General features: G+C 43.3%; 1 protein-coding gene across 1 annotated transcript; it reads right to left on the bottom strand.

Moving 5' to 3' along the window:
- Positions 1-40454: 40454 nt before the first annotated feature.
- LOC118091430 (metabotropic glutamate receptor 8) lies at positions 40455-134782 on the bottom strand. The gene is made up of 4 exons (XM_035128427.3): positions 134605-134782; positions 101239-102174; positions 51498-51744; positions 40455-41036 (listed from the first exon to the last, which is right to left on the bottom strand). The coding sequence occupies exons 2-4, from the start codon at positions 102163-102165 to the stop codon at positions 40987-40989; spliced, it is 1224 nt and encodes a 407-aa protein (XP_034984318.3). The 5' UTR covers positions 102166-102174; positions 134605-134782; the 3' UTR covers positions 40455-40986.
- Positions 134783-144179: the final 9397 nt, after the last annotated feature.

Genomic DNA, 144179 nt, shown 5'->3' with positions numbered 1-144179 from the left:
TTTTTTAAGGGCTTCATTTTTCATTTTTGAAATAAAGGGACCCGTTAAGAACGTCATTCAGAATATGAACTGTGAAGCGGGGAAAAAACATTTTAAAAGAACCAGAGAATCGATTGTGTCTTCTGCTTGCTGGCTTCAGCACATTCTTCAAGCTGTCAGCATTTGGGTGTCCTACTATGGAAAGCACAGGCAAAGCCCCAGAAAGCAAACCTCCTTGGAAGGGAGAATGAGTTATAAAGAATGCATGCCTTTTTGATGCTGAAATATGAAGCCACCGTTATCCAAATAAATATCTAGATGCACAGAAGCCATTTATCAAGATCAAGAGAGTGCTTTTCAAAACCCCAATGAAATGGTCTTCTGAAATCTGCCTCTCAAGTTAAATCTGTTTTAAGCTTGTGGTTAGTGGCAAGAATTCAAAGAGCAACTTTCTGCAAGGCCCAGGTTTTCTTCTTGCTATTCTAGTACAGGAGATTCCCCAGCTCATGCTATTAATTGCTTTTGGAACATAGCAACGTAGGAACAGACCTTCCAAGTGTCCCTATTTTCCAGGGGCAGCCCCAGATTTACGGAAGTCGCCTGAGTTTTGGATTTCATCCTGGATCGTCCCACTTTTCCTTAGGTTGTCCCCATTTTCTTCGGAAGGATATTGGAGTCAGTGGTGGTGCGTGTCCCCATGCCACCCCGAGTGGGTGGGCACATGCACCCATGCTGGTGGCAAGGCAAAGGGCAGAGGACAAATGGCGCTGCCAGCGCTGCTGGACTGACACCAGCCCCAAACAGCATGGCTGTTGCACCCTTCTCGCACCACCCTGCCCAGATCTGAGCTTTGCAAGGCTGCTCAGAGAGGGCAGTGGGGGGGGTGCAGCAGCCATGCACCCCTGAATCATAGCTGCCAAGTCTCTCGTTTTCCCCGGGAAATCCCCGTATTTCAGCTGTTCCTAGCTGAAAAAACGGATTTTTTTGTTTTTCCCCGGTTTATTCTGGTGCGGCGGCCATTTCGGAACTGGGCGGAGCATGCTCAGAAGCGACTTTTGATGCTGCTCTGCCCAGTTCCAAAATGGCTGCAGTGCGACTTCTGACACAGCGGCCATTTTGGAACTGGGCAAAGCAGCATCAAAAGTCACTTCTGAGCATGCTCCGCCCAGTTCCAAAATGGCGGCAGCACTACTTCCGATCTGCTATTTCCATCCGGGTCCCTTATTTCTCTGACAGCAACTTGGCAGGTATGCCCTGAATAGCCTCGCGCTATCAGAGCCTGAGTCAGTCATACAATGGCTGCTTCACCTTGGTTGCGCAACACTCATTGGTTCGTTCAAAGCATTTATATATCCTGTTCTTTAGGTAGAAAAGCTCCTAGACCAGCTTACCTATCCATAAAGAACAACATGGCCCCCCGCCCTCAGACTTTCAACACAAAAGGAAGAAGCAAATTCAGCCATCACATAGTTAGCGTCTCAAGATTCTTATGATAATAATGAGCAGGGATATGAACAGGCTGCTCATACTCCAAATGACAGGCCTTGTTGGCCGAATAAACGGCATCGCTCTTGTCAAGCAGTAACAAATACTGCATGGGATGGGGATATTCATAGGGGGCTGTACCACCTGCTCATTTCTTCCTTTCATGGCTGGGCAATGGTTGCATGGTAGGGGCTCATATAATTGGGCTTTGGAGCAGACCTATGAACATATAGCTTCCGGGCCCCCCAAACCCTAGGTTTAGGGATGTCATATGTCCTCTTTTTCCAGGACATGTCCACTTTTTCAGGATTAAAATGTCTGTCCGGGCAGATTTTTAACATTTTGCAAAATGTCTGGGTTGTTTGTTTGTTTGTTTGTTTGTTTACAGTAACCCAATTAATTTTTTCTAGTGCATCTAAGGCACCTGACTAAGCTAGTCTGCAGCCGAGAATCACAGCAGAGCAGCATCTTACTGTATACAGCTACATACTGTATAAATCCCTTCTCTTGTGGCTGAACTAAAAGCTTGTTGGCTCAGCTACAAGGTCTTGGGGAAGGAGTCTGGGAGGGCAAGAGTTGGCATCCCCCTGTCCTTAAGGAGAGTCCATATGTACATGTCAAACAGTGTAATAAATTGTTTGGTGCATGCTTATGTTCACAGAGTTATAAACATAAGCCCAAATACATTTATGTGGCAAGTGAGGGAGAAATATGTATTATTTTTATTATTTTGTTGCTGAAAGTTAAGAACATTGCTACAATATATCACAGCTTCTATAGCCTACATATAGCAGGAGTATTTAAAACAAGAGTCAGCAAAACGATCCGTAGTTAAAAGTACAAGTCAGCAAATGCATCTTCTTTTTTGCTTTTCAAAATATGGCAACCCTACCTATATTGCACTTTCATGTTCCATCCTCAAACTAGTATAGCCCTTGGTTTTCCTGTCCATTAAATTTGGGCTCCAGGAAGGGTTTGTTTCTAAACTTTTAACAAAAAACTTATAGTGCAAGGATGGGGAACCTGTAGACCTTCAGACATTACTGGACTCCAACTACCACATTCCTAACTACTAGCTATTCTTGGCTGAGGCTGATGAGGACTGTAGTCCAACAATATCTAGACAACCACAGGTAAATACATCCCTGTTGGAAGGGGTTCTAGAGGTGTGTACTTTCACTTCATTCAGGGACACCCTCTTTGAGGCGAAGCACCAGGTCTATAGGCACAATGATGCTCTATGTTTCCCAAACTTTCTCTCCTCCCAACCCCAATGGACCACTTTAAAATTGTTGATTGTCTTAGTGGGCCATTTAATGATTTTTCAGTTGATTGCTGTGCTAGGTGGTATATTCATTTTAATTGTATTTTTTATTGCCGCTTTTGTTTCTTGCATGATGTATCTTATTGTATGGCAATTTGCATTCAAATTGTAATAGATCAAAATACGATACGAGGAACAAAGCAATGATGATACAACCGAAAATCAAGAGGAATATTGAATGAGGAAATGCCAAGAACCACCAGAATGAACCTTCCGGACCACTTGTGGTCCACAGAGCACAGTCTGAGAACCTGTGTTATGTGGGATGAGCACAGTGGACATGTTTAATTTCATTGTGTGTGTGTGTGTGTGTGTGTGTGTGTGTGTGTGTGTGTGTAAGGAACTAGCAGGGGAGCACTAATTGCGACATGGCAGCATATGCAGTGCAGCTTTCACAAGCTATTTGCATATAGACAGCTACAAACAGCTGGGGTAGACATAAGTAGCCAATTAGTTAATTACTGACCTCAGAATTATCACATAAAAGAGAGATTGGTCATTTAAGTGTCTGATTAGGGTCTATTCTCTTGCCAGGCTAAGATTTGCAGATGACTCATGAGAAGGAAAAAAAAACACCTCATTTAATTCTATACATGAAATCAAGCAAAATAGAAGAATGGCAGAAGCATATTGATAAGCAGAGGGCACAGAAACATATTAATGATTCTCTTAACGCGCTCAGTGATTTCTTTTAAATTGATACATTCAGCATAATTTATTGCAATCCATGAGGGCACCTCTTCAGTGAGGTTGTGTTTGTTTAAAAAAGTACCGCTTTTTTCATTTTCAAGGTTTCTAGATGTTCAACTAATTTAAAAAGATGCCATCCTGGCCCTTGAAAGCAGTGCAATATCCTGAATCACGTATGCATTTAATAGCATTGTGTGTCAGTCACGAGAGACACAGCCATGAATTGAAATATTTGACAAGAGACATCTGAGGCCAATGCACATGGCTACTTATTGAATTTCTGTTCAGCTCATGCCAACCCATTCCCTCTCCACTGCAGTGGAATGAGCACATAGGGTCAGTTCACACATTAGTCAGATGCTTCCTGGTTTCTCCCTGGCATCAGGTGCTTTTGTCTACAGTCGGTAAGAAATGGCAGAGCAGAGCAGCTGATGCTAGAAACAAGCAAGGAGTGAATAAAGCCCTTGCTTCCTTGCAGCAAATGGGAGCAAGCTAAGTTTCCATTGAGTGGAAAACAATAAAGGTGGCTCTCTCCTTCCAAAGAAAGAGGACTAAAATGAGCCTCTCAGCTATGAGCTCCTGTATTGGCTACATGGACTGGCAGCAACTACAGGAACCCGGAAGCCTCTGTGCAGATAAGACCTCCTTTGGAGGCAAGCATTTGAACTGATCCACCCCAAACTCCACCACGCACCAAAGCACAACTTTGTGTACAGCTATCAATAATGCGTCTAAAGTTCAGCACCTTAAGAATTCAAACAAGACTTGGAAGTGCCAATAGGCAGAAGGGAATTTTTTCCCATATGCAGTGGACTTCTGAAAAAGCAACAGGGCTTCTGAGAAATGATACATAATGCATTTTAAAAGATATTCAAAATTGCTATTCCCCCAAAGCCTGAAGTGTTCTTATTAGGAATAATAGGATTAAAAGTCCCAAAGGTGATGGTCAAAAGATTCCAATGTGATGTACTGTGGGTGGGAATGTTCAGGATGGCAGGAGAGGATATATTGTTTATTAATATCCTTCTTCCTAACTTGCGCTAGCAAGTTCCTTTACTTAGCAGAGTTACATTCCCCTTTTTACATGCACAGCAGATATCTGGTTGCAGGCTCCTGTGAGCCTTTCACTGTTATACAATTCAGTTTGTCTTCAGATTGAATTGTATGTTCCTAGTAAGTTCCCTTGAATCCCTCTTAAAAGAATTAAGGTACCACAGTCTTATTCAAAGTCAATAAAAGAAATTTTCTTACATTAGTTCACAGTTGGATTCCTGAAGGCAGGTAAAGGTAAAGGACCCCTGGCATTTAAGTCCAGTTGTGACCGACTCTGGGGTTGTGGCACTCATCTCGCTTTACTGGCCAAGGGAGCTGACGTTTGTCCATGGTTTTTCTGGGTCATGTGGCCAGCATGACTAAGCCGCTTCTGGCAAAACCAGAGCAGCGCATGGAAATGCCGTTTACCTTCCCGTCAGAGCTGTACCTATTTAACTACAGTGGTACCTCTACTTACGAATAACTCTACTTACAAATAACTCTACTTACGAATGGAGCTCCGTCCGCCATCTTGGATGTGGTTTAGATGGGATTTTTTCTATTTACGAATTTTTAGATAGGGTTGCTTCGACTTACAATTTTTTTCTCTCAATGCATTCCTATGGGATTCGACTTACAATTTTTTTCTACTTACAAATGTGCGTTCAGAACGCATTAAATTTGTAAGTAGAGGTACCACTGTACTTGCACTTTGACATGCTTTCAAACTGCTAGGTTGGCAGGAGCTGGGACCAAACAACGGGAGCTCACCCCGTCGCAGGGATTTGAACTGCCAACCTTCCAATCGGCAAGCCCAAAGCTCAGTGGTTTACACCACAGCGCCATCTGTGTCCCTCCTGAAGGCAAACTGTTACAAATATGTACATGTGGATCTACCCCATATGGGGGAATAATCCCAGTGCTTCTGCTAGCTGAGAGCTAGCAGAGCTGTCCTAGCTAAAAGCAAAGAAGGAAGTCACACAAAGAAGGAAGTCAAAAAGAGAAGGGAGTCACACAAAGAAGGAAGTCAAAAAGAGAGAGGTTGCTACGTGACTCATCCTTTTGTTACCTGGACAGGTTAGGTCAGGCATCCCCAAACTGCGGCCCTCCAGGTGTTTTGGCCTAAAACTCCCATGATTCCTAGCTAACAGGACCAGAAGTCGGGGAAGATGGGAATTGTAGTCCAAAACATCTGGAGGGCCGAAGTCTGGTTAGGTCATGCCCACCTTCTATCACATGCAAAAGGAAGGATGTTCCAGCCAGGAGGAACGGGAAGTTTTGACTGGCTGGACCAAACATTCCCTCGCATGTCTTCTCTAGCATTTCAAGGAATGTTGTACTTGACTGCCTCTCATGGATCATACCCCACATGTACAACACGGGAACCATAACAGTAAAGTCCCGTCTGCTGATGGAGACAAGGTGAAATAATTGCCTTAGGGCAGCAGAACCAGGCCCACTTGCCACCCAATTCCTCCTCTGCCACTGATGTCTTCACCTCCTTCACAACACTGCCTCCTCCCCTCCCTACCAGCCTCATTTTCAGCCTCCTTTTTCTCCCCTTTTTAAGTGGATGGGGTGAGTGGAGTCAATGGAGCAGGGGAGGAGTCAGCAGCATTGGGGGGGGGGGGAGGTTATTGAGGTCAGGGGAGAAGCAGCACTTTCCATGCTGCTGCAGCAGCAAAATGTGCGGGGCCATCCCTGAAAACCGTATTTTAGCCTGGGGTGAAATTGTGCAAGATTTGTAATTCACTTAACATTATGAGCTGGACAAATTCACATTCTTATCCGGGAAATTGTTTCCTGGTTTTATTAATAACGTAGAACAAAATCCACGGGAAAGCTTTGGAAAACACAGTTCAGAGCATATTTTTACACTCGAAAGGGAATGGTTGGTCTGAGCTTAACAGTGGTATCCTGAGTGGCAGGAGAGATAAATCACATCCTACTTCTGTAATTGCCTCTGAGAAACCACGGGAAAGAAAGGTTTTTGCTTTAGAATCCCCAATTTTAAAGTAAAATAACAATGCACAGTGCTATTTTGTCTGTGTTGCCAAACAGAAGAAGAGAAGAATGGATTGAAATATTTGCAGTCATTGCTTAAGGAATATTGTAATTGGTGCCTTCTCCCACGGTTTCATCATGGGAGCAGGAACAGGAATCTAATAAATAACTTAACTGCTCATGAGAGAACTGTAGGCCCAAACTACAGCTATTGACGTAATATAGTGCTACAAAATAGGGATATATGGTAACGGTGTTTCTTCAAAATACATTTCAAAGGGAGACCCAGGGAGCAATCGTATGAGGCCAGGGTGAGCAGATTTGAGGCTCTAGGATGCCATGAAATTCCTTCTCCACAAGGAAAGTCTGTGGTCCTAGAAGGAGGTGCACAATCACAGCCTTCCTCGTTGCAGTGGCAGTTCCATCACCAATGCTTTGATACTGGAAAAGGCTGAAACTGGGCATTTTAGGGGTGGATCAGAGGAATTCACAGATCTACAGAACCTAAAACCCACCCATTCCTTAAACACACTTTCAAACCATTGAAAAAACGACAACCAGCTCTGAAGCTGGCATGGCTACTTTCCCCCCACTGAAGCTAAAAATCAGTATCTGGCTAGTACTCTTTTGTTGTTGCTGTTTAGTCGTTTAGTCATGTCCGACTCTTCGTGACCCCGTGGACCAGAGCACGCCAGGCACTCCGGTCTTCCACTGCCTCCCGCAGTTTGGTCAGACTCATGTTCGTAGCTTTGAGAACACTGTCCAACCATCTCATCCTCTGTCGTCCCCTTCTCCTTGTGCCCCCAATCTTTCCCAACATCAGGGTCTTTTCCAGTACTCTTTTCACTTGCATAAAGAAGAGGCAACCAGAGATACCAGCAAGAGATATCAGATTATAAGTGGCTTCCTGCCCTTGCCCATGCAAATTGACAGGGCTTAGAAGGTCTCATGGACCAGATCATTGGCCCATTTGGTCTAGCATTATGTTCTCATCAACCACATGCCTATGCCATGCCCACAAGCAGGACACTGGCACCCCAACACTCTTCCCTCCTGCAGTTTCCAACAGTTGGTATTCAGAAGCATACTGCCTCCAACAGATGAGGCAGAATGTAGTCACCAGGGTTAGTAATCAGTGTTCTGAATATAATTCTTGATAACGGAGAGCAGCTAGAATGTAGAGCGAGTTCATGGATGGGAGACTTGGATGGGGCCCTCCATCAGCCCCAGCCAGCAGAGCCAATGGCCAGGAATTATGGGAGCTGTTGCTCGACAAATATCTGAAATGTCACAGTTCCCCCAACCCTAAGCTAGATGACCTATGGAACTGACCCAACATGTCAATTAGAATGGGCCAAAAAGTAACCAACATTCTCACAGAATTCATCAACAGCCTGTCAGATTTTGAGGTTGATTTGGATTTCATATCCCGCTTTATCACTACCCTAAGGAGTCTCAAAGCGGCTAACATTCTCCTTTTCCTTCCTCCCCCACAACAAACACTCTATGAGGTGAGTGGGGCTGAGAGACTTCAGAGAAGTGTGACTAGCCCAAGTTCACCCAGCAGCTGCATGTGGAGGAGCGGAGACGCAAACCCTGTTCCCCAGATTACGAGTCTACCGCTCTTAACCACTACACCACACGGGCTTTCATTATCTCAAAAATCTGTACACAGAATCCAGATGGCTGTTGTTTGGACTCCTGGAGTTTGTAAAGACCTTGCCAACTACTTTTCTTAGACATGCTTCTGCTCTTTCCTTATCCGGAAGCAAGACTTCTGAAAGAGCAAAGCCGTTGTCATCTTCAAGCTGCTTTAAAAAGCCTTCCCAACTTTCTGCTCCAGTTGAAATCTCTTCATTGGTACATGACTAAAGTGAAGTGACTGACACAACCTGATGTGGCACATCACAGAGCGATTCGACTCACGGGAAATTTAAAATGACAAGAGTCCCCAGACTCTGCTGTGAATAAAAATGCACTTTCAGTCCTAGCCAAGACACTTTTAGAAAGCAGCGGTCTCCTCCCTTCGTACCTGTTACCCCTACACCTGTGTTTAAATAAATAAGCCAAACATGAACAATCAGGGATGGTTACCAAGAATCCTGTGTTCATAGTGGTAGAAGATGCTTCAGATCCTCAACCATGGAGCATGCCCTGTTCTTCAATGAACAATTATAAGTGAGAAGCCAGCTCCATTGCAACATACATGAACAGTGATGGTCTGGGGTGATGTTTTAAATCACAGCTGAACTCATTCAAAAATGCAATTGTTGGCAAGACACTAGAAGAATATTCTAGTCTAAATCAATACGATCTCTTTCATGGGTGTAGTTAGAGCACAGAACAGTTAATGCTGTTCCCATGAACATTGCATATTGCTGCCATGTGATGGAAATGACTGGACTTCCCCCCTTTTTTTGGCCCACAGTCTTAGTTGCCTACTACTAGGGCAGACTGATCTTTAATGAGTCACCAGGCTCCCATTGGCAAGTAGAAATCTCCCAAGGAAACCTGTGATGACTTAAAATCGTAGAATCATAGAGTTGGAAGAGACCTCAAGGGCCATCCAGTCCAACCCCCTGCCAAGCAGGAAACACCATCAAAGCATTCTTGACATATGCCTGTCAAGCCTCTGCTTAAAGACCTCCAAAGAAGGACACCACACTCCTTGGTAGCAAATCCCACTGCCGAACAGCTCTTACTGTCAGGAAGTTCTTCCTAATGTTTAGGTGGAATCGTCTTTCTTGTAGTTGATCTAGATGCTATACTCCTATTGACGTAGACCTGGATTTGTGTAGCCCAGCACCTGCATAAGCCTAGCCCTTTAAATATGCATATTCTCAAAAGAACATTGAACTCTGCTCAGTTATCAAGTAAAAGAAACAACCTTCCCGATTCCTTTCGAAAAGGTTCCAATCGACACACAGTAAATTAAGATAAGACCAAGTAAGTGAATTGCCTGTGCTCTGTGAGTGTGGTCTTTGTCTGAGGAAGGAGCTGCTCTTATCTCCTTTTTATTTACATTTCCACTTTGTATTTACAGTTCTTTGCCCTGGGGCTGCAAAAGGTATGCAGTGAATTCTAATGCGCTGTTTGCAAAAGTTACAACTGTGTTAGCAAAAAGCCATCTGGAAACTGCCTTTAAAGTATGCCATCAGCAATCGGCATCATAGGGTAACCACTAGGGAGCCGGTACCTCAGTAGGCCCCACCAGGATTGGCACTGGCCCCTGGCCCTCCCCATTGGGCAGTTGGGTCTGTGAGCCGCCACCTAAACTTCCATAGAGCTCCAGAGTGACACTATGTCTGGTGCTCTGGATCACTGAAGAAAAGTAAAATGGCACCTCCCAACTGGAGAAGGATGAAATTAGTCTATTATTTGGTCCATGCCAGTTTCATATGTGCTCATTCAAATATCTTCTATCCCCTTTCCACAGTAATTTGTGATATTTTTTTAAAAAAATATATTCAAAAATTCATTTTTATATAATTTAAATATGTAGTGTATCAGGAAAAAAAATTCAAGATAGCAAAAGAGTTCTGGCAAAACATGGTTCAAATCAGGCCTGGGGGTGGGGGAGAGAAGTGGAAAGAGGACATGAATATTCACCTGGAAAGCCATGCATGATATTGTTGCAAATAGCTCCCAGTTTGTGCAAAAAGTTGTTTTTGTTTCGTTTTGGCACACTGCAATCGGTGCCAAAGACTCAAGTAATGATTGGCTTTTGTTCTATGCAAATGCTGTTTATTGTTGTTGTTTTGCTTGAGTTGTTATGCATTTTAAATACTGAAAGCCATGTTAATCAAGATTAATGAGACAGTAGGATAGAAATACTGAAACTAAAATAAGCACAATCATTTTTTGTCCTATATGCTCCTTTATGCTCATTTTGAAGTTACATCAAAGTAAAATTAAAAAGTGCATGTCTATATTCCGTTCAGTTTTCATTTATTCTTTTAACCTTGTAAAAGCAGAACTCCAAAACAGTTGGAGGTTTAGCCTGTTTCCCCCAATAAGGTTTGGAATTTGATCCTTTTTTAAAATGACTTTTTAAAATTCACATGCATATAGGCCACTCTTTTTTTTAAAAAAAATATAACTTTTCCATTTGCAAGGCTGTCCTGCATAATTCAACAAGGTGGTTTTTATCACCCTTTAGTTGGTAAAGCATGGATGCTAGCAAAAACTAGAAAAGTTAAAGTGAGAGCTGAACCTATAACTTTGGGAAAGTAGCAAAATGTTCACTTGGCTACCCTGTATGCAGCAAGTAGATAAAAGTAGTCTGGCTAATGAGTGGCAATTTGGGCAGATTTAAATGGAGACTGATAAATAGATCTCGTTATAGTTCCCCCCCCTCCAAGTTGCACCTCTGTTGGCTCTAATGGTGTTACTGTAAATTTATTTCATTGTAAATCAGAGCTGCTAATAGGCTCAAGGTTTCTTAGTTTTGCATGTTTTATACCTTTTGAGCAAGAAGGCCCTGGGACTTTAATTCTGAATGAAGTGGTTGGAATTGTGCCCAGAAAACACGCTTGCCAGTCTCATTAAAGGCAAATATTTCTGCTTTTTACTATTATTACCAAACTCGAAAGTCTATTGTGGGATGAAAAAGGGGCTGCCACTTCCCCTACAAAATGACTGAATACATTTTTATTTTTATTTTATTTATTTAAATGTATTTATTGAGATTTTTTAACAAACAACAAAAACATACAAAAATACAAAACAGGAAAAATACAAAATACAAAAAATACAAAAACAAAAATTCTAATTTATAACCCCTATTTCTAATCTAAGGACTTCCTCATTCCACCTCCTTCTGCGTTCCTTTACAGATCATCCTTAGTAATCTCTAAATCTTATATAAACTCTCAATTTTACTTAATATTACCTGATTTCTCTATCTTTTATATCTTACCATTTTACACTATCTATATCTTTCCTTTTATTTCAATTATAACTATCTTCTAACAATACTTATTTCACACCATTGTATTATCTACAACCTCTTTGTATCTCCCTTACTTCCATTGATTCTAATCTATTATACGCTTATTCTTTAAATGAATTTTGAATTTCTTCCAATCTTCTTCCACTGCTACTTCACTCCGATCCCGGAGTCTCCCGGTCAACTCAGACAGTTCCATAAATTCTATCAGCTTCTTCTGCCATTCATCCACTGTTGGTAATTCTTCATTCTTCCAATTCTTTGTGAGTAGAATTCTTGCAGCTGTTGTGGCACACAGGAAAAAAAAGTAACATCCTTCCTAGGTATTTCATCTCCCATTATCCCAAGTAAGAAGGCTTCTGGTGTCTTGGTGTTTTTCAACACTATTTTCAATTCATTATAAATCTTTTCCCAGAAGTCTCTCACTTGGGGGCATGACTGAATACATTTTTAGCAGCTTATCATCTTTCTATGAGGGTTCACTGAAGAACCTAAGACAAAATTATCGCAACTACTGGGTTCAGAGCTCACTGGAAGGACAGATCGTGAAGCTGAGGCTCCAATACTTTGGCCACCTCATGAGAAGAGAAGAATCCTTGGAAAAGACCCTGGTGTTGGGAAAGATTGAGGGCACTAGGAGAAGGGGACGACAGAGGACGAGATGGTTGGAAAGTGTTCTCGAAGCTACGAACATGAGTTTGACCAAACTGCGGGAGGCAGTGCAAGACAGGAGTGCCTGGCATGCTATGGTCCATGGGGTCACGAAGAGTCGGACACGACTAAACGACTAAACAACAACAACTGGGTTCAGATAGCAAGGAATTGTTGTTGTTGTTTAGTCGTTTAGTCGTGTCTGACTCTTCGTGACCCCATGGATCATAGCACGCCAGGCACTCCTGTCTTCCACTGCCTCCCGCAGTTTGGTCAAACTCATGTTGGTAGCTTTGAGAACACTGTCCAACCATCTCGTCCTCTGTCGTCCCCTTCTCCTAGTGCCCTCAATCTTTCCCAACATCAGGGTCTTTTCCAGGGAGTCTTCTCTTCTCATGAGGTGGCCAAAGTATTGGAGCCTCAGCTTCACGACCTGTCCTTCCAGTGAGCACTCAGGGCTGATTTCCTTCAGAATGGATAGGTTTGATGTTCTTGCAGTCCATGGGACTCTCAAGAGTCTCCTCCAGCACCATAATTCAAAAGCATCAATTCTTCGGCGATCACCCTTCTTTATGGTCCAGCTCTCACTTCCATACATCACTACTGGGAAAACCATAGCTTTGACTATACGGACCTTTGTAGGCAAGGTGATGTCTCTGCTTTTTAAGATGCTGTCTAGGTTTGTCATTGCTTTTCTCCCAAGAAGCAGGCGTCTTTTAATTTCGTGACTGCTGTCACCATCTGCAGTGATCAAGGAGCCCAAGAAAGTAAAATCTCTCACTGCCTCCATTTCTTCCCCTTCTATTTGCCAGGAGGTGATGGGACCAGTGGCCATGATCTTGGGTTTTTTGATGTTGAGCTTCAGACCACATTTTGATAGCAAGGAATATCTTACCCCAAAGAAGAGGGGGTAAATAATAACTAGGGATGATGATCCAAATACTTGAAAGGTGATAAATTTAGTAGAATTGCTCTGAAAAAATGGCCTTGTGCTGTAGAATTTGTATTGTGCATTGGAAGCTCGTTTTGGTGGGTAGCAATCTTCAGCTGCACTTGGCTCCACTCACCTTTGCCATAGTGTGGCCCCAAGATGATATTCAATCACAATCAGATGCAGAAATATGAAGAACTGAACTTAAGATGGGGAAGACGAGAACCCGAAACTGGCAGATCCCCTCCCCACTCTGATATTGGTTGAGATGACCCATGTTCTGCTTGGAAATTATCATCTGAGACTGATATGAAGATACAGTAAAGGCAATCAAGCCAGCACATTTTAGTTCTTCATTTGGCACTTCAAAATGAAATGTCAACGCCGTGATGGTTTAGCTTTGGGCAGAAGTTGGCTGCCTCCTGCAAGTGAGTGAAAGGGCAGGTTTGAGTTTGCAGGCTAGGGAACAGAAGACGGATCATTAGCACTTGAAGCATTGATCATGAAACAGTCCCTTCTATATTCCCATCCTATGGGTGCACAAAGAGATGAAAATGTTGGGTGACCATTCAGTTGGCTATTTGCATAACTAATCATATTACAGCTTCAGGCCTTTTCTTTTTAAAGCCATTCTTTTTGTGACGGTAATGACTAGCAGTGTTGAAGCAGTTTTTTGCAGAATAACAGTCAATCCTGGATAGGAATGGTTCATGCAAAGATTTTTGTCTCCCAACTGCAACATCTAGGGATGATCTGTATTTGTGAAGAAGGAAACAGAGACATAAACAGATTTTTTTCTTTATTTATCTATTTGCAGATTACTGCAGCTGAGACTCAGTGCTTTTGGGTGAAGGTTACACATCCAATGGGCAGTCATGTAAAGAAATCAACTGAACAAGTGTGATATACAGCAAGCCCTTTACTGGAACATATTGAAATGCAGTTTATTTGGAAAACAATTGTATGTGGCATTTGTTTCTTGTGCCCTACGATTTCTTCTACCACATCTACTATAGACTTCCCAACAAGGCCAAGTATCTTGCTGCAAATGTCATAGGATTATCTAAAGGGCAGAGCTAGTTTTAACGTTAGGCAGAGTGCAGCAGCTGTCTCAGGCAGTATATTTTGTGGGATGACAGCATGGTATTGGAGGAGAGGGCTATGCATGGCACATGCCTTGCCCTACCCCCTGTTAAGCTAGCCTGCTTCCCTGAAACGCAGTGGAATACCCCAAGGCTGTGCAGTGGATTTGTCCAAATGCCAACTTCTAAATAGAAATAAACCCACCTGAGTGTGTGAGTTTATTATTTATTTATTTATTTATTATTATTATTATTATTATTATTATTATTATTATTATTATTATTATATTTATTTCTACCCCACCCATCTGGCTGGGATTCCCCAGCCACTATGGGTGGCTTCCAACAAAAGATTAAAAGTACATTAAAACACCAGTCATTAAAAACTTCCCTAAACAGGGCTGCCTTCAGATGTCTTCTAAATGTCAGATAGTTATTTTTTTCTTTGGTGTCTGATGGGAGGGCATTCCACAGGGCGGGCGCCACTACTGAGAAGGCCCTCTGCCTGGTTCCCTGTAACTTGGCTTCTCGCAGTGAGGGAATCGCCAGAAGGCTCTCGGAGCTGGACCTCAGTTGAACAATGGGGGTGGAGATGCTCCTTCAGGTATACTGGGCCGAGGCCATTTGTGGCTTTAAAGGTCAGTACCAACACTTTGAATTGTGCTTAGAAATGTACTGGGAGCCAATGTAGGTCTTTCCAGACTGGTGTTATATGGTCTCAGTGGCCACTTCCAGTCACCAGTCTAGCTGCCGCATTCTGGATTACTTGTAACTTCCGGGTCCCCTTCAAAGGTAGCCCCACTTAGAGTGCATTGCAATAGTCCAAGCGGAAGATAACTAAAGCACACACCACTCTGGTGAGACAGTCTGCAGGCAGGTAAGGTCTCAGCCTGTGTACCAAATAGAGCTGGTAGACAGCTCACCTGGCACAGAATTGAACTGCACCTCTACCTTGGGTTTAGCTTGGGGTAAGTCAAGTTGAGCCAGCACCAGATGTTAGATTTGCTTTAAGAGGAATCCCTGATGTGGGCCTTTTACAGAGTAGAAATGAATTTTCTGTCCACTACAAGAATGTCTTAAGGCAGTTACAAAAAATCATTGCAAGATACAAAATAAAACATTGCTCTTAAACAGGCAAGTTAGTCCCAGCTCCTTTTTAGTCTTCAGTTTTGTCCAAGAACTTTCCTCTCTCTTGTCCCATAGAGATCCTAAGCAACTTGCTTGTAAAGGTAAAGGTACCCCTGACCATTAGGTCCAGTCGGGGATGACTCTGGGGTTGTGGCATTCATCTCGCTTTACTAGCCAAGGAAGCCAGCGTACAGCTTCTGGGTCACGTGGCCAGCATGACTAAGCCGCTTCTGGCAAACCAGAGCAGAGCACGGAAACGCCGTTTACCTTCCCGCCGGAGCGGTACCTATTTATCTACTTGCACTTGACATGCTTTTGAACTGCTAGGTTGGCAGGAGCTGGGACTGAACAACGGGAGCTCACACCGTCGCGGGGATTCAAACTCACTTGTACAGTGGAACCAAGGTTTATGAACACCTCGGTTTGCGAATTTTCGGTTTATGAATGCCGCGGACCCATGTGGAATGGATTAATTCACTTTCCATTACTTTCAATGGGAAAGTTCAGTTTATGAACAGACTTCCGGAACCAATTACACCCATGCTTCGGGTTAAGTATGCTTCAGGTTGAGTACTCCGTGGATCGTCTGGAACAGATTAATCCACTTTCCATTACTTTCAATGGGAAAGTTCGCTTTAGTTTATGAACGCTTCAGTTTATGAACAGACTTCCGGAACCAATTGTGTTCATAAACCGAGGTACCACTGTACTGCTTGGCAATTACTGCTACTGCTGTTGCCTCCCTCAGTGACAAGGATACATTGTTCTCAAGTTTCACCTTCCTGCCGTGAGACATACGTATATAGCTTGGGTTTCCAGACTGAAGAGAAACACTCAACCACTTGCGCGTCAAGGCCCCACACACCCTCCTTTGATGAATGAAACACGTGGACACCAGTATTTTCGGTTAATGGGCAAAAAAAGGCCACAACTTTTATTGGTTACAGAATGTGAGTGGCATTGGCTTTAGGCATTGGACCCGACCCGAACCGACTATATCTGACTCCTGCCCATCATGCAGGAAGTCTTACAAGGGTCAACCACCTGTAGGAGGAGCCCTGTTGATGTACATCAACTCAGAGCTCCTCCAGGGTCACCGGAAAGATCGTGCCATGGCCCTCGCCTCCACCTGGGCTTCGGACAGGAACCATGACCCCTGGATTCCTTTAACAGAATACCCTTAAAGGCGAGGGGTAGGTGATGGCCAGAGGAGCGGCTTTCTGCTGCATTTGCCAGAGTGAAACCTCCCATGCCTAATGTAAACATCTCTTTGCAAAATGTTTTCAAACCCAATGCATTCAAACATTTTAACTTTTTTGCATATTCAGTTTATGCCTTTAACACCGAATCACTTCTGGTCAGGCCACTTAGGGTGATCTGGGGATGTAAAGAGGCAGAACATCAGGTGTGGGAAGGCTTCAGGGAGGCATCACTAGCTTGTTCCCTGCAGAGAATGTGCCTGGGAAGCAAACCCCTTACAGGAGTGGATCCTCCATTTACCAGCTGGTGCAATATTGTGGGCTGCAGGGAGCTCCTTTTAAGTGAGTGGCTCAGCACATGTGCACCTGTTCACCTAAGCAAAACCACCATAGGCCATTACTAGTTGCAAATACAGTGGTACCTCTAGTTACGAACTTAATTCGTTCCGGTGGTCTGTTCCTAAACAGAAACTGTTCTTAACTAGAGGTGTGCTTTCGCTAATGGGGCCTTTTGCTGCCGCTACGCTGCCAGCACATGATTTCCGTTCTCATCCTGGGGCAAAATTCTCAACTCGAGGTAACTCTTCCAGGTTAGCGGAGTTTGTAACCTGAAGCGTTTGTAACCTGGGGCATTTGTAACTCGAGGTACCACTGTAACTCATTTCTTATTTAAAAGCAGTATTTTGAACAGGTGTCAAACTATTGGCAAAAATGGTGGGGAGCTGATCAAGAGGAACAGGAAGCCATGCATATGATGTTTCATTTTATTTCTTGTCAAATCCCTCTGAGATTATTACAATCTCAGCCCCTTATGCACTGACATTTGACTGTCGCCAGTACTTGATCTCCCTAATCATGTGCTTGTATTCTTACACACTGCCTGAAATTCTCCTGTTTATTTTCTATATAGAACAGGGATTAGGTAAACCTTTGCTTAAAAGCATGACCTTTGTAGAACATACCTAGAAACTATTTTTATTCTTCTTTGGATTTAACCTTTCAAACAAACCCACCTTCTCCCCCCAAACACCTTGGTAGCAAACATTCTTTACTAAGGGTTGCATTGTTTATGCCCTTTTCACATATGCTATTTATTATATAGATGGTTAGATTATTAACTAAAAATGCAGCAGACAGTTTCATGATGTTTCCTTTACTGCCCATCAAGGAATTACCCATTCTTTTCTGAATGTTTACATTCTGAGATAGAAAAATGCACTTTGCATGTCAATAACACATCTCCTTCCTTTGCAGATGTGCTGTTTGAATAGATAGTAAATTTCCAAGAATTCCCTTCCCATAAATATCCCTTCAGAGATAAAACAGGACTATCAAGACCCATGCTGTTTCCGTGGAGCTAAAAAATTGTTCCATGCCCTATCCCTGGACACTGATTCTCAGCCAGAAGAGGACGTACAACAGTTTCAGACCTCAGAACCAAGGTGGCATTGGAAGGTACAAGTGTACAGAACCATTTCTGCTGCTCCTCAGAGAAGGAAGAGATGTGTGATGGTTGCAGGTGACTCCCTACTGACGGGAACAGAGGCAGCAGTGTGCGTCAGAATGATTCATGTCTCTACCTAACTGCACAGAGTATGGGAAACAAGCAAGAGGAATTTGAGCTCTTAATACAGGTTGGAAAATATGACATAATAGGCAATACTGAAACTTAGCGCAATGAGACTCATGAAAGGAATATAGAAATAGAAGGGCACAGCCTGCTCAAAAGTAATAGATGGAACAGAAAGGAACAAGGAGCAGCATTATTTTTAAAGGATCTGTACACTTGTCAAGAGATCCATGACTTGGAGCACAGAAGGCAGATTGAAAACATATGGGTAAAAATTGTAGGAGAGGGAAACAGCAGTGATCTTACTGTGGGTGTCTGATATAGATTTCCAAGACCTGGACGGTGCCTTCCTACAGCAGATTACCAAACATTCAAAAAGGGGAGAGATGGTAGTCATGGGAGACCAAAACTATCCTGATTTCTGATTACTCTGCTAAGAGTGTAAGGTCCAATAAATTCCCCAATTGCCTTGCTGACAACTTACTTTCCAGAAGATGAAAGAAGCAATAAGGGGATAATCTGTCTTGGACCTGGTCCTCATCAACAGGGAGGAACGAATCGACAAAGTGGAAGTACTGGGAACCTTGGGAAGAAGTGATCAAGCCCTCTTGGGTTTCCTTATACAAAGGCAAGGTAAAGTTGAGTGCAGTCAGACACACATAAGCTCTGGACTTTAAGAAAGCTGCTTTCAAAGAGCTTAAGGAACTACTGCCAATAAACCCTGCCAAGAATGTAAGGTCCAACAAATTGCTCAATTGCCTCACTGACAATTTCATTTCCCGGAAGATGCTGAGGACCAGGTCTAAGAGCTTGTTGCTGGTAAAATGCACACACTGCACCGAAATCATCTTTAAGAGACTTGCTGGATCAAACCAAAGGTCTATCTAATTAAGCATCTTGTTTGGTACAGTGACCAACCACAGTCTCTGGGAAATCCATAGGAAGAAGATAAAGGCAATTGTCTTCTTCATCTGCCACTGTTCTGCATTTGATATTTAATGCCAAAGTGTTTTTGAACTGGAAGTTCTGTCCCCATTCTGCCCCTTTTCCTCCCCCTGTTCTGCTCTCTTCCGGGTCCAAAGGACCCACATGTCAGCAGTCAAGCATCAGTTGAACACACACAAAATGGTTGTCGCTTCTATTTATATTGTTTCTGATTCTCCTGCCGAGCTCGTTCCTTCTATAAACTGGTGGATTCCAAGACAACCATTTGAGTAGCAAACCAAGGATTAAGGTCCCTCTCTTAAGAACTTGTTCAATATTTCTCAGTGATACATTGTGGACTGCTTACATTTTCCATCATCTTATCATTTAATAATAATAATAATAATAATAATAATAATAATAATAATAATAATTTGTTATTTATATCCCACCCATCTGGCTGGGTTCCCCCAGCCACTCTGGGCAGCTTCCAACAAAACATTAAAATACAGAAATCCATCAAACATTATATTATTATTATTATTATTATTATTATTATTATTATTAAAAGAAATCTGTGCCAGTCATCAAACGGTATGCCTTACAAAATGATCTACGTTGTTAATATGTAGAAGGCTGACATCTATGGTAACTTTGGATGACATAGTTTAACTGGAGCACGCAGAATCTTTTAACAGCATATGTCACACCAAAGCCTTTGATTCCTCATCCCTAGGAATAACAGGATAAGGGCATCGTCAGAAATAAGCAGAACAAAGATGCCACAAAGTCGATTTTTATAAAGATTAGAAATATGCAGAACAACCTAAGAGGCAATATTCTAAAAGCAAAATCACTGGAGACAATTCACAAACAATCGTGGGAGATGGCATTCTGAAGCTTTGAAAAAGAAATAGATCCTGATAGACCAAAGGTATGTCTAGGCCTAAACTTCATTCTCAAGACTGATTGTTTTGAGTTGACCTGGGAACACAGGAAATTGCCTTATACCAAGTCAGACCACTGATCTATTTACCTCAGTATTGTATCCACTGACTGCTAGTGGCTCTCCAGAGACAGAAGTGTTTCCAAGTAATTTCTAGGGTTGCTGTGATTGAACCGGAGACCTTCTGCATATAAAGAGCTGTTCTCCCATTTAGGCATTCTGAAGCTTTGGAAAAGAAATATATTACGTTAAGCAAAAATGTTTGTGGGCCTGAAATTCTCAAAATTCTATTTGCATATATGAAGAATACAGAAACGGGAGCACATAAAAGAAGGCGCCACATGTATGTAGCATTATTCTTTCTTAAACAAGTTTCTTGAAGACGAAAACCAGTTTCCTGAGGTGAAATTCCATCTCCGTAACAATGAAATTGCACCACAGAACTGCTTTTTCTGTGAAAGGAAGCCAAATGTCTTCAGAACACCTCTCTTGAAATAACAGCTGTCCCCCCTCTTCATTAAATTCTGCCACATGGATTTAAATTAAATATTGGTTGTTTGGGGAGCAAAGCATTTTTTTAATATATCTCTAGCGCTCTTCCAATTAAAAAGACACATAATTGCAAAGCATGTGTGAGATATTTTGAGTAAGGAAGATCTGGCACAAGCAGAAGAGAAGATATAACCATGGCTAAAAGGAAAACATTCCATTTGATTTTTGTTTGTCCTTTTCAAAAATAAATATGTTCCCTAACTGTAGAAAAAATGCCATGAGGGAGGCAATAAGGTGTTGGCGCTAGGTCATAGGAACAAATGCCACAAAAACTAGGACATGAGTGCCAATAAAAGACATACCAGTTGAGCAGTGGAAACAGATCAGTGGAAAGGTTAAGATATGGAGTAGTAGAGAACAGAACTGGTTTAATTTTTATTTTTATTTTGTGGTATCTTGACCCCACAGTTATAGTTTTCTTCCTCTCTCCCCATCTCCGCACATCAAGGCTCCATTCCATAAACTTCCTTCACTATCTCTCAATATCTTTCTTTATTTCTCTTTCTTTCTTTCTTTCTTTCTCTTTTTCTTTCTTTCTTTCTTTCTTTCTTTCTTTCTTTCTTTCTTTCTTTCTCTTTTTACATGGCTGAAGCGATGGCTCAGTCAGTGCAGCATGAGATTCTGAATCTCAGGGTCATGGGTTTGAGCCTCACTTTGGGCAAAATATTCCTGCCTTGCGTGAGGTTGGACTAGATGACTCACATGGTCCCTTCCAACCCTCAATTTCTATGAAAAGATAAAGTTATCACCATGGATGATACAGTCATACATCATGTTATGTCCGCTGTGGGTTACGTCTTTTTAGGTTACGGATGCGCCTAACCTGGAAGTCCCAGAACAGGTTACTTCCGGGTTCAGCATGCGCAGAAACACTAAATTGTGCTTTGTGAATGCACAGAAGCGCTGAATTGCGTCACGCACATGTGCAGATGCAGCACTTCAGGATGCGGTCTTTTCATGTTCCAAACGGGCCTCCGGAACGGATCCCGTTCGCAACCAGAGGTACCACTGTAATTCAAAAGAGAAGCTGATTGCACAACAGCACTCTCCTGAAGCTTCACATTCACATTCGGACAGGAATCAGCAAACTTTTCCAGCAGGGGGCCGGTCCACTGTCCCTCAGACCTTGTGGGGGGGGCGGACTATATTTGGGGGAGGGGGGGAATGAACGAATTCCTATGTCCCATAAATAACCCAGAGATGCATTTTAAATAAAAGGACACATTCTACTCATGTCAAAACACCAGGCAGGCCCCACAAATAACCCAGAGATGCATTTTAAATAAAAGGACACATTCTACTCATGTCAAAACACCAGGCAGGCCCCACAAATTGAGAAGGCGATTGGTCCAGATCCGGCCCCAGGGCCTTAGGTTGCCTACTATTTATTGGGAGCTAATTAAAACACAAAGCAGAGCTAAGCTTATCTCAAGCTCTTTGGAACTCACAAAAACAGGATGGACAACAGGTGGTGTTTACAACAAGGATTGTGAAAAAGCACAGATGAGGCCAACAATCTCAAATAAGTCTTTGGCCCTTTCTCAGCCGAATGTACAAAAAAAGGAGACAGAAAGACAGGGAGGAAGAATCTTTCAAAGCTAATAATTGATGTGAGAGCACAAACTCAGGTTTCTCTACCTCCAAGGCATGCTGTCCATTGGACGACATCATTTCATCCCCCTGCCATAGTGTAGCTTGTAACAACACAGATGTCCATGTAGCGATAAACTCCGAGAGGTTGAGGATGAAAACATAACACTGCTTTAGTATTCATGGCATCGAAGGGAGTCTGAAAATCGAAAGATCGCAGGGCTCTCCATAAAGCCCAATGTGCTGGCGTGCGGTGCGTTTCCTAGCCATGTTATGGATGGTGTAACTTTTGTGCCACTGCATTACTTCCCCCTCTCGCAAACTATTGAAGTTATGTTTGCAATCCTAAAATCAATATGAAGTAATTAGGGATATTAAAAGCAGGGCTTTTAATGCATAGCCACCTAAGAATGAACCGTACAGAACAGGAAAGGTCTGTAGCAGTCAGGGAACCTGCTGGAAAAGAGTTGTAGCCATGCTCTGGTTTGTGATAACTGTTTGAGGAGAGGTTAAAACTATTAGGAAATAATATTGGGGAACACTGGGTATTGAGAGTGCTAACATAAATCATATACCCCAGTTTCCCTTCAAAGTACGCTTCATGCAGAGTTTATAGAAAAACAAAATACGCAAACAGAAGTTGTCTTGGCTAAAATACACCACCAACCTTGGTTTAAAGACCAACCTAGCATGAAACCCCTGACTAGCAGTATACCTGTTTAAAGTATACAGAAGAAAAACAAAAGGTTGGCTTTCTCTAACAGAAAAACAAACTAACTCGGAAGAGACTTTAAACTAAAGATAAAAGCTCGCTCTCCCAGCAACTTTACATACCCACATTCCAACCCTTCCAAACCTCCCACCATACTCCCACACAACTACCACACAAAATGCTTTCCAACTGAGCCTTATATACATGGAGTGGAGCCTACACCTGTGAGCAATTAAACAGAAATTACCAGCACCTGTTTTTCTTAAACAGACAGTATTGACATTAGACCGGCTCAAAAGCAACTTTGATTATTCAAGAAACCCAACAAAAACCACAGTAGGCAAAAATCTCAAAAACCACACTAGGAATGCATTGAGAGCGGGTGTGCTGTTGCTCACACTGCTGTATGCTCACATTTATTCTCCACACTTGGCTGCCAAGCCAAATATCCGTGGCAGTCCGCAACCCTTTTCTTAATTCATGGTATATGGATAGGTAAGATTGCTTCCTGGCATGAGGGAAGCCTTGGCAAAAGCCTTCTGGTGGTCCCTCACCAGAATGGTAACTCCCACATCAACAGATACATGCAAAAATGCTTACAGCTGTATAAAAATGCATGTATTAATATGCTTATACAGTTATGCTGCAGATGTAAAGCACAGTGTGAAGCTTGACTCTGTTATGCTTATCATACAGACATAATTATGACAGACATAATTTTGCATATAATTTTGCATATAATTAGCTAGGCTTCCCCCACCTTTTTAAAATCTGTACAATGTATGAGTGACTTTGACATAAATGGACATTCAGTTTAAAGGTAAAAGGTAAAGGACCCCTGAATGGTTAAGTCCAGTCAAAGGCAACTATGGGATGTGGCGCTCATCTCACTTTTGGGCTGAGGGAGCCAGCGTTTGTCTGTAGACAGCTTTCTGGGCCATGTGGTCAGCATGACCAAACCACTTCTGGCAAACGGAAGACTGTGACGGAAGCCACAGGTCATGGAAATGCTGTTTACCTTCCCGTCGCAGCAGTACCTATTTATCTACTTGCACTGGTGTGCTTTTGAACTGCTAGGTTGGCAGGAGCTGGGACAAAGCAACGGGAGCTCACCCTGTCATGTGGATTTGAACTGCCGACCTTCCAATCGGCAAGCCCAAGAGGCTCAGTGGTTTAGACCACAGCGCCACCTGCGTCCCTGCAAGAGGTGGTCCAATGCACAAAATGCTCAGTAAGGCTGCAGCAGCCAAAATCCATGTATGAATACCTTTAAAGCTGATTCCTGCTACATCTCTACACACAGATGTGTGACATTGTTCTAGGCAAGGCCACGAACCCTCCCCTATGTTGGAATAAAGACACTTGACACCAATATTTTCGGTTAATTGGCTAAAAAGGCCAAAACTTTATTTTTTACAGAATGTGAGTGGTATTTGCTTAGGCATTCAAACCGAACTGACTCTATCTGACTCCTGCCCACCTGCAGGAAGTCTCAGAAGGGTTAACCACCAGTAGGGGGAGCCTTGTGGTGCACATAGACCAGGGTCACCGATAGGGGTTGTGCTATGGCCCTAGCCCCCCCCGGGCTTCGGACGGGGCCACATCCCCGGATTCCTTTAATGGAATACCCTTGAAATATGAGGGGTAGGTGATGGCCACTACCTCAACTTACCTCCAAACGAATACTCCAATACCTAACCACCACACCTTGCAAAGTTGTGGCGATTTGCTACGAGGGAGGTGAAAAACCAAATGGCAGGTGCCAATTTGCCAAGTGGAAAAAATTCCTACCAGGCCCCTTCAACAGGCGACCAACCAAGGTCCATAGCAAGGTCAAAGCATTAAGAGGGAGGGAGGGCGTGAGAACCGCGTGAGTGGGAACCAGAAAAAAGAAGGGGCGAGTTCCTGCCCGTGGGCAGTTTAATGCTGCGTGCCACGCCCCCTGGCCAACCAGATTGGTCAGCCTAGGGCACAGCACGGAGGGGACTCCCTATGACACAGGGGCTAGTCACACCCCCGCGCAACTCCATTTCCCCAGGGAAGGGAAATGGCTATAGAAAAGGGCTGGCTGTGTGTGAATTGTGCTTGAGAACAGCTGCTCTGTTGGTATTGATTTATAAGAACCTAAGAGAAGCCTGATGGATCAGGCCAATGGTCCATCTAGTCCAGCATCCTGTTCTCACAGTGTCCATCCAGATGGTCCATCACATAAGCAGGACCTGAGAGCAAGAACACTCTTCCCCTCTGTGGTTTCTAGCAACTGAAATTCAGAAACATTACTGGTTATGATCCTCGAGGCAGAGCATAGTCGCCATGGCTAGTAGCCATTGATAGGCTTATCCTCCATGAATTTGTCCAATCCTCTTTTAAGATAATTCTAGATAGTGGCCATGACTGTCTCTGGTGGGAGCAAGTTCCATACTTTAACCATGTGGCGTGTGCAGAAGTACTTTCTTTTATCTGTCCTGAATCTTTCAACATTCCACTTCATTGGATGTGCACAAAATCTAGTGTTATGGGGGGAGAACTTTTCTCTACCCACTTTCTCCATTTTAATCATAATTGTTTAAACTTCTAAACATTAGGGAGAACATTCTGATGCTCAAAGCTGTTGGACAGAGTGGAAGAGACTCCCTCAGAAGGTGGTGGATTCACTGGACGATTTTAAACAGGTTGGGGGGCCATTTGTCAGGAATTCTTTAGCTGTGATTTGTGCATTGCAGGGGGTGGGACTAGACGACCCTTGGATTACCTTCAAATTTTACACTTCTGTGATTCTATTATGTCACCTCTTACTCGCCTTTTCTCTAAACAATATAGCCCCAAATGCTGCATCTAATTGCTCCACCTGCAGTTTCTCCTTCAACCTCAAATCCTAAAACCCTTCAGCCCAAACTCCTAACTTCCATGACAATCTTCTCATCAGCTTTTTTGCACCTGGAATGAATCTAAAATAAACTAGGTTTGAAAACATGCCTACTGCCAAGATGCTGTCAGCGGCTCCCGGCTGGTTGCCCAGGAAAGTACTGTATAAAGACAAGGAAAAGTTTCTTGCAGTCCTTTTTTATTTCCAACTTTACAGAGAGAGGCTATAGAACCTCTGGTAGCACCTTGGATAACGGGATAGTTCTGAGTGAATCTCCACCCCCCCAATCTCTCCCACTTCTTCATTTGTCGCCTAATCACCTCCTCTACAGGTGACGCTAAGTGCCCTCTGCCTTTGAGCTCTTTGCTCTCCTACTTTTAAGGCTCGCCAGGTTGTGGGAGATGGAGGGTCTGGAATGCTTTCTAGTGGCAATGTGTCGGCCAGCTGTTGCTCCAGCTCTGCCTTCTCCTCCTCTCCCATTTTTTCCCCATTTTTCCCCTTCAACTGCCTCTGAGCTGTGACCTCCCGCAAACCCCTGTTGTAAATCTATACTGTCTTCCTCCTCCTCTTCCCTGGAAGGGTCAGGATGGGGAGACGGTCTCTACCATTCCTCCTCCTCTGCTCAGCCCCTGACACCTACTTTACACCACTAATCTGGCATGCATAATTTTACCTATTATGAAGTTTGGGTTCAAACTATAGATATGATGCCAAGTAACTCAACCAGCTAGCATGTCATTAGTGTTTATCTGCACAAAGGAAACAGGTGACATTTTAAGGTTAACAAGGCATGAGGATGAGCCATTTGAGTCAAGCGTGACTGATTCATTTTGATTTCTTTTAATGCAGAGAATGCTCCTTTCTTAGACTGACCTAATTGCTAAGTGCCTGAGTATGGAAGAGCTTTGATCTCTGCATGTATCTCAGAACACAATTATTATTTACATAGTACATCAGAGAAGAAAGGAGGAAAAGGATACCTGTAGGCAGATCTAACTACCAAATTCTTTTTGCAAGGGGGGACAACAGAGAACAAGATGGAGAATCAGAAATTACAAGAATAGTACAATGTATGTGTTTAATTGGTGTGTGTTTGTGCGTGGAACACTAGTCTACCACTAGTCTAGAGTTGAAAGATGAATCTAAGGCTGGGCAGACTTAACCAGAACAGACATCATAATGAGGGATAAGGTAGGTTTCACCCATTTTTTCCAAGTTGTCCTACAGTGCTATACAGGTCTACTCAGAAGTAAGACCCAATGAATTTATTGGATCAGACCAATGGGCTCTCTAGTTCAGATGCCTATGTGAAGCCTGCATGCAGGACATAAGCACAATTTCCTATCTGTGATGCCCAGCAGCTAGAATTTAGAAGCATGCAGCCTCTGATACTATGGGTATTATAGTCACCGTAACTAGTACTCACTGATAGACTTACTTACTCAGGGTCCCCAAACAAAGGCCCGGGGGCTGGCTGCAGCCCAATCACCTTCTAAATCCGGCCCACGGATGGTCTGGGAATCAGCATGTTTTTACATGAGTAGAATGTGTCCTTTTAGTTAAAATGCATCTCTGGGTTATTTGTGGGGCCTGCCTGGTGTTTTTACATGAGTAGAATGTGTGCTTTTATTTAAAATGCATCTCTGGGTTATTTGTGGAGGCTGCCTGGTGTTTTGACATGAGTAGAATGTGTCCTTTTATTTAAAATGCATCTCTGGGTTATTTGTGGGGCCTGCCTGGTGTTTTGACATGAGTAGAATGTGTCCTTTTATTTAAAATGCATCTCTGGGTTATTTGTGGAGGCTGCCTGGTGTTTTGACATGAGTAGAATGTGTCATTTTATTTAAAATGCATCTCTGGGTTATTTGTGGGGCCTGCCTGGTGTTTTGACATGAGTAGAATGTGTCCTTTTATTTAAAATGCATCTCTGGGTTATTTGTGGGGCCTGCCTGGTGTTTTGACATGAGTAGAATGTGTCCTTTTATTTAAAATGCATCTCTGGGTTATTTGTGGGGCATAGGAATTCGTTCATATTTTTTTTCAAAATATAGTCCGGCCCCCCACAAGGTTTGAGGGACAGTGGACCGGCGCCCTGCTGAAAAGGTTTGCTGACCCCTGGACTTACTCTTCATGAATATTATTCACGAAAGCCATTTGAATTGGCGGCCATCACTACTTTGAGGTACATGTGTATAGAATTGCAGCCTCAGGCTTCTGAATCCTAACACTCACAATTCTTCTAGTAGACCATTTTCAAGAATGCAGGGTGATTGTATCAACCCTGGAACCCAGTGAAGTTGGTGGAATATGTTGCTAAGGGAGAACCTGAAACATACAATTATTTTAAAATGAAAAGGCTATATATTTGTTCTCTCCCAAAAGCTTTTTGAAAGAAAAAAAAGAAGAACTGTTCTGCAATTTCACGTTCAACCAATCGAGCAGCTTTACTACCTTCTAAGAATCCTTGTTCTGTCTCCTTCTCTGCTGAGGAATGCCTGCTTCTATATAACGGCTGCTGCAGAAGATCCCAGGGGCATTTTCTAGTGTGTATTCTCATTTCCTGCAGAGCTCTGGATCTCCTGTTAGATTGATCCATGACACTACAAAAATTGTAAACCAGGTGTATATATAGAATTCTGGTTTTGAGAGAAAGGACAAGGAGTGGAAGTAAGAAAAAAGAACAGAAAACGACCAAATCTTCTCCATACATCTAAAACTGCAAACAGTTAAGCTCCCCCCCCCACACACACACATGCACAAAAATCTTGGGAACTGTAGCTGAGAATTGTTAGGAGACCCATATTCCCCTCACGAAGCTGGTTTAACCACCAATCGCTCTTCCCGGGTAACTCTGGGAATTGTACCTCAATGAGGGGTCTTGGGGTCCTCTAAGAACTCTCAATACCCTTAACAATCTACTAGAGTTCCCAGGATTAATTCCAGGAAGGCATGACTTTTTAATTTTATATATGTGTGATGGTACTTTAAATGTATGGTATGGGCATAGCCAAAGTGGAGAAAAATGGAATGGAGAGGGGAGAATAAACACATGAAAAAATATAGAAGGTGTGTCCGGAAAGTTCATTGAATGGTCACAGAAATCGGACAGCGAGAAATATTCGAACATACAATCGGCATCAGAAACCCACAAAATGCTCACAATTGTGTGCGGAGATGAAGCTGTAATTCAAAAGACAGTGTATGATTGTTTAAGCATTTCTGTGAAGGGCGACAAACCATCACAGATGACCCTTGGTCTGAGAGACCGACGACGAGCAGAACGGCGGCAAATGTTGACAGAGTTCGTGAGTTATTGATGCGGGATCAGTGTTTGTCCGTCCGAATGATGGTGGAAGAATTGCATATTCCATTTGAAATTGTTACTGAGGTTGCTGAGTTGTCCCACCTTCCATATTCTCCCGATCTGGCCCCACCGGATTTCTTTCTTTTTCCAAAACTGAAATCTGCACAGAAAGGGCACAGATTTCCCAACATTTCACATGTCCAAGCTGCTGTGATGAGGGAATTGAAAGCAGTGCAAAAAGAGGACTTCTCCAGAAGTTTTCAACAGTTCTATGAATGTTGTCAATGGTGCATTGTCTCAGAGGGGGCTCACTCTGAAGGCCTGTAAGGTATGTATGTTCAAATATTTCTCTGTGTCTGATTTCTCTGACCGTTCACCGAACTTTCCAGTCACACCTTGTATATATATATTGTGTGCTAGGTTAAAGATAAGTTCAGAGACTGAAAAGGCTGAAGATCACAGCCCTAGAACATAATTTAAAACTCTCTTTAGCACTAGACCACAGAAGCTTGGAAGCAGGGTGGAGAGATGCAAAAGAGGACAAGACTCCTGCCCCTTTAATAGTTGTGCAGAAGAGTTGTGCGACACAACAAGACACACAGGCTGGTATTCCATCTTCTGTACAACCGCTAAACGTGCAGAAGCAGTGTCCCCTCTCTTTTTCTTTTTCTTACCTGGCCATCCTAGTTGGTAGCAATGGGCTCACTGCAGTTCAGGGAAGTTTGGTTACATTAATGACCTGAGGGTCGCTGATAAGCTTCAATGGGATATTAGAATTCCTCGGAACACAGTATAAAGCCACTGAACAAAAGGTCTTTCCTCCACTGATAAGGTAATTAACACTGTCATAATATCAAATTAAACTCTCCTGCTAGCACTTCCCTAATAAGTGGTTGTTGCTGTTACTCTACCTGCTTCTTGCATATCCTGCCTGTTGGAAGCAATTAAGAGCTTTCTTTCTTTCTTTCTTTCTTTCTATCTTTCTATCTTTCTTTCTTTCTTTCTTTCTTTCTTTCTTTCTTTCTTTCTTTCTTTCTTTTCTGAATCACCATCATTCTAAGCTATATATCCAGAATATGCTTTCAGGGCACCTGTCCAAAACATTCCCTGCTTTAGGCAATAAACTACCAGCAGCCAGGCATTTGAAATAATCACATTTTTGTTTTTTTATCTTGCAAATTGTGCACTTCATAGCTGCCATTCAGAGAAAAAATACCCTGAATTTTAGATAAAACTAATCATCCTGTCATTCTCGGTTCAGTGTCACAGGAGAGATGATAGTGACAGATGAAAATCCACACAAGGAATGATAACCTCTGTATATCAAAATGACTGCAACTTGTTTTGCATTGTCAGATAACGGCGGTGACTATGAAATAAAGAAATTAGCATTCAGCAATAAGAAAAAAGAGATTCCCCCTCCCTTACTGGAGGCATATAGAGCCACTTGAAAATAAATAGAGGCCAGGTGTCAAAGCAACCTTTTTTGAGCCTTCAAATGCCTGCCATGTGGCATCACATATATCCATGAATTTCCACATCCCGGACCGAGAACTTCATAGCTTCTTTTACAAGGAACTATCTGGAACATAAAGCAGATCTGAGTTTATTTTCACGAAACCCGTAGAGTGTGTGAATCAGCCCAGCACCATGGACTCTGCAGAACCCTTGCAGAGTCAGAGGACGATGACAACACTGCCGAAGGCGAGGCGGCGTCGGCGGCTGTGGCGCGAGTGGTGGGGGGTCCTTTTGGGAGAGGGTGGGTCCGGCCTCCCACAAGGTCTTAGGGACAGTGGACTGGCCCCCTCCTGAAAAATTTTGCTGACCCCTGCACTAAACAAATAAATACTGGTAGTATCAGTATACTGACTTGTTACTTTACATGGTCGACCAACCAACAAGGTTCAGTATGGACCCCAGCTAGTACTTCATGAAACAGCTTGATTCAGCTTCAACCAACTTAGAGGCTTCTTGATTTGGTTGTCGTGCTAGCAGTTTTCAGACCAATGACCCACAAAACATGTTGGGATGGGTGAGAAAGGAATCACTTCATCCAGAGAAGTTCAGCAGCTACCATGTGTTGCATCCCACTGATGTTACTTTTAGATATTTTCGTTTGTTTATTATAGTTATATAGATGCTAAAAAAATATGATCAATGGATGACTTTTAAAAAAATGCCTAGCAGCCATAAAGAGATTCGTAAAATTAAAGAAAGAAAAGAAAGAATATCAATTTGTGTTGGGGAAATTCCGTTTATAATTAATAATGTATGCTGCACAATAATAATAAACAAAATCACCTAGGAAAGATATCCTCTATACCTCACAGCAGGTGGTGATAATTTCAACTGAGGACATGCTCCCTGGTGACTTTGAAAGGTTTGCCAGATGTTACTAAATAAAAAGCCTGACAGGAGCTCATAGTCTGTAGACTTTCACAGGGAATACCAATGCACTAGAAAGATGAAACCTCCAGGTCCTGCCTATCTAAAACAAATGAATATTTAGAAGTTTCTGGAACTCATTTGCCTTATACTCAATTTATAGTTATTTATTCCATTCTAAAATAAATTGTCGCTTGCTTCTATGTTGTGCCTCTAATACATATATTGGAATATATGTGTGCCTCTAATACATATATTGGAATATATGTGTGCCTCTAATATATATATTGGAAATATGTTTGTTTATCTGTCTTCTCTATCTTTCTGTTCTCTAAACAAAATAAAAATAAATTCCTTCCAGCAGCACCTTAGAGACCAACTAAGTTTGTCATTGGTATGAGCTTTCGTGTGCATGCACACTTGTGCATTTAAACACCTGTTGAGATACGATCACCTAATTTGGCATAACAGTTCCTGAGGGGGGAGATCTAGATTTTTTTTTCCTATGTTTGGATTTTGTAGGAAGCCATTTTGAATCAAGATGGCAGATGGAAACTTCACTGATTTGGATGTTCCTGAAGATAAAGATAAAGGTAAAGGTAAAGGTAAAGGGACCCTGACCATTACCGTGTTTCTCCAAAAATAAGACACCGTCTTATATTTATTTTTCCTCAAAAAAAACACGGTGGCTTATTTTCAGGGGATGTCTCTTTATTATTATTAAGTATGCCTATCACTATGGCTTACTTTGGGGGCATGGTTTATTTTTGGGGCATGGTTTATTTTGGGGGCATGGCTTATTTTCGGGGTATGGCTTATTTTCGGAGAAGCACGGTAGGTCCAGTCGTGACCAACTCTGGGGTTGCAGCACTCATCTCACGTTATTGGCCGAGGGAGCTGGCGTACAGCTTCCAGGTCATGTGGCCAGCATGACAAAGCCATGAACCAGAGCAGCACACGGAAATGCTGTTTACCTTCCCGCCATAGCAGTACCTATTTATCTACTTGCACTTTGACGCGCTTTCAAACTGCTAGGTTGGCAGGAGCTGGGACCGAGCAATAGGAGATCACCCCATCATGGGGATTTGAACTGCCGACCTTCTGATCGGCAAGCCCTAGGCTCTGTGGTTTAACCCACAGCGCCACCCGTGTCCGTCTCTGAAGATATCACCACCCACTTTGGCATAACAGTTCCCAAGATGGAAGAGTGGATTTTGGCCTATGTTTTAATACTGTCAGGCACCATTTTGAATCCAAATGATGGAGAAAATTGTTCCAAACTGTGCTGATTTTGATCGCTCTGCATATATTGTCACTGGCTTTGATGTGCTGCTTCCTGAGAGTGAGGAGTAGGTTATGGTCTTCGTTTGAATACCGTCAAGTGCCATTTTGAATCCAAATGGCAGTCCAAACTGCTCCAAACTGTTTTCTTCTCTTCCTTTCTCTTTTTCCCTTTGTTTTCTTGTCATGGTTCAACTTTGGTCAATTTGTCACCCGCAGTACCTGTTTTATGAGTCTCTACGTTTCTCAGGCAGAATTGGGAAAAGGAGCTGATGGGGTGATGCCAGACTGTTTTCCTTCTTATATTCTCCTCTCTTTTATTTTCACAAGTGCTTGCAATCATGATTGGTCTTTAAAAATTAAAAGTCCTTTACATACTTTGCTGTATATCATGTGAGTTCTGACCCCCTCCCAAAAATGATATCTTACATCTGATTATGAGAAACCAAATGTTGTGAATCTTGTCCAATTTGCCAACATTGTTGATTTTGGCTTCAGGGGACCCTGCTGTTTGTCTTTTTATTTCTGTATGCCACCTTCTGAAAAAAGCATACTCCTGGCAGCTAACCACCTGCTATCACACTCAACATGCCAACAAATCAGGTATTTGGTTCAATTTCTTCTTTGATGATTGAGGAGCACAAAAATGTTTTTATCCCAGTTGGCATCAGTGTTCAGGGATGATGAGAGTGGTTGGACAACTCCTGTGTTGTTGGACTACTAGGAAGGCACAGCATAAAATACCCTTGCTTCATGGAAAATGCAAATACTCCTTTACTGCTCGGATATTCCATAAGCAATGCAGATTCCAAAGTCTGAAATGGGAAAAATAAAAAGGGAAGAAAAGAATAACAACTTTTTTCTCTCTCTCTTTCAAAAAACAGTGGTGCTGAACCCGGAAAACATTATTACCCCAATCAAGAGAAAAATAGTTCCACATCAGCGGCATGCAGTCAGTGGGTTGGAGAAAATAGGCTACTCTCTTAAATGTTCCCCTGCTGCCTCCTCTCCGAAGCCCAGGAAGTGTTCACCCAGCTTAGGGAGGGAGGAATGATTGACAGGGCCCAGGGCCCGCCCACCCCCTTCCCAAAGCCTGCTCAGCTTTGGGAGGGAGGCACTCAGAGACCTAGCGCCGCCTTCCCAAAGCCTGGTCAACTCCTGCCTGGCTTATGCTCACATGCGTGATTTCAGGATGTTGCGACGTCACCCATAATTGCCCTCACAATACAGGGAGATTGCTTATCTGGAGAGGCAATGCCCCTGTGACTCTGGACAAATAGAAGCAACTGAGCATGTGCTTCTCCAGTGTCTTTATTATGGAGACATTCGTACTAGCCTCATCTGATCATCACTGCATAAGTACCCATGGCGCACAAGACGTTTTTATACCTCCCTGCTGCTTTCAGATACCAATCCTGCTGCAACACACAACGTGGCCAGATTCTGCACAGCAGTGCTCAAAATTCGTCAGATGATGGCCTGTGTCACAAACTACATATGAGTATACTCTGTAGACTGATAAAAAGGTAAAGGTAAAGGACCCCTGACAGTTAAGTCCAGTCGCAGATGACTCTGGAGTTGCGGCGCTCATCTCACTTGACTGGCTGAGGGAGCTGCCTTTTGTCCACAGACAGTTTTCCATGTCATATGGCCAACATGACTAAGCGGCTTCTGGCACAACGGAACACCGAAACCAGAGCAGCGCACGAAAACTCCGTTTGCCTTCCTGCTGGAGCGGTACCTATTTCTCTACTCGCACTGGTGTGCTTTCGAACTGCTAGATTGGCAGAAGCTGGTACCGAGCAACGGGAGCTCACCGCATCAAAGGGATTCGAACTGCCAACCTTCTGATCGGCAAGCCGAAGAGGCTCAGTGGTTTAGACCACAGCACTACCCACGTCCCTTTTCTGTAGACTGATAGCTGTGGTCTTATATATACTAGCCTTTTTGCGCTCTTTCACTCTTGTCTGATGTTCCTAACCCTTCTGTTAGACTTTCTTAGCTTCTTTTGGATTCTTAGGCACTCATGTATATATATTCTGTTTTTAACTGTTGTTAGATTTTTTTAAAAAAGATTGTCCCCTCCCTCCTTATGCTGGTCTATGACCGTAATATAGTGTTGTTGTTGTTGTTGTTGTTGTTGTTGCTGCTGCTGCTGCTGCTGCTGCTGCTGCTGCAATTGCCCTCACAAGCTGGTGCCTCTGGCCCGAACTGTTCCCCCATGAAAAAATTCACTGCATGCCACTGTTGTACATGACTGGGAAAACTGGGGTGAATAAAACCTCCTTCATTTCAATAGGACTTAGGTTTATCCTGATTTGTGTTTGGTTTTAACACAAGAAAATCCCACTAGATCTGAGTGTGCCTTGTATATTCATATAGGTGCACTGATCTGTACACTATTCCCAACATGAATTGTGTTCTCTTCCAAACTTGATCATGACTCTCATGGTACCTGAGACAATATGTGCCGCTGAGTTCGGTGGGACCAACTCCCAGGTAAGTGTGTATAGCATTGCAGCCTTAATCCATGGCTGGTTTTCAAATATCCTCCCTGATACCACTAGTGCTACAACCCATTCCATTCATCTAACTTTAGCTTTCTCTGCTTACTGTAAATTTCCTTTCCTGTGTTTGTTGTTATTCCCTCTTAAGAGCAAAACTGAAGGCAGAGAGAGAGAGAGAGAGAGAGAGAGAGAGAGAGAGAGAGAGAGCTCCCTTGCATACCTCCATATATAATTTCTTGAAAAAGAATAATAATAGCCTGACCCCATCGATTATCCTTTGTAGCTCTTGTGAAGTCAGGGCAACTACATAGCTGAGAATTGGATTTTCAGAGCTTCAAAATGCAGCCCGGGGAAACAAGGCTAATGCCAGGGCCATGATTAAGTTTTGCCACATTCAATTTTGAAGAGCCTGATGTATGCAGATCCCTACTTGTCGTTCTTAATCTGCCCCCTGGCATGCGTCTTATTTGCAAATATGGTACCACATCAAGCAATCTTTCTAACTTAATGTCCAACACGATAGTGAAATATGCCTGTCATATATGTGCACTTTGAAATCGGATCACAGCGATGGAACACAATAAAACAGGCATTTTGTGCCCCCACATTACACAGCATCTCATCTAGATTGCGTAATGAGGGATAGATATAAACAAACAAGGTGAATGCATTCTGAGTCTTACAAACTGGAAAGTTCGGAAACAATGTCTTCAGCCATTTCTGTGCTTGGTTTGGTAACAATACCTTGAGTAGCTATTTGTCATTGGTTTTTAAACTATTGAAGTGCAAAATGGTAGTGGGTTGCTTAATGAAAGCTTGAACTGTTTTAACACTGCGGTCTCACAAATCTCTGATATTGTGGCTTTGTGCCCAGATGCATTGCCATTCATTCAAGCACAGGGTGTATAGATGAACTGGTGGACATTCATGTATGGAATCCAGTGGAAGTTGGCAGGCTGAAGTCAGGTATGAAGTTGCCAGGCAGAAGCCTGGGTGATGCTGTCGGGGGGGGGAGTCATCCACTTCCCCGTGCCTGCATTTGCCTTGGAAGCTGGCAAAGCTTTTCCCGAGACACCTGTGAAAGTAATGAAGAGAACCGCACGACATAAGCCACCTTCTAATTCTAAATAAGTGTCTTTCTAAATACACCCACATAGTGTTCATGGCACCTGTTCCCTCAAGATGGATAATGGGAGGCTGTGCAGACTCTTTCCCCAGCTGTTACAAGTGGCATTAGACTCGCTGTGATGTCACAAACAGACATGGTGGCTGATGGAAAAGACTGGGAGAGGGTTGGAGGAAGGAAGCAGGCTCAGCAGCAGCAGAAGACAGCTTAGGAGAAATTGGGGCAGGCAGGGCCATCTGGAGACCCAAGAAAAATCTCAGTTGACTGCCTTTGGTCTGCTTAAGTCAGGCATCCCCAAACTGCAGCCCTCCAGATGTTTTGGCCTACAACTCCCATGATCCCTAGCTAACAGGACCAGTGGTCAGGGATGATGGGAATTGTAGTCCAAAACATCTGGAGGGCCGAAGTTTGGGGGTGCCTGGCTTAAGTTGTCCACATTTTGATGCTGATAGTCTGAAAACCTGGGAAGAATTGTCTGGAATAGCAAAGAATTTTGAATACCAGTGATGGTAGAGAGTTTGAATGATGGAGAGCCCAAGGAGCAATTCAGTCTCAGGGAACTGGCAATTGAGGGCTGACAGAGAAGGAATTTATAAACACAAGATATGACAGAATATCCGCTAGATGTAAGCCAAAAGGAACAGGGATTACTTTTTGTAAATAGGCTCTCAACCTTCTGCAATTTATAAGCACAAGATGGTGAAAATATTTGTTCATTCAGAATGAGGGCAATCCCTTGTTATTTCACTACCATTCAACTGCCCTTACTCTCAACTGGCCTGAGTAACACTATCACGTAGCCAGCTTGGATTGACAACATAGTGTCATGATGCTGTGTGATCCCTTTTTGCTTGGGATCAATTCAGCAATAAGCAGTGCTTTTTTCCTGGGGGTACAACACAGTACCAGGACCTCCCCCCAAAATGTTAAAAGTGTGGCACCCACTGCAACAACTTCATGGTGAGCACCAGCACCTTCCTTCCTTCCTTCCTTCCTTCCTTCCTTCCTTCCTTCCTTCCTTCCTTCCTTCCTTCCTTCCATCCATTAAAAAAGCACTGAGAATAAGTCTTGTAAAAGTTACCAGAGCAAAAAGAAAGCAGTTGCTACAAACATCTTTGCGCAGAACTAGGAAAGCTAAATGGTAACGTGTTTGTTTGATGTGTGTGTGGGGGGGGGAAAGAATTCCCCAGAAAGCTTTGATCACATGTGAATAGTCAGGGACAGTTCTAGGCCACACTGAATGGAGATTAGTATTTTTAGAATTCTAGATACTACAGACACACTCATCCAAACAGGTGAGGTATTTTTAGTGATTTTTTTGTGTGCTTCCTGGGCATCTACTTTTTTGAATTTAATGTACCACCATCGTATAACCCAAGATATTATCTGGTTGTGCAGTGTGTGAAGTTCTACTCTGAATGCTGTCGAGGCTCGACATATTCTTTTTATGATAGTTCATTAATGCTACACCTGTGTTGGTTCATTTGGTTATTTAAAAGATGTATAAAAATATTTTGCATCTTAGTTTTGATGAACAGTTATCTCGCGGTTGCTTGGCTTAAGTCTCTGGAAACATCTGGGACTCTCTGTTCATCTGCTTAGTATGATGACACTGGGTATTTGTTCAGTATATGATTACCAGCCCAGAGGTGTCGCAAGGTGGGTGCGTATCAAAATGCTGTGCGGCAGTCAAAATCTGTGAGAGACGCCATGGCTTTGGCATGTGCAGGCTTCCCCCTGCTTAAATGGTTCTCCTGTAGGGCAGCCGGCAGACTCCTTGTTGCAAGGCATGTGATCTCCCACAAAAAAGCTCAACAAAATTTCAATGTGGGGGTGGGGTGGGGGTGGTGACAAGGATTTTCCTGCACCGGGTACCACCTGACCTTGCTACGCCACTGTACCAGCCTACCAGGATATTCCCTACGTTCAAGACTGACAGCACAATCCTGTCAATGTCTACTTAGAAGGTAGTCCCATTGAGTGGATTTGGGCTTGCTTCCAGGTAAGTGGGTATAGGATTGTAGCCTAAATACAGCCTAGTTTGAAAATAAGTGAATTGGATTATTTTTCATTCATTTTATAGATGGCAGGAAAAAAGTGTCTGATATCCCAAAACACACACTGACGGCCTCTATGCCAATCCAAATATTTCCCAGCAACTCTGTTATCTCATTGATCTTAATCCTATATCAATACAGACAAGGAGGGAGGTAGTAAAATGAAGGACTTCTAGGCTGAAAGTCATTCTCTGCCTCTGACTCCCTGTTGAAATAATTTGTTGCCCTGTCTTGCTGGCTTTTGGGGATTTACAATTAGATCAGTTTCACAAACAACCTGGATTTGCACCTACCTTTTGAAGTAGTTTAGTAGAAAGGGTGGTTGTGGTTGGGTTCCACCCCTCCCGCCATATTAACTTCCGCAATAAAAGTGGTGTGCTTCTTTTCCTTTCTTTGTGGCTGAGAGCTGAATTAAAAACACTGATACCAGCAGCTAGATGAACTATAGCTCACTTTGGTCCATATAAACAGAAACAGAAACGGCAGAGGAAAAGCTATCAGTGCAGGAGCTAGATAACGAAAATTCAGGCAAATGCCCACAGGTATGCAGGTGGTTGAGGGACACGGGTGACGTTGTGGTCTAAACCACTGAGCCTCTTGGGCTTGCTGATCAGAAGGTCGGCGGTTTGAATCCCTGTGACAGGGTGAGCTCCTGTTGCTTGTTCCCAGCTCCTGCCAACCTAGCAGTTCGAAAGCAATCCAAAAAGTGCAAGTAGATAAATAGGAACCGCTCCAGCGGGAAGGTGAACGGCATTTCCAAGCGCTGCTCTGGTTTCAGTGTTCCGTTGCGCCAGAAGCGGCTTAGTCATGCTGGCCATATGACCCGGGAAAACTCTGTGGACAGACGCTGGCTCCCTCGGCCTGTAAAGCGAGATGAGCGCCGCAACCCCAGAGTTGTCTGTGACTGGACTTAACTGTCAGGGGTCCTTTACCTTTACCTTTTTGTGGAGGTGGTCAGTTCCCGCAAGGATGGGTAGAACCAATTCTTCCTGCCCTGAAGGAGAGGAGAGAGGCATTCCTGCATGATCACCCCCTGATATGCCTCAACTCCAAGTGGATGAGGAAGCAAGATGACCCTAATTCCCACTACTGGGTCCTAAAACCCAGGAGCTGCCCATCACCCACAGAGGTGCCTAAGAGGGTCACTCAGCTGACCTACTTCTTCCCTGCCTGCCAAAGTAACCAGTTTAACCAATCAACTACTTAGCAGACCACCATCCAGTTCCATGCAGTGTGGAGCAGGTGAAAACACCAGTCTGCTAGGCTGACCAAAATTTCTACTATGCCCAAAGGTCACCACCATACCTGCCAAGTTGCTGTCGGAGAAATAAGGGACCGGGCGGAAGTAGCAGACCAGAAGTAGCGCTGCCGCCATTTTGGAACTGGGCGGAGCATGCTCAGAAGTGACTTTTGATGCTGCTTTGCCCAGTTCCAAAATGGCCGCCGCGCCAGAAGTCGCACTGCAGCCATTTTGGAACTGGGCAGAGCAGCATCAAAAGTCACTTCTGAGCATGCTCCGCCCAGTTCCAAAATGGCCACCGCACCAAAATAAACCGGGGGAAAAAAAAGCCGTTTTTTCAGCTACGAACAGCTGGAAAAACGGGGATTTCCCAGGGAATATGGGAGACTTGGCAGCTATGCACCACCATAGCCACACCACGAAAGAGGAACCACCAAAAAGAGGGAAGAGAGTGGGAGCAGCTCGCACCTATATGCACTCAGTTACCTTGCTCCACAAGTTGTCACATAGAGCACAGTGTGTCTGAGGGGAGCCCTCAGGCAGATGGCAGATGAGGCTTCCACCCTAACTCCTTTTTGGAAGGGGTGAAGGGGTGGGACCAGGTGGGAAAGGGCTATTGTTATCCTTCAAGGAAGCAAAGTGTGATCTCTTCCAGCTCTTCATAGATTATAGCATCCATCTCCAGCCATCAGCTTCTAGGGACACTGGGGCAATTCACCAGTGAACTTATTGCACCCATTGTCCCATGCCTGTATAAACACTTAGATACCAAGCATGTTTGTGCATACCATCCCAAGTATACTAGCACCTGATTCTGCAGTCTCCCACATTACAGCTGCAATTCTATCATTACAGCTCACAATATCTATCCCCTTCACTGCAGGGGGGGATTCACACCAGGCATTTGAACGCAGCCCTCAAAATGGCAACGAAACAAGTCTCAACATTTGCAAAACATTCCTTTATTAATAGAAATAAATTATTTTGTATAAAAATTTGCATGCGTCAACCATTGCATTTATCATTAGCACAACGCAGGGCTTCAATTCAGTCAGCCATCTTCACAAGGAACAAACTTCATCTTCTTATACAAGTTGAACAAGTGTGGAACGGGAATGGAAATTCTCACAATCACAAAAAAGTACTTACAAGTAGAACATCAGACATGGTTTTTTTAAATTTCAACAGCATTTTTTTTCACAAGCTAACATTTTTGTTTTCCTTTTGTGATTCACCTTCTTTCATGAGTAAACAGTTTGGACATTTGACACACAGTCATATAATATATTTCTGGGCGATTTCTCTCCCAACCCACCCGCCCCTTCTGCTTTGGGCTCAAGGTTAGTCTTTGTCCTTTTACGGTTTAGACTATGGTCTAGAGACATCTCAGAGGCCGAGTTCTCATGATGCTATAGTCAACGTTGTTCTTAAGTTTGCATCCTGCAAGTCTTCAGGTATGTTTGGTTTCCTCGCTCAGTTTCCATGATTGCTGTAGCTGACATAAGTCGTCTTGCTGGAGGAAGCTGCAGGCAAAAACAAATGAAGATCAGCCAAACAGAGAAGAGCCCTTCTTATGGCTACGGAAAGAAGCTTAACCACCCCGTGAAATGTTCCGTGCTGGTGATGTGCCATGTCTTCAAAGAAATGGAACAGAATTATACATGGGCATTAACCAGGGCTGCTGACAGACACAGTAGACAGGTTGTTCTTTGGGGAGCTTTGCTCAAGCTCAGGGATCACAAGGAGATTCTGGTCTCAGAAAAGGGTATCACGCAAACCCATTTCAACACAGTACAGTGGTACTTCGGGTTACAGAAGCTTCCGGTTACAGACTCTGCTAACCAGCGGTGGAGCTTCATGCTCCACCACCGGGGGTGGAGAGCAGGCCACTGCCCCCAGGAATGTGGTGTGTGTTCTGGGGGTGGGACGTGCATTTTGGGGGTGGGACACGCCATGTGCAGGAGCAGAATGCATGTTTTGGGGGCGGGGCATGCTGTGCGCAGGGGCAGGGCATGCATTTTGGGGTGGGGCGCACCGCATGCAGGGGTGGGGTGTGTGTTTGGGGGGCGGGGCGGGCAGCCGCAATGCCACCCCTGGGATCACACCGCCCGGGGCGCCCTGCCCCCCCGCCCCAATCTTCCTATGCCCCTGCCGCTAACCCAGAACTTTGCTTCAAGATGAGAACAGAAATCACATGGCAGCAGCATGGTGGCAGGGGGAGGCCCCATTAGCTAAAGTGGTGCTCCAGGTTAAGAACAGTTTCAGGTTAAGAACGGGCCTCCAGAACGAATTAAGTTCTTAACCCGAGGTACCACTGCACTTGAACCAAATATACCTAGCAATGTGGGGCAATCCCAACAGTGGTGTCAGGGCTGCTTACTGGGGTGGTGGAGTGGTGGGGCAGGGCAGTGGTGAAGTCAAGGATGCAGCAATGCATGGGGGCTGCATGGGTGGCGCCAAACCAGCACTCCTGCTAGTATCCTGACCACACTGCCTCGGTGAGTGGCAGTATCACCCCACCAGGAAGGTGGCAACACAGCACCTCCCCACCCTGCTGACCACTTCCACCTGAGCAGATCTTCCAGAAGTGACCTGGTTCATCTCAGGAAGTTCCGCCAATAGGGAATCTATGGAGAGAGAACCTCATTCTGCTTCCCTCCAGCCATACTCCCTGGAATGGCTTGAGAGCTGTGGGATGTGACATTGCTCCCAGATAGGGATGGAGGAGAAATTCGATTCAGTTGCCATTTAAATGCAAATCTATCAAATTCACACTGTCCAAATGTAAGAACTGAAAAACAGCCATCTTTTAAAATTTGTACTTATCTGAGTTTTGTGCTGCAATTCTCCAACCAAGGCTCACAAATATTTTATTATTTATTTCATAAAGTTTATATACTGGGGGGGGGAGCAAACCTCAAAGTGGTTTACAAAAAAAATGCAATAGGGGAAGGTGTACCCCAAAATGAATATGGTATACAAAAATGCATTATATTAGGGGAAATTGCTTGCAAAATTGTATAGTCAAAACAGCATAGGAGAAATTTGCACAAAAATGATGATTAATTTTGTTGAGGATGAAATAGAGAAAAGCACACCACTGCAGAAATTTGGAGAATTGAAATTAAGATTGGAAATATGAGAAACTGAGAGAACCAGGATGAATATCTCAGGGCACTCCCAGAAGCAGTCAGCAGGGAGCTTTGCAGAAAGTGCTGCACCGCTGCAACCAGTGCAGAACATCTCTAAATAGTTAAAAAGCAAGAAAAATTGGAAAGTGCTTGGCCACATTGTAAAGTATAAGTGAGGTAAGCAGCAACCACCTCCTGAAAATTATAAAGAAATTTCTCCATCTTGGGATTTTTCAGAAAACTTTGTTTAATTCCACTTACCCAATGAAGGACATTTTCTGCACTGCTTGTGTTCAGTCTTTCCATTTAAAATGTTATTAAAAGAAGAAGTAACAAGTCCTCCTGAGCCTATGGCTTCTTAGGGTAGTAATGAACCTAAATTAACAGTACTCCTAAGAATTTGTGTGTGGTATCTGAAAAGTATGTCTTGCTACTTTCATTTTGTGGTTTAAAAAGGGAGGGGAAGAAAACACTGACAGTGTACCCAACTTTCCTCTTCCTCTCTCTTTATTTCATGAACATCTTCTCAAGCATCATCCACAATTTACTATAATGAGCTTACTGCTTCTGTTTGGGGATTTGAAAGCCTCAGCAGCTGGTATCTTGGTTTTAAAGACTGTGGGCAATTCACAGTTGAAATACGAATCACACTTGGCAAGCATAGGTGACCAGAGATGACTGTATATTTGGCACAATAAACTCAAGGAACTAACAGACTTTTAAAAGATCAGTTTAGTCCTTTGGAATAATATAAAGACAAATCAAAATGACATGCAGCTCTCTTGAATTGAAAGCAAGCCTTTCAATAATCAGGCTGTCTCCCAAGCAAGAGGGTAATGGGGGTGGTAACCAAGTTTTACTCAAGAATAGACCCATGGAGTTAATTGTAATGTTCCTTAATTTAAGTGATTCTGCTTTGAGTGAAGCTTAGTTGAATACCACCCGACGATTGCAGCCAGTGAATTGAGAAGTATATATATTGTACAGGAGTGACTAACTCGTAGCCCACCAGATTTCACTATACTACATCAGCCCTAGCTGATATGACCACAGATTCGGCATTCATGGTATAATATAGCTCATCTACACTTAAAATACTCAGGGTGTCTGTTAAAGATATATGTTTAATATGCATAAAATGTGATGCTTGTATGCATTGGCATTAGGACAATTCATGTAAAGCTTTACATTTGCAAAGAGAAGTTTGCATTAAGGAGGAGGTTTCACTCTGGCAAATGCGGCAGAAAAGGGGGAATATTTCCATTTCAGGTTAATTGATGACTTATCCTAGAAAACTGCTGTAAATAAGAGTGTATGAATGGAGTCCCCTGCTTGAGCAGTCAGACACCAGAGCAGGTCAGGCCAGATTTCTAACAGAATAAGACTACTACTAGAACACCCTAAACATGTTAGCCATTTTATACGCAAGATATACGCGTATTTTGCTCTATGGCGTTGCTAAGCAACACATGCACACAAGCCCAGTTTTAAGCCAGGGCTCTTTGGATGCAACCATAACTGTTAATTAGTTCTGCACCCTGAACGACCCTTGTTACTTCACCTACTAACTGCTTGAAAATTCTAAGGAAAAAACAAAACCTTAGCCTACACTTTTTGGAGCGTTTACCTGTTGTCACTGTTCCAACAATGATAACAATACTATTAAGAAAGCAAGGATCCTCATGAGTTTGGGTAGCCTTTTCTTTTCTTCAGTAATCTACCAGTACTTTCATTCCACCTGCATGGTAGTGTCATCATTATAAGGAAAAATAGGATCCCGAATGTAACGCTATTCAAAATATTGTTAATGGAAAATAGCAGTGTGGCTAATTTGAGACTACACTAACATTTTCCCCTGCGCATTTTAGGCACAGGGCTACACTTTCCAGCTCTGAGTACAATAACTCTTTTCTTCCCCCAGGAAAACTGGCTCTCTAACACTGAATCGGAACCAATGGAAACTTGGGTTTTCCATGGATTGCCATTTGGTCTGATTCAGTGGTAAAGAACAGGGTTTTGCAAGGAAACCACAAGGGCAAAAGAAAGTGCTCAGACAGGAAGCTTTAAAGCACAGACCTGAGCCTAGAAATGCAGCAAAGTAGGAAGTCTGGGTGAGTCCCTAGTGTTATAAAAGCAGGATTGGAAACTATCATTTATTTTCCTCTTACTACTGTGCTACTGAAGCAGGCACTGGGAAGCTGCCTTATACCAGATCAGATTTACTTTAAGATCAATTTTAAGGAAGTGCCACAGGCGCCAGTCACAAAATGACAGCTCTCTCTCTCTCTCTCTCTCTCTCTCTCTCTCTCTCTCTCTCTCTCTCTCTCTGTGTGTGTGTGTGTGTGTGTGTGTGGAATAACATAAACTGGGTGCCACATCTAAAAAAAATCTAGAAAAAGAGATAGGACCATAAAAGGGTGTACTAAGCCCCACCCTGATTACCCTCCACCCAATCAATGGAAGAAATGAACTTCCGTCAACCATTGTTCAACTTGCTCATAGAAAGATGCTATTTGCACCTCTCCTCTGTCAGATGGCCTTTTTCATTGGTTACCTCTGATCATTTTTCTTTAAAAAGAATGTAGCTCCCAGGAGCTGAACTGGATAACCTCTGCATGCAAAGAATTTGCTTTAACAGAGACCCATGGTCCCTCCTCTAAGGGGAAATGGTCTATTGGTGGCATAAAAGCATCTCTTCGAGGGTACACTATGAATGTCTGTGTGCTTCACCCTCCACAGTTCATAGCAGCTCTAAAGGAATGGAAGCCACAGACTCTTTTGATTATTTAAATCGGTCACAATGGGCTGGGTCAGCCTGAGCTGGAAGCTTATGAATGGCAGAATGCTAAAGATATTGAGGCATCAGAGTGGTGAAGGGAGGCTTAACCTAACAAAACTTACAGTGATAGATGGCTTCAGAGAAACTGGGGCAGTGGCACTGGAGGAGCATGTTTCCGTGGTGCCCGAGGCATGCGTGTCCACCGGGAGGGTGGGGTGCGGGGTGCAGAGGGCGAACACAGTCACTTTACGAGGCTGGAATGATCCCAGCCTCACAAAGCAGTTTGGGGAGGGCGGCGTGAGACCCTTTGATTCTAGCCTTGTCCTCAAGGAGCTGGGATCAAAGGGCACATGGGGTCCGCCCTCCACAGGCCACTTTGCGAGGCTGGGATCTGATCAGATTCCAGCCTTGCAAAACATCATAGGGTTGGTTCAGGGAGGGCTGTGTGAGCAGTATCCCCCCTCTTGAGAAAAATGTGCCCGGGGCAACATCACCCTGGCAGCTCCCCCCCCCCCCAATGCTACAACCACATGCAGTGGAGCAACTGTTGGGCCCGAATGGACTTGTGGGCCCCAATGCTAACTGCTTCAGGGCTGATGAAAATTAAGACGATAAGGAGTTCGGATGGGTCAGACCCATCTAGTCCAGAACCCTGCTTCCTGCAGCCAGTAATTGAATACCGCCTCAAGCAAGACATGAAGGGAACAGTTCTCTCATAGTGTTGCTCCCTGATGGAACTTAAAAGGCCTCTTTAGCAAATAGCATGTGGGCTGGGAAGAGCAAGGGACCAGTTGCACAACTGATCCAGGGTTTCGAGCTAGATGAGTTTATATCATAATCATCACTGTTCAAGGAGAAACACCAAGTTTCAAAGCAATTTCAAAATGTACTACATTATGAAAATACATTGTAAAAGTGTTGTTGTGCCCTTTAGGTCACCTGAACCACGACAGTCAGGAACCAAACCCAGGAGTCTGCTTAAGCACACCTATGTGCAACTACGCCCCAATGGTATCATACCCCATTGAGATAATATTCCACTAAACGCATGTTCGCAACCTGACTGTTGAGTTTCATTCCCTCCACGGCACCATGCTTCCCCACCGCAAATGATGTCATTGCCGTACAATGCCGTGACTGTCACTGCAAAAGTAATTTGAGATCTGAGGGTCACCGACTGTTAGCAAGAAGGAATATTTTCTAGATGGTATTCTGAGTACTATTACAGCTAGCTGGTTTCAAAGAGCGGCTTTCAAGAAACTCAGCGATAAGTGTGCTGGTGCCTCTAAAAAGTTTCCGCAAATTATTTTGGCAGTAGGAAGTAAAGTTAAGATGGTCTAATAGCTAAAGAATGACTTTTGAAAAAGAAGAAGAGCAAATTCTGAGTTACCGGTCTTTCAGCCAAGACAGCTCAATTACACCATGGAGGGGGGGACGACGACTCCCTAGAGTGGGGATGTGTTGCCTTTTCTAATCTCCCTGCTTCTCAAGCGGTAAACAACGAGGATCAACACCCTGAAGGCAGGCACTGAAGATGAGCTTTAAAATCATATCAATGTTTTCGGGCTGAAGCCAAGATAGGATTACAGTAAAACACAAACACACTTTGCTGCGCATCAAGCTACTGGATGAAATAAAGGTAAAGGGACCCCTGACCATTAGGTCCAGTCATGACTGACTTTGGGGTTGCGGCACTCATCTCGCATTATTGGCTGAGGGAGCCGACGTACAGCTTCCAGGTCATGTGGTCAGCATGACAAAGCTGCTTCTGGCGAACCGGAGCAGCACACGGAAATGCCATTTACCTTCCCGCTGTAGCGGTACCTATTTATCTACTTACACTTTGACGTGCTTTTGAACTGCTAGGTTAGCAGGAGCTGGGACCCAGCAACGGGAGCTCACCCCGTTGCGGGGATTCAAACTGCCGACCTTCTCATCGGCAAGCCCTAGGCTCTGTGGTTTAACCCACAGTGCCACCCGCATCCCTACTGGATGAAATAGAAACAAACTTAAAAAATCCTCTGCAGTACACCTTAGAGACCAACTAAGTTTGTCATTGGTATGACCTTTTGTGTGCATGCACACTGAAGAAGTATCTGAAGAAGTGTGCATGCACACAAAAGCTCATACCAATGGCAAACTTAGTTGGTCTCTAAGGTGCTACTGGAAGGAATTTTTTTGTTTTGTTTTGACTACGTCAGACCAACACGGCTACCTACCTGTAACTAGATGGATGAAATAGATTTGCTTCCAGTTGTGACTCAGAAATCACATTTCTGAGCGCTTATACTAGATTCAGCCACTCCCATCTACCCTGTTTCTCATATTTTAAGACATACCCAAAAAATAAGCCATAGCAGGATTTTTAAGCATTCAAGGAATATAAGCCATACCCCGAAAATAAGACATAGTGATAGGCGCAGCAGCAATGCCGGCCGCGGCAGGAGGAGGAGGAGGAAAAAAATAAGACACCCCCTGAAAATAAGCCATAGTGTGTTTTTTTGAGGAAAAATAAATATAAGACGGTGTCTTGTTTTTGGAGAAACACGGTAGCATGTAGATAGGGAACTCGCTCTCTGAGCGTTGGTCCTCATGAAGCCAAAACAGCACCATTCACACACAATAGGAAGGCTTTTTAGAAAACTTGGGGCGATCCTAAGGTTTGCAGAAACACTCATATAATATTTTTTTTTAAAAAAAATAACCCTAAGCCTTAAAAAAGCTTAAAAAGGACGGAGCATATTCAGTGGGTGTTGAACACTGACAGGCTGTTGGGAGAAAACCAGGGTGGCTCTTTTCCTTTGTATTCATTCTGGGCCTCTGAGACATTATTTTGATTAATAATAATATTAAAAATCCTATGCCAGGCATCCCCAAACTGCGGTCCTCCAGATGTTTTGGCCTACAACTCCCATGATCCCTAGATAACAGGACCAGTGGTTGGGGAGGATGGGAATTGTAGGCCAAAACATCTGGAGGACCGCAGTTTGGGGATGCCTGTCCTATGCCAAGCATTGCCAGTTTCTTTAGCTATCTGTGGTTTCTGTAATTCTTCCAGAGCAGGCATCCCCAAACTTCGGCCCTCCAGATGTTTTGGACTACAATTCCCATCATCCCTGACCACTGGTCCTGTTAGCTAGGGATCATGGGAGTTGTAGGCCAAAACATCTGGAGGACCGCAGTTTGGGGATGCCTGTTCCTGAGCTTCCACCATAGTGTGCGCTTCCTACATTTCTCCCTCTCATGCAGCCACTGAAGGAACAGGAGCAAACTTCAAGATCTTCTGTCACCAGCTCCATTCTCACGTTAGCCAGTGCTTTTTTTCTGGCATCATCATCATCATCATCATCATCATCATCATCATCATCTATTATTTATACCCCGCCCATTTGGCTGGGTTTCCCAAGCCAGTCTGGGTGGCTTCCAACAAAATATTAAAATACAGTAGTCTGTCAAAAATTAAAAGCTTCCCTAAACAGGGCTGCCTTCAGATGTCTTCTAAAAGTCTGGTAATTGTTGCTCTCTTTGACATCTGATGGGAGGGCGTTCCACAGGACGGGTGCTACTACCGAGAAAGCCCTCTGCCTGGTTCCCTGTAACCTCACTTCTCGCAGTGAGGGAACCGCCAGAAGGCCCTCAGAGCTGGACCTCATGGGGCTGAACGATGGGGGTGGAGATGCTCCTTCAGGTATACTGAGCTGAGGCCATTTAGGGCTTTAAATGTGAGCACCAACACTTTGAATTGTGCTTGGAAACGTACTGGGAGCCAATGGTAAGCAAGAGCACTACCATATTTTGTGGGGGGAAGGAGGCAGGAGGGCTCTCGAACCCCATCAGGGCATTGTGCTTCCTTCCCCAAGCCCTGGAAGCATTGGGCCAGCTAAGGGCTTTGGGAAGGTGGATAGAGGGATATCAGACCCTTCAGAGCATCACGTCTCCTTCCCCCAGCCTGGGAATTTTTTTCCCAGCTTAGGGAAAGAGGTGCAATGGTCTGGGAGGATCCTGGAGCCCTGCTGCCTCCATCTCAAAGCTGTGCAGGTCGAAACCTCTTCACCTGGGCGGCAACTCCCCAGTAGGTGAGTGGGGCACTGTTCTCACTGCCCAGTCTTGTTATCAGGCCACACCCCTTCCCCTCCCTCGACTATAGGAATTATATATATATTTTCTAGAAAAAAAGGCATCGTCTTTATCTGGTATGTTTATGCCTCATTTAAAAGAAAGATCATAATAAACATTATAATTCATGCTTCGTGCTTCCATATCTGCAATACCGAGGGCTGTTTATTTTGTTTCAAAGCATATCCTTTTCTCATATCAAATTATGAATCATTGCTAAGCCTACAAAAGCCAGAGAACAGGAATTTTCATATTTTTACCAATAGCCTTTTGTGAATTTGGGATCGACAGCACTGAATAAATTTTTTGTAGCTCTGACATTTGTAAAAGCATGCTATCGGAAGCAAACCTTTTGCATTAAAAAAATTTTTTTCCTTTTATTTTTCTTTCTTTTACCATGCATGCAACAAAATGAAGACTTCAATGTGGTGAAGGCAAATTCGTCTTTTGTAGCCTTTGACTTTGCCCAGATCTATTTTGCCTTTTTAGATAAGTATGCAGACAAATAAATGTCGTATAACATGCTATGACAACATGCTCCCATAGAGTGCAATGACGAACCTACTTGAAAGAGTTATTTCGAGATGTGCCAGGATTCATGAACCAATTCCAGAAGGGGAAGATCCAGCTTTTCTAATTCCATATTTTGCTAGTTGGTGATGAAATTTGCATATGAGTACTTAGAAAATAGACAATGGATGAATTTACAGATAGTCCCTTACCAATTGTTAACTTGCAATGGTGTGTGCATGTGATCACTTGGGAAGTTGGTTTTCTGTGTTATTCTACCAAGCAACAAGAATAATTTTAGAATTCCTCTGCTTCTCAATATTTTTTTTAATCAGTGCTAGCCTGAAGGGAAATGCCTTGCTAAAGTGTAGTTTCCAATAGGTAATGGGAAGTCTGACTGGACAGTGTTACCAGTTCCATGTTGAAAACACATGAGTAAGGCAACATTCTTCAGACTAGTGTGTAGCACCATCAAGAGGGTTGGTCTTGTGTCTTTGTGTAGTAAGAACGAATGCCTGAAGGAGCATCACTTAGAACAGTGGTCTCCAATCTTTCTTCCTAACACACACCACTTACAAATTCCTGAGGGTCTTGGTGGGAAACTTAATGATTTTTCTGTCTACTGTAGCAACTGTAATGTGCCATGTATGATTTTTAATTACAGTTTTGCAGCTTCTTTTATACCGCAATATATTCTAATACAATATGAATTCCATAGAATATATAAGAAATAAAAGAAGCTATTAAAATACAATTAAAATGTGATAGATGTGCCATCTCCCGTCTTCAACCACAAATCTATAGACATACTGTGGACCACTTGAAGGAAGCTTGTAGGCCACTGGTGGTCTGAGGACCACAGCTCGGGAGCCCCTTACTTAAGGAATTCCTGTTGGTCTTCGTCACTCACTAAGCCAGCATTTTTCTTGTCCTAGAAAGAAAAACCAGGCTACTTATTGCAACATGGCAAAACCAAGGTTGCACTTAAGACGGTGGGTTGAGGGAGGGGAAGATGATGCTCAAATATTAGAATTATTCAGAAGGTCATAAAGTGAGATAAGGATGACATTGCCTACACAGACTTGTAAAAAGTATATGTATGGATAACACCACCAATAAATGCAATATTGGAATTTGAAAAGCTCTAGGGAGCTTTTTCATTACAGCTTTGCAATAGTGAAATAAGAAGGCCATCATCATGATATAATCAGATCAAGGTTAAAAATTTTTTTTGAAATGGAGTTTTTCCCCTAAAAGGATCGCTTTTATTTTTTTTGCTACAGATTTTTTTAAGCACCTTAAAAAGTGGGTACATGAATTTTGGCACACCTCTATGTTCATGCAGGTCAAGGCAAGAAAAATTGTGCTTTATTAAACATTCCTGTGAACGTACATCTATTAGGAAGTGCTGCCACTCTTGACCATGGTTAAGTCTACGGATGACTTACTGTTGGTTTCAAGACTTTCACAAAGTTCAGTTTTGACCTCGCCATTTGGTCTGTCGTTTCCCTTTTGGATCAGCTTGCTTTGCATTGTGGCTGCTGTGACTACAGCTTTGAAACTCCTCTTCCTTTTCTGAACATTTTGCTCTGGGTGAAAAATGATAATATAAACCTTGGGCATGTAGAGCATGCCTAGAGACACAGAAGCACTTAAACTCATGGATATTGTAAGTGTCGTTGTCTGGATGTACATCTAGAAAAGAGAAAACATGATACAATTAGTGCCACTTGGGCTAACAGAGGAGACAGGGATACACAGAATTGTTCACAGGAAAAGACACTCCAAAACAAAACCATACAGGCCTAACAAGGTTAAATGGTACCACTCAAGTGTTATAGTGTTGCAATTTCATGGCGTCGCTGAAATATTCTGCTACTTTCTCCATACTATCATGCCTGCAGCTGTTCAATAAAAAAGAATGCCTCTAGGAGTCAGAACAATTTAACCTCTCCTTCGGCATGGAGCTCAAACATTTGTCATGAATTATTGCATAAAGTGGACCTGTGCAATAGTCTCAACCTGTCCTAAACCTCAGCGACAATACCTCTCTGAATATGGGACCTTCGAGATCCTTCCCTGAAGAATTGCAGATGACATAATGTTAAACCTTGGAGAAGAAGCTCTACGCTGGTGAGGATTGTGTAGGTGATGTGGGTGTCGAACAGCCAAACAAAAGTAGGATCCCTAACCTCAATTGTGAGCAAGATTTCTTGGCTGTCCTACTGAAATTTTGAAATTCAATCTCTAGCAATCTGCGCTTCCTTGTCTGGAATGCTTACAACAATGGGAGCATAAGTCACGAGTCCTAAGATAGGCCAATGGTTTTAATTTTGCTCTCAAGGCAACCATTTGAATTCCAACAGCATATGAAAAATTAGGGAAGAGAGATCAGACTTGAAATGGAGACGTAGCCAAAAATTTTATAGTAGTGGTGCATGGAAAACATTAAGGTTGAAAATACTCATTGTGTGTTGCTTCTTATTGGAAACTTGTGATGTCACAACTTTAATAGCCTGTATTAGAGTTAGTGTGGCATGCCTAAATAAAAAAATTCCTTCAGTAGCACCTTAAAGACCAACTAAGTTTTTATTTTGGTATGAGCTTTCGTGTGCATGCACGCTTCGTCAGATACACTTGGCAGGCCCAGCTCTAGGGGTAGTCTTGGTGGCGCAGGGCGCCAGGGCGCTGGGCTGGCAGGAGGGCGCTGCGTGGCAAAGCCGTGCGGAAGCCATGTTGTGCGCTGTGTCCACCCACCAGGGCGGGGGCGCCGGAGCGATCTCCGCACCACGGTGCTAGGGCGCCCGGCCGGCTTGAGACGGCCCTGCCTGTTAAGATGTTAGAATGACTTGGACGAGGGAAATCAAATTCCCACTCAGTTATAACTGGGCCAGATATTATTTTTCAGCCGAATCTACCTCACATTAGTGGGACGTGGGTGGCGCTGTGGTCTAAACCACTGAGCCTAGGGCTTGCCAATCAGAAGGTCGGCGGTTCGAATCCCTGCGACGTGGTGAGCTCCCGTTGCTTGGTCCCTGCTCCTGCCCACCTAGCAGTATGAAAGCACGTCAAAGTGCAAGGAGATAAATAGGTACCACTCTGGCGGGAAAGTAAACGGCGTTTCCATGCACTGCTCTGGTTCGCCAGAAGCAGCTTAGTCATGCCGGCCACATGACCCAGAAGCTATACGCTGTTTCCCTCGGTCAGTAAAGCGAGATGAGCGCCACAACCCCAGAGTCGTCCGTGACTGGACTTATCTGTCAGGGGTCCCTTTACCTTTACCTAACTCACATTTCTGTTGTGACCATAAAACAGCGAGAGGGGGAAACCAAGTATGCCAACTTTAGCTCTAATTTTGGATACCTTTCTCTAAGTGAGAGGGGAAAACATCATCAGAGCTACCTCACGTGTGTGTAAGCACTAAGACTGTATGCCATGCTGGAATAAAAGTGGTTTAAAGCCATGCAGACATGACTCCGCTTTTAAATTGTATGATTACCTGCTGAAGAAGAACTTTCAAGATTGTAACTCATTTGGCCCCTTCAGTATCTCTTTATCCATGCACCATATTGTTTCAGAATCAGGTTTGTCAATGTTAGTTATTGCCGGATGAATACTGATAGGTATTTTGGTTCAACTTGTACTGTATATTTAGATTTACCTTGACATTTTTTGTTCATTTGGTAAAGCTATGAACCCCATTCACTCACTCTTCCCTTACATCCACCCAATATTTCCAGCTGACCAGGCGTATCTACCACTGGTACAACAAAGTGCTACTTATCTCATCCTGAAGCACTCACTAGACTTATGATTGTGTGTTGCTAATCATAGCAGCAATTAAAGAGCCAGTTTTAAACCACGCAATTCTGTCTTACAATTATGGTATTTTTCACAGCAAGAAATGATGGAACATCTTACTATGGCTCTGCATGTCTTAAGAATTTCTGTATACCCTGTGATTGAAAAGGAGGGTTATCGTGAAAGCCCTTCCATGCATGCCCTTATTGATAAAGTCTCAATGATATTCTATCTTGTCTACTGTGTTTTATGGCACAATGAACACTCGCACAGTAACCTAAAAGTGCTTTGTACAGATATTCTGTCAGTAATAATACCAAACCTTCTTTTCAAATGCTTTACTGGAGCTGGTGTTCTGTCAAAGTTAGACCAGAAAGAAAGATGAGGCGAGAAAAGGTGTAATGTTGCCCAAATAACAATACTTTTTTTAGTACTCTTTGTTGCAAGATGAACAGTTTTCAATTTCATATTTTATCTTTCATGGCTATATAGACCAGGGTTTCCCAGACTTGGGTTTCCAGCTGTTAATAATAATAATAATAATAATAATAATAATAATAATAATAATAATAATAATAATTTATTATTTATACCCCGCCCATCTGGCCGGGTTCCCCCGGCCACTCTGGGCGGCTTCCAACAAAACAGAAATTCTAAAATACAGAAATTCATCAAACATTAAAATACAGAAATCCATCAAACATTAAAAGCTTTCCTAAACAGGGCTGCCTTGAGATGCCTTCTAAAGGTCTGGTAATTGTTGTTCTCTTTGACCTCTAGTGGGAGGGCATTCCACAGGGTGGGTGCCACTACCGAGAAGGCCCTCTGCCTGGTTCCCTGTAACTTGGCTTCTTGTAGTGAGGGAACCGCCAGAAGGCCCTCGGAGCTGGACCTCAGTGTCCGGGCGGAACGATGGGGGTGGAGATGCTCCTTCAGGTATACCGGACCGAGGCCGTTTAGGGCTTTAAAGGTCAACACCAACACTTTGAATTGTGCTCGGAAACCTACTGGGAGCCAATGTAGGTCTTTCAGGACCAGTGTTATGTGGTCTCGGCGGCCGCTCCCAGTCACCAGTCTAGCTGCCGCATTCTGGATTAGTTGTAGTTTCCGGGTCACCTTCAAAGGTAGCCCCACGTAGAGCGCATTGCAGTAGTCCAAGCGAGAGATAACTAGAGCATGCACCACTCTGGAGAGACAGTCAGTGGACTGTTCTTGGACTACGACTCCTTCATCCCTTGTTAGCAGCACCAGTGGTCAGGGATGGTGGGAATCGCAGTCCATAAGCAGTTGGAGACCCAAGTTTGGGAAACCCTGATATAGCCCATTAGCAGATGGCAAGGTGGGGCACTATTGCTCACCTGATCTTCTCTTGGTCGCCTTGCTGTTGCTTATCAGGAGGTAGAGAGAGAGGGAGAAGATAGTGATGAGGGAAGCGCGGTGCAAACACATCCATTTGTTCCACGACTGCATTTGCACAGCACTGAACTGACCTCACCACCATTCACCTTTCCTCCTCTGCCTCCTGGTAAGAAGGACAAACCTAACTAATCAGAGGTCAAGTGAGCAATGGCGCCCCAACACACCTTCCACTACTGTTACAAAAAAACAATAATTCTCATTTTAATATTGTTAGGTAGAAAGTCTTAAGACGCTATAGTTTCACACATAAAGATAACCACTTACACACACATTCTCAACAGCTTCAGGACAGAGATTATGTCTGTGCCTGAAAAGAGATGGGCCTTTGTTTAGGTAAACTGCTGTGTGCTGAAACAGAATTGGAAATAGGGTAGCATTGGAAATGAGAGGAAGCTGTCACTTTATATCATGTTCTTTCCTTTGTAGAAAAACCTTTGCATAGATGCTTGTACTAGAAAGTGGCTTTCCTTAGCAGCCTGATGCAAAGTACCATGTAATTTGCTTTTAACATTTGATTGAATTTGTATCCTCTTTGATTGTTTTCTACCTGGCAGATGAAGCCAATGTTATGTTTTAAGCTTTTTTTTAATTACTTTGCATCGTAGGTGGTTTTTGTGCGTGCCTTCCTTAGCTTTGGAAAATAAACTGTTTCAGCAAATAAGGTGGTTGTTGTTGTTTATAAAAGCAAAAAAAAAAAATCAATAACCTCAATGCACAAAGACAGTTCTGTTTAATTCACTATTAAACTCTGAATGACACACTCTGAATTAAGCTCCTTGCTGTGCCATACTGTATTCTACAGCCAGTAGGGTCATTGCTTAATTGAAACCAACCGAAATGTTGCAAAATGGTAAGCTAGCAGACCCTTCCTCAGCCAGCGTGTTAAACTAAGAGAAGAGGTGGGGCAAAAAGTGTTGCTGTTAAGGGTCACCGATATTGCTAGCAGAGGTCATGGTAGAGACTTCCAAAAACAGCAGTTAGTTCAGAACACAGCTGCAAGATTACTAACTGGGAGTAGTGGGGCGTATTGTAAGGATGTGTGGCCAGATGAGCAAATAATCCTCTCCTTGATCCTTCAGTAAAGATGATGTCATATTCACCCAAGAGTAGGGGTGCCCAGCAGGAAAAGGAAGTACCACACACCCAGCTTCCTGTCAGTGGCCCTGTAGCACTTCGTGGTGTGGGTGGACCACTGGATTGGCTCTGGCATTATGCCTGCATTGAAATCCCTGCTATCTTCCCCCTCACAGAAAGCTCAGCAAATATGCTGACCAGAGACCGGGTGCATGGTACCAACCGTCCCTGCTGGCGGCCACTGACTAAAAGTACAGTGGTACCTTGGTTTACGAACACCTCGGTTTACGAACTTTCGGTTTACGAACTATCCTAACCTGGAAGTTAGTAAACCGAGGTGCCGGAGGTCTACTGAGCGTCCGATGCCTTCGGGGAGGCCGGGCCTTCGCTCCGATGCCTCCTGGAGGCCCGCAGCGAAGGCCCGGCCTCCCCGAACGCATCGGAGCAAAGGCCAAACCTCCCCAAAGGCATCGGAGCGTCGGATACCTTCAGGGAGGCTGGGCTTCGCTCCGATGCCTTTGCGGAGGCCGGGGAGCATTTCCGTGACTGGGCTGCAGTCACGAAAGTGCTCCCCGGCCTCCGCAAAGGCATCGGAGCGAAGTCCCGGCTCCGATGCCTTCCGGAGGCCGGGGAGCACTTTCGCGACGCTCCCCGGCCTCCACAAAGGCATCGGAGCGAAGTCCCAGCTCCGATGCCTTCCGGAGGCTGGGGAGCGTTTCCGCGGCTGCACAGCCCAGTCGTGGAAACGCTCCCCGGCCTCCGGAAGGCATCGGAGCGGCTTCGCTCCGATGCCTTTGCGGAGGCTGGGGAGCACTTTCGCGACGCTCCCCAGCCTCCGGAAGGCGTCGGAGCCGGGACTTCGCTCCGATGCCTTCCAGAGGGCGGGGAGCGTTTCCGCGACTGGGCTGTGCAGCCGCGAAAGCGGTCCCCGGCTTCCGGTTGCCAGGGACTGCTTTCGCGGCTGCACAGCCCAGTCGCGGAAACGCTCCCCGGCCTCCGGAAGGCATCGGAGCCGGGACTTCGCTCCAATGCCTTTGCGGAGGCCGGGGAGGGCGGTCCCCGGCCTCCGCAAAGGCATCGGAGCGAAGTCCCGGCTCCGATGCCTTCCGGAGGCTGGGGCTTCGCTCCGATGCCTTTGCGGAGGCCGGGGACCGTTTTCGCGGCTGCAGCCCAGTTGCGGAAACGCTCCCCGGCCTCCGGAAGGCATCGGAGCCGGGACTTCGCTCCGATGCCTTTGCGGAAGCCGGGGAGCCGCGAAAGCGAAGTCCCGGCTCTGATGCCTTCCAGAGGCTGGGGCTTTGCTCCAATGCTTTTGCGGAGGCCGGGGACCGCTTTCGCGGCTGCAGCCCAGTCGCGGAAACGCTCCCCGGCCTCCGCGAAGGCATCGGAGCAAAGCGGTTAATCCGTTCTAGGGGGTGTTTTTCCTCGTCTAGAACGGATTAATCAACTTCCTATTACTTTCAATGGGAAAGTTCACTTCGGTTTACGAACACTTCGGTTTATGAACAGACTTCTGGAACCAATTGTGTTCGTAAACCGAGGTTCCACTGTATAAAGTAAAGGTTTGGAGCTGCAATAGACTGCCTCAGGAGCTGGACTTGTCTTCAGTGGAGGTGGTTTAAGCAGAGACAGTCAAGGATGGTGTAGCTGCAACCTGCACTGGAGATTCTGCATCAAGCGTGAAGTTTGATTAGATGACCTCCAAAGTCCATCCACTTCTCTAATTCTATGAATAGTTTGAGACAACTTCACCTTGCTTTTCTATAATGAGACCCAAGAGGACATGATCACTTCCTCCCAAGGTTCCCAATACTTCCACTTCATTGATTAGTTCCTCCTTGTTGTGAGGACCACGTCTAAGACAGATTATCCCTTTATTGCTCCTTCCACCTTCTGGGAAATGAAATTGTCAGCAAGGCAATTAAGGAATTTGTTAGACCTTACATTCTTGGCAGAGTATGCGTTCCAACAGATATTGGGGTAGTTGAGGTTTCCCATAACTATTGTATCTCTTCTTTTTGAGTGTGAGATGAGCGCCACAACCCCAGAGTCATCCGCAACTGGACCTAATGGTCAGGGGTACCTTTACCTTTACCTAATCTGCTGTAGGAAGGCATCATCCAAGTCTTCAGTTTGGCTTGGAGGTCTACAACAGGCACCCACAGTAAGGTCACTGTTGTTTCCTTCTCCTACAATTTTTACCCATATACTCTCAATCTGCCTTCCATGCTCCAGGTCCTAAACAAATTAGAATTCCTTTGGAATTCCCTTGGAAAGCATTTGGAAGAAACTTTAGGCACTAAGCAAATACAGTGGAACTTTGTGTTATGGATGGGATCCATTCCAGAGGCCCGTCCGTAACACGGAACTGACGCAAGCCGAAGTGCTGCGTCTGCGCACGCGCGGCACAATTTAGCACTCCTGCACATGCGCAAGCAGCGAAACCCAGAAGTAACCCAGTACTTCTGGGTTGCCACGGGACACAACACAAAAACACATAACCTGAAGCGGACACAACGTGAGGTATGATTGTACTGTGACATCCAGTCATTTGCTCTGAAATGGTTCATTTGTCTGAAGACATCTTTGTGTTGTTGTTGTTTTGCTTTAGTGTGTTTGCAGTTCTTATGACTAATTGCTTTGCTTTATTATAAGATTTGCATGAGTGTTATGAGTAATAGAAGCTCCGGGGGCTTCAATTGTAGAATTGAAAGACAGGGTATAAATATTTTAATAAACACAGAGAAAATGAGAAGACAATTCCTCACTTACTCTTAGGGTTGTTCTTGTTGCTGTGTACTTGTCAGGGAAAACAATTAGGCTCAGATATTATTTCCCACTTAATACTAAGCAATTTACACAACTTTTAATAGAGAACACTAGTTCTAATCTGCCCACATTCACATTATTAGCAGGAATGTGTCCAATAACAATGTGAATTTATTACATTATCATTTGAGATTTGAAGCCAAAAATGCATTTGTACCCAATACACACTGTTAATTAATCCAGTCTGCAGGTACATGTGCTGAATGCTAATTAAAAGTGTTGCCCACAGAGTAAATCAACAAGAAAATTTGGCAGATGGGAAGCCTCTCAAAATAAATTCAAATAGACTGGCGAATCTTCAAATGCAGTGCACCTAAAAATAAGGGAGCTAACATTTTGGAATATTCAAAAGCCAGGACATCAGCCTGGAAAGCTGTAAATTGATGGTTTCATATTCACAAGCTAAAAAATATAGCTTGGACCTGAGGTGCATTAATAAAATGAAGTTGGTGTTGAGTTTGGTTTCTCTGTCTCAACATTTTAAAGAACATTCTTGTCTAATTCCATGGTTATTAATGAGTGCAATCACTATTAGTAGCAGTAAAGGTAAAGGGACCCCTAACCGTTAGGTCCAGTCGCGGATGACTCTGGGGTTGCAGCGCTCATCTCGCGTTATTGGCCGAGGAAGTCGGCGTACAACTTCCAGGTCATGTGGCCAGCATGACTAAGCTGCTTCTGGTGAACCAGAACAGCGCATGGAAACACCGTTTACCTTCCTGCCAGAGCAGTACCTATTTATCTACTTGCACTTTGACGTGCTTTTGAACTGCTAGGTGGGCAGGAGCTGGGACTGAGCAACGGGAGCTCACCCCGTCGCAGGGATTCGAACCACCGACCTTCTGATCGGCAAGCCCTAGGCTCTGTGGTTTAGACCACAGCGCCACCCGCGTCCCATTAGTAGCAGTAGTAGTGTTCAATTTATTTTCCATCCTTCACAAGTAGTTCCCAGGATGGGTTACAGCAACCTAAAACTCAGCATTAAAAACAGTCAAAACAAATCAAATACAGAAGAATAGGGTGAGCCCCCAAAAACATATATCTCAAGTGTCAAAGGTGTGTGTCTTCAGCATCTGATGAGAGTTGTATTATGAATGTGCCAAACACACCTCTGTGAGATAGGAATCTTGCCAAAAGAAGTTCTTTAGCTATAAAACTCGATTAGAAAGGCTTTTTAAATATTTGTTCATCTTTGCTTGTTCCTTCCTGAAATATAAAGGCCCCCACATTAATATTAACTCTGTTTTTCTTCTCCAAACCCTTAACCTGGGAGGAAATCAAGGAATGAATAATAAGGGCATGTAGAATACTAATACTATCAGAAACATCCTTTCAATTCTGTAATCATTAACCTGATAAGAACTTTGGTTTGATGTGATCTGCTTGTTTATTTATTGCATATGGCACTAGTGTTAAAGTTCAAGTGCTTGATATTGTATCCTATTAAATGAAGTACATTTTTTCACTGGGGGGGGGTTAATTTTGTTGAGCATCTTCATGGTGTAATTAAGCTGCTCTCCTGTGCAAAACGATGGAAGCTGAAATCAGTAACAGCTGGTTATCTCAATGGCTGGATAAATGCAGGGCAGCTTCGCATTGGCAAAGCTGTGCAAACACAGCCAATGTATTGTGTTAATGGTCATGGCATCAGGCACAAGAAAAGAAAAAGAAAACAAACATCACCCTTTTGCCTTTAGCATTATTTTCACTTTCAGTGTTCCCAAAGTCTCCAAAACATTTCTTCAGAGTCCAGTCTCAGAGAGTTGCACCAATAACATAGTCCTTCATTACTGCAGGACAAATATTTGCCTAGTTTTGTGCCGCAATCACTGATCACTTTAACGGTTCGTTTAAAACAATGCTTTTGGCATTCAAATGCTCTTTAGTCCAGGGTTTCCCAAACTAGGGTCTCCAGCTGTTGCTGGGACTACAATTCCCATCATCCCTGACCACTGGTCCCGCTAGCTAGGGATGATGGGAGTTGTAGTCCCAACAACAGCTGGAGACCCAAGTCTGGGAAAACCTGTCCTAGTCTTATTTCCTCTTTCCACCCATCTGGAAATTGTGTAGAATGAATGTTGTGGATGAGAAGCACACACTTCCCCTGTCTCAGACCTCCCACACAGAGCTGATGAATGCATAGGAAATAGGTAGAGGCATGGATGCCATCCAGTTCCCCTTCCACAAATTAGATGTGCACTGTTTTGAACCCTATGAGAAGGTCTAGTGCAGAGGTTCTCAAACCATTGTCCATGAAGTGCTGCTGGTCCACCAACTCAATTGTCCATGAACTGCTGGTGGCTCTGTCTGCTGGGTGGTGACCAGCTCCATCCACCAGCAGCAGATCTGTGGGGAGTTTGCAGAACAGTCAAGAATAACTACTTGGCTCTCCACTTGATTCATTCTTCCCACTGCTGATCCTGGTGCTGATGGGTTGGTGCTAATCGAAGTTTGGTCAAAACAGCCTTTAACGGGACAACAAGGCCCTGTTCAAAGTAGTTGATTTTCACAGCACACTACTGGTTTGTACAACAATGCCAATGCTGAAGGAAAAAATAATAGTAATTAAAATATCAGTTATGTATGTGCTTTGAATTGTAAAACGAAAAACAATGCTTATCAAGTAGTCCTCTGAGACTTACAGTACATTCAGGTGAACCTCGTGTAATACATTTTACTGAAAATCATGTCAGGAGGTGGTCTATGATAAAGTGTTTGAGGGTGGGCCTTTTTTTGGACCTCATGCACAAATAACTTAACATCTCTTCACATTTTCTTAATTATATTTAAAATGATATAAATGAAATGAAAATTAGAAAAAAGAAAAAATGGGTTCCTAGGTTGACATTTTATTGAAATGACCCATATGTTAATGTTCAAAACATCAAATTAATTTGAATATTTTCTATCCTGATGGATTCTTCCCAGGAAGTTGATTCTGCACCTCATTTATTCATCATGAAACGCTGTTTCTAGAACGTATCCTGAACACCTTTGTTAAATAGATACATGAATTTCATTTTAAATGGTCTACGTGATGGAGACCTCTTAAAAAGTATGAAGCTTCCCCTCTTCAACCTTCTTCCAGTTCAGACAAAGAAAGCTTCTATCTGCCCTTGGTTCTGTGACTTTCTCTATTATGCAATTTGTTATGATGCTCCGCAAGTAGAACTTTTCTGTCAGGATTAATCCATCACAAAGGACTCAATTGTAAAGTGTTGCCTTAGTTCTTGGGCAAGCAAATCCATTGATTTAAATTGGCAGTTTGGTTGAATAATTACTTTAGAGCTGAGCTTGTAGTTTTCCAAATATATTGTACATACTTAGTATAAATTTGAGTGATTTCTATCTCTTCCCCCCCCCCAACCTCTGAAGTCATGCTACCCAGTAAGTTTGTGGGTTGTTGTTTTTTAATTACACGTGAATGTAATATAAAAAGTCTTCAACCACCTGCCAATCACCAGGTGCCACCATGTCATTTTTTTTTCCCTTTGTAGCATGCCTTGAGTTCAAAGTCATGCTATAAAGCAGGCATCCCCAAACTTCGTCCCTCCAGCTGTTTTGGACTACAATTCCCATCTTCCCCAACCACTGGTCCTGTTAGCTAGGGATCATGGGAGTTGAAGGCCAAAACATCTGGAGGGCCGTAGTTTGGGGGTGCCTGCTATAGAGGAAGAATCATTCCAATGGAGCTTGAAGTCACCTCTGATCAGCCAATCGGTGCTGCCTTCAAGCCTTATGGAGCTTCTGATGGGAAGTTCCACAGCATAGCTAATCCCAGAAGCCTTGCTCTGAGTGCCTATCAGCTGATCAATGATGTCAGCAAGCCTTCCTTGCCAAGAACCAATTGAGATCATACTTACAGCTCCCAATTGTTCCTTGACAGCAGCACCGCTACCTGGCCCAGTCCCGATATCACATATATGGGGGTCAGTATGGGGTCTGGTGGTTGTGGTTTTCAGGAAAAGGTCCAACATGGTTAACTTGGGACCTCCCCACCATACTCCCCACCAGTATACCTGAAGGAGCGTCTCCTCCCCCATCATTCTGCCCGGATACTGAGGTCCAGCGCCGAGGGCCTTCTGGCGGTTCCCTCGCTATGAGAAGCCAAGTTACAGGGAACCAGGCAGAGGGCCTTCTCGGTAGTGGCACCCGCCTTGTGGAACGCCCTCCCACCAGATGTCAAAGAGAAAAACAACTACCAGACCTTTAGAAGGCATCTTAAGGCAGCCCTGTTTAGGGAAGCTTTTAATGTCTGATGGATTTCTGTATTTTAATATTTTGTTGGAAGCCGCCCAGAGTGGCTGGGGGAACCCGGCCAGATGGGTGGGGTATAAATAAATTATTATTATTATTATTATTATTATTATTATTATTATTATTATTATTGACTAGTGATTCTGAGGTTCCCCAGCCCTGATTTATGGATTGCAAACATTTGTGCTTGTGGTATTGTATGCTTTGTATTAATTGTACACGTTTTGCATACATTTAATCTGCAACAACACTGTGTGTCAGGAAAAAACACACGTGTGAAATCATGGAGTCCTGTGTTCTCGCTGCACCTCTCACCCAAGTGCCAGCCAGCCCGTGGGTATCATGCCACATTTTGCTGCCTTAAGCAGTGGTGTAGCATGAGGTGGGGGCTGCCAGAGCAATGTCCCCGAGCACATTTATCTGGGGAGCGTTGGCAGGGTGGCATGAGGAGGATGCAACAGGCATGCGCCGCTGCCAATAAGTTCAATCAGACTGATTTGATTGGTGCTTGCATGCCCTCTTGTGTCCTCCTCATGTCGCCCTCCATGCCCAGCAAACACATCCCGGTGTGCCACGCCTGCCCGCCCAGGGTGCCATGAAGCCACATTCTGCCACTGGCCTAAGGCGAAATGGGAACATGCCGCCACACCACTGCCAGAGCTTTCCTTAGTTAGATTGCACAGCAGCAGCCATAAATAGCCATTATGATGCTGGTTTCCAGTGAAATCTTGTAGGAAACTGGCACTACTGCTGGTGGCGCAGGCAGCAGGCTAGGTGGGGCTACCACTTCTTTGGCTTCCACTGCTTAAGGCGGCTGCTTTACTAGGTATTCTGCTCTGGTCAGACCTCACCTGGAGTACTGTGTCCAGTTCTGGGCACCACAGTTCAAGCTGGAATGTGTCCAGAAGAGGGCAACCAAAATGGTCAAAGGCCTGGAAACGATGCCTTATGAGGAACGGCTTAGGGAGCTGGGTATGTTTAGCCTGGAGAAGAGAAGGTTAAGGGGTGATATGATAGCCATGTTCAAATATATAAAAGGATGTCATATAGAGGAGGGAGAAAGGTTGTTTTCTGCTGCTCCAGAGAAGCGGACATGGAGCAATGGATCCAAACTACAAGAAAGAAGATTCCACCTAAACATTAGGAAGAACTTCCTGACAGTAAGAGCTGTTCGGCAGTGGAATTTGCTGCCAAGAAGTGTGGTGGAGTCTCCTTCTTTGGAGGTCTTTAAGCAGAGGCTTGACAGCCATCTGTCAGGAATGCTTTGATGGTGTTTCCTGTTTGGCAGGGGGTTGGACTGGATGGCCCTTGTGGTCTCTTCCAACTCTATGATTCTGTGCTTCACCCCACCTCATAGGTGGGCCAACCCTGAGCCAGCCACACTCTTTGCATGCATAGAACCATCTGTTCTCCTGTTTGAGCTACATCCCTTCCTGGATGTATTGAAAATATGAAAATATATTGACTGTGTGGCCAGGGCCGTCTTAAGCATATAGAGGTACCACTGTATAGCAGATCATCAGAATAATGTTTATGAATCTCCTGTATTATTATTTTTTACTGCTTAGGATTGGAATAATAGAGGATTCGCCAAACTCCAAAGACCACAATAATAGAGGATCTATCAAGGTAACAATGTCCACCTTGGCAGGTCACAAATATGAGCATCTCGTTACAGGTTTGTTCTTTATCACATCCCATCACCTGTGAATGAAATTTGCTCATTCACAGACTTCTATGCTTGACTGAATATATTTCTTAGACTGCTATAGAACTGGTAGGGAACTCTGGCATGGTACTAAGTACATGACAGTACAATTGCAAGTCTAATGGGGATAATATGTCATTATAAATAATTAACAGTTATTAGAACGAGTACTTGCAGTTCTGAAAGAGCTTTATAAGAAATTCAAAAAGCGCTTTTGTATATTGCATCTCGCCTTTGAAGTTAGCCATTTCCCCTCAAGCAAACCATTTTCTCTCATCCGAGTCTTCTGCCTGCATTCTAGATCTTATAAATATGATTCTTCAGATTTATAAACCACCGCATCCTGGTGTACAATAACATAGGAAAGTATGAAATACCAAAGGCACAAACTCTAAAAAATATAAGATAAAATGCAACAGACTCTAAAAAAGCAGAAAACCATGTTTTAAAGTTGTGCAGTTGATATCCCATAAATGGCTGGGTCATTACTTCAGGGAAAGCCATATTAAACTACCAAAAAACTAACTATATCAAGACAACTGGCACATGTCGGATTTCAGCAGGAAACTAATTTCAGAGGGCTGGAACTGCAACACCCAAAGATCTAAGAGCAAAGTAAGTACATTTGTAGAGCATGTGGTACCCTTGACAATAACCCATCAGAATGCAGTTGCTGACAGAAATATATGGGGAGAGGCAGCTCCTTAGGTAACCAAATCCCAAGTTGTTTAGGGCTTCAAACACTAAAAACAAGATTTGGCATGCCCCATAAGTAGATAACGAGACAGCACACCAAAATTTAGCTAAGGAGTCAGTATTTCTTCATAGATTTCATCACAGCAGTTAAACTGGATGATGATATGAGGATGATCATTCACAACAGCATAGTATTATTTCCCCATTTAATGATTTGTTATTTAACAAAACGTATATGCTGATTGAATAGATATGAAAGCTGGGAGGGCTGGGGGGGGGAGAATAATTACATGACATCTATATTATTGTTGTATATTTTTTTTTAATCATTTGTACATTATTGTTCCTTTTTCGAAATCAATAAAGATTTTCATTAAAAAAAAAGAATAGATATGAAAACAACCCTCTAAGACAGGGTTCCCAAACTAAGGCCCGGGGGCCAGATGCGGCCCAATCGCCTTCTAAATCCGGCCCGCGGATGGCCCAGGAATCAGCATGTTTTTACATGAGTAGAATGTGTCCTTTTATTTAAAATGCATCTCTGGGTTATTTGTGGGGCATAGGAATTGGTTCATTCCCCCCCCCAAAAAAAATAGTCCGGCCCCCCACAAGGTTTGAGGGACAGTGGACTGGCCCCCTGCTGAAAAAGTTTGCTGGCCCCTGAGGTTTACAATATAAAATAAAACAAACAAACCTCAGTGCAGTCAACTAAAGACAAGCAACCACGCCCTGGGCCCCCACCCCCACCCCACCAACCTCTTTCACTGCCAAGGGGAAATTATAAATGAATAGAAAGAGAACCTACCCAAGTGGCCGTGACGCAAAAACCTCACATGTCACTAAGGAACAGAATGTAAATTTACTACCACCCCTCTTCCCCCCCTTCTCCCCACAACATTGATGTCTCACAACGGATGTAACTGATCTGTAGACACGAAAATAGAAGTGATGCATGTACTTTTGTTATTCAAGAATATCTTTAATAAAATTTGTTTTTTTTTTAAATAAAAAAACCTGTCAACAACAACAGTTAAAAATATTTAGAAGATGATTAAAATCAATAGTAGCTTTTTTTTAAAAAGATACCCAATGGTATAGTGAAGAGGGAGCATGATCTGCTTGGCTTTTCTTTTCAGAGCAGGAATGATGATGACATCTTCTTGAATGCCCAGGATAACTGATGGACATGCCTTGCTCTGGCAACTGTATGTAGCGAAAACAAAGCTCTCGAGTTTTACTGCTGTTTCCGGCAGGTTAGCAGAGAGAAAAAGGAAAATAAGAAAATGTTGGATACCTCTTTCAGCTTCTCCGATGGGGTTGCTACTTATTTCATGTTATCAGTTACATGGCAAACCTTCTATGCAAGGTTGTTTACATTTATGAATTAAAACAGGCATCCCCAAACTTCGGTCCTCCAGAGGTTTTGGACTACAATTCCCATCATCCCTGACCACAGGTCCTGTTAGCTAGGGATCATGGGAATTGTAGGCCAAAACATCTGGAGGGGTGCAGTTTGGGGATGTCTGATCTACAGCAGGCATCCCCAAAATTTGGCCCTCCAGATGTTTTGGACTACAATTCCCATCATGCCTGACCACTGGTCCTGTTAGCTAGGGATCATGGGAGCTGTAGGCCAAAACATCTGGAGGGCCGCAGTTTGGGGATGCCTGAATTAAAAGCTCAAGGTTACATTTCAAGGGGCTGAGATATTTCATTGTGCGTTTTACAAGTTGAACCTCTGCAGCCACGAGTGAGCACTGAGGTCAAATGCAAAGGATTGCATAATCATTCTGATTCTAATAAACTGGACATTATACTGCAGCTTTTTTGGGAGGTGCATGTGGGGGAAAGGCTACAGACTCTCAATGTGGATGCAGATTTGTGGGCTGTTGTGATGTACTCCTGCACATCAAAATGTACCACTACTCCACCGATGGTAAATAATACTCTGGTGCCATTGATTTACTGGCAGGTTCACACCTACTTTCTAAAACAGCAGTATCTCCCAGTAAATTCAGCAACACAGCCATTCATCTCTTTATTATAGACACAACAAAGTGAACAGGTATTATTGACTGAATTGGCAGTGCAGGCAAAACAGATGAGCAATTTACTACAGTGGTACCTCTGGTTAAGAACTTAATTCATTCCGGAGGTCTGTTCTTAACCTGAAACTGTTCTTAACCTGAAGCACCACTTTAGCTAATGGGGTCTCCTGCTGCTGCCATGCCGCCGGAGCACGATTTCTGTTCTCATCCTGAAGCAAAGTTCTTAACCTGAGGTACTATTTCTGGGTTAGTGGAGTTTGTAACCTGAAGCGTTTGTAACCCAAAGTACCACTGTATTAAAGTTACAGCTAGTAAATAATAATAATAATAATAATAATAATAATAATAATTTATTTATACCCCGCCCATCTGGCTAGGTTTCCCCAGCCACTCTGGGCGGCTTCCAACAGAAAAATAAAACACAGTAATCTATTAAACATTAAAAGCCTCCCTAAACAGGGCTGCCTACAGATGTCTTCTAAATGTCTGGTAGTTGTTTTCCTCTTTGACATCTGTTGGGAGGGCGTTCCACAGGGCAGGCGCCACCACCGAGAAGGCCCTCTGCCTAGTTCCCTGCGACTTGGTTTCTCGCAACGAGGGAACCGCCAGAAGGCCCTCGGTGCTGGACCTCAGTGTCCGGGCAAAACTATAATAGTATGTATAGTATAGTATAGCAAATTGTATAGTATAGCAAAACTATATAGTATGCTAGAGCATACTATTGCTGCTTTGAGACTATGAAGGTATCCCACACCCCAAAACCACTCACTTCTGCTTTGCATGGTTTTGCTTAAGTTTCTTTTTATGTTTTATGGTAGAATATGTTTTACCATTACAGTACTGTGTACAAACTGTCACATAGGTTATTATGCGGTACATTGTACATTCTTTTACCTGAATATAAATTATGTGTGTATTGCATTATTTGGGAAGGACATGCAGACACAACAATCACATCTTTCCTTTTCAAAATACTCACAAGTAGGTCCAATTCCTGATGCCACTGATACATATTTTGGAGGCAGAAGTCATAATTTATATGCATGTGTACTTCTTGTAACAGAGGCAACACACACACACACACACAGTGTGTATATATAATGAAAATATGAAAATTGGAGTCTGAATACAGTAGGTCACAAGAAGCAAATCCCTTAGTGCTGCTTCTGTAATAATAGGTCTAGACCTAGATATCTTTGAGATGGGACCAATTCAGACTGTGGGTGGGGTTCATATGATGCATTTCTTCTCACCAACACGTCAAAATGCTCCTGAACATTGAGAACTGGTGTGTGAAGGGCAAGACGAGAGAGTTTTACAGGGGCCCCCAAACTTACCTGGCTTTGGGCCAGTTCCTCCAGTGCAGATCATGCGGCGGGCCGGGGAATGTGCTCCCATACGCGCATGCACTCGCTTTTTCTGGCACAGCACGGTACTGGAAATGGCTTCTGCGCATGCCCAGACATCATTTCTGGTGCACTTCTGGGTCAGCACAGCACCAGAAATAGCTTGTGTGTGTGTGCGTATGGGAGCGCATTCCCCCACCCTCTGGCCCGCGCATGCACACAGCTAATTCTGGCGCCATGCCAACCCGGAGATGAGCAACCACACTGCGGCATGCCAGTAAGAGCGGGCGGCAGGGGGCGCCAGGGGCCGCACAATTGGCTCGTGTGGGCCACATCCGGCCCCCGGGCCTTAGTTTGGGGTCCCCTGGTTTAGAACCATTCCCTCTGACATTTTGTTCAGTCATGCATGTAACCCCCAGGATATCCCAAACACAGATTTTTAACTTCTGCACCAGCTTTTGAATTAATCATCCTTCCGTTGTTCACAGAAGAACCGCAAAGCAAAAGAATGTTCAAGAAGTTGAATGGAAGACATTTGGGGTGCAAGATGCATGCTTGCTAGGGTGTGTGAGATAATAAGGCTGGGGAAGAAGTCTTTCAGAGCTACAAGCAACTGACAAGAACAAGACAAGCTGATGCTACAAAGAACAGTGTCCATTACCACAACCAAGTCTTAAATTGACACTCCTGGGATTGTTGGACAATCTTCATCCTTTTAAGGGTGAGAATAAAAATAGATTTTCTCTGGCTGAGTTGAATGGAATCGTGCTAAGCTCGTCTCCCAACTAGAAGATGCTTTATGTCAACCTTATGCTAAATTCTTCCCTGCAAAGCCTTACTAACTCTCTCTTACAGCATTACTTCATCTCATCCTTAGTCATGCTGATCTTTTTCTTTGAAAAAGAAAGGAAAGAAAATCAATAGTTATTAAATTTAGACTGAAAGACACACAGACCGAACATTCGTCTTCCAATGGAATAATGCTGCTTACTCCATTCCAGACTAGCAATAAACCCAGTGAGCAAAGAAATGCCATAGCTGGATTTTACTAGCTACTTTAGTATAAATATAGTACAGAACAAATTGTTTCAAGTATCTAAGGAGTGACTGTTCAATGTGATTTAGTGCACTAATAGTTTGTAAAGCATTGGAAAAAGCAAATAAATCAAACCCTCTGGCAAACTATAACTGCAGATCTGTAGGGTAATATTTAGGATTTTAAAAATGTAGGAACAGATCCAGGATGTCCTGTGATAAAATATTTTACTGGTACAACACAGTTTCTAAGTATATGCTGCCTGGCCTACCAGGTTTCATTAAGAGATATGAGATGGCCCCTAAAGCAAGAATTATTCCCATTGAGTGCAAGGCTTCCCCACAGCCTCGATTTTCAGGCATAATCACATAAAACCTATTTAAAATACAACCCTTTTGATGTATTAATATTGTTTCGCAAGCTCCACTTGCATGAGTGGTGAGAAGTTCCAGGGGTAGCACTTGTCAGGTTTTGTTTCCTTTGGATGAGAGAGCACTGAAGGCTTATGGCATTCTTGTAATATTTACAAGCAAGAAAAGCGTACAAGCAGAGCATCAGTAGAGACAACCAGGACACACTCCTACAATGCTGGAGATCTGTTGTGTCACAGATCACTACAGAAAAGCCCTTCTCCTGCTTTTAACCTTCTAACACAGCTAGGGAAGGGCGAAAGTGACCATTTCTGGTTATCATTTTTACAGTCTTAAATTCTGATCTCAGTTTGCAATTAAAAAAAAAATCCTGATGGAAATTCATCCACATTAGGGTGCAAATCTATCCTAAAATAACCATATTTTTATGCATTTTGTGTACATTTATCCTAATATGCACTTTGCTGTGCAATTTTTCCCAATATTCCCATTTTTGCAAAGTGATTTCCCCTAATATAATGCAATGCATTTCTACGTACATTTTACCCATGTGTATGAATTTTTGTACACATTACTTGCCTGGAGAACTGTATTGCAAAATTCAGAGAAGTGTAGGGTTGCCAGACTCAATAGAGGACAGGACTTCTGTGCCTTTAATTGCCCTGCTCTCTTTTGAGTCTGGAAACCTTACAAGAGAAACCAGCAGACCCTTTGTTTAATTTCCAAGCAAAGGGCCTGCTGGTTTCTTTTTAAGGTTTCCAGACTCAAAAGAGAGCAGGGCAATTAAAGGCACAGAAGTCCTGTCCTCTATTGAGTCTGGCAACCCTAGCTGTGAGATGGTGGGATTTGTTTGGTCCCAAGGCAGTTGTGTTGTGGGGCCTCCCAAGTTCCATCTTGTCCCTTGTGCTCTTAACATCTGCATGAAGCCATTGGGAGTGGCCATCAGGAGACGTGAAGCAAGATTTCATCAATTAGCAGACTCTGTTTATCTTTGCCATCTGAGTCAGGTGAACCTGGAAAGGTGTCAGACCAGTGTCTGGAGGCAGTAATGGGTTGGATGAGGGCTAATAAAATGAAGATGAAGCCTGATACGACTGTAGATTGGTGGTTCCCAGGTTCAGCAAATTGAATGGCACCCTGTTATAGAGGGGGCTGCGCTCCCCCTGAAAGATCAGGTGTGTTGTCTGGGGAAACGTCTGGATTTGACTCTGTCATTGAAGACCCAGGTGGCCTCAGTGGCATGCCTTTTTCCAACAATGAGCAGCTCGCCACCTATATGGTCTGAGATAGCCTGGGTGCAGTTATCTGTACCCAAGAAACTCTCAGTTGGACTACTGCTGGACACTGAAAATAGTCAAGGCAAATGAAGCTGGTGCAAAATGTAGCAGCCAGTTTTAATTGGCTTATCTGCAGGGGATCACTGACCTCTCCTTTTCACCACCCTGAACTGTCACTACCTGATTGGTTTCCACAAAACAGCCTCTTGATAATGCTCCTGCAAGTGGGTTCACTTTCCATACTGGAGCCCACCTGTGGGGTGGGGGGAAGCATGGAGAGACAAATACAAGCATGGAGAGTCACATACAATGGGAAGATTTAGCACAATCTACCTGTTCAATCAAATTTAGCACAATCTGCCTGGGACCCAGGTGGCGCTGTGGGTTAAACCACAGAGTCTAGGGTTTGCTGATCAGAAGGTTGGTGGTTCGAATCCCTGCAATGCGGTGAGCTCCCGTTGCTCGGTCCCAGCTCCTGCCCACCTAGCAGTTTGAAAGCACATCAAAGTGCAAGTAGATAAATAGGGACCGCTCCGGTGGGAAGGTAAACAGCGTTTCCATGCGCTGCTCTGGTTCGCCAGAAGCAGCTTTGTCATGCTAGCCACATGACCTGGAAGCTGTCTGCGGACAAACACTGGCTCCCTCGGCCTATACAGCGAGATGAGCGCCGCAACCCCAGAGTCGGACATGACTGGACCTGATGGTCAGGGTCCCCTTTACCTTTACCTACCTTTACCTGTTCAATACATTGGCCTTTTAAAGTGCTTCCCCCCCCCCAATGTTGCATGTGATTGAATCAGACCCATATCTAAGACATTCCACCAGTAGTTTATTAGAGCAGGCTAGCAACCATTCCTCAGAAAAGACCCATGTAGCTACTCCTAAATTGCACAAAATCAGAGGGTTTTGAAAAAGAAAGAAAGAAAGAAAGAAAGAAAGAAAGAAAGAAAGAAAGAAAGAAAGAAAGAAAGAAAGAAAGAAAGAAAGAAAGAATCCTGCCAGGTTTGCTTTCTGTCATAGAGCCCACACCATGTGACTAAAGAGGCAAAATTACATTGTGTAGAAATCAAATTGCCCAGGTGTTGGATGTGTGTGTGTGTGGGGGGGGAATCAGAAAGGAGGGCATATGGGTAATGTGGGAAAGGGCAATTTAACTCCAGTTTACTCTGCTCACTGCTGCTGGGTGGCTTTCCCTTTTGTCAGGCAGATTTCTGGTTAATACTCCAAAATGATGTGCTGCGGAGAACTGAGATTGTTGAAACCTCTCCGTGTCTGAATGAAGTATTGATCAGAACTTTGGAATGGTGATATGCCAGCACACTGGCCAGATGAGAGGGAAGGCCATATGCAGATAGAGAAGGAGAAGGAAAGCAGTTTGAAGTTTGGAAGGCATAGAGCAGGCATCCCCAAACTGCGGCCCTCCAGATGTCTGGCAAGCCTACTCACATCTGCTCTTTGAAACCAGCCCTAACAATGTGCCTCCACTCTCCGATCCACAGTTGATCAAAAAGAATGCAATGGCCAAGAGTATCAAAGGCACTTACGTAGGGATCAAAGATTACCAACAGGGTTGCGGATTGAAATAAGTTGAGTTAATCCGCTTTCTCTAGGCCTGAAGTTGGACATCTGCCACCACCTCTAAATTCTTGATTTTCTAGTAAAATCATTCGTATTTAAGACTGGCATACTGTGGATACAGATGTACTCTTCTCCAAAGAATGAAAAATTGTAATAGTACTCTTTACTAGCACTGGGTAATATACTAGGGTCTTATAAATGAAACTTAATCAGTTGAGCAAGCAAATGAAAAAAGCAAATGAAAAAAGCAGCATTGAACATGAAATGTGTTCTATTTCTTCCTAGGAAGAGACAGCAAATCACACTAATGCTTGCTTTCAAATGCAAACGCTGCAGGACCAATCTTTATGTGTAAAGTAAGAAAATGGAAATGAGGTAACATTAAGAGGTATTTAGGTAAAGTGCACCTGGTAACAAGAATGGCATGATTTACCTATCTGCAATATTTACCATTTTCATTCCGGGGACAAATATGATCTTGGATACATCTATTAACTGTTCACATAGTCAGTTCTATACGTACAAGTCAGTAGTAGCTCAGAGTCTTAATCCTAGGTAAATCTGCATAGGACTGCAGCCTTAAAAGTGAGGGTGGGGGGAAATGTAGCATTACGAAGACCAAGCTGTTGTTATATTGCATGCTCCTAATTAGATATAAACATTGCTATGTTATATACATCATAAATGGTGCTGGAGGAGACTCTTGAGAGTCCCATGGACTGCAAGAAGATCAAACCTCTCCATTCTGAAGGAAATCAGCCCTGAGTGCTCACTGGAAGGACAAATCCTGAAGCTGAGGCTACAATACTTTGGCCACCTCATGAGAAGAGAAGACTCCCTGGAAAAGACCCTGATGTTGGGAAAGATGGGGGGTACAAGGAGAAGGGGACGACAGAGGATGAGATGGTTGGACAGTGTTCTCGAAGCTACAAATATGAGTTTGACCAAACTGCGGGAGGCAGTGGAAGACAGGAGTGCCTGGCATGCTCTGGTCCATGGGGTCACAAAGAGTCGGACACGACTAAACGACTAAACAACAACAACAACACATCATAAATAACCAAGCATGTATCTTCATTGGATTGGTAATGAGTAGATATTATAGGCCACATTAATAGGGGTTTTCAGAATGCAAGTTTGTTCACCTTTGTAGGACATACTGGAGGGATGCAAAGTTCCAGGATAATCTACAATCCTAAAGTAAGTGAAGCTTTCATTGCCCCAATCAGCCAAGGCCTGGGCAAGTTGAATGTCCTCTGGCAGAGATACTTACCAATGCACATTCAATTTGTGAAGGCAATTGGACCCTCAGTGTCCTATCATCCCAACGTTAATTGGGAAGGAAGAGCTTCCACTTTGATCTCTTGGTTTCCATGTATACATCTTTAGAAGCGGATCAGAGAGATCCCGTTTAACTCTTGCTCTAAAGTTGACATTGGAGATGCCAATCCACCAATCTTTGGTCGTTAACCAAGAGATGATTTCCAGTGGATTGGTCTGAACTCAAAATGCTTGAAGAACACAGAGTGAATGAAATGGTCTTCAATCAGGACAGATGAACAGGAAAATACAGCCTTTACAAGGTCTGCACAACTGAGTTCCATTCAAAAACTAGAGTGAGAGAAGTGTGTTTCTGGGATACAGCCACTACTGTTGTAGGTTGGATGAAGCCAGGGGTTACCAACATTTTTTGGTCAGCATGCACATTTGGAATTTTGAGAGCGTGCCATGGGCACAAGTCATGCTGTGGGATATAACAACATAACACAAAATGGTTGCCATGGAGCTGCAGCGTAACACAAAATGATTATCACATCTAAAAGAACCACTACACCAGGGGTCCCAAAACTACAGCCCCTGGGCCGGATGCGGCCCAATTGGCCTCCCAATCCGGCCCGCGACGACCCCCGCCACCCGCTGCTGCCGCCCGTTCTTACGGCGCGCGGCACGGCGGCGGTCTTCAAAATCGGCAAAAAATCACCGAAAATCCTTTGTGCGCATGCGTATGGGCCTCTCCCGACCCAGAAGAGGTCATTTTTGATGCACTTCCGGGTCGGGGGAGGCCCATACGCATGCGCACAAGCGATTTTCGGCGATTTTTTTCCGACCGTGTGCGTGTGCGCATGCACACGGGCGCGCACTCCCCCGCCCTCCGGTCCGCTGCGCGCGCACTCCCCTGCCCTCCGGCCCAAAGCCCGGTAAGTCTGGGAACCCCTGCACTACACATTAAAGGTTTGAAGAAGCTTGAGATGGCAATGTTGTCTTCATTCATAGCCCAACACCTCAATCCTATTTACTAAGAAGTAAATCTTGAAAATAATTGACGTGTATGTGGCTGAAAAATCAGGGACTAGTTGGGCCATCAGTCTAGCAATTCTGGAAAGCTGTCATTATGTTACAAAGTTTTGTTATTCTAATTTATTTTTTGTAATCATGTACATTTAGGATTTTTACTGAAGAAGTGGAGATCTTCTTCTATAAAACATCTAAACATTAGGAAGAACTTCCTGACAGTAAGAGCTGTTCGGCAGTGGAATCTGCTACCAAGGAGTGTGGTGGAGTCTCCTTCTTTGGAGGTCTTTAAGCAGAGGCTTGACAGCCATCTGTCAGGAATGCTTTGATGGTGTTTCCTGCCTGGCAGGGGGTTGGACTGGATGGCCCTTGTGGTCTCTTCCAACTCTAGGATTCTATGATTCTATGATCTCTCTGGCATTTTAATCTACTTCATTTATTTACTGGTATATGCTGCTTAAGAACAAAACAGACTCAAAGCATTCTGAGTATCCTAAAGGTTGAGCTGTGCTTCAGCTAGTGTAAGTGGACTACTGCACATATAAATTTTACACAAAAAAGAAAAGAAAAAGGGGGTAAACGTCCTGCAACCATTTTTGAGCAGGTATGTTTACCACCAATATAGTGAGTGTTATCTCATGTTAGTCTACTCAGTCCATACTCATTAAATTAATCGATTGACTTTAATGGACCGACCAAGTGTGGTTAGCATTGCCAACAACTAATATGCTGAATGAGTAGCATCATGTTTTCCTTTAGAGGAAAGGTAAGTGGGGGAGAAAGAGTTCTAGTTACAGGTAGGTAGCCGTGTTGGTCTGTTGTAGTCATATATATGTAGTCATATATATATATATATATTTCCAGTAGTACCTTAAAGGTAAAGGGGTAAAGGGACCCCTGACCATTAGGTCCAGTCATGGATGATTCTGGGGTTGTGGTGCTCATCTCGCTTTACTGGTCGAGGGAGCCGGCGTACAGCTTCCGGGTCATGTGGCCAGCATGACTAAGCCGCTTCTGGCAAACCAGAGCAGTGCACGGAAACGCCGTTTACCTTCCCACCGGAGTGGTAACTATTTATCTACTTGCACTTTGACATGCTTTCAAACTGCTAGGTTGGCAGGAGCAGGGCCTGGGCAACAGGAGCTCACCCTGTCGTGGGGATTCGAACCGCCAACCTTCTGATCGGCAAGCCCTGGGCTCTGTGGTTTAACCCACAGCGCCACCCGCGTCCCTAGTAGCACCTTAGAGACCAACTAAGTTTGTCATTGGTATGAGCTTTCATGTCCATGCACACTTCTTCAGATAGAGAGAGATGTACAAACAGAACTATATATAGTTATTTATCTCTATCTCCATAAAGAGCGCTGTCGTTAAATGGCTGATGCCACAACAATTATGTCAAATTAGAGAATCTTACCTACCGTGGAATTTAAAAACCTCTATTACAGATGAGAAGTCATGCATTATGCATTTAAGAAGGTATCAAACACTGTGCCTTGAGTGATCAGATGAAAGGAAGGTGGCAATTCAGAGAATCAAACCTGCAATAACGTTCCTTAAGAGGTGCCTTTGTTGGTTTGCAACATGATGCAAGTTTCCTTGACTAAGAGAGCAAAACCATGGAACACCTTCAATGAGGACCACCACATAACTTCCTTTATTCCTAATATAGGCAAGGGATTTCTACACCGCCTTGATCTTATCAAACAGAATAACAGAGTAAATGACCAGAGCTCACATTCACAGCACACATTGCACAAACAGATGGCACCTAAGTTGACAAGGACTGTGTGCATCAGAAGGCTGATCAGAAGCACAAAAACGGCAAGAAGCTGCCCCAGAGGCACATCCTTGTAAGGGCATGCTAATGTGAAGAGTGCAAGCAACCAGCAGCACATCAAAGCACACCATTACAGCATTTAAACACAGGGCTTTCTTTCTTTTTCAATCCACACTAAAAGTAATCTGTTAAAACAGCTCTGCCTGAGGCACACACACAAACACCCCTTTGACTGTAAATTTGACTGCGCAGCTGAATTGATTTTAGGTTTGGATTTTGGCATGTCTAGGACTAAAAAAACTGGGGGAAGGACTTATAGGGATGGGGGGAAATTAATTCAGTGTGCATTTATAGGCAGGATTACATAATTCACAGTTTCTGATACAACACACCAAAACACAGCAGTTCTTCTACTGAGTAATGTGTCCTTCCTTCCTTCCTTCCTTCCTTCCTTCCTTCCTTCCTTCCTTCCTTCCTTCCTTCCTTCCTTCCTTCCTTCCTCCCTCCCTCCCTCCCTCCCTCCCTCCCTCCCTCCCTCTCTCTCTCTCTCTCTCTCTCTCTCTCTCATCCAAGATGGCGGACGGAGCTCCGTTCGTAAGTAGAAACATTCGTAAGTAGAGTTATTCATAAGTAGAGGTACCACTGTATAAACATGCCATATTAGGGGAATTTGCCTTGCAAAAATATGTATATTAGGCAAAATTCCATATAAATTAGGAGAAATTCACACAAAAAGCTGCTGAATTTTCAGGAACATGTTTTTTTTAATGCAAATTTATGTGGAAATGTGGAAAAATGAGAAACTGAACAAAACAAAAATTGGCAGGTTTGCTATCCCTAGCAAGGGAGTCGAGGACCTGACAGTCCACAACACTTTACCTATGGGCTGCATTTGTCTTGAATAGTCATATGGGGGTGACCTGAACCAAAATATTAGCTGCTCACCTCAGTTTTAGAGAAAACAAATGGAATTCCTCATTTACAGATATATACATTTGGGTGAATCTATTTCTAAGGCTGCCATTACATTGTTTGGGAACTCTGACAACTACATTTTCCTGCTGTAGTAATGGATAATGTGTACACCATATAGATTCATTCTTCAAATATAACAGCTAGTGAGAAGCTGCATTACTCCACTAGGGTTGCCAGACTCAACAGAGGATAGAACTTCTGTGCCTTTAATTGCCCTGCTCTCTTTTGAGCCTGGAAACCTTAAAGAGAAACCAGCAGACCCTTTGCTTGGGAATTAAACAAAGGGTCTGCTGGTTTCTCTTTAAGGTTTCCAGACTCAAAAGAGAGCAGGGCAATTAAAGGCACAGACGTCCTGTCCTCTATTGAGTCTGGCAACCCTATACTCCACTCACACTTTTCCAGCATTTGAGGGGGGGGGGAGAGAAGTGCGAAAATGCCCCAAACTCAATTTTCAGGGAAGAGCTTTTCAGAACTTCAGAGCAGGCTTGAGGACAAGGTTCTCCTCCGTTCCCACCATTTTAATAGAAAAACTTCTTTTGGGCCATTAGAAACAGCCATCCTTATTACCCATGAGCATCTGTGAAAACAATGCTATGTTGTGATGCATAACACAATATCAATTGGACATTCTGTCTGAAATGAAAAGGAAGTATAACTATTTATATATAAAAAAGAAGCCACTTCTTACAAAACAAACCTCTAAGTGTACCTAAAACAATAATAAAATATCTACCACTCAGAGCAGCAGCAAATAATAAAATAGCTACCACTCAGAGCAGCAGCAAACCGGTACTTTATTATTATAAAAGAAGGGGAGACACCCACGGTACTTCATCTTTAAGTCCATTTCACCACCCAAAAATTCAGAGAATTTGCCCACCTCCTGAAAGTCACCAATTATTCTCAACCCCACTTTTGTGAATGAATAGTTCCCTGAAAGTGTTGCGGTGGGGCATTTTGACCCTGCCTTAATTTCAGCCTGGGATTTCTTACATTCCTTTGGCTTCACACTAATAATTTTTGCTCACCCTCACCTTTCCACTGATGAACCTCATCAAGCTGTTGTTAAGGGTACATGAGAATTTTCAATTGCTCTAGAATTATTATGAACTTTAAGAAACTAAATTACTTTGCCACTAGAGATTGGCAAGCTTATTTTTTGATTGTTTCAGACTGATATGCCTACCCCTCTAGAATTAAAGCAGTCATAGGAGCCAACTCCTAGGGACTGAGGAGTCTTCAGCACCCCAATGAAATATTTGAGGGCTCCGGGACCCCCAAAGTTTTTGGGCATTGCCATTCAAGTGGTGTCCATGTAGGGCAGGGCTTACTCCCCCCCCCCAATATTTTATTCAAGTTGGCACCCATGAAAGCAGCAGTGGATGATTGAGAATCTGTTAGGAAAACAACCACCCATATTTAGAATTGGGGGGGGGAATCAACTCACATGCGTGAGATTCCCAGGATTGGAAACAATTCACATTATAGCTCAGGCACCCCCAAACTTTGGCCCTCCAGATGTTTTGGACTACAATTCTCATCATCCCTGACCACTGGTCCTGTTAGCTAGGGATCATGGGAGTTGTAGGCCAAAACATCTGGAGGGCTGCAGTTTGGGGATGCCTGTTATAGCTGTTGCACTAAAAGCAGGGTTACAAAACAACCGGTTGAGCCAGGGAGCTCTATGTATTGGAGGGAACCTAGCAAACACCTCCAACTATCACCTATGGTGACTCAAGAGAACTGCTACTGTACCATGACCACTAAATCAATGAAATATTGAATGGCATCTGTAAGGCTAAATTGCCAAGTGCAGCTTCCATCCTTCCAAGTTGTTTTGTTTCTGCATCACATGTGGCAGAACGAGTCAGTCATGCCAGTCTAACCCTACACCAGAAGCAGAGACACTTACTTGCACCCAACATATTTTTTTGGGGGGGGGGGAACTGTCACACGCGAAACAAGCATGTGGACCAGGAGGCATGGCAGAGGCAGCGACCCACTGGGAGGCAGCACAGCTTCAGAGCTAGGAAAGGGAGCTGACTTTCACTGCCACTCCAGGGAACCTAGTGGGGGCTCTACCCCTGCAGTGAACCCCTCCCCCAGGACGCTCCAAATAGTCGTGGCTGCCCCTTCAAAAGGAAGGCGCTGTGTGATTGGTGATGGGGCTGCAGTGATGTGGGTCTTCCCTCCTGGATGGGTTCAGAAATGCTGAGCAGCTCAGACGTTTGGCAAATCTGAACCTGCCAGATTACAATGGTACCTCGGGTTACAAACGCTTCAGGTTACAGATGCTTCAGGTTACAGACTCCGCTAACCCAGAAATAGTACCTCGGGTTAAGAACTTTGCTTCAAGATGAGAACAGAAATTGTGCTCCGGTGGAGCGGCAGGTAGCAGGAGGCCCCATTAGCTAAAGTGGTGCTCCAGGTTAAGAACAGTTTCAGGTTAAGAACGGACCTCCGGAATGAATTAAGTTCTTAACCAGAGGTACCGCTGTACACCATGGCAATGCTTCTCAAATTGCCTAGATTGGCAGTGGGTTGAAAGAGTGGGAAGCATACCTGCCAAGTTCCAGCCCGAGAAATAAGGGACCGGACTGGAAGTAGCAGACCGGAAGTAGCACTGCCGCCATTTTGGAACTGGGCGGAGCATGCTCAGAAGTGACTTTTGATGTTGCTGTGCCCAGTTCCAAAATGGCCACTGCACCAGAAGTCGCGCTGCAGCCATTTTGGAACTGGGCAGAGCAGCATCAAAAGTCGCTTCTGAGCATGCTCTGCCCAGTTCCAAAATGGCCACCGCACCAGAATAAACCGGGGGAAAACAAAAAAAATCCGTTTTTTCGGCTGGGAACAGCTGGAAAAACAGGGGTTTCCCGGGGAATACGGGAGACTTGGCAGCTATGGTGGGAAGGACTGCAGACAATGGGAAACCTTTCCCCTCCAGACCAACAAAAGGAAACACAACAGAACAGGGTGAAAAGCAAAGGGCAAAGATGCAACAATTGTGTCTGGATGCTGTAAGGGCACAGCTTATTTTCCAGAGGCGTCTGGAGCTGGAGGTTATGGTTCAGTGCAATGTCTTTTCTTCTATCCTTCAAAAGCATTCTGTGGACAAGATGGATGCATTTTAAGCCATGGAGGGACTGCTTTCTCCTTCTCTCAGTCAAATAGAGTACTGTTGTTCCGCACCACTCAAAAAGTGTCTCGGGGGTCACTCAGCAGAACCTAGCATGAAGTGCGGCAAACACACACTGTTGGCATTGTGTTTGCGAAAGAACCAACAAGATGCAAACAGGAATAGATGAACAGAAAGATTGAACTTCAGAGTAGAAAGACCAGGTAAGGTGTATTTTCTAGAATGCAGCTATTGATTATCACCCCTCCTGTTTCGAATAAGTATTGTGCAGACGTCAGTTCAGGGAGAGAATGCTAAAGAGTCAAGCACGGTAACGTTTAAAAATTTCACTTTAAAAATAAAGCAGCCAAGCAAAGTCAGGGACACACATTCATTCATGTTCAGCCCCAGATTTTAAAGTGCTGGGCTGCAATTGTGCCATTTGTTTTGTCAACTCCCTGTAGCCAACCGAGAATGATCATGTTCCAAGGCCACCGGATTTAAATGACATCCATGTACTGAAACAAAGAATGACCTTTTAGTAGTTGACTACTAAATCTCTTTAGTGGTCCCCAAGTGTTCAGAAATGCCCTAATTTCTATGCACCCTTCAAGCTATGCAGCATCTGCTAGGACCAGCCAGATAAAACTAGCAGTTCATATGGCTGTCTGAAATGGCAGAATTTCAGAACCTTTAAGCTAATCAAGGCAATGATTGGGAATGAGACATAAATACCATCACACCATGCCCTTAGGAAGACATGTTCCGAGGTGATGAAATTGCTAGCCAACATTTGAATCAATCTCACCTACATTTTTAACTGATGCTAGCAAATTAGTTTACAGGAGAATTTTTTAATTAACAATAGCAACAAGAATAATAATTCTCTAAACAAAAGAACAAGCACCTTCTTTACTTTTTAATCAAAGGATCACAGACGTTTTCAGAGTAAATGACTGCAGCGTTAACCACACAGTGATGAAGAGACTGCAACAATGTCTAACTGTGAAGGTTTGTAGTTTGATTTTTGGTGTGAGGCCAGAGATGTTACAAACTTGCCCCTATTTTCATCTGTTGTTAGAGAGCATGGTATAAGGCATGAGCATGTTCATGAGTATGCAACAGCGAGACTGGCGACTGGGGAGTGGCTGCCAAGACCACAGAACACCGGTCCTGAAAGACCTACATTGGCTCCCAGTATGTTTCCGAGCACAATTCAAAGTGTTGGTGCTGACCTTTAAAGCCCTAAACAGCCTCGGACCAGTATACCTGAAGGAGCGTCTCCACCTCCATTGTCCAGCTCTGAGGGCCTTCTGGCGGTTCCCTAACTGCGAGAAGTGAGGTTACAGGGAACCAGGCAGAGGGGTTTTGTCGATAGTGGTGCCTGCCCTGTGGAATGCCCTCCCATCAGATGTCAAGGGAATAAACAACTATCTGACTTTTAGAAGACATCTGAAGGCAGCCCTGTTTAGGGAAGTTTTTAATGTTTGATTCTATTTTTAATATTCTGTTGGGAGCCGCCCAGAGTGGTTGGAGAAACCCAGCCAGATGGGCGGGGTATTGTTGTTGGTGGTGGTGCATGGACTCTGAAGAGATCATGCTAATTATTCAGGCATAGCAATTAATAATTAGTGCCTATCATTTTCTACTTTTAGATAACGAGTTGTATGAAACTCAGAGTGGACCCACTGAAGTTAATGAACCTCAATTAGTCAAGTCCTTTTTTTCAATTAGTCAAGGGTTAGACAAATTCATTGAGAATATGGCTATTGATGCTTACTAAACATAATGGCTATGGTCTGCCTTCACTGTTGGAAGCATTACGTCTCTGAAAGCCAGGAGCTGGGAATCACAAGTGGGGAGAGGGATGTTGTCCTTGAGTCCTGCTTACTGGCTTCCAATAGGCATCTGATTGGCCAATGTGAGCTGCAGAGCGAGATGGGTCATTGGCCCAATTCAACAGGGCTCTTGCATTTACTCTGCATAGGAATAACATTGGATACATCCCAACAAATCTCCTGGCATGGATATTCTAATTGATTGTGGCACTGGAAGTGTAAAAAATCCAAACAGCCTCCCTCCTATGCAGGCAATAGTGGAGACTGTGGCATCTTTGTGATATATTGTTTCTTTGCACATATATAAAGCCCGAGCCAGTGATGGAGGGGGTTCAAGGCATTAACATCCAAAAGGGTTTTGCTCCTTCCACAGCAGCATCACTGGATTCATCTTATCACTTGAATTAATTTGTGTTGTTCTTTGGGGATGGAATTCAAATGTGAATTTGCTGTCCAGTTCTGCCCATCAGAGCAAAATTCAGAGTTGATAACATTCACCCTGACAAAGTGATTTCTGCCCAACAAACCAAACAATGAAAAAAAAATGCCTAGGAAGAAAGAGAGGGAGGCAATTAACTCCCTAGCCAGATGTTTACCAGAATTCAATTAATTACACACTTTTAAAGGCTAGTTTAGTTGCTGGGATGGTGTTATAAATGTGTCTTAAACCAATTCTGTTTCTCTTTTATACAAAGACCTCCTATGAGGATAGTTTGAGGAGTTATTCCTTAAAGGGGGGGGGTTATAATCATACTACTCTTGCAAGTTTTTTTTCTGCACAATTTACCCAGCCTAGCCTCTAATACACATCCCACCACCACCACCACTTGGCAGATGAAATTGGGATATGCTTGTGTACTTTTAATACCACTTTTTCACATCAAAGACCACAAACTTAGGGGCTGCATTCACACAAGAAGTTCATTTTTCTCTGTGTTTCCTTAACTGTCAATTTGTGCATTATCTGTCAACTTTCACACTATGCAAAAGCTGCTTCTGGAAATCAAGCAAAATATTGATATTCTGTGTTAACTGCTTCTGGGGGGTATCAGTTTGCAATTCCTTTAACCTAGAAAATCACAGGGGTAAAGTTGCAAAATCTGGGGTGGTATTATTCTTATTTTTATCATTATTATTTATTAAATTTGTACAGTGCCCTATACCCACAGGTCTCAGTGCCGTTCACAGGATAAAACCACAACATAAAAACATGAAATACATGATCAAAAAAATAAAATGAAAACCAACCCAATAACCCTCACCCAAACACATTAATCAGCCAAAGGCCTGACACCTAAAGGTGTGTAATGAAGGCGCCAGGCGAGCCTCCTTGAGGAGAGCATTCCACAAATGGGGAGCCACTGCAGAACAGCCCTGTTCTTGTGTTGCCACTCTCAGGACCTCTCAAGGAGAAGGAACATGAAGAAGAACCTCAGAAGATGATTTCAGGGTCTGGGTGGGTTTATATGGAAAGAGAAAGTCCTTGAGGTATTGCGGTCATGAGCTATTTAAGTCCTGTGGTTTCTTGTCAAAGAACCACAGTTCAATAGCGCAACAGGTACTGCAGTGTGAAAGGAACACTTGTGAACGCACCCTCTAGTCTCTTCTGTTACACCTTCTGTATGCTATGCTAATTTACTCTATGATACCCTATCCTACACTGCAAGTCTCTTAACCAGTTAAAGCTAGTCATAATAAGGCTGAAATCTTATTGACACTTCACTCTCTACATGACCCTTAAAACAGTCATATATCAATCATGAATACACAGCAATTCCCATTCCTATGGGCCAGGTCCACAGTAAGTTCGCTAAATATGTGTTCTGTTCCATCTAAGAAAAGGCTTTACTTAATTCCTGGGGATGACATTACTGAAACTGAATCTCAACAAGTCATTTCCTGTTCCCTGTCAGCTACCATCACTTTGCACCCTGACCAATTTGCTCCACTTTTGCACTTTGCAGTCAGATCAGTCCCAATATTTGCTCATTCGGCTAATTAAACGAGTGCAGGTGTACTTAAAAACCAAAACTTTAATAATTTATGCTGTTATGCATTATTGTGCAAACAAACCGAGATTTTAATAAAAGGAAAAGGTAAAATTCCAGCCACAATTGAGCCCAAGACATGGCAAAGGTTACCAACAAACCTTAAAATAATAATAATAAAAAGCAATATGATCTAGAGCAGGCATCCCCAAACTGCGGCCCTCCAGATGTTTTGGCCTACAACTCCCATGATCCCTAGCTAACATGACCAGTGGTCAGGGAAGATGGGAATTGTAGTCCAAAACATCTGGAGGGCCGAAGTTTGGGGGTGCCTGATCTAGAGTATACAGAGTATTTGGTAGATTCAGGTTGTGTGCTTGAAACTGGGGCAATTGGAGCCATTCCAGTTCCAAAAGGATGGATTCCAAAAAGCAGCATGTCATCTCAAAAGAGAAACAGAATTTGGACAACCCCTTTTGAATTGAACAAAATCAATTATATCAGCAGAGATTCCAAAAAAGGACCATCTGGCGTTGCATCTTGACACTGCCAGACAGCAACAAAAGGAGGGAAGGGGAGAATCGGAAGCTCTGTATATCTTGCTTTCTCCCAAGTGGATGCGTTTTTTTTTTGGGGGGGGGGAAACCCTGTATAGTCCAACAGTTAACAAGAAAGCTTCTTCTTCTTCTTCTTCTTCTTCTTCTTCTTCTTCTTCTTCTTCTTCTTCTTCTTCTTCTTCTTCTTCTTCTTCTTCTTCTTCTTCTTCTTCTGGATTGGTGACATTTAGGCTGAGTTGAATATTCAAAAAGTACAAAAGGTTCTGCAGCCCTAATGAGCAGTACTTCATAAACAGACTAGCACACACTGTCCAGTGAATAAATTAAGAAAGCAAATGGGGAAATAATATATCGGTTTTCAAGAAAGTTGCCATTGACCAATATTCTAAGCTGCATTTTATTAACAAGTTGAGGCTAACAACCCCCCTCTGCCTCCCGCCCCCCAAATGAAAGGAAGTGCAGAAAACTTATCCTGAGAAATACTGGGATGGCTACCTGAAGTCAATAGATTAACTCATCAATAAAAGACATGTCGGACCAGGAACCATAACGACAGCGGAATATGATATGCAGCTGTTCTCTTAGTAGAACAGCAATCAAGATAGCTAGAGCAGGAGGACCACTTATGAGGTTCAAATATTTTTCTCCCTAGCAGTTACAGCATTTGTCATGGTATTAGCATTGCCCTTTATCATGGCGTTTCTAATACTGCATGTTGATGCGAATGCATCAGAGGCATAGGTGAATCTGTACACTTTATGTCACTTCTGCTTCAGACCAACTTTAAATGAAGACATGGCATTTACCCCAATTCCAATCTTCCATTTCCCCCAGGCCTTTGATTTCTGCAACATTGCTGCATTATTTTCAAAGTATCTTTTTGATTATAGCAGTTTAAGACATAGATGCAAAAGCCTGCTTCTCATATAATTAGGAACCCATTTCCTGTGGTGGCGTTTTCTTTCTTTCAAGCCATTTGCCGTTTCCTTTCTTCCTCTGACCTCAATAAAAGGCCATTTAAACAACTTTGTTGAACAACGGGGTGATGCTCTTGAGAAGCTGCTTTTCAAATTGTTGACTTTAATCATGTCCAATTTTTTTGAGTTCATCATTTTCCGCAGCTAATTGCCTTACATAAGTTTGCCTTCCAAATAAGACTCTGTGGTAACTGCTTTTAGGTTATGTAACGTACAGCAGGGCCAAGTACTCTTAATGGCTTTTTTATGTAGCCACGCTGTGAAATCTGTATTTTTCCCTTCCTGTGTTTTAATGTACAGGACCAGTAAACTCTGTGAGACTCCTCCTGTTCTAGCAAAGGGTGTATGACCTCTAAACACACACACACACACACACACACACACACACACGGCACCTCACTTATAGTCACATTAACTTCATCTTGGGATAAGAGAACGGAAAATAATTATAATATATTCCTCACCTGGCAACCAATGCACCCCTTTGGTTTCAGATAGTACATGGATAGACAAATCTAAAAAGCCCAGGACACAAGTTTTCACAGCCCTCTAGCAGCTATGGTGGCTCAGCCACCTCACTAAAAGGTTAAAAAAATGTAAAGGACCCCTGGACAGTTAAGTCCACTCAAAGGTGACTATGGGGTTGCATCGCTCATCTCGCTTTCAGGCCGAGGGATCCAGCGTTTGTCCACAGACAGCTTTCCAGGTCATGTGGCCAGCATGACTAAACCGTTTCTGGAGCAATGGGACACTGTGATGGAAACCAGAGCGCATGGAAACACCGTTTGCCTTCCCGCCACAACAGTACCTATTTATCTACTCGCACTGGTGGGCTTTCAAACTGCTAGGTTGGCAGGAGCTGGGACAGAGCAACGGGAGCTCCTCCCACCGTGGGGATTCAAACCGCCGACCTTCCGATCGACAAACCCAAAACTCAGTGGTTTAGACCACAGGTAAGCTCAACCCCACACCCACAAGAAGTCTAAAGTGCCCTGCAAAGGAAGAAGAAAAATGGAAGTGTATTTTTGTAGGGGAGGGGAAGCTTTCAGGAAATTAGATGACTTTTAAGGGACAGCTAATGAATATGTCATCTGATTTGCCAAAACAGCAAGTTACACAAGCATTGATTTTGCAAACCACTAGCAAGTGATCACTGGATAATCATGTAGACATCTGTGAGACACTAAAAAAATAATTTATAGCTAGATGACTATCCATATATTATTATTATTATTATTATTATTATTATTATTAATCATCATCATCATCATCATCATTAACAAATCTTCTCTCCCCACCAGTGCCCCGTGATAGAAGAAATGTCAGTTTGTCAGAGTAGTGCAGAAAACTACTGACATCTTCCTGCCTCAGTAAGTTATCTCATTAAAAATCATCCATTGATTTCCAAGTGGTAGAATAGAATACTTTAGTATCTCTGTGAGCCCCTTTTCTCCTATAAAAACTGAAATGCCTCCTTCCTTTTGAAAAAAAAAGAAAGAAAAAGGGAAACTGGTATTCATCTGTTCACTCAAAACAGAGATGTTTTAGGCACTAATATAATAAATGATATCTTTATTATCTGTTGAATGAACATGATTCATCCACCTGTCAAAACTCACAAGAATAGGTAATGCAAGGAAATTAAAGCAGTTCTTTTCAGCGAATAGGGATGTACTTTAGACAGTCATCTATCCTCAGCCAATTCTGGTGCAGCCTGCCATTGTAACTTAATTTTACCCAGAGGTTCATAAAACATCTGTTTTAATCATGCGGCCAATTTCATTCTTTACGCTACAGAATGGCAACCATCATGACATTAAGGAAAACTCTCTTTCCAGAAGCCCCGGAATTTTAATGCCTTGCTGTAGGAGTGCAGAGCCAAAGGTTATATATTGGAAGAGTCTGTTTTCTTATAGAAATGTTCCATTTCTAATTCCAGCAGCCTTCGTGACATTTGCCTATATGCCGGGGATATGCTGTTTGATGGCTTGTGGGCTCGACCTCCTTCCCCCTATAACCAGATGATTGCAAAGTTCTGCATTGCTTGAATTGGGTTCCTTTTCTTGTTGCAAGAGGTGTAGCAAATGACAGCTTAGCCATGACTTGACAAAACAAGGAAATGGGGAAAGTAGCTGAACAATGCTCTGCGGGATTGTTTACCGATGTTTACTGATGATGATTTAGATGGCTCATGAAACAAACTCACATATATTTCACTTATAACACTCAATGAGTCCCACTGCCAAAAAACTACCATAAATAAAGATGGTGCAGAAAGAGAAACAGAAAGAATTCAATACTGGGTTCCTCAGCTTTTAATCTTAGTCCCCATGCTGTTTAACATATACATAAAACTGCTGAGTGGAGTTTTGGAGTATGTTGTCAGCAATATGTTGATGACACACAGCTCTACTTCTCCTTTAGACCTGCAGGTGTGGCAAAGGGTAGGCAAACTAAGGCCCGGGGGCCGGATGCGGCCCAATTGCATTCTAAATCTGGCCCGCAGACAGTCCGGGAATCAGCGTTTTTTTACATGAGTAGAATGTGTCCTTTTATTTAAAATGCATCTCTGGGTTATTTGTGGGGCCTGCCTGGTGTTTTTACATGAGTAGAATGTGTGCTTTTATTTAAAATGCATCTCTGGGTTATTTGTGGGGCATAGGAATTCGTTCATCCCCCCCCCTTCAAAATATAGTCCGGTTCCCCACAAGGTCTGAGGGACAGTGGACCGGCCCCCTGCTGAAAAAGTTTGCTGACCCCCCTCTAGACCAATATCTTGCCTCAGTAATGAACTTGATGAGAGCCAATAAACTGAAGATCAATTCAGGTAAGATTGAGGCATGGTGAGAAGGTGGTTCCATAGACTGGTTGGATGAGAGGTTGCTTGTTTGCACGTACTCTCGGAACAATTGTTGTCATTTGAAGCTCAGGTGGCTTGGTGGCACAGACTGCTTTCAATCAGCTTCAGCTGGTGGCCCAGTTGTGCCTCTATTTGGACAGGAATAGCCTGCCTTCTGTTGTGGATTACTGCAATGCATATACATGAGGTTGCCTCTGAAGATGGCTTAGAAACATCAGCGGGTGCAGAATTCAGTGGCCAACTTGCTCACTGGGGCAAGATGGTTACAGCATATAACACCAATCCTGGCCCAACTGAATTTGCTCCCAGTTAGTTTCCGGGCCAATTCAAAGTGCTGGGCTTTGACTTGTAAGCCTTCCACAGTCCAATACTGTGTACTGCCTGTCCTCATATGAACCAACCCCCAGACCCCACATCTGAAGTACTTCTTCATGTACCCTGTCCACAAGAGGTCCAGAAGTTGGCAACAAGAAAATGGGCCTATTCTGCAGTGGCTCCTCCTTTGTGGAATGCTCTCCCCAGGAAGGCTCACCTTACACCTTCATTACATATCTTTTAGGCACCAGGCAAAAACCTTCCCCTTTTGCCAGGCCTTTGGCTAATTAAGCCTTTTAAACTATGGCGGAGGTAATTGTTTCGCTTGTTATTAGGTCACATATTTTTCTACATTGTAAACTGCCCTGTGATCCTCAGATGAATGACGGTATAGATATATAATAAATAAATAAAAATGGAGAGCTCTAGGAGATTGAACGCCAGCAAGTGGCACCTACAGTATAATCATTTTAACTTCCCTGTATACATCCATATGTATACATCCATACAGTTGTAGTGATTTTGTATAGGCAACTAGATGGGTTTTAACTCTAGAGTCAACTTGCAACTTGTACAGGGGTTACATTCCAGGGATTGCATGTAAAGCTGAAATTATGTATAGTCAGAACAACTTTGAAACCATATCCCTACTTTTCAGAACCTGGCACACCATGTAGGTCTTGCCCTCCATACAAAGGAAGAGAGCCTTTAGGCTCTCTACCTTGCTTTCAGAGTTCTGGAGGTTCTCATGAGATCTTGGGTGGTCCCATAAGACCTTTCAAGAGTCTCCCCAGAGCTGGAAAGCTAGTCTGAGAGCTTACAAGTTCTTTCCATGCAGGAAAAACCTGGCACAGAAATAACTTTTAAGCTCTCCACCTTACATGCATCTTAAAAACAGTATAGCATCAAACATTAAAAAACTTCCCTAAACAGGGCCGCCTTCAGTTGTCTTCTGAAAGTAAAATAGTTACTTATTGCCTTGACATCTGCTGGGAGGGCGTTCCACGGGGCAGGTGCCACTACCGAGAAGGCCCTCTGTCTGGTTCCCTGTAACCTAACTTCTCACAATGAGGGAACCGCCATAAGGCCCTCGGTGCTGGATCTCAGTGTCCGGGCTGAATAGTGGGGGTGGAGTTGCTCCTTCAGGTATACAGGACCGAGGCCGTTTAGGGCTTTAAAGGTCAGTACCAACACTTTGAATTGTGCTCGGAAACGTACTGGGAGCCAATGTAGATCTCTCAGGACCGGTGTTATGTGGTCCCGGCAGCCACTCCCAGTCACTAGTCTAGCTGCCGCATTCTGGATTAATTGCAGTTTCCGGGTCACCTTCAAAGGTAGTCCCACGTAGAGCGCATTGCAGTAGTCCAAGCAGGAGATAACCAGAGCATGCAACACTCTGGCAAGACAGTCTGCGGGCAGGTAGGGTCTCAGCCTGCGTACCAAATGGAGCTGGTAGACATAAAGCTGTGGTCATGCAAGTTAAATGCATACAACTTACAAGTCAACTGTATTATATTGGTCTGTTCTATTTTACAATGTATTTTATCCTACCCTGAGATGACTTGTGAGGAAGGATGGGGTAAAAATCCTACACATAAAGAAGTAAAACATCTTTATTTAATCTGTATCATTTGGAGATAGAGAGATTTTACTTGCAGAAGACTGCTAATTAGTATCCTATAGAATGATGGTGATGAGTAATAGATGCTGCAGTGATAGTGAAGAATAGTGTGCACAGTTGCATTATATTCTTTTTTCAAGTATACTAATTTTGCCATGAACTTCCCCTTTATTTATTGCAAGTTTTCTTTTGAAGAGTGTATGCAAATATCATTGCAATTAGAAGATGAACTGTAAACAAGCCTTGCAAACTTGTAAGAAGTGCTTCATTTAATTTCTATTGCCATTTCCTTATCAGGGCATAGTTAGGTGTGTAAATTCCTTTTGGCATATTTTATGGTGCGTTAACATCATGTAACATTTTCCTTTAGAAGTTTTATATCAATGCGGAGAACTCAAATAGCCTTGCTAAGAAGAATCATTATAAATTACGGTATTGTCGGGTACCTTAGAAAACAAGCAATGTATATAAAACTTAATAGCATTAAATATTGGCAGTTCAGTCTCCCAAAAAGATATTTCTTTATGGGAGTGCAGATACATAATTATATTTCTGAAAGTACGTTCTTTATTAGATGAGGCAAGTAACAATTCCACTTGATTCGCTCCCTGCTCCAGCGAGACATCTAAATTACAGTGTGAATGTGAAGAAACAGTAACATTGTAAGAATAAATTTATATGTAAGAATGTTGCTCTGTTGTAAAAACAATGGTTTGTAACTAGCTAATTAAATGAGATGGAAAGACTTGCATGTTCAAACAAAGCCTGGAAGATACAGTGTATGGGGTTTTGTCAGTTGGCAGTCTCCCAAGAAACAGCTAGGCTGATACAGTTCACATAGAAGTGACCACATGTCTCACAAAATGTACTACAGTATTATGATAGCAAGCAGTAGCCTTTATATGGGTTGATAGACTTCGGCAAGTCAAGCTGTGATAGATCCTTTGGTGAATGTTCTGTTTAAACCTATTGGTCCTCAGTTATGGTCCAAAGAGATGTGAAGTCTTTAAACAGAACCTTGTGGTTGTTTAGAGAGTCCTGCTAAAGAGACACGATCCAAAATATTACAAGACTGTAGGAGAACGTGAGAAGATGTTGAAAATAGATTTTCATCAAGGGGCCAAGGAAGAGATAGAGAAGAGGCTAAAGGCAGGCTTGATTAGAGTCTGAAGGTGACAATAGGAACAACCAAAGGAAGCTGCCCAAAGTCTGAGTGAGGCTGAGAGTTGGGGAGAACTTGTGGCAAAAGGCAGTGGTCCAAGCTGAAGAAGAAGCCAAAACACTAGAGATGAAGCTGAAGCTGAGATAGTCTGCAGGAGGAAAGAACCTTCAGCTGCCATCCATTAAAAACAGCTTCTGCATGTGAACCAGGAAGCGACCTATCCAGACGATGGAATGGCTCTTTCTTTCTTATCTCTGCGGCTGCTATCTCCTGGGTGAAACAGATGTCATTAGGTAGTGGAATGCACATGCACACTCCATCAGTTTCCCTCCCTCCGACCCAGCCACTCCATGCCGCCCTAGGCATTGGCAACCCACGCTATGCCACTGGGGTAAAGTGTTGTTTTCCAGATGCTATTGAACTGCAGCTTCCATAGTCCTTGACCACTGTTCATATTGGCTAACACTGTATGGAACTGGAGACCAACATGTGCCGTATCATATGACAGAAATTCTTAAGCATACCGAATACATCTGGTTAAGAAATGGCAGACAATGCGTGGCTTACTTGGATGGGAACGTTAGGCTTCTTTTTGGAGAAGAGATATGAATTTGAATACCTTTAATTGTGCCAGTATTACTTAAATAATGTGTCTGGTTTACTTAGTTGTATCATAACAGAATTATGTATTGCAGTTTTAGGGTGTTGTTGTTGTTTGTTTGTTTTGTTTGTTTGTTTTATTTGTTAACTAAAACATTCAAACCTAAAAATAGCCTTGCCAGAGCATAGCCAACCGGTTGTATATACATGAGCATGACTTACTAAATTTTGCTCATTTAAAAGAACAATTAACTGGACACATGTTTGAACTCTTGTGGTGAGAGCCACAAAGCTGTATGCAAACAGATTTTTATTTATAGCAGACAGCTCAAAGAAAATCTGAATTGCAAAATCATTGAATTAGCATTTTGATTTAGGGGTTGTTTTCCTCCTCCTCCTCCTCCTCCTCCTCCTCCTCCTCCTCCTCCTCCTCCTCCAAAAGTGAATTCTTAATATGCTGCAAAAAATATAACCCCTCAGATTTAACCTAAATCTACATCACTCCAGCCTGAGTTGCACAGTATCTTATCTGTTGAATGTGGAAAGAATGGTATAACCTGTCTTATCTCCAAAGGTTCAGGAGACATTACACTTTTTGGAAGACTCTTGAAGGCTGCTTGAATAGTGAAAACTCGGAGCACTTCACCCACAACTGCTTTTTGTCCAAAACTGATGGTTGATCCTTATGTTGGTGACAGATAACATTGCATGAAAGATCAACCAAAAAAATATCCAGCCAAGTAAAAATGTGTGTTTATATTGTGGCGACATCTACCCTTTGGGCTCTGGGGAGAGTATCCTTGTGAGCTGGAGGTACAATGGGGCTTTGCCGAGGCTCATCAGGTCTTTCCCCCCACTTCCAGGTTTCCAGGGCTACAAATGCGTTGTCACATGTGAATTGAACACACATAAATGGAGGGGAGAGGAGGATGCCTGTACTTATTGTGATAGACCACATCATTGAAAAAGTAGTGACTGCTTGCACATTTAAGCCAAAGTCTGAATGTTAACCCAGATAAAGCACCACACATATACATGCCCTAAACCAAAGGTAAGGAACCTTCTGAAGACCAAGGATTGCAATCTATTACAGACAACCTTTTGAGGTCCACATACACGAGGTGGGCAAAGCAAGAGACAAAAAAATAGGAGCAATGGATGTGGCTCTTGCCTTTGTACATTGATTGGCATGTGTAAGTGAGACATTTATATGCACACCCTACACATGCATAAATTCATCAACCCTTCAAGCACACAAGAGGCACTATCATGGTTAAGGACACATTGCAGCCCTGCCAAAGTATTTGAGGAGACAGCAGAGAAAGTCTCACAGAGTTTCATAGAATTGGAGAGTTGGAAGGGATCAGCTAGTCCAATCCTTTGCAATGCAGGAATATGCAACTGTCCCATGCAGGGACTGATTCTGCAACCTTGGCGTTACCACCACCACTCTCTAACCAACTGAGCTATCCAGGCTGGTGAATGGTGTGGCCTTAGGAAGGGGTGTGCCCTTGGGAGAATCTGAAGGCCAGACAGAGAGGCTTTGAAGGCCACATTCAGTCTCCAAGATGGAAGTTACCCAGCCCTGTCCTTGAACAATATAGGTTTGGCAACAAAAATAGTCCCTTAAAAGCAACACAACTGGGCTGGCACAGCAGGGTGATTTGGGGTGGGGAAGGGGGCATGGTGCTTTGAAAGTATCTGGATCCCCTTACTAGATAACATATAATCCTGTTCTTTTGTGGGTGGTGACAGAAGGCTGGATGGCAGAAAAATATCCAGGCACACAGTAATCACAACATGTATAAATGAAAAGGCAGCCTAGAAATGAATTGGATGTTTGTCCAAGATCTCCTTCTGTCAACAATACACTTGTTTAACTCCTGTTTGCTTCCCTGGAACTTGCACAGTAGAGTTTCCATTAGATTTTAACCTCTGCTAGCAAAAATTTTCCAGATCAAATGGAAACAAATGCACTCAGGAAACAAATGCTCCTGCTGTGAGGGGAATATATGCATGAACACATCTGCCTTGAAAGTCATCTGTGGACTTACAGTCTAAATGCGCTCCTCCCTATATCTGTCCTAATCTTAACAGCCAGGATTCCTCTGCTGTGCCTAAGATACATTAAAGATTTCCCCTGACATACTTCCCGTGGACTGAGACAAACTAAACTGGCCACAGTTATTAGTCCTTCTCCACATAGCTACCAGCAAGAGTCAAACACTTCTCCCATCGTTTTATGCAGTTGTGGAGACCTCGTCTGTAGAAGCCATGACTTGACCTCAGAAATCAGCATTTCATCATCTGGAAAAAGCTTGCCCTTCAAAAATAACTTCATGGTTGGAAAGAGGTGGAAGTCTGATGGTGCGAGGTCGGGGGAATAAGGGGTGTGAGGAAGGATTTCATAGCCACAGGACCATGCTTCCGTCTGAGCAACATGTAGGTTGTGAACCAGGGTGTTATCTTGCAGGAGGCAGACACCTTTGGTCAACATACCACGTCTCTCAGTTTTGATGGCCTTCCACAATTTCTGCAGCAGTGAAGCATAGTATGTCCTGATAATTGTGGTACCCATTGCCAGGAAATCCATCATCACTACTCTGCGCTGGTCCCAAAGGACCATGAGGATGACCTTGCCCACTGATGGTTGGTCACGTGCCTACTTTGGAGGTGTTGAGGCAGACTACTTCCATTGTTTGAACTGGGGTTTAGTCTCTGGGTCATAATGATGGACCCATGTTTTGTCCTGATAATTAGTCTGGCGAAGAAGTCATCATGGTTTTCGTGACACATGGCCAAATGAGCCCATGAGCATGTGACTCGTTCCTGCTTCTATATAGGCATCAGCAGCCAGAGGACCCACTGTCTGGACACCTTTCCCATGTGCAAATGGTCATGGATGATTTTTTTCTACAGAGCCCACACTGATCTTGGCTAATGGTTATGCGGTAATCCTCCAGAATGGCGGCCTCCACTTGCCGGATGGTGTCTTCATCAATGGCGGACTGTGGTCGCCCAGGAATGGGAGCCATTCCACTGAAGTTTGATCACACTGATGATGAACTGATGATGTCAGTGCTTGACTACATCATACGATGGGGCATCCTCCCCATAAGTCCCTTCCATCTCATCGAACATCTCCCATGGTGTGTGCCCTTTCAAGTACAGGAACCTGATGACTGCTCTGCATTCAACTGGTTCCATTATCAGATGTTACTTCATGTTAGCACCCGTAACAGAGAACCTGTTAGGAGTTCAGAGCTACAAATTACCACATTACCTATGGAGAGATTTCATCCTACGATTACCAGAAGTTGGTCAGGGGAAATCTTTAATGAACGACCCTCATACATGTCTACCTTTAGGATTGGTTCTTTATTAAAAAATAATAGCATTTCACTCCACATATAAGAACACACCATCCTCATGCAGTGGAAGGTCACATATCTTTGTTTCATGGCAAACTGCACAATAGCATGGCCCACTTAGCATCTTTTAAGTGGTACAAAGGTACAGAAGCTTTACCCATCTGCAGCAGTGAAGAAAATAATGTGCTGATGATTGCTTCTTTCCTTGGAGGGATTTATGTCCGACCAGAATTGGTCCCTGCTGTGCTCAAATCCACTGTAGGTTGGTTTATAAGAAAAGAACAAGCAAAGTGTCTTATCTGCCTGCTGCATAATTTATCAGTACCAGGTTCTTTGATTCATTTTTGATACCTATTTTTGGGTTCTTTTCTAATAAAAAAAATTGACTTGGAAGAGAGATGTCATCCAAGAGAGCGAAGTGACATGTGTCTGTGTGTAAATAGATGCAATTTGTATCTGAATGTTGCGGCAAGACTTTTCAAGAGATTCACCCTTGAAAGCGGGGTGCCTTTTGGGCTGTTTCAGGTGGCAAAAAGTCTGGGGACAGCACTGCATTTGGGGTGCTCCATTCAGTTGTAAGGCTTTATCCCAACCCAGGGGATAATCAAGGCAGCATAATGTAGTAATTGACGTGCTGGACTAGGAATTGAGATCAGGGTTCAAATACCCAGTCAGTCATGAAGCCCAAAGGGTGACATTGAACCAGTCCACACTCTCCCAGCCTGACCTACCCCACAAGGTTGTTCTGAGGATAAAACAGAGAGTAGGAGAACCCTGTATGCCACCTTGAGCTCATTGGAAGAAAAGGGGATATAAATGTAATAAAGAAAACAATAAATAATATTTGAAGTCTCATGGGTTTCTATAGGAATGCTAAACTTAGCTCCTTCTCCCTGACATCAACAGTCCTTAAATAGTGCTTCACTTGACTAGATCATGTTCACTCTTAGGGTGTAGCTTCATTTTAGGTTTATCCTTCATTGCAGCAGAACAAATGAGTGAGACTACTGTAGAAAGGTGAAGCTTATATTTACTGTTCTGTCCACTTTTTCTTTGGTGCTGTACACAACTTTAAAGTGACCCCTAGAAGGGAATATATCCCTCAGATTGAAAAAGCTCCCCTGCCCCTGAACTAGAGGGTCTAATTAAAAATAACTGGGTGCACTAAAGTGATTTTAAAAGCCTCCTTAAAGGTGGGAAAGGATGGTGTTAGATGACACACACCTCATTTTTTTCTGCTTCAGACCACAACTGAAAAGCCTCTCCCTTTTGTCCTTATCAGCTATGTCTTGGGGAATGCTGAGAATGGTCCTCAGAAACCAATCAACGACCTTAAGCAGAAACATGGGACTATCAGCAGTAGATGGCATGAAAAACTGCTAGTGTGGATAATCCTTTATCGATTGTCGAGTTGTATTGCTTTTGATTTAACTGACTAGACACCTTCTCCAATATCAGATGCCGGTAGGATCCCACAGGTTATCTTAACGTCTCTGTTAGCATCTGGAATGGAAACATTCAGCATGTTGCCTATTTTGCATACCTCCGTTGGATGAAAAGTAATAGAGTGAGACAATAACAGAACTCTGCTCGACCCCGCCTCTCACGATTACATCTGTAAATGTTTGTTGTCAATTGAGCAAGACAAGAAATGGCAGTTATAGCTGGAGCCAGGCTAGGGTTGCTGTCAGATTTGATTTATTGTTGTTCTGCTCTAGTGTGGACAATTATCCTAGCTCCTCCTCATGTCAATTTATATTCCATTTAATTTCTGTCTGGTAAAGAATTAAATGTGGTTGGATGTACAGAGGAAGCTTAACTCAGAGTACTGCTTGCAAAGGGTGCAACAAGCAACCCCACATCAGATTCACTTCTACAGTGAAATAACTTCTCTAGATTTGCTGCACTTGGCAAGAGTGAGTCACCTTGTCTAAATCACTACTCTTTTTTTACAGTCTTGGTAAAGGGGCAAGATTATGTGTAATTAGCGGCCAAAATGTAAAGACTGAATAGAACTAAACTTCTTTATAAATTATAACTCCCACTTTTACATTCCCTCCCTTATGCCTGTGTGTTCGTGTGCTAATTTAGGATTATACATCATACTGATGAAGTGGGCTTTATGCCATAATACTTTGCTAAAATGAGATCCAACATAGCACCTGCTCATGCAATTGGTTTTCTCCTTCCTTGCCTCCCCTCTGCAGCCCAAAGATATTAACCAAAATATTATTTTAACTTCTGCAAGATGATTTTACAAATGATTCACACCTTTCACACGTTTTGCTCTCAGTCACAGAAGCAGCTTGCCAAGTGGGGAAGAGCTAGCACCTCGGTGGTTGGATTGCTATTGATTTCCAGGAAGGAGAGGGGAAGAGTTGAGGTGCAAAGGCACCAGCAGAATCAATCCTGCACTCATGCCACTGTGTTTGCACTGTGCCAACCTCTCCACTTCCTCAACCACTCCTTCCCAGTAAGCAACAGCAATCTACTTGAGGGTAAGCTACCACAGTGGCTCCAGGCCAACTGGTCAGCTGCTTCTGTGTCTGTGAAAGTTGTAGACATGGATCATTGCCACCCCTGGCCCCATAAGTCATGTGAAATGGCATTGTGATAACCCATGTGATTTTTCTGGAATATAGCCATAAGGGAGGCAGTAGAAATGCTCTCCAAAAACGTGGACAAAAATTACTCAGAGTTGCACATTAATTCCCACATGGAATCCGTGTCTATTAGAGTTATGGAAGATGTTGCATCTGCTTCTATTGAACACTAAGGGCTGTTGTTCAGTCCTGCCAGCAGATTATTAAGAGTTTGCACTGAAACCAGAAATCTCTGCTAACACACAGTCAACAAATTCACTCCTCCAAAGTTACATCACTTTGCTTGAGCTAAATACACCCAAACGCTGGGAATCTAACCTATGAATTTGCATGAGATCACCTGCATGAGTTAAATACACGCAAGAGCTGGGAACCTAACCTACAAACTAGGCTCAACGTTCTGACACCACCATTTTTTTCTTTGCTGGCGATGATCTTTGTCAAAATGCTTCTCATTTCATTCCCAGTATTTTCATTCCTTTTTGTGAATGGAAATTGTTTGAAACCTTTAAAGAATCACCATGAAACATTGATTCATTGTTATATCACACTCTTTTTGAAAAAAACAACACCATTTGAGAAACAAATTTCTCACCATTTGAGAAACAACCAACAGTGCCCAGTATACGTTTTCAAAAGTGAAGTTTCTGTCAAGATCAACCTAAGCTGTACTATGACACAACATTGTTGATTGCTCACTACTAAAACTGAAAGAATCCAGAAAAGCCTAGAGCATGCTCTTGATAAACTTGCTGAACAAAAGACATGCCAATCTGAGTCAAACAGTTACAAAGAGAAATTATTCTCTCACGCACAAACGGCAGGGACTTGGGGTCATCCAGTGAAGCAGAGTGGATTTAGGTTCAGACCAAGCTAGAATAAAATATCTTCACACAATGCATAATTGAATTCATTACCATAAGAAGTAGAGGTGTCACTGATTTAGAGCTGGGTTTTTTTTGTTTTTTTTAAAAGGGCTTGGTAATTTCATGCAGAATAGACCTATCAGTGGATTTCAACCCTCATTGCTAAATTGAGACTTCGTGTTTAAAGAAGCTTTGCCTCTGAGTACCATATGCTGGGAGAAACATAGATAGTTGTAATTCTGATGATTCAATTTTAAAGAAATCTGCATAAGCCAAATTTAAGTGGGTCAACATAACACACACACAAACACACACTATTTTTAATGCAGTATATTTTATGCAGTACACATGAAAGTGGGTTTTTTAGGGTATCTGCATCAGGAAAAAAATATCTATTTCTACTATTGCAAGAAAGGACCAGGTTCTGAACATGCTGCGCCAAACTCTCATTTCAAGAACTTCAGCTAAATATTCAGAATGTATATAATTTCCAGTCTTTTTAAAAACCACCTTTTAACCATCCATTTTAAAAAGTAGATTATTTAATTCTAAAGAATTATTTCCCCAAACTTAGAAATGCCTAGGTGCTCCAACCAACAAAGTGCTGCAAAGAAGAAAGATGATAATTTGGTGATAATAATAACGCCTTTTTATGATCAAATAATACAAAGCTGCTCTTAAAGCATTTTTTCTTCTCTAAAAATATACCAGTCAGAGTTTACTCTGCCGAAGTAGCTTCAATCTTCAGCACAGGACATCTATGAGTTGACATAAACGTGCAACTGAACAACAAGAAGAAGATGAATAAAGACAGGTCACTGCCACTACTCACCTTTTCTGCTGACTGTGCAGTTCCAAAAAAGATTGGAATAAAAGCTAACCAAATGATACAGGTGGTGTACATAGTAAATCCAATTGGTTTCGCTTCATTGAAAGTTTCTGGAACACCTCTTGTTTTGATGGCATAAACAGTGCATGTTACCATTAAGAGAATACTGTATCCAAGGGAACAAATGAGAGATAGATCAGAGATGTCACATTTGAGAACCCCACGAGCATTTTCAGGATCCAGAGTCCTCTGCTCTCCATAGTCCACGATGATATGTGGAGGATCAACACCAAACCAGACGAAGACTCCCAGAAGCTGCATGGAGATGAGGCTGAAGGTGATCACCAGCTGGGAAGCCGGGCTGATGAACTTTGGAGCGGTGACCGATTTTTTCCCTTGCTCAAATATTCGATGGATTCGGTTTGTTTTGGTGAGCAAAGCTGCGTAACTGAAGCACATGCCCAGCCCAAGGAAGATCCGCCGCAAGGAGCAGATGGCAGTGTCTGGACTCGCAATCATTAAAAAAGTGATGGAGTAACAGAGGAAAATCCCCGTTAAGAGGACGTAGCTGAGTTCGCGACCCGAGGCCCGGACAATTGGCGTGTCGTTGTGGCGAACAAACGTCACAATGACAAAGGTGGTTGCGATGATCCCAAAGATTGCTATGAAGACAGGCACAATAGCCCACGGGGAATGCCATTCCAGCTTGATGATGGGGATCGGCTGGCAGTCGGTGCGGTTGGCATTTGGCCTCTTATCGAATGCGCACATTTCACAGGTGACCTCGTCCACTTGGTAATGGTAACCCTCGCAGCGCTCGCAATGCCAACAGCAAGGCACTCCCTTGACCATTTTCTTCCTTTCTCCCGGCTTGCAGGGCAAACTGCAGACCGATGTGGGATGAGTTCTCTCTCTGTTATCCCACTGCATGTCTTCTACCTGTGGTTATATATATTAAAGGGGGAAAATTAATGAGCCTTTCATTTTCTCCCATTCATAATATCCTAATCCTGGACACAGGTTTGTCATAAATCACCTTTGTGCTGACAGTACAAATGCAGTTTACCTTGATAAGAAACCCGTTTTTCTCTCATATTGACTTTATGAAACTGTTAAATGATTGTGCCCAATAAATCATTGGTGCCACGGACTTGATGAGTGCCATTAGTTTCTATTTACCTCTTTACTGCTCACCAAATTGACATTTGTAGAACGATTTATCGACTCCAGGCTAGTTTTGAAGCAAGGCATCCTATAAAAAGGAATTTATGAGCCAATCACGTGCAAATAGAGTTCTCAAACATTTAATTAGGAAATAATGGCAGGTGGGTATGGAGCTAATTTTTGCATTACAGTATAAGGAGAGAGTAAAAATCTTGGTGCACTGACCTGCAAAGAGCAAAAACTATTATGGAATTAATGGGTCTATCTTGTTTTTAGAAGTAAAACCATGAAGCAAGAGAGCTTTGGAAAGAGAGAGAGAAGTAGCAGCACTTTTCAACTTTTTTTCAGGCTCTGGCAATCCCGGTACAGTACTGCAACCCTTGTTGCAGTTCTTCCTGTTTTACTACCTATAGCATTATCACTTGCTATATAATAATAATAATAATAATAATAATAATAATAATAATAATAATAATAATAATAATTTATTTATACCCCACCCATCTGGCCGGGTTCCCCCAGCCACTCTGGGCGGCTTCCAACAAAACACTAAAATACAGAAATCCATCAAACATTAAAAGCTTCCCTAAGCAGGGCTGCCTTGAGATGCCTTCTAAATGTCTGGTAATTGTTGTTCTCTTTGACCTCTAGTGGGAGGGCTATCTAGAGCAGTGGTTCCCAACAGGTGGTCCGGGGACCCCCAGGGGTCCGCGAGCTATGCCAGAGGGGTCCGCAAGATGCTATTAGAATAAAAAATATATTAAATATATTTCGTATGATAACAGATTTTTTGTTTTGGCCGCTTCCTGCATGAGCAGAGTCTAGCGCAAAGCTAGAATTAGATAGAGGCAGTAGTTCTGCTGTATGCCGTTAGGTGGCGCTTTACAAACACTACTGTTTTGCAAAGAGGCAGCGTGCGCATTCTACTAACGCTCACTTCCCCAAGATGCTTTGTGCGCGTCGGCTTCATTTGTGCGCTACTGCGCAGGTACCCTGTCTTCTCCATTCCCCTCCCTCCTCCCTGGACGCTTATAAAAAGACTCTTAATTTGGCTCTCACTTTTTAATTTTAGGATTAGGAATTAATGGGGGTCCTTGTCACAATAGCGGCTCGATGAGGGGTCCTCGAGAAAATTTTGTTGGGAACCCCTGATCTAGAGTATCAGTCTTTTTAGGCTTGCAAAGAGTTCATCTGTTCATTTAAAAGTACTTTTGTGCTGCCCTTTCGAGGCAAATCTTTCCCATGCCAGCTTAACAACAAATTTTAGAATATATACAATGTAGCTGCACATCTGCTACAAGGGTAGGATAAAACGTGTTCCAGTTTACATCAGCCCTAGCCAGAATGGCCAATGGTAAGGGATGATGACTGCTGGAGTCCAGTATCCACCATATTGGGGCCTATGACTGGAGGGAAGATTAATTTGGTGGTTCTGCTGCTGGTGCTAACCTGAAACAGGGCCATCATTTGACAGATGTCCTCCTTTGTGAGGCGTCTCTTTCTCTCATTCTTACCATTCTGGTCGATTTTCTTTTAAACATTCCTGCCTGAAAGATACAGTCTCTGGCCACCTTGAGATGATTAGCTGTGAGAGTATGGTATGTGATAGTTTCACATGGGGGATGTATGTTGGGTTAAAAGTAAAGGGACCGCTGATCATTAGATCCAGTCGCGGACAACTCTGGGGTTGCAGTGCTCATCTCGATTTACGGGCTAAGGGAGCCAGCATACAGCTTCCGGGTCATGTGGCCAGCATGACTAAGTCACTTCTGGCGAACCAGAGCAGCACACGGAAATGCCATTTACCTTCCTGCCGGAGCAGTAACTATTTATCTACTTGCACTTTGATATGTTTTTGAACTGCTAGGTTGACAGGAGCAGGGACCGAGCAACGGGAGCTCACCCCGCTACAAGAATTCGAACCGCCGACCTTCTGATCGGCAAGCCCTAGGCTCTGTGGTTTAACTCACAGCGCCACCCGTGTCCCTTATGTGTTTGGTTAGATTTGTTTAAAAATGTCTTTATTTTATTTTTCTTGTTGTTTTAAATATGTTTCAATTTTACTGGCATTGTTCTGTCCCTTCTCTGTTTGCTACCTGCGCTCTTTTGGGAGGAAGGGAAGATTATAAATTTAACAGGCATTATAAATAAAAAAAAATATCTGGAGAGTTGTAAGTTTCCCATCCCTGCCCTATAACCTATTCCAGAATCCTTTGTAACTTGCCGTAGTACTATCTCAGAGAGCTAATTGCAAACAAAGGGTAGACCATTTGAAAATGGTTATTCTAAAGGGAGCTAAGAAACACTGGATCCTGGGCAATTCTATTGTTGGGTTGAAAGTACTCCTTTAATCTTCTACTAGGCAGTATTTCACAAAATTTCATCCAACTATTGTCATTGCACTTAAAGTAAAGGATGCCTCTCAGAATGTTTGCAGTTGTTAAATACACTTTGAAATGTCCCACAGGTTACAGATTCCTGGGGCAGCAGCGGCAATAAATCCCCATCTCGAGAAGGTCAGTAGTAATGATTCATATAATAGTTTTCGTTCCAGTGCCTCTGACAAATAAACTATGTAACGCATAATTCATATTATGACACCCTACTGGTACAAGCGCTGGGAAACATTCTGGGTGAACAAGATTGCTTCTAATTTCTGGAAATAAAGGGTTTCAACAGCCCTAGGCTGTTATGTCACAGAAAGATTAAAGACTAAAATGTGCTGTTTTGAGCATCAAAAATGTGTGAATAAAAATAGGAGATATTTAATACCAATGACTGTACTGTATTTGGGAACGGCTGCGTGAACAGTAATTTTTCATGCTCACATTCAATTTGTGTGACTTTATGAAGTCAGAGGCTCATAGGACTTGCATGCTTTCTTTTGCTAACTTTCAACCAAAGCATTAAAAGATTTTTACCATTTTTTTATGTAATGGGTTTGCTTAAAAGGCTGGTTCGGGTTTTTCTTTTTCTTTTTTACATTTGAGAACTGAGCAGATAAGGCTGAACAGTTTTTGTACACAAGTGAGGAGGAGGGGAGATAGAGGGATGCAAGGACTTGTTTTTCTGTTCCTTGTTTTTCCATTGTCCAGTGGTGTACTGGTAAACTTTGAAGTGCAGGAGGTTCTACACACATACCACAGAGAAACAATTTATAACATGAGGCCGGATTTATCAGCTGGCAGTCACAGAATAGTGAGCTGGCCAAAGGATGCTGTAGAGCAGGCATCCCCAAACTGCGGCCCTCCAGATGTTTTGGCCTACAACTCCCATGATCCCTAGCTAACAGGACCAGTGGTCGGGGAAGATGGGAATTGTAGTCCAAAACATCTGGAGGGCCAAAGTTTGGGGATGCCTGCTGTAGAGGTTTGGCATGTTGTTGCAATTCAACCTGTTGCAACTACAATCCTATGAATAGTTACCTGGAAGTTAGCGCCATTGAACTTAATGGTGCTTACTTTCAACTGCACACAATATGCTTTAAGACAAAAAGATCATCAGGCAAGGCAATCGGAATGTAACCCTTAAATTAGAAATGCAAACAACCTTGAAAAGAAGCGCTACCATTTAAGCTAGCAGCATTTCCTCCTTCTCGGACCATGCTAAACCATCACGAATAAGTGCAAAACTTGGAAGCATCAATTTACAGATTTGTTCATAGGGAAAAACCACAGGTAGAAGAAGTGCCAACAAATGAATCTGCCATTAACTATGGTTGATGATGGTGAGGGGGCTACATTTTTAGCTCCATCAAACTTGGGGTGTCTCCCACTGTGCAGAAAGGCATTCCCATCCATCTTGAAGTCACATTGGCACAAACACAAGCTTTCTCTTCCTAGAGCAAAAAGAAGTGTGGAGCTCCTAGATGGAAATGAGAACTAACCTGGCTCCCACTGAATATTTGAGTGTAAATAACTTTGGCTGGATTGTGCCTAACCCCTCAATTTAATTTATTTCAGAACTTTATTTGGATAATCCAAGGTTTTGCACAGGCTTGCATGCAAGCAAGCTCCGCACTGTTTCCTCTAAATCAGGCATCCCCAAACTGCGGCCCTCCAGATGTTTTGGCCTACAACTCCCATGATCCCTAGCTAACAGGACCAGTGGTCAGGGATGATGGGAATTGTAGTCCAAAACATCTGGAGGGCCGAAGTTTGGGGGTGCCTGCTCTAAATGATGCCTTTCTCCTTTTTTGGTTATCTTTAGTTATGATCGCTTCAGTGACCAAAACTGAATGATAAAGGAACACCTCTATTATTTCTTTGTTTTTAGAAGTGGGCAAGTTTGCCGGTATGCGGTTTTCTCGCCGTTTGAAAAGGCATAATCACCATTAGCTATGTATTAGCTATGAGTCATAATTTGCTCTAATTCATACAAGTCATAAGCTAAACATAAAAAACATAGGCACCCATGCCACTTAATGAGAAGAACGAGTGGGTCAGGACAGGCCTTCTGAATTAAGTGTACCATTTGATCTTTAATGACAACACTAATCATTCATGTTGCAAAAGCTGAATTAAGATGAGGGGGCATGGGCTCAGCATGTTGGGCATAGAGGTTAATAAGCACATTCACCTTCCGGGCTCCTGTACAACCATTAAATTGATTAGCAGTGTGGTTGACAGCATCCAGTATGCAAACTATAACCTTACATATAAGCTAGCCAGTTAGTTGTAAATAGATGCATTCATCTTAAAAAAATTCTTTTAAAAAAAATTGGGGTAAGATTCCACTATGATGAACATTTGAAGTACCAAGGCTGTTTTCACTTCCTTTGGGTGGTTGATGAAATGGGTTACATGTGTGGAAGCACCTGTTTACTACATCTGTATCCTGTCGTTCCTCTCACAAAATTCATGCAGGCAACACAGGGTTCCAGGCAGGACTGACTGGCCCAAGACAACTTGCTACCAAAGATAAAGTACCAGATAGCAGCATTGCTCACATTTCACATGCAGAAGCTGACCAGACTGGCATCTTGATCTTACTCTGGCACTGATAACAGGCCAGCATCGTCCACCACATAATTTGCTAGTTTGGTGGGCACACAACCCTCTGGACTCCAACAGAAGGGAAAGGCCAGAGTGCTGCCCCCCCCCACATGCCAGCTCTTTTTAAATAATTGAGCTCTTTTTTATAATTGATTGAGATATATATATACCATTAATTTCGAAGGCTTGGTGGTAGATATCTTCAGTATACTTGTAAGACCGATTATATGTTTGGATGTTTGTACCTTTAAAGTATTGTCCTGTCATGATTGATGGTTTTAGAAAAATTGTATTTAACCTTGTAATTTACTGTTGGAATTAGCTTTGCCAACCAGGAACTGTTGAGGTTTGTGAGCATTTCAGCCTTGTTAAGTTTTAGTGTATGAACATGTTGGTGAGTAACTTTTAGACATTATTATGCTTATTGATTTAAAAAGGGATATGTAAATGCTTACAGAGTGCATCATAATTATTACTTAAGATGAAGTCCGTCCCTTGAAGAAACTGTACCAGTGAAACAGTGATAGCACAAGCTAGCCGTCAGCTGGAGGACAGAGAGACTTTAGCACCTTATTACACGGGACTTTTTGCACATTGAACGTTGCACTTTTTGAGCCTTATCCACCTCTTCAGAGACATTTGCATATGTGTTATGTATTCCATCCCCTCCGGTTGCATATATATATGATTTAGTGCTTTCACAGTTTTTGTTATTTCTATACAGCCAGTTGGTACAGAGCTGGTCTTGGTTTACTAGGCAGTCTGCCATTCAGACACAGATAGCATGCCCTCCAACATTCCTCCAATGAAAATAAGGATGTCCTTTTCCATCATCATCATCACCACCACCATCATATTTATACCCTTCCCATTCACTCTGGGAGGCTTCCAACATATATAAAAACATAATAAAATATTTTTAAAAACTTCCTTATACTGGTCTGCCTTCAGATGTCTTCGACAGATTGTATTGTTACTTATCTCCTTGGCTCAGCGTCATATAACTCCATACCCTCCAATGTTTCTTCAATGAAAATAGGGACATCCCAAGGAAAAGTGGGACATTCTGGGATCAAATCAGAAACCAGGGCAGCTTCTGTAAATTCAGGACTGTCACTGGAAAATGGGGACATTTGGACAGTCTGCAGATAATAGCTGAACTTGCTTAATTCCAGAAGTCCTGGCCTCTGGAGCATGCTGCAGGTTCTAACCAAGAGCTACATGTCTGATGTTATTATTGCTATTAGCCAAAAGTTTTGTATGGCCTGCTTCAAGATCCCCTCAGCAGAGAATGTGTCTGCTCTATTCTGGCATAAGGTCCATTCCCAAAATAAGGCAATCGTGGACTGCATGCATTTGAAGTAAATATTTATTGTGAGGTTTGATGTGCATTGCATCCTGCCCAAGCACATAGACGATTTCAGAAATTAGATGTGAATCGCCTATGCTAAAGCAAATGTAACCCATTATGAATCTTAAAAAAAGATACTTGGTTTCAGCTTTAACATCTCAGGCAGCCTGTAGGTGCATGCTAAAATTACAAATATTTAAAACGAACTGTAGATAGGAAACAAGTCAAGGAAACAAGTCAAGGGCAACCAATCTATCAGAATGCAAACAGACCCAGAAATAAAAGCTGTCAAGAACCTGGATTGACAGTCAGTTTCATTACTGCATTTGCCAAGGTTCCTAAGAATGGCCTCAGTCCCTCCGCCTAATGTGTGCCTGCCGACTGGAAAATGGTTGTGATGTGCTGGAATTTCCAATAGTTCTCTGTCTGAATATAACACCCCATGGTATTATTTCTGGATCTACACGTGGACTAAATAACGCTCCATTGGTAAATCAAATACAAATGTAAATGATGCTGTTATCCAGAACCTTCCCACAAAAACCAACAATATAGAAAATGCATTGTCTATATTTGGAATTTGGGGAAAAGATGCTCAAGGAGTGTTCTAATGTCTCCTGGATTAGCAAAAGATGAGGTCATGCCGTAGACGATTACCAAACTGGAGACCGAAAGTATATATCAAACTGGGAGTCAATTATTACTACAAGAAGCTTTGATCAAGATTTCACATGAAATTGCTGTAAAGAATCATGACTAATAATTGTTCTACAATTCTCCAGTCCACTCGAAAAACATTAAACATCTGAAAAAGTATGCTGTGTATCTTATTTTTTACTTTCTTCTTTTAATCTTATTTTTGAACTTTTCTTTTTTAAAAAAATGTCACTTCCAAGTTGCAATTGCTAAACTCTTGCACCATAATCCAGAATCTTCCATGCTTATTTTTTCACCTGTTTCCCCCCATTACTTCTATTTGGGATGTAACTTTACTTGAGACTTAATATTAGGTAATATATCATCTTAAAGTATAATTAAATAAAAAATAGAAGTAGCTCCCCCCCCCTCTGTAGGAAATTATATATCTGCTTCTATCTATAAATAAATTGGATATCATCATTATCTATGTATATGAAGCAAAACTGACATAGTACCAATGATTTGCATCTAAAATGATTAAGATATAGAACTTTGTTGTAACCTTAAACAAAAAGAAGACATTCAAAAGCCAAACTTTTCAGGGAAAAACTTTCTTTCTTTTTTTTTAAGAAAAAGCAATACAGTTTGGTAATGACACTGCCGAGATTTCAGTGCAGAATGAAAATTATGTGTGGATTCACTTAGCATATCCATTCATCACCTATGCTACATGTTACCAGAGGGAATGCATAACAGAGTGTTTTGTTTTAGTTAGGTGTCTCTTGGTGAATTCATCTATTTTTCAACAGATCCATCAAGCGGAAGAGAAATATGCTCCATTGATGCCCATGTAGAATATACTTCACCACGCTAATCTGTAGCCTCTCAATTGGTTTGACATTGTGGTTGCTAGTTTGTTGTGTGTTTTGTCTTGAGTAGAGGCAAAGAGACAATACTTCAAGTGTTCTGCTCCCTGTATGGCCTTTTGATATGAGCAAAGGAAAAATTCATCATCATCACCACCACCACCACTTATTTGTATGCTACCTTTCCATAATTAAACCATGCTCAAGGCAGCATGCAAAATGAAAATGTTTACTTAATTACACAAAAAAAAAAATACATGAGGAATCACAGTTGTTGGCATCCATCTGTCTTGAGATGTGCCTCCAAGGTGAAGGCAAGCTACTGTGTTAGCAATACCGAAGTGAGCTCCCCGGAATGCAAACTGGGGTAGTTCCATAGCTGCCAAGTTATCCCTTTTTTAAAGGGATTTTCCCTTATGCTGAATAGGCTTCCTCGCGAGAAAAGGGAAAACTTGGCAGCTATGGGTAGTTCCCTAATGGATAAATAAAACACACGAACAAGTAGATTTTAGTTTATGGGTTCAAATAGGCCACAACTTTATTGGTTACAAATGTGAGTGGTTTGGCTTAGGTGTTGGGTGAAGCCAGACTATATCTCAACTCCCGCACGTCTCCTGGGAGTCCATCTAAGGGTAAACCACCAATAGGGGCCCCCTAAGACTTACATCAAATAGGGGCACCCCGAGGGGTCCCCGCTGGGGTCGTGACATGGCCCTAGCCCATATCCAGGCATCAGCCCAAATCCACACCCCGGATCCTTTTAACAGGATACCCTTAATGATGGAGGGGCAGGAGGTGGCTACAACTTCCCCTCCATCAAAACAAAGGCTTACCCAGTGCCTAACCTCACAAAGTTGTGATGTATGAGGTAGGCGAAAACTAAATGGCAGAGCCAATTTGCCAAGTGGGAAAGATTCCTGCCCGGCCCCAACAATAGGGCGACTGACGATTAGTCCACAGCAAGGTCGTAATGCATCAAAACAGAAACAGAGGGCGAGGTGGGTGGGATATCCAGTGAAGGGTGCGAGAAAATGGCCTCCCCGCCATGCTGGAGTTTAAATACCCTGTGGACATGCCCCTGCTGGCACTGGTTGGTTGGCGAGCCCTGCCACTTGAGTAAGGTCCCGCCCACCAATTAAGGTAAGCAGACTTGCCAGAAGGAGGTGTACAAGGCACCACCTAATCATCTTAGGGTGGTACATAGATTGAATAAATAATAACACTAAAATTAATAATATAGCCAATGTTAGTCATACTCAAGGTAGACCCATTGACATCAATGGACATGACTACTTACTAGTCAGTCACGTAAATTTAGTGGGGTCCACTGAGCAATTGGACACAGTGCTTCAAACATGTGCATATTAGATTATAGGGGTATTTTATTTATTCCCATGCATTTATATCTCAACCTTTCTTCAACATGTGGCACACGGCAGGTTGGGATGCTTCAGAAATTTGATCTCTGAGCATCCTCACATGAAACGACTTTCTCTATCTGCAACTCTTGGAATTAAGCTGTCAAGTGGATTTTACACTTCTGTGAATGTTGCAACACAGCTATTGGCAGTTTCGAATGTATTCAAACAGTCATTGAAATGTGTATTTTAAAATCAAGTACAAATTCAAATATTTTGGAAGCGGGGTTTATTTATTTATTGCAGATGAATACCAGAAACGAAATGGAACGAAGGGTAAAAACAAAGAGAAGTGGAACACACCAGAAACAGACGGATTTTTCCAATTCCCTCTAAAGGGTGTTCAGTTGGTTTCCCTGCCAAGCACTAAACACCAGATACAAACCTGCTTACATTTAGCCTGGTTGCCCTGGTGTTATATGAAGCCAATTCTGATGTTTCAAAATACTTGCCAATGACAACTGCAAAAATATGAAGTCCTCGCTATCCTACGAGTCTTTTGGGGGAAGCGCTCCAAATTAATACAGTACATGCCTGTGCTTTTTGCACCCCATGTGAAACATGCACATTTTGTATTTGGGAGGTAAATGCACACTGGTGAGATTCTGTCTTGCCAGCACTGATTAAAAACATCCTTATCCTCTCCACTTCCTTAGACTCTAGGACTGGCTGTCTCTGGGATTAAGTAAAGCTTTACTGTTTATCTTGTGCTCACAATAAGAAAGAAGTTTGATCTAGGGCAACAGTTGGAGATAACAGCAAGCGCAGAACGGAAGGAGAAATTGAGAAGTAGAGCCAGAGATGAATAAGTATGTGGTTGCAAAGCTCTTTGCCTCCAAAACAGCAGCAGTGCGCAGGACTGTGATCCAGCGCTATGCTATTAAACTGTAGCTGAGCACTGCGAGGGATGAATTTGGAAGAGGGAGCACATCAGGCTACTGAACCATAATCTACACCAGCTGCCTATTAGCTTTCAGGTAGAGATTAAGTGCTTGGTTTTGCATGGCACCTAGGAATTAATTTCCATTTGGCTCAATTAATTGCTTAGCAGTTGTACATTTTAATTGCCATTAATGCACTTGGAGTCCAGGCTGGGTGCATTCTTTTAAATGAAAAGAAATAAACAAACATTCTTTTTTAAAAACAAAACACTACATTACCCTGCATTACCCTCTTCTATTTGTTTTCTTCATGGCATGTTGTTTTTCTAATCAGGATCCTTCTCGGGGGACTTCAACTGAGGTTCCAGAGACCTCCATTTTCACCTGCCCAGTGTGACGAAAACACACCAGCAGATTAAAAGGAGGTGTTCTTCATCCTCGTAGCTTTGGAGAGGCAGGGGAAACGGCTTTCTCTAAACACTCAAAATTGCAGATGGACTATTTAGGGAGACAAAGCATGCCTTCTGGCCAGTCTGAATGTGTGCACTCTAGCTTCCTACCCTATGGCATGCTTAGACTTTCCAAAGCGATTCTTGAGGCCCATTTCCCACAGGGGGGAAAATAATGCATCAATAGAATCAAAGTATCAGTCAGAAGAATGAGACAAATGGATCACTCAGTAAATCAATGTAATGAGTACAGGAGAAGAAGCCAACCAGAACTGAGGCAAGCCAATAGGTTTTCTAATTTCTTTACAGATGAATGTGTCTTTTAAAAATAATAATAATAAATAAATCGGTATTTCCTCTATTTCGCTGATGTTCATGTCAGGATTCTGAGCTTCACTCTCCAGACTTGGGCTGTTAGGGGCAGGGGTGACCCCAAAGGGCACCATATCTTTTGTGAGAGCAGCTTTTGAGGGAGGGGGGGGGGACAAGGACCAACTCCACGACATCACCTTCTCTGCCCCAATTGTTTAAAATGTTTTAAATTGCTATTTAGCTTGTGTGTTTTTTAATTTGAGTTTTTTGTTCCTTTTAATTAAGGTAGCTACAACTGTCTGAGAAGAGCTGAGGTTTTGGCCAAGGAAAGCTATCGTATGGGGGGTGGTAGGGCAGACCTGGTATATGGTACAGACAGGCAGTTAGTGGCTGCGCCATGTGCCAGCCTTCTCTTCCACCTGAGGGATTGTGGTGGTCCTATCAGCCAGCCCTCAGGTCTGTGGCTGCTGTCGCTGAATGCCATGATTATGGATGAGGAAGCTGATCTGGTTCATATTACTTGAGACTTGGGCGGGTGAGAAATGGGGAGTTGGTCTCACCCACCTGCGTACTCAAAAGCATCAGGGATAGGGAATTGCTGTAGCCTATAAAGAGTCCATCTCTGTCTCCAAACTCTCTCTTCAGTTGAGTGGGGGTTCCTGGTACTGGGTAATCGGGACAGATGAGGGATTATGTTAGTTTACTGGCCCAACAGTCTTGCCTCCCTGAGATGACTGGTTTTGAAGGCAATGTTGAGGATTCCCAGACTGCTGATGTTGGGAGACTTTAACATCCACGCAGAAGGTAGCTCACGACTTCATGGCTGCAATGATGACCATGGGGCTGTCCTAACATGTCGTCTTCCCAACACACATGGCAGGTCACACTCTGGACCTTGTTTTCTTAGGCAGGAACAGGGTGATCTGAAGGTAGGGGGGTATTGACACCAGTCCCTTGTCGTGGTCAGATCACTTCATGTTGAGAGGTAGACTCTCAGGAGTCTTCAGTGTGAGGTTCCTCAGGGTTCAATTTTATCCCCCAAGCTCTTTAACATTGGCTTGAAACTGCTGAGTGGGGTCATCCAGAGTTTTGGAGTGTGTTGTCAGCAATAAGCTGATGACACACAGCTCTAATTCTCCTTTATATTTGCAGGTATGGCATAGGATGTGCTGGACCGTTGTCTTGCCTTGGTAATGGACTGGATGAGAGCTAAAATACTGGAGCTCAATCCAGCTAAGACTGAGGCACTGTTAGAGGGTGTTCCCTAGACTGGATTGATGGGAAGTTGCCTGTTCTTGGTGGCTGTTCTCTGCAGGAACATATTGTCCATGGCTGCCAAGTTATCCCTTTTTTTAAGGGATTTTCCCTTATGCTGAATAGGCTTCCTCGCGAGAAAAGGGGAAACTTGGCAGCTATGATATTGTCAGGAGTGGGGGGAATACACCACACTGCAACATTTAGCTGCAGGTCACACCTCTCTCTATTTTCTATCATCTAGAGCAAGAATGACCATCTTCCAAAGCCTGGAAGTATATTTGCTGCTCACTTTAATCCCTGCCTCCTATCATAGGTGGCCAAGTTCTAAGGCTGAGTGGCATCATTTAAAGACAAAGATTCAATGTTATGGTACATGTGAGATTGGACATAGCCTGGGTATTGCATATAATACCCCAATCTAGACTCTATTTCTCTGCCTCAGTTCAATTGTAAAATGAGCATTAGATGGCCTCTCTCTAGTGTGCGGATCGATGGAATAAAGCAATCAGGTTGGGGTTATAAATAGAATGGAATAAATTTATCCTCCAGCAAGGAGACTAATGCTTCAAGGATGAGCCCTGCCATGAAGTTGGGTGAAGCATTCTCATTCAGGTGGCACCAGGAGGTGTAGGACAGAGGAAGGCAGGAGATGGTGCCTGAATGATGCAACTAGACTTTGGAAAGCCTATGTTGGAATCTAGCTAAATGTCCCTGGCCTGTTTTGGATATTGGACCGAATCATGTCTATGAGGCCAGGAAGCAGCTCCAGAAAAAAATGTAACAGCTGGATCACTGAGCATGACATATGAGAAGACAAATTCTAATTAATTGACATGATAATAAAAACAGGTAAAAAAAAACACCAACCACACAAAACATTGTGACACATGATACAAAGCAAAGCAGGAAGACACAGAAGGGTTGTAATTTGAAAATGCAAATCTTATTCAGGTCCAATTTTCTTTTGTTCTGAGTGCCACTGTAAGCTAGAAACATTTCAGAATACTAGCCCATGAGTCAGAAATTGGTATTATGTCTGAGTTTATCAGTTGTCACTATAATAAAAGTGAAACTACTCCCCCCTTTTATTTTTCTTACAACCTACCTGCCAATTTATTTACTTTTTTTTGCATAGTAATTAGTTTCCAATCAGTCACTTGCAGCAGACCAAAGAATGTCATGATGCTTCTCAAAATGTGAGGGCAGGTGCAGTAGGTAAAATATAACCCATTGTATCTATTCACCCGTTTTTATAAATCCATATATCTAATGGATTTCCATGTTTGACTTTTAAAAGTAGAGAGAGGGATGTTCTGTGTCATTGACCATAATGTCAGGCATCAAACATGTGCCCATTTGTTATGCTGGCTTTCAGTTAAGATTACCTGGGACTAGGGATGGGGATGAAATTCAGTTCAGGTTACATTTAAAAGTGAACCCATGCAATTCACACTTTTGAAAACAATATGAAAAATCAAAACACTGCCTGCAAAATTCGCACTTCTCTGAATTTTGTGATGCAACTTTCCAACCAAACTATGCTTACAAAAATTCACCTATTAGGGGAAGTGTGCATAAAAGGGATATGATTATGATTATTAGTTGCTTTTTGCCATGGCAACTCAGAGTCACTTCCAACCTTTTAAAACAAAAGATGAACACATACATATATTAAAACCAGCATTAAAAAATAAAATACAAACATCCCACCCATGCAAAAAAGGTCATAGATGCTTAAAAACCAAAGGTCTGATGAAAGGGGAATGTTTTCACCTGATGTCTAAAGCAGTCATTCTCAACCTTGGGTCTCTGGATGTTTTTTGAACTACAACTCCCATCATCCCTGACTGCTTCTCCTTCTCACTAGGGATGATGGGAGTTGTAGTGCAACAATGCTTGGGGATCCAGGGTTAAGAAAGGCTGGCCTAAAGATATGTAAGGATGCCACCAGGTAAGTCTCTCTGGGGGAGAGCATTCCCTGAGCAGAAAGAAAATACAAACAATCATTATATTAGGGGAAATTGTATGGGTTTAATGGAAGAAATTTCTTGTCAAGTGCTGACAAATTTTCATGTCTAAACTAACCTTGTCCTGATAAAAGTACTGATGGATGTGAACACCATCTGGGCATAAAGTTCAAATGTCAAGGACACTTCAAGTTTTCAGTAAATGCAGTATTTTGGCATTGCAAAGTACATTTGACTTCAGCCGGCTGCAGCTACTTCACCCACTATCCATAGTAATAAAGACTTTCCCCAAGTTCCTGACGCTGGGGAATTTCTTAGAAGCGTACGGACTTGCTAAGATGTATAAGACTGAATCCGATAAGTGCTGGAGATGCAATGAGGTTGGGGGAATGCTCTTTCATATATGGTGGACCGGTAAAAGAGTATTGGGAAATAATCCATAATGAATTGAAAAAAATGTTTAAAAGCACTGCCCCCCAAAAAACCCCAGATACCTTTTCGTTAGGGATAATTCAGATGGAAATTCCCAGGTGTCAAAAAAGGTTATTTATGTATGCCCATACTGCAGCCCGTGTTTTGTTTGCCCCAAATTGGAAAACGAGCAAGGTCCCAGCTAAAGACGAATGGCAACTTAAACTGATGGAATATGCGCAGTTTGCGGACCTAACATATAGAGTAAGGGGACAAGAAGAACATATGTTTAAAGAAGACTGGAAATGTTTGTTGAATATATGGGGGGAATTCTGTGCACTGAAAACGTTGGCAGCATTAAGAGAAATTCAACAATGTAAACAAGTTTTGATGGATATAATGATGGAAAGCTGAACGGTTTAGTTTATATAAAATATGCAGGGATTTATGATATGCAAAATGAACCATGGAAAGAGAAGAAGGGAAGTCCTTGATATTTTAAGGTTGTTTAAATGAATATTCTAAATGGTAAAACATATATATATATATATATATATATATATATATATATATATAATGAATGAAATGCATGGACAATGTCTCAGCATCTTTCATTGAATGTAATTTATTTATTTATTTATTTATTAGGTTTTATAACTTGCCTTTTTTTATTTGCGGCATACAAGAACAAGCATTTCGCGTTAAATGCCCCCTCGCGCCCCCTGCGAGCGCCACGTGCTTCATTAGGGCCTGGAGTGTAGAAGAGGAAGAAAGCGGGGGGGGAGCGCAATCCGCTGCCAGCGCCGGCCCTCCGCGCGCTCCTAGGTGACCTCCTTTTGAATACCTCGTGGAATCTGGGCCAGATTATATGCTCATCAAACCATCAGTCGCCGCAGGGAGCGAGGGGAGGGGTGGCTTTCTCTTCACCCAGTTTCCTACCAAGCACACAAAGCTTGCCTTGCACCCCCAGCGCACCCCCCAACAGTGTCATCAAGCCTCCAAAAAGCTTTCCCCTTTTCTGGCACTTTCTTACTCTGGCGACGGCGTAGCTGGGCATCAGTGCGGCCTGTGCGATTTATCATGAAATAATTTTTATTAGTTTTACAGACTGCAAAAAAAGTATATATAGGAAAGATACTTACATAGACAAATTTTCCACCTTCTTTCCACCCCCCTCCCATGGGCCCTCCCCTGCCACAGGAGAATCCCATGCAGACGAGCAGTTGAAGATGGTCCATTTTGTGATTGAATGTAATTTAATACCATCTGTCCAAATGTAAGGACATTATATCTGTGTAAAATAAACCAGAACAATGCAGTGTTCTGTTTAACAATAAGCTGTGGGGAGCTTAGCACTATGAGACACTCACAGTAAGCTGGTGTGGAGATTTAAGCCATGGTAGGTTCAATTTTGGCATGAGACATTATTTACATGGGTAAATACAAAACACTGCCATAGGAGACAGTGCCAAATAAAATCCTGTGGAGGCCCCAAGGAAGTTGAAATCTCAGCTGCCCCCTCGGGCTGAACTAAGAAAGCTTGGTTGTTATATTTTCTTTCAAAATCAAATCAATGTTATTTTTATCCATTGTTGCGGGGGGGGGGGCTAAAAGGCTGGTTCCTACTCTGCCTATTTGGCATTCTGGCACTGATAAGAGAAAACTCACAGCAGTGATTTTCCCTTGCACAGCCTAGGCTTAGAAAATGTGGGTGGGTTGTAATTTCTCTTCCATTTGCAGGCCAACTGAATAATTCTTTTAAGTATTCCCCCCAAGCTATATGTATATTGACCTCTTGACTGTTTTTTTTTGTACAAAAAATAAAATAAAATAAAAAAGCAAATCAAAAGGAGTGGAAATCATATTAAATGTAAAATGGAAAATAGTTTATTTAGGATGGGGTGTTATTACAGTGCATAAAAGAGCAAACAACTAGCTCTGTGTGGTTTGGGTGTGAAGTGCTTGTGTCTGTGCGTCAAGAATTCATGCATCGTTAATTTTAAATGCACAGTGATAATGGGTTCCTGAGAAGGTTTCAAATAATCCTTTCATGACTCCTGTCATAGATCAGTTGCCTCTCAGGCTATACCTGTGGCTGAAGAGGCAACATCAGTGAAGGATTGTACAGGTTTAACAGGCAAGCATAAGCTTTCAAGTCATCTGACATCACACTGAACACACTACCTTGGGATGGTTCCGCAGGTTCATTTCCGTGTTGTCAGGTGACGAGAAATCAAATGGGCTACATTCATGTACGTTCAGCATCACAATGTCCCTGCCTCAAATTATTTGTGTGCAGAGATCTTTCACACTGAAGGTCCTATGCACGTTGGCACACTGATGCAAAATGTAAAGCTGTGTAAAAACCAGGTGAAATCATAATTATTTTAATTACAAAGAGTTGCACTTAACCCTGCAATGAAATAAGCAGGATAAATGTACTTAACATTGGGAGAATTGTGCTTTAGGCTAATGAACTAAGAATTACGTGCAGTTCTTCCTGTTATATATGCTTTATAGCCTACTGAAAAATCTTATTCTAGGTTGATTCTCCTGCCCACTCCCCATTTAATGATATTTAATTTACTAGGAGAGATCCAGCTACCGAAAGCACATTCAGAACAACTAAAGGTAATTTAATCAATGGCCAATTTTGGCACCTGACTTGAAGTAAGTTTAATTTTCATTTAAAAAATAATGAACTAGCATCTTCAGTGGAATTCTCATGCCATATTTCAGCGAAGACAATGGAATCTTCAATTTAATACCAAAAGACTGCTGTTAAAACACTGAATGGTTGTGTGAAACCGGAATCCATGTTTGTATGTGACAGTTGCAATAATACTGGCAAAATCTTTACAGTAGCTTTCCTTGCATCTATGAGCTCCAATAAATATTACCAATGATTTAGAGAAGGGATTGCCAACCTTTTGGGGCTAGTGAACACATTACAAATTTTGAGAGCATGTCGGAGCACCAGGTAGAAACAGTTGCCATGGAGCGGGCACGGTGTAACACAAAATGGCTGCCGAGGGGAACATGGAATAACATGAAATTAGATAGACAACCACCCTTTACAGCCTTATTCTTGGGAAGTGAGCTGTACACACACACACACACACACACACACACACACACACACACACACACACACTGTTTCTGTTAGGGTGCATTCCTCAGCATCAGGAAAAAATATACAAGGTATCAAAACTATTCCCATTTCACAGAAATCACTGAGAAGTTACCTGCACATTTTGCCACATAACTTTCTAGTGAAGCTAGAAATTTACTATTTGAACAAATGAAAGCTCAGAGTCTGGGCCACCTGCTCAGGGGCACTACTAAAAGCCTTCATGGGTGTTATGTCATCCATAGGCACTGGATTGGAGACCGCTGACAGATTGTGGTATATAAATGTATTAAGGGCATTGATTTTGTTTTTGTCAGCATAGTGATTTTGCCTTCAGAAATATAATCTAGTTCAACTCCAATTCCATGCTCCCCCTGTGTGGGAGTCACAAAAAGGGCATAGCACTCACCACCGGAGCCAGAACCTTGCGACAAATTTGAAGCTGATTTTTTTCATCACATCTACTTGCTCAGGATTGTCTGAGCATCCCTCATGCTTCATTTGAGAAACTCAACTCTCGTTGACCCTGACATGATAAAGTCAAAATCTCCCCCTCTCTTTAGCAGACAGAGGTCAAGTTGCAATCTAAAATATTTCTATTTCTAATCATAACAGCACTTCTTAGCACCTGCTTTTCCTACACATGTGCTGTTCCTGCTGTGTGTGTGTGCGCGCGCATGTGCGCTGCCACTTGCTTAAGGATGGGAAATTGACTATAGAGCAAATGTGTCGCTATGTAACAGTCTATCTCTCGCTTCCTCTCTCATTGGAACCCGGAGCCAGAGGTTTCTCCAGCTGTTTAGCAAATGAGGCTTGGGCGTATAAGTTGAGTATCAACCTATGCAGTGTGCATTTCACTGTTCAATACATTTTCCTGTAAGGGCAACATCTTCAACAGCATGGTAAAGACCTCTTTGAGGTTTCAAGTACCCTACAGTTTTTTATGTCCCCCTTCTCCCCAGTCTCAATATTTTAACTACAGGCTGAGCAATTACAAAGCCTTATCCCACCACACTGTAAGTGTTCTTGAAGACTAGCCCTACAGACTCCATCCTCTGCCTGCCGCTATTGATCAGACTGTTAAGCCTGGCATTGGCACTTTCTGCAAAGAGGCTCCCTGATGAATTCAGACTCTATTAGAGAAGGAGAACACCACATGAGTTGTGCTCTCTTGTCAGAACTATCAAACCACCACATCTGTCTGAGCAAAGGCTCCTCCTCAGTCACCCAGCAATCTTTGCCTACTTGGTTTGAAGACAGTGGGCAGGGCTTTGAGGCAGGAGTCCAGGGCCCAACTCAAGAGAAAATGACGAAGAGGATTCCCAGTCACAGCAAGACTGGCTTGCCACATGGTGAGGGAAGTCCAGTAAATCACATGACCATCAAAAGAGTGGCTCTACACCACCTCTGTGAGTCCATGAAGTCCAACGTGTAAAAATTACCCATCTGCACAATGCGGGTTCTCCTTCATGGAGAGCACGTGTTGCGGTGGGGGCCTAACAAACTACCCCTGAGTTGCTGGAGTGGGGACTATGAGTTGGCCACCGTTCTGATTGGACCCAGGCTGTTGTTGGGGACAAAAGCATGTTTCAATTTCTGAGGGACAGCCATGGGTATAAAAGGCAAGCACGTGATTTGTTCCTCCTCTTGGCTGCGTTCTTTGGATCACCCGCTGTGGCGAGATACACCGGTAAAGGGCCCCCGGACATTTAACGGTCTATTGCCCCAGTACCTCCCTCGCCTATATTCTTCCCTTGCTGCCATCAACCAGTAAGTCTGTGTACTGGTACACAAAAATGGAATTCCAGTCAGATGAAAATTAAACCAACAATTAAGTTTATTTAGGTGATGATCTTACAAGCATATAAATTCTTATTGGTTTCTCAAGTACTTTTCCTAAACTTAACCTTTAGTATTAGTTCCCCCCTTTTCCTCCCTGACTGAAGTTCCCTTATTATTACTCTTTCAGATTCTACACCACAGCTCACCTCACTAGCTTCTCTAACCCTCTCTCTATCTCAAAATCCTCTCCACCTCTCTCATCAACTCCTGTTTTATCTCCCCCTTCTGACTGACTGCTTCTCCTTATATACCCCTGCTTCTGCCTGGAGAGCTCCTATTGGCTATTTACCTCCCTTGCAACTTAACTCTTGCTAGACCCCTAGAGGTGAAACGCCACACCCTCCCTCCCTCCCTATGTTTAGACCTCTGTGTTGACCTTGCTGTGCCTATCATGGGATCATCTGCTTGGCAGGGGCCTGGTAGGAATTTTTCCATTTGGCTGATTGGCTGGTGCCATCTGGTTTTTGCATACTGCATAGCAAATAGTCACAACTTGTAAGGTTGGCGGTTAGGCATTGGTTATTTTGGTTGTATGAGGGGTCTTGTTGACTGTGTTGTCCCCTCAAGTTAATGCCTGAGTGTTGGGAAAATTTCGGTCAGGAATACAGGGGCTTGATATGCAGTGTCCGTAACCTCCGGTCAGGGGCCAGGGCCGCACGAGAGCCCCTGGGAGCCTGAGGGGAGGGCCAAGCACCCAGCTCCCTGTCTCTCCCTGTAGGGTTTCCCCTTGTTGACAAGGCTAGTTTAGTTCTGTCCTTAGGGGACAGTTGGAGAACCAGTGCCTATGCAACCACTCACATATTTTGTATTTTAATAAAAGGTAAATGTAAAGGGGCCCCTGACCATCAGGTCCAGTCGTGTCCGACTCTGGGGTTGCGGCGCTCATCTTGCTCTATAGGCCAAGGGAGCCGGCGTTTGTCCACAGACAGCTTCCAGGTCATGTGGCCAGCATGACAAAGCTGCTTCTGGCGAACCAGAGCAGCGCACGGAAACGCCGTTTACCTTCCCGCCGGAGCGGTCCCTATTTATCTACTTGCACTTTGATGTGCTTTTGAACTGCTAGGTGGGCAGGAGCTGGGACTGAGCAACGGGAGCTCACCCCGTTGCAGGGATTCAAACCGCCAACCTTCTGATCAGCAAGCCCTAGACTCTGTGGTTTAACCCACAGCGCCACCTGGGTCCCTTTTAATAATAAAGTTTATTTTAATAAAGTTGTGGCCAAATTCATGCCAAAACCCCAAAACAAAAATTCTGTCTGTGGTGTGAATTATTTTGAGGGGTGGTTTTGGGGACCTCAACACGCAACTGATTGTGATATAGAGCAAGCCCAAGGGAGTGCTTTCAGGAACAGATCTGTAACCAACAGGACCACACTGCTGATATTCTTCTGGGTATTCAATTGGCAATTTCTCAAGTTGTTATGTTGTTTATGCACACACATCCATACTCACACACAGAACTACAAACATTTTGCAATCTGGGGTGTTTTTTGGTGCATACTCCCCTCCCTCCTGCATAGATTTGTTTGTCAGTCCCTGTACTTGGGACATCAAGGGTCATAACTGGACACATGTGTGAAAGTCACACATCTCCAGACATGAGGGATGATGAATCATTAGCACAAACGTGAGCACCAACAGATAAAAATATGTTACTGTTCCTGGTGCCCTCCAGATGATGTTGGATTTCAACTTCCTTAATCCCTGGTCATCAGCTATGCTGGGAAAAGCTGGTTCAACTTCTGATCTATCAACATCTGGAGGACATTACACTGGCTATACCCGATCTAAGTTGACCAGTTCTCCATTCATGCAATAGAGGACCCCTCTCCGTACATGGACTTTTTTTTTTGTCTTTTCAACTTGGCTGTAGCTTTTCAAAACGTGTCCCATGAAGGAGGCAGAGCTGAACTTCCTTTGAAAATTAATAAGCACTCCAAATGTATATCTGGCTGAGGCAAGCCATATGGTAGGCCATGCTGCTGAGGAAACTTGTCAGTCGGCAGTTTTACAGCACACGTGTACAGCATTCACTGGTAAATGACCCAATTCTAAAAGAAGATTCATTATTAATCACAAAGGGAAGTAGATTTCCTAATTTATAAATGCCAAGGACTGCACGCTTGTTCTTAACAGCTTTCCTCCCATGGAAATTATAGAGCTGAGAACTCAAATTTGCTAAATCCACACATTTGTCATGAGGCAATACATGAGACCGGTGCGCAAATATTGTAGCTAAATGAATAAAACATGATTTATTTTCATTCTTTCAGATGAAGATTCTAGTTTGTGTGCTTTGTACTCATTATAAAAAAATCAACATAATTGTTGATATGGGAAGGGACTTTATCTTCCTGCACTCATTGTGAAAACAGTATATGAGGTGCTGCGAGGTTAAGACGTGTCAAGAATGGTAACGTTTAAGGTGCCTACAATGAGTTCAGCCATGTAGCTGACGTGAATAGAATCAATCTGGCTATGCAGTTGAAGAATGAAGAAACAGTCTTACATCAGAGATGGGGGAACCTGTGGCCCCTCAAATATTGTCCATCTCCAGCTACTATCAGCACCAGCCAGCAAGGCCAATAGTTAGGAATGATGTGTTCTGTAGTCCAGAAACATCACATCATCCTATGTTGGGCTTGCATCTTTGCATGCCGGATTGAGAGTTCGGCTCGTAAGTCAGCAAAACAACCAGAAGTTCATCTCCAGTGGCCTACTGCTGATGCTAGCATTGAAATTTTAGCTATAGTTAATGCACACAAACACACACAAACACACTAAAGAGGTATTTCGAGGTGAACTTCTAGGCTCCTGCTGAGGGAAAACTTACAAGGAAGAAAACTGAGTGGTATGCAATGTAGCCATAGACAGCACTCTGGACAAGCAGAACAACTTCCACTTAAACTATAGTAAAGGTAAAGGGACCCCTGACCACTAGGACCAGTCATGACCGACTCTGGGGTTGCAGTGCTCATCTCGCGTTATTAGCCGAGGGAGCCGGCGTACCACTTCCAGGTCATGTGGACAGCATGACAAAGCCACTTCTGCCGAACCAGAGCAGCACATGGAAACACCGTTTACCTTCCCGCCAGAGCGGTACCTATTTATCTACTTGCACTTTGACGTGCTTTTGAACTGCTAGGTTGGCAGGAGCTGGGACCAAGCAACGGGAGCTCACCCCGCTACAGGAATTCGAACCGCCGACCTTCTGATCGGCAAGCCCTAGGCTCTGTGGTTTAACCCACATTGTATCTATACATATAAGCTAGCATATGCACATTTTATGCGAATCTGCATTCCCTATCTTCTCTTCGTGTGACATGCAGAGCTCTTTTGTGTCAATACCAACTTCCTTGCCATACCAGCTCCTATTTTTGATGTTGCCCATGACAGCCATTTTGTGGTGGCACCCATGACGCATTCATCACTATATAAGTACCGGCACCTCATTCCCACCCCCACCCCCACAAAAGAAACAAACCCCACTGGCAATGTTATTAATTAAGTAACTAATTAACCAATTAATTACTTTATAGTCCACCTTTTCCCCCGACAGGGACTCAAGGTGGCTTATAGATAAAATAATACATATCCCCCATATGATTACCTCTAATACACAGCAAAAAAAAAAAAAAAAGATTAGAAGCTCATCAAGTTCCTAGTGAGCCACCATAAATAGTTATTGGGCTCATTCAGACTGGAGGCTCAAAAGCTGTTCATGGGTTCTTCAGATTAATATTCCTTCTGAAACAATATGAATTGGGTTCCATGAGACAGTTTTTCCCCATCAGAAAGTTGCCTAGGAAATGGTGGGGATTCTAGTCTGCTAAGATAAGCCAAATTCTATTTCATGAAGACTGATACCTAGAAATTGACATGTTCTTGTTCTCTTGCCGTTTCAAAATTCTGCTTTCCATCAACTGTTGTTTTAAACATGGCTCATTTAGTGGGAGGCAAAAGATCCACTACAACCCTGTGCAGCGCTCATTAAATAAAGTATATATAAAAAAAGTCTCTTCCTAGAAGCTGTGTTTGCTCCAGAGAGAATCTGAAAGGTTAGTGTGCCTTGAGGAAAGCATTTACATTACTGAGGACTAAAGGCAGGAAGCAATTTCATAGCTGGAGGGAACCCTGAAGTCAGTCAAGTCTGCAGACAGAGACAGCCTTGGGGACTTGACAATGTCTTTATCAGGCTGGAGTCAGCATTTTCTGCCCAAAGGGGAAGCCAGTATCACACCAGCAGGAGGACAAGTGGTGAAGAGAGCCTGAGGAACTGGAGCAGTTGTCTGTAGAATCGAACTCTGAAGTAGAAGAAATCTAAATATCCAGCGCCAAGCCAAGCCAAGAACTATTAATGTTCTGGTGGTACTGAACAAGCAGGGCTTAGAAACCTAGGCATAGGCACTCCTTCTCATTGAGATCAGCAGTGCATCAAATGAAATGATTTTTTCAGGAGGAGCATCCCTAAAATATGAATGGGCTCCTTCAAGGGGACTGCAACCCTATTCAGAACAGGCTATTTCACCAAATCTTGGAAGCGTCAACCACCTACTCAGAGAACCTGCATCTTATCTAAATTCATACTCAATTCATTGGTCCACATCCATTCCACTACCACCTCCAGGCAAGACTTTCATTGTCTCTGCAGACCCTCCAAGTGTTCCTATTCTCCAGGGACAGTTCCATATTTACAGAAGCTGTCCCCTTTTCTGTTTTGACCTCAGAATGTTCCACTTTTCCTTAGGACAGCCCTATTTTCATTTGAGAAATGTTGGAGGGTATGGAGTTATGTGACCTCTGAGCCAAGCAGATACGTAAGTATGAAGCAGATAAAGAAGTATAAAAGTTGTAAGTACACAACCTTTAAAAGACACGTGAAGGCAGCCCTGGAGAGGGAAGTTTAAAAATGTTTTATTATGATGTATTTTTGAAGGTGTGCGTGTACCGGTGTGGGTGACAAGACTGATCCCTGGAGGACCCCAGATGAGACGTAACATGCAAGTATACCTGAAGGAGCGTCTCCACCCCATCGTTCTGCCCGGACACTGAGGTCCAGCTCTGAGGGCCTTCTGGCGGCTCCCTCTCTGTGAGAAGTGAGGTTACAGGGAACCAGGCAGAGGGCCTTCTTGGTAGTGGTGCCCGCCCTGTGGAACACCAGATGTCAAGGAAATAAACAATTATCTGACTTTTAGAAGACATCTGAAGGCAGCCCTGTTTAGGGAAGTTTTTTGATGTTTTATCGTGTTCTTAATATTCTGTTGGGAGTCGCCCAGAGTGCCTGGGGAAACCCAGCCAGATGGGCAGGGTATAAATAATAAATAATAAATTACTACTACTACTACTACTACTACTACCCATGTTTTTGATTCCTCATGAGGAGGTGCAAGTCAAGCTAGGTCCTGCTCATAACCTGCTGCAAAGAGGCTAATGAACAGGGCCAGCATGACCTACATATCTGTAAGAAAAGATGAGAGAGAGAGAGAGAGAGAGAGAGAGAGAGAGAGAGAGAGAGAGAGAGAGAGAGGGAGGGAGGGAGGGAGTTCCATGAACTTCACACACATTATCTTGCTGTAATCCTTAGGTAAGGAAGGCCAGTCTTAATCCATTTTACAGCTGGGCAGGATGAGGTTGAGGGAGAGTGGCTTGCCTAGAGCCACCTAATAAACACAGAGCAAAGGCAAAGTTTGAACTATGGAGTTTCTCATTTATACTGCACGGTGCAGGCCGACACACATCTACTCAGAAGTAAGCATCGTTGAGTTCAATGGTGGGTACAGGATTGCAGCCCTAGCACCTGTCTGCAGTCATAACTCCACTTACCTGCAGTAAGCACCATTGAATTCAATAGCATTTATGTATGAGTAGACATGAGTAGCTATGGTTTTCCCAGTAGTGATGTATGGAAGTGAGAGCTGGACCATAAAGAAGGCTGATCGCCGAAGAATTGATGCTTTTGAATTATGGTGCTGGAGGAGACTCTTGAGAGTCCCATGGACTGCGAGAAGATCAAACCTATCCATTCTGAAGGAAATCAGCCCTGAGTGCTCACTGGAAGGACAGATCCTGAAGCTGAGGCTCCAATACTTTGGCCACCTTATGAGAAGAGAAGAATCCTTGGAAAAGACCCTGATGTTGGGAAAGATTGAGGGCACTAGGAGAAGGGGACAACAGAGGACGAGATCGTTGGACAGTGTTCTCGAAGCTACGAACATGAGTTTGACCAAACTGCGGGAGGCAGTGCAAGACAGGAGTGCCTGGCGTGCTATGGTTCATGGCGTCACGAAGAGTCGGACATGACTAAACGTCTAAACAACAACAACAACATGAGTAGACATGGTTAGGACTGTGCGGTAAGCCCTCATACTACTCTAGTTTTCTGTGCATTGTAAGTTATAATCCGTGAACCTATTAAACAGCAATATATCGTTGATCTATAAGTTCAACCTTGTTAAAACAAGACAATTTATACCCTTTGTGGCCACAGACAGTTTGATCCACTACCTTGTCAAAAGAAGGCAATTTACATCCATTGGGATCACTGGTACTAAAGTTTGGCTTGTATCCAAGGCACTTTGGTTTAAACAGGTTGTGGATCAGGCTCCTAATAGCACTGACAATCAATAAGATTCAACTGGCCCCGGTGCATATATATATATATATATATATATATATATATATATATATATATATCTGAAATGCCCATCATGTGATAAATTTCACAATAAATGCCACGTGCAATAAAAAAATGCACTCGCTTTAAGCATTTGGCTCATTAAATGTGCATTTGCCTGCAAGGTACGTAAAAATCCACTGCTCTGCAAAAATGATAGCTGGAGTTGTCTTATCTAGCTGCTCAGTTATAATAGGAATAGACTTTTCTGCAAGTGGGATCTAAAACAAAATGTTACGTTCACACACACACACACACACACACACGTAAGAATGATCCTTTTCAAGGCTTCTGCCAGCCTAGGTTTTTTTCTGATTTTCTTTTCTAAACACCAGTAAACATTCATGGTCATTGAGCATGTTTTCAGCCATCATTGGGCTGGTCCTGGGGAAGGACCATAGATCAGTGATAGAGCATCTGCTTTACATGCAGTAGGTATCAGGATCAATCCCCGACATCTCTAGGCAGCGCTGGGAGAGAGCCCTGCCTGAATCCCTAGTGAGTTGCTCTCAGTCAGTGAAGACAATATTGAGCAAGATCCACCAATGGTCTGACTCAGTATAAGGCTGCTTCATGTATTTTTTTTTTTAATGAGTAAGCCTATTTAATTAATGAGACGTATGTAGAATTGCACTCTAGGGATAGGAGAGAGGATGAAGACGTAAAAACAAACAAACCATGAACAAGTATGGAAATGTGGAGATTGGAAAAATGATAAAGTGAGATGAACAAAAACTGACCGATTCATCTATCTCTATGCTGAATAGACAAGTACAGTAATTGAATTTCAATACATTCCTATGGGAAACCGCGATTCGCTAGACGAATTTTTCGTAAAACGAATTCGTCTAGCGAGGCAACCTCCACTAGAAAAAAACCTTTCGTTAAGCGGAAATTTCATTAAGTAGGGCATTCGTTAAGCGAGGCACCACTGTATAGGGTTGCAATGCAAGTGGCCCATGCTACCCCACTTCTGATAGCATCCAGCCTGAGTACGTTACTAGAAGGAGCAATTGCTCTTGACCCCCAACAGCTGTTGACAATGTGCTTCTCCAGGGGTTGTCAAGAGCGGGCCATTGTTTGGACAGCTGAGACATTGATGGTGTAACCAACTAAGGACTGCAATATTAAGCACACTTTTTGAAAGCTAGCGGCCACTGAACAAGGTACTTATTTGTGGCTGAGCCTACATCAGATTGCATTTCAATTGCCAAGTAACATTAAAAAAACAAAAAACCAGAAACAAAGTGAAACGGTTCCTTATCACAGGAAATCCCTCTTTGTTCCAGAGGTGGAGAACTTGTGGCCCTCCAGATGTTATTGGAACTACAAGTCCCATCAGCCCCAGCCAGAATGGCCATTGTTCAGGGATGATGGGAGCAGTAATCTGGCATGTGGGGGACAGGGGTTCTCCACCTCTATTCTAAGGAGCTCGGGGGAGCATGTGCAGCATTATTTGATTTTATCATTACAACTTTACGATGACCATGAATTGTTAAAGGCCACTCAGTGGAGCTTAATGGTTGAGGAGCTATCTGAGCAAAGCCCCTGACTCGGGGCTGAGCAAAGTGAATCTCCTCCTAATTATCTACAACACACAAATTGTAGCAGAGTAATAACCTTAATGAAGCTTAATGAACCACAGAAATAAGTGCAAGTATAATAACAAGGCAATGTCCAAAGCTCACATCTTAAGACTTGGTTGGATTTCCAAAGGTATGTGTGTTATTAGCTTAATTCCTCAGAGACAGGGATGGGGAACTTGTAGCCCTCTAGAAGTTCTTGAGGACCTGCGGACATTGTTGGACTACAACTCCCATCACCCCTGACCATTGGCCATGCTAGCTTGGGCTGATGGGAGTTGGAGTCGACAGAATCTGGAGGGCCACAGATTAACCACAAACCCCCCCAAAGTCATAGGATAAAAGTCAATACTGTAGACTACCATTAAGTCAACTGGTTCACATAATATGGAATGCACGTTCCTGTCTGCAAAGGGTTTTGATTATTAGTGTGTCATTCCTTAAAAAAAAAAACCACACACACCTCTAACTAATCATATCATCAGAAATTGCAGCAATTGAAAACTCATACACAAATTGAGAAGAAAGTATGGAGGGTTAGGGTTAGGGTTAGGGTTAGGGTTAGGGTTAGGGTTGGGGTTAGGGTTAGGGTTAGGGTTAGGGTTAGGGTTAGGGTTAGGGTTAGCAGAGGCATATATTTCAGTAAAATGTGTTCTCCAATTATGGAGAGCATGCGTTGCAGGAGGGGAATCAGGATGACCCTGGGGTTGCTAGGCAAATTAGGCAAAATGGCCACTGGTATGACTGGGAATTTTGGTGCTGTTGCTGGGTAGAAAAGCTTGTTGCAAATTGGAGTAAGGGTCGGCCCCTAGCCTATAAAAACCCTCTGTGTGACTATATTGGTTTCACTTTTGCCAAGCGCTTCAGATTTCCCGCCCGCCCACCTCCTTTTTTAAGGATGCTTTGCGTATTGACATTGCTGTGCCTGTCATGGGGTCGCCTGCCTTGGGGCAGAGCCCGGTAGGAATTTTGCCATCTGGCTGATTGGCTGTTGCCATTTGGTTTTTGCCTACTGCATAGCAAATCGTCACAACTTGTAAGGTTGGTGGTTAGGCATTGGTTAAAATTGGCTGGTAAGAGATTGGCTGGTAAGAGGAGTATGGAAAGAGGAGTATGGAAAGGCTGGAAAGTTACGCTAAATTGCTGCTGCTTATAGAGGTATTCCGTTAAAGGAATTCTGGGGGCTCAAACGGCTCTTGTCAGTTCCCCGTTAGGGGATTGGGCCTAACACAGAGCAAATTGAGCCTTGGGGAACATTCGAGGGAGGACAAGAAGGGCTTGGTACCCGGCTCCGTCCTCCCTCTGAGAATGTTTGCCTACTGCCTTCCACAAAATGCCTAGAGGAAGTCAGTGCAGAATCTGTCCCAGGGCGGGGGACAAATGGGTTAACCAATGCCTAAGCAACCACTCACATTTGATTGTATTTTAATAAAGTTGTGGCCAAAATGATGCCAAAAACCTTAAACTTAATTAACGTCTGTGTGTGAATTTATTGGGGGGAATCCGGTGACCTTGACATGCAATATCCCATAAACCCGGACATTTATAAATTAATAGAGCACCATGTCCGCACATCTCATCTGAACAGAGTATAGGCAGAAAAGCAACTGTACAATCTTTTGGGGAAGAAATAATTACATCCATAAAAACCTGAAAACGGTTGTTAAAAATGCATTCACAGGGATAGTAGCACTGAATGGTAGCCATACACAGAACCTAGAATTTATCGGGGGGGGGGGGTGCCTGGAAATAAAGGACTTTTTCTCTTAACTACAGTACAAAGTTTCCAGGCTGGAACTGCATCCCAAAACTGTCCCTCACTTCTTTTTCCTTTCTTTCTTTTTTACATTTTTTTTCTTGCTTCTTTTGCGTTCCTCTTCCTGTTTTCTTTTCAGCAGAGATTTATAATTTAGGTGCGGACTCAAGACCATAGAAAAGAGGAGGAACCTATTCCAGCTTCTGAGCCAAAGACCACAGATTTGTCTTTGCACCCAAGAAAAAGCTAGATGGCCTCTTGCCAGGGAGCAATAGAAAGAAAAGAGCAGATATGGTAAAGGTGGTTTATCACAGTAGCGGCTGGAAACGGGAAGCTATTATATGCATTACTGTTGGTAGCACACTGATAATTACTGCAAAGTAGTCTCCGAGGAACAATCATTTGTAAATACTTACACTGTTCTTTTTGTTATTGTTTATCATGGGCCTGTTACACTACGAACTATACAATGTCCATTTGGTCTGTCAGGAAATACACGAAGCCTTTAAAGGTTTGCACCCTTTTATTTGATACTTATGTTATAAGAATTTTAAGGTCATATATATATATATATATATATATATATATATATATATATATATATATATATGATTGTTCTTAAAACATGTACATAAATGTACAGAAACATGTCTGAAGCAGCACAGGAAGACAGGCCTGACTGACACCATTTTGACTCTCTCTCTCTCTGACCAGGTGTTCCTCTGCAAGGAAGAAGGGGGGTGGGGGGAACCTTCTCATTGTCTCAGGAATTAAAGTGATAATCCCTGGCATCCTGATACCTGGGTGCCAGACAAAAGGGTGTGATTAACTTGGCTGGGAAACAGGGAAATGTAAATCTCTCTCTCTTTTGTTGATTAGGTTTTGGGGGCAGGGGGCAGGGTCCAGGATGCTCAGATTACTGCCACCAGACCTCCCCTTTCATGATGTACCTATGATGAATCTAGGGAGGGGGGTCTTGGGCTACACCCCTTCTGTGACATATGGATGATGCTTCTGGGGGGTGGGCTGAAACCAATTTCAAATTTCTTTTTAAGGGCAGGACACCTTTGTTTGGGGTTCCTTCCTTGTTCTCCTGCGTGAGGGGAAGGACCCTGTTGCAACAGCAAAAATAAAGGCTTTGCTTCTCAAACTTCTCTGGTTGGCCTCTGTTATATTCTCCAACCGATGGAGAACCCAATAAGGGAATAAGGGCAGATTTTTGCCTATATCACTTATATAGTTGTTGTTTTTTTAAAAAAAATGGGGGAGGGGGGAAATAGCGAACTCCCAATCCAGCTTTGATTTTACACCATAACTATGGCGTTTCACTAAAAATATATCTATATATTTGCATGGGTCTGTCTTCTGGGATCAAAGCCCACACTCGCTGTAGCTCCTAGCCTAGCATTTATCAAATGACAACATCTTCCCATTTCATTTGCTCTGTTAAAGGGCCCCTGAGCATCTGCTGTAGAACTTTTCCATAATGGGGAGGATTTGGGGTGATATTATAGCTCAGGGTAGCCATACCTTCATATGTTATTGGATTATAACTGCCTTCAGCCATAGGTGTGGCTGCCTTCAGCCACAGGGAGTTGTGGGTCTACAATATCTGAAGGGTCGTTCTAGAGACACATTCCATTCAACTCAGTTTGAGTAATGGACAGGTTTGTTGGGCTCCACCACTGGCCCATGTGCAGAGATGTTCACACACCCAGTACCAATCTCTGATATTGGTAGGAAAGCTGTCTTTCAGGAAAGCTCGTCCACCATTACTGCACGCAAAGGTGGACAATGCAATATCCAGCACTACACTGAATAACTTGGACAGCTTTTCTGGTAACCCCATCATTCTCCGGAACACACTTTCAAAACCACAGTCCTGACTAATCCACCTTGATCAGATGAACATTTGATCATACCTAATTAACCAACACGTATTAATTGAATACTGATACATCATGCAATGCTGGAACACAGTATAAAGAAATGCTTTATTTATCGTTCTTATTTCTGAATAAATTTTGTTTTAAAAAGAAGACACAAGATAATAAAACGTTAATCAAATGCTCATAAGAATTAAGAAAAAGTAAACAATTTCTTTTTTTTGCAAAAGTGAGGAGTTATCCAGCACCTTGTTTTGCATTCCAGTATAGCATAAAACAGTCCCTGCCCCCAACATGCTGTTTGACTCCAGTTCCCATCAATCCCAAGCAGAATGGGGAATTATCAGGCATATCTTGGAGGCAGTAGGTCTTTGAATATTAGTTTTGGGGAATCACAGGTAAGGAGAATGCTGTTGCGCTCAGGATCTGCTTATGGTCTTCTCATAGGCATCTGGTTGGCCACTGTGAAAACAACATGCTGGACTAGAGGGACCTTTGGCCTGATGCAGAAGAGATCTCTGATGTTGTAGTGATGACACTATTGTCCAAAACAACTGGATGCTTATTTTATATTAATCACAAACAGTATGAAGCAACACCTGTGCCTTCTCTTTTGATATTGATCCTTTTAGTATTTTTTAACGGGAATGGCTTGAATTTGAGAAACACGTTGTTTAGAAGCTCTGAGAAAACGGTCCAAGGACCATTCTGTTTTATTTTGCTCCTCTTCATTAAGAGTTGCCAAATGAGCTAAACTGTACAATTGAAAACAACAATGTGAAGTGACTTACACTTAGATGAAGCTGGTTTGTCCAGTGTCCAATGATTTTGTATTCTGCGGTTCTGTTGGTTAGCTGATATTGAAAGATATCATAGCGCCCAGGTGCATCTCCATTCTCATTGAAAATAACAGGTGTTCCAGCACTGCCTGTAAGAGATCGTAACACAAGGATTTCAGGTTTCTGTGTTGTTTTTAAATTGCGGCATAATGTGCTGAAAATCAATTTGTGGTTGGAAAACAAGACTTGGCAGTAATGTGATCACCATGGTAGCTCTACCACACCTCCACAACTTCCCTAGTTACAAATACTTTTCTTATGGTTTAAGGAAGAGGTTTCTACAGCGGACATGTCTTGCTGGCGAAAGTAACACACATTAATTATGACAACCATGCACAAGGCCGGAGCAGATTTGCATCACTTCCAGCAATACTGAAAAGGGAAGAAACATGAAAGGCACTCCATCATTCAGAAAAGAGATGCAGATTTATCTAGTCTAAATCCTTTTGCTCTCTGGCACATTGGCTTGGAGTTCAGATCAGTAAGGATTCACTGCGCTGCTAGCTGTGTTAAACCATTTCCTATCCAGTAAGGGACAAGGAACACTAAAACTTCATTAATGAGCGACCTGGGGCAACCCCAAAATCCCCCTCTGCAAAAAAAAAAAAAAAAAAAACACCTTTGTTTCTGTTTGTCAAACCAGTCCTCTTCAAACAGACATGTAATTTTACAGTCTTATCAAAAAGAATAAGGTAACATCACTCAGCAACGGTAGGGCAAGGTGGGGCAAGGCAGGCCTTGCCTGGTCAGCAGAGAGTTCCATTTCTCTTCCAATTATTCCTCTGGAAAAAGCTCCCAGAGGCTGGAGGGTTGGGCAAGGCAGGTAGGAAAAGCACTTGCCTGGTGGCTAGCAGAGTCGCATTCCCCTCACCTGATATGAACCCTGATACGAACAAATACCACCATCATTTTCTCGAAGTACCATGTGATAATTTCTGCTTGACACAAAGAGGCATTTGCCTTTCAAGATATCTATAGGGGAGGAGGGAGGGAGAGAATTGCTGAAAATTACATTTCCTATAGAACTCCTCTAAATATGCCCCATTATCACTTTGAGCCTACACTCCATTAGAGCCGTAATTAGTCAAGGAAATAATGAGGGGGGGGGGGAGAGAATAAAAGAGAGAATACCATTTACTCTGTCCACAGTCATATTTATTTAACATACATTATTAGAACTATCTCCCTAAGAAAATATTCCTCCTTCACTCCCTGTCACGAGGAAAACAGTCAAATGGAACAGCTTCAGTAATGAACAGTCGCCTATGAGGCAAATATTTCTGAAAGGCTGAAGGAGCTTGAACACACATGAGAGCTCAATTTAGTGCCTATTAGCCAGAAGACATACCTAGAAAGAAACATAATGAACTAAGAATGTTCACATACGGCATAAGAAACGAAACAGGCAGAAGCGCTTCATCTTTATGAAGACCTTTTTATTCACTTTTCATAACAACTTGTGTTTTTTTTATAGATCTGGGATTCGCAATTTTACATTTTCTATTTTGCTGTACATCTGCCAGAAAGAATAATTTTAATGCTGCTTTTATGGCTTTCCGTTGCATTTTCAATGTTATATTTTATTTCTTTAATTTTGGGGAGCTGCCCAGAGAATGCATGTTATTGGATCACCACACAAATGTACTATATGAACAAATAAATCCATTTCTATAATGTCCAATTGTGAAGCTGGGGGACATCACTGGAGAGTGTGTTGGAGATGAATGAGGGGAACTCAGTTCCAGGTTTGCATTTGGCTATAAAACTCACTGTTCCAGTTTGCACCTAATTCTCAACCACAGTTCAGCACTGTGTGAGTGAGCTGAAACAAGCCCGAGCAAAGTCCTGAGCTTGCATGCTTACTAAGACAGTGGGGAGCTAGACTCCTGCAGCATTCGGTTTCACTTCATGTGAATCCTGGCTTGCGTGGCAAGGCCCCCAACCCCCCCCCCTTGTTGGAATAAAGACACTTGACACCAGTATTTTCAGTTAATGGGCTAAAAAAGGCCACAACTTTATCGGTTACAGAATGTGAGTGGTATTGGCTTAGGTATTGGAACCAAACCAACTATTTCTGACTCCTGTCTGCCATGCAGGGAGTCTCAGAAGGGTTAATCGCCAGTAGGGGGGAGCCCTGTTGATGCACATATCGGGTCCTCCCTAACAAGAGGGCACATGTTGCAGTGCGACCTGGCAACCAGACCCTGTGTTGTGGGTGGGAATGTTTGGATGGTCCCTCGATCCTGGGTGCAACTGGGCAAGAGGGATGCCAGTCAAAGCGATCGAGGGACCTCTATTTAAGCCCATGCAAGTGTCCCTGAACTTCCTCTTTGGGGCTCTGTGCATCGGAACAACACCTTGGTGTCCGCTGCCATCCCAAAAGAGAATGCCTTTGCGTTGGGTATTCCGATAAAGGAATCCATGGACTCATGGTTGGTCTTCCCAGTGAGGGGTTGTGCCCTGAGCCTGAGTCCAGGGGACATCTGGGTGGAGCGGGAACCAGAGAAAGGGGGTGAGTTCCCGCCTGTGGGCTGCTTAAAGGGTGTGTGCCATGTCCCCTGGCCGACTAGATTGGTTGGCCTAGGCCAGGCACCCCCAAACTTTGGCCCTCCAGATGTTTTGGACTACAATTCCCATCTTCCCCAACCACTGGTCTTGTTAGCTAGGGATCATGGGAGTTGTAGGCCAAAACATCTGGAGGGCCACAGTTTGGGGATGCCTGGCCTAGGGCGTGATGAGGAGGGGATTCCCTATTATGCAGGGGCTAGCCACACCCCCGCGCATGGGGCGGGCTCGCATCCAGCCCACAACTCCATTTCCCCGGGGAAGGGAAATGGCTTTGTTGTTACATACAAACCAAATATAGTAGTTTGCAACAAGTTCTGTTTAATTAAACAGAGACCCCTTGCCAGGAGCCACTACACTAGCTGCCTAGTTGGTGGGTTGCTGTTGTTCACTGGGAGGGCAAAAGGCAAGGCAGTGGGAAGGTTAGCACAGTGGAAATGCACTGGCAGGAGTGTCAGATTGGTTCCACTGGTGTGTTCGCACTACACCTACCTCCCCACTGCTTCCCCTTCCTCCCTCCCAGTAGGCAACAACAACCCACCTTCTGGAAAGCTCATCATTTGGTGGAAAGGTAGGATAAAAAATTAGCTACTAAATTAATGGAGCTTCCAATTCCTGCTTTGAATAGGTATAAAACCACACACTTCATTGGGACTGACTTACAGGATTACAGCTTTAGCAAACTAGAAATTGCACATGTTTTTTTTTTTTTGAGAATTACTCGGCTCCAAGAAATTAGATATAGGCAGTGGCTGACAGCAACAGACACGTATTGATTTATCTGCAAAGGTGCCTAACATTAGTGCATTGGTCAGCATTCTGTAGATGTAGGTAACCTTTTTTTTAAGAGAGAGAGAAACATGTCAGACTCTATCAGCAGTCTATCACAGTCCGACACTGCATTTTAATTAACATACTGCTGTTTTGCTTTGCATGCTGGATGAAAGTGTGTCAAGGTGTAACACACTGCACACCCAAAGTCTCCTACAGCAACAGCATCCCAGAGCTTCCCAAAGTCTTTCCGTACATTTCAACAGCAGCAACTGTATAGCAAATTGAGATGCTGAAAATGCTGGAATCCCAAGAAACGGAATGGTAGCAGCTGGTAGGATGGGGTGGCTTGGCTTCCAGGACTTCCCCACATGGAGGTCGTTGCTGTTAACCAAGCGGGCAGGCAATGGAGAGGTCAGCACAGGGTGGCTGCAGCAGTGGGAGCATCAGATTGGCTCTGCCACTGCACCCAACCTCCCTGTCACTGTCTCGGTTATTGGCAGCAGCTTCCACATTGGGAGTCAGGGAAGGCATGCGATACTACCACACCAGCTACTACTGGACCAGAGAAGGTAAAATACATAAAGGACCCCTGTATGGTAAAGTCCAGTCAAAGGCGACTATGGGGTTGTGGCGCTCATCTCGCTTTCAGGCCAACGGAGCTGGCGTTTGTCCACAGACAGCTTTCTGGGTCATGTGGCCAGCATGACTAAAACACTTCTGGTGCAACGGAACACCATGATGGAAACCAGAGTGCATGGAAATGCAATTTACCTTCCTGTTGCAGCGGTACCTATTTATTTACTTCACTGGCGTGTTTTTGAACTGCAAAGTTGGCAGGAGCAGGGACGGAGAAACGGAAGCTCACCCCGTCGCGGGGATTCAAACCGCCGACCTCCTGATTGGCAAACCCAAGAGGCTCAGTGGATCAGGCCACAACGCCACCAGCATCCCATGTTGGACCAGAGAAGCATGCCCACAACAGGGTACATTTGCCCTCCCTCCACTAAATCTTCCACTGACCAAGAGACAAGCCAGCAAAGGCCTGTATTTCAAAGGGCAGAACAAATGCTTTGGATGAAAAAATCCTGCAGTTCAGTCCTTGACATCTCGTGGAAGAATTGAGAAAGGGTCTTCTGCCCAAAGCTCCGGAGAGCTGCTGCCAGTCAGTGTAGATGATACTGGTTTATATGGGGCAATGGCATGGGGCAGTTTCCTGTGTTCTCTGTCAGAGGAAACTGCTGTAATGAGAAAGAAAGTGTAAGCTGGTTCTCTCTTGCATATCTATGGCTACTCCTTGATTCCTGGTGAAAGGTACGAGCAAGTAATCAATGTGAAATAACTTATACAAAGCATTAAACACAGATCAGAAATGGAATTCTTTAATAGCAGTGTTCAATGGCAGTGTTAAACCCCCCACCCCCACCACTTGCAAGACACCATCTATCAAGGAGAAATTGAATATAGACAATCATTCTAAACCATTGTTTCATTACTGTCAATGTGTCAATAAATTTAGATCAGCTGAAACAAGACTCGTCAAACGTTTTCAAAATATAGCGGCGTGTTGTATATATGCCAACTTGTGTAATGCTTAGTATCTTCAATAAAAAGTAGCGCAGTTTTTGTGGCATGCTGCAACGGCACACCAAGCAGCACACAAAAACACTGCTTCAACTAGCATTTGTGTGAGGCAAAGCAGGTCTCCTCATTATGCTGACCGAATTGCATTCTCACTAGAAAAGGATTCTGGACAAAACTGCTGACTCCACAGTGTACAGCAATCCCTTGAGATGGTCCGTTTCTCCTGAGTCACTCTCAGCTCCGTCATCCCTTATTTGTACTAAGTTTGCAAACCAGCTTTGTGATGTCCTACTGGCAGAGGCAATGCCTTTGTCCATTGCATCATGTCATTCCAAGATGTGCTGAGACAATTCAGGGCTGTTAGTGTCTGTCATTGAGCTCATCCTAAGGATGAAATAAACTCCAAGTAATGCCCCCCCCCAAATACTTTTAATTCTAATATTCATAATCCACGGTATCAAAAAAGCCTAGATTTGGTTAGGTAGGGTAACTCCTTCAAAAGCAGGCAAGAATGATTTTGGACCAGCATGTGATCCTTGAATGCTGCGCAGATCAAAATAAAAATTGCTTCAACTATGAAGCCATATTGAGAGTCTGCTGTGGTTTATAGCCTCATCTGTCATTATCATTAATTTCTATAATCAGTTTGAGTGCCAAGGATTCCCCCCCTCCCCCAAACCTGGATTACTTTCCTTTTTAATTAGCTGTTAAACGCGGCCACAAAATTGTCTGATGTAGATGAATTAAATTACAGTGGTAGAGCACTGATATGAATGTACAGTACTCAGGTGCCCCCAAAGACAATCTTAAATTAAAAATTAAAAAAATGGATGGTTGCTAATCTGCTTACCTCTATTGTGCATTTAACAGAGACTGATATAACAGGTTTAAATGGAAAGAGAAACTTATAAAATTTAGAGCTCACTTTAAAGACAGAATGCCAAAGAAAGAATGATAAACAACTAAGTGGAACTAAAGCATTCTAATTAGAGACTGTTACACTGGCAGATAAAAGTGCGCTGCATCCAGTTTCGTGATAAATGAAGCTATTATCAATGCAAACAGAAGAATGCTTTTCAATATGGGATTGAAAATAGAAAAGGATTGTCCTCCAACAGCTATTAGAATCTGCATAGACAAAGGCAGGATCTATTATCAGAACAGTGTAAAAGAAATGCTCATTTTGCCTTGGTGGCTCCAAAAGATTCTTCTGGCATAGAATCAGGGGTGTCGCAATTGGGGGGGGCGATGGCGGTGGTACACCCCGGGTTCCACTCTGGGGGGGGTGCCACTTGGCGCCCCCACCCCCGCGACTCCCAAGCCGAGCCTCCCGGTAAAAAGTCTGCGCCACAGCGGGATGCTGTGCATGCGCCGTTACGTGGCGGGGTATCGCCGCCCTCCCGTGCCTCCAGCTACAAACTTCGGGTAGAAAGCCCACCACGCTGAGCGGGCTTCCTACCTGGAGTTTTGTAGCTGGAGGCGTGCTGCTTTGGAGGCGCAGGGGGGCGGGCGATACCCCGCCACGTAGCGACGCTGCGCCCCCCGGGTGCATGCAATTTGCCACCCCGGGTGTCGCGCCGCCTCACTACGCCCCTGGATAGAATTCTAGCCCGCTCTCATATGAGTGTGCCAGATATTGCAGAAAGGTACCTGCTTGGGATCTTATTGCACAAAAATCAATAAAGCTTTGCTTTAAATAATTTCCATTTCCATTTAATTTCTTTAACAATATCTGTATACTGCTTCACTGTAAATGAAACCTCTAAGCGGTTTACAGATTTAGGATTAAGATGTAAAGCAGAAGATCTATGAAACTGAGGATGTTTCCTCTGACAATGACCAGTGCTGGATTACAGATGGGGACTTTGAAAGCATACATACAATAGAAAGGGGATTTAGTGTACTTTTTTTTGCCACCTGTGCAACAATATTGTGCCAGATAAATGCCAAGTCAGAGAAGAGGTCTCAGATAACATTCCACCCACTCAGCTAGTCCTGATGGAGACAAAAACCAACCCTCCACTTCTAATCCTGCTGCCCAAAGTGTCTTTGTCAATGGTTTGTTGCTTGCCTCAACCACAGTTGCCTTGCATGCCATTTTTTGGAGTCTCAGCATCTTGTGCAGTACAATCGCATAAATCTTTACTTTAGGGATTAACTGATCAGTCTATTTTTGTCCCAGGTCCATTGTGCATCTGCTTTCTGCTTTTGTTCTAAGTCCATTCTGTCCTATTTCTGCACACACATAATTTTTTTAAGAGTACACAGTTAAGTTCCGTGTGTGCATTTTGAAACGGGTTTTACCTTAAATCCATTAATGAGCCTTGATGAAGTTTTGAGCTGGAAAATGTTATCACAGAATTTGGAAACGTGTGAAATCCAAAGAATAATTAATTGCATCCAATCTTTAAAGGTAAAGGTAAAGGTAAAGGGACCCCTGATCGTTAGTTCCAGTCACGGACGACTCTGGGGTTGCGCACTCATCTCGCTCTATAGGCTGAGGGAGCTGGCGTTTGTCTGCAGACAGCTTCCGGGTCATGTGGCCAGCCTGACTAGGCCGCTTCTGGCAAAACCAGAGCAGCACACGGAAACCTGATTTACCTTCCCTATTTATCTACTTGCACTTTTACATGGTTTCGAACTGCTAGGTGGGCAGGAGCAGGGACTGAGCAACTGGATGGCACCCCGTCACAGGGATTTGAACCACCAACCTTCTGATCGGCAAGCCCTAGGCTCTGTGGTGTAGACCATAGTGCCACCCGCGTCCCTATTCAATCTTTACATTAGCCCAACACAAAATGCTCCTCCATCCATGTTCAGACACAAGCCACGCTGATTTCAATGTGCTTCGCTCCGATGCAACTGAGCATGTGATTGCAGTCTAAATGCTCCTATTTGAATCAATGAAAGCATTGTTCTTTATTGTTTTAAATAGGGAGATAACCGGGCTTTACATTGGGGGGAAACAGCAGATAAGAGATTAAAAGGAACCTTGCAGCTGAATAACTTCTTAAAGAGCAAGACAAGAGGAAAGGCAAAAGATTATGTAGAAGCAGGGGAGCCCAACCATCACCCGGGATTGATGGTCAACGCATGGGGAGGTGACTCAAAATCCTGCACTGCAGTGATTGGAAAGTCCACTTGCCAAAATATAGTGCCGAGGCAGAGCTGAGAAGATGATTGCACCACCTTGGCAACCGGTGATACTTCACTAGCTACCTCTGTGTCATACTCTGATAAATCTCTGCCCCGTGTGAAATGTACATTGAGTTTGTTCGTTACTATATGTATTTTTGTTTTGTTTTTATGTTGTAAACCACCCTCTGGTCCCCTGGTGAAGGGTAGTAGACATTTAATAAATAGAAGAAAGTAAATATAATAGTAATAATTTCAGGGTGTTTATTTAATCGCTTGGATGACAGAAAGGGATGGTAGTGAAAGTATTAGTGATATTCAGTTTTTCTCTTTCTAAAATGAATTATTAAAGCTAAAGAATGGCTTATGTTTCTAATTCTGATTTTTTAAGATCCTGTTTAGGTTCATGATTATCACGGGCTTCCTCAAACTCGGCCCTCCCAATGTTTTTGGCCTACGACTCTCGCTGATCCCTAGCTAGCAGGACCAGTGGTCAGGGATGATGTGAATTGGAGTCACCAAACATCTGGAGGGCTATATTTGAGGAAGCCTGGTCTATCATTACCTAAATGAATCACCTTTACTCATCCCTATCTGCTTTGCTTCATCACCATCATCACCATCACCATCACCATCAATTTATTATTTATACGCCCACCCATCTGGCTGGGTTTCCCCAGCCACTCTGGGCTGCTTCCAACAGAATATTAAAAATACGATAAAACATCAAACACTAAAAACTTCCCTAAACAGGACTGACTTCAGATGTCTTCTAAAAGTCAGATAGCTGTTTATTTCCTGGACATCTGATGGGAGCACATTCCACAGGGCAGGTGCCACCACCGAAAAGGCCCTAACAGTAGTGTTAAACCACGATTCAGTACTGCAGTACTTGCATGCTGCCTTCCCTGCTTGAGGATAAACTCTGGTTTTGTTAAACAAGGTAGATTCATGACTTATGGTTGACACTTGGTGTGTTTGAGCAGTTTTAAAGCATGATATCTGGTTCGTCCACAGATCTCAGCCAGAATTCTTCTGCTGGCTGTATAGTAGTAGTAGTAATAGTAGTAGTAGTAGTAATTATTATTATTTATTTATACCCTGCCCATCTGGCTGGATTTCCCCAACCACTCTGGGCAGCTCCCAGCAGAATATTAAAAATACAGTGGTACCTCTGGTTAAGAACTTAATTCATTCTGGAGGTCTGTTCTTAACCTGAAACTGTTCTTAACCTGAGGTACCACTTTAGCTAATGGGGCCTCACGCTGCCGCCGCTGCGCCGCCACTGTACGATTTCTGTTCTCATCCTGAAGCAAAGTTCTTAACCTGAGGTAGTATTTCTGGGTTAGCGGAGTCTGTAGCCTGAAGCGCTTGTAACCTGAAGCGTTTGTAACCTGTCCTACCACTGCACAATAAAACATCAAACATTAAAAAACTTCCCTAAACAGGGCTGCCTTCAGAAGTCTTCTAAA

Source organism: Zootoca vivipara, chromosome 9, assembly GCF_965207765.1.
Source record: "Zootoca vivipara chromosome 9, rZooViv2.hap1.1, whole genome shotgun sequence".
NCBI classification, from domain to species: domain Eukaryota; kingdom Metazoa; phylum Chordata; class Lepidosauria; order Squamata; family Lacertidae; genus Zootoca; species Zootoca vivipara.
The sequence above is the reverse complement of the archived record's forward strand: the minus strand, read 5'-3'. Positions and strand labels throughout refer to the sequence as shown.

Coding starts and splice junctions, on each gene's coding strand:
- LOC118091430 (XM_035128427.3), bottom strand. CDS start 102,165: ATGCAGTGGGATAACAGAGAGAGAACTCATCCCACATCGGTCTGCAGT. Junction 51,745..101,238: donor CTGCACAGTCAGCAGAAAAG/GTGAGTAGTGGC, acceptor TCTCTTTTCTAG/ATGTACATCCAGACAACGAC. Junction 41,037..51,497: donor TGAAAGTCTTGAAACCAACA/GTAAGTCATCCG, acceptor TTTTGCCTGCAG/CTTCCTCCAGCAAGACGACT.